The sequence below is a fragment of the Calypte anna genome, chromosome 1 (assembly GCF_003957555.1).
Source record: "Calypte anna isolate BGI_N300 chromosome 1, bCalAnn1_v1.p, whole genome shotgun sequence".
NCBI lineage: Eukaryota > Metazoa > Chordata > Aves > Apodiformes > Trochilidae > Calypte > Calypte anna.
This window is the reverse complement of record NC_044244.1, coordinates 19,816,748-19,938,643: the sequence shown is the minus strand read 5'-3', so window position 1 is coordinate 19,938,643 and position 121,896 is coordinate 19,816,748. Positions and strand designations below refer to the sequence as shown.

Below are 121,896 nucleotides of genomic sequence, written 5' to 3'. Positions count from 1 at the left end.
AGGAAAAGTGGTGAATATTTAAAGCACTCTGTCAGCACACACAGCAGCTGCTCCAGGGGTTCTGGCAGTGACCCACTTAGGAGGGTCTGCAGGAGAAGCACCGGCACCTGGGCTGGGTCTGGGGGGATGCGGGGTCTGCAGCTCCGTGCTGAGAGTGAGATCTTTGTCAGAGGGCAGAAATGCAGGAGCAAGTTGTTATTTCATCTCTGTTCACATTAGAGGACGCCATACAGACCAGGGCTGTATTTTGCTTTTTTATTTCCTCTTGGATTCGCTTTATGCTAAAACCTTAACAACGCGTGTGACTGAACTACCCTTGGCATGAAAACACAACCCAAGCTGTCAGGCTGCTTCAGAGAGCTCTGGCAGAGGGAAGGAGACAAAGAGCAAAACCAGTTTTTCTTTACGTACAGCTCACCCCTTTCTGTTACACAACACTGGAAGGTACAGCGGCAACTAAAAATTAAATGTAGGCATTCCGCCCCCCGGCCTCCAGCCCTCCCTCCGCACCCCCTGGGCCGGGAGCGGGGCGGGGCTTCTCCTCGGCACTCCCCGGAGCCGCCGCTGCGGGAGGAGCGGGCGGGCGAGCGAGCCCAGGGGTTCCCGGGGCCATGCCCTGAGTGAGGAGCGCCGCTTTTCCGCCCTCACCGCTCCGGAAGCCGAGCCCTGCCCGCGGCCCGACCCGGGCCCTGAGGCACTGTCTCCCGCGCACCCGCTGCGGGGCTCGGGCGGCTCCGTGTCAGGGCTGCCGGGCTGCCCCGGCGGGATAAAGGCAGGGAGCGGAGCGGGCCCGCGGCCCACGGTAAGGCGGGCTCCGGGGCTTGGGTGAGGCGGCCCGGCAGGCAGCTGAGAGGTTTGTCCCCGCCCTCTTCGCGTCGGTTTCTTTGTTTCTCTTAAAGGTCTCATTTGGTTGTTTTGGGGAGACCGCAAAAGTTTTAAGCGCAGCAGATCGGTGCGGTTGCGGTGTCCGTGCTGTGTATAATCCCGTTTGCCATTCTTGGGGGGCTTTGATTTGAGTTTTCACAAGTAGCTGTTGCTTCTCCCGTCAGCCGAGGCAGGTGAGGAGCCGTGTGTGATGGTGGGGGCAGGAAGATCTATGCTGAGATCTTCCTGGTAGGGCTCCAGGGGCTTGGAGGGGTGGCATGACCCCTTCCCCTGCACCAGAAACACCTGAACTGAGGGTTTGTAAGTTCAGACGATGGTGAATTTTACCTGCACGCATCCAGGGTCCAGGCCTGTGCCATTGGCTTGGCACTTCTGCCTCACTGCTCGTACATCTTCTCAGGGCTCCTTCTACGTGGCTTTCTTTGGTTTTCTTTTGTAAGTACAAAGTCAAAACTCCAAAATCAAGCAAGCAGCTATGCTGTGTACAAAGATTCTCACTAGCCAGTACAAGTATTAAGTTTTAATACATGTTTGCTTCTTGCCTGAAATGGGTGTCTTGGAATTTTTTGTTTTGTTCTGTCTGTAGCAATGGCTTCAGGAACAGCGCTGGTTTACGATGAGGAGATGACCACTCATAAACTACTTTGGAGCGAGTAAGTCACTGCTGTCCTTTTTATGAACAGATTCTTATTAGAACTTATGTACCAAGCAGATGCAGTTTTTTGTTAACGTAATTGGAAATACCTAGAATGATAGAAACCCTGCCATTTTTCTAGTAAATAACATCTCTTTCCTTTTGGAGTTTTATTTTATTCTTAATTTGTATCCAGATGCCATAATGATAAACTGAAGCTGGATTTGAGAAGTTGTAGGCCTCCAGTTTCGTAGACCTTAACAAGAATTGTTAGCTTTAGGCATCTGAGTAGCTCTCTAAATAAAGTTAAAGCTAATTAAATTGTTTATAAAGCAGTTTATCATTGATCTTGGAAAAAATATGTAGCTATAATTAGTCAGCTGAAACCTGTCAGTTACATTCAATCAGAAATTGGTATATGCCGCTTGCTTTAATTTACCTAGTTACACCAGTTCTCTGTTCACCTCCACTGTAATGTACAGCCTTTCATTTCAGCATTCCTGTGTCTGTAATTCAGCATTGCTACTTTCAGTGGTGAGAGAGGGAACAAAAAATGATGATGCTGTGTTTCTTTTTTATTTAAGAACCACATATATTTTTTCTGTTTACATATTTTAGAACCATATTTTGGCACAATTACAAAGCAAAAGTATTTAAAGATTTTCTTTTACTCTATCATGTGCCTCTATGCAAGTAATAAATCCTCATACAATGGGAGGTTAAAAGCTAGGCATGATGAAGGGTGTGTGTTGGCTGTGCTGGTATGGTGTTATAGTAATATGATTACTGCTTATTTTTAGTCCTGTTTGTGACATTGAAGTGCCAGAAAGATTGTCATCCTCCTATGAGCGACTTAAATATTACGGTATTGTGGAAAGATGTGTCCCTGTGCCTGCCAGAGAAGGAAGCGAGGAGGAGATCCTGTTGGTTCACAGGTCTGAAACTTCCTTTCATCACCATTCAGATTAATTCAGTGAAGTAACAGATCTAGTATCTCCAGGTCAACAAATCCCAGTAACCTTAGTGGAAAATGTGTTACACTTATAGTTAGATTAATAGTGTTGTGTATGGTGTAGGTCCTGAAATATGATTGCAAAGAAATACTGCCTTATACATTAGAGTAAAAGTAAATTTCTAATTAAAATTGGTACAAGACCTTAAAAAGCATAGCAAAATGAGTATTTCTATAGAAAGAGAAGAACCTTCTCTTTCTCCCAAGCATCTTGGGAGATCGAGTGAACCAAACAGAAAAACTTTGTAAAATTAAAAAAAAAAAAATTGTAAAAAAAAACTTTGTAAAAAACTTTGTAAAATTCACACACTGGTGACTGTCAGAGTCCTCATTTAGTTCTTGCTGGGATAGTATATATATATAGTGTGTACTGCAAAATAGACAAAGAGCCTTTTTTTGAAAAAAAATGCTTTTGCTACTGGAAAAAGAAGAATGTCATATACTTAAGACATCCAAGAACCCTTGCTTTCATTGCATTCCTTATTTTTTTCCCTCTATATCCTGCAACGAGTGTTCCAGAGTATCTACTGGACTTGTGAACTCTCACAGAAAGCCCCTTTTAACATATATACTCTTACTTTTAATTGCATTTTGCAAAAAACCACCCAAATTTTAGGTCTGTTTGCTTAGTTAAGTGTTGTGTTAATCCCTCCCTCTCTTCTGCAGTCCAGAACATCTGGAAGTGGCAAAAAGCACTCAAACAATGAATGAAGAGGAACTGAAAAGAGTCTCTGGAAATTATGATGCTTTTTTCTTTCATCCGGTGTGTAAGCTAAACTGTTTCCTGTACTGAGTTACAAGTGTCTGTGGTTTTTTGCATCTGAATGGCACTTTTCTAAGTAGGGAAAAATTAGCAATACATTTTTTGCTACTAGCAATGCATGTTTTGCTTGCTTATATTTATTACATTATTGTTATGTGTTTCAAGTTAATATACTGCTGTAATTTAAATTGGTTAAGTGTCCTGTCGTCTAGTCTGTAATTGCATCATGCTGTTGTAGAACACTACTCAAATTTTAGGTCTTTTTCTGTCACTTGATGTCACTGTAGACCACTACTGACCTGCATTATCCCATTTTGCTAACAGTCACTCTTAAATGCTGTGCTACCAGGTAATAGAGATTGTCTTATGTGTTTTGTTTCTATGAGGTTTCATTCCTCACATTCAAAGATGCCATATTATTCCACTAGTGAGCTCAATATGTCCTGTTTCTTAACTGCTCAAGAGAGAATATCATTATAAAAGGATATGACAGTCACAGGTGAACCTATTAGAAAGAGCACTGTAATTTGTGCTGTAAAATTGTTTTCAACAATCTGTCTACAACCTCAGTAGGGTAGACTTAAGTCAAGACAGTTTACCAGGGATGTAAAACTATGCCATGTGTGGTTTATAAATATGTAAGGGGTGAGTGCCAGGAGGACAGAGTCAAGCTTTTCTCAGAGGTGATTAACAATAGGACAAGGGGCAGTGGTTATAAACTGGAGCATAGGCAGTTCCATATAAATATTAGGAAGGATTTTTTCACTGTGAGGGTGACAGAGCACTGGAGAGGCTGCCCAGGGAGTCTCCTTCCCTGGAGACAATCAAAACCCACCTGGATGCGTTCCTGTGTGACCCGTTGTAGGTGACCCTGCTCTGGCAGGGGGGGTTGGACTGGATGATCTTTTGAAGTCCCTTCCAACCCCTAACTTTCTATTATTCTGTGATTAGTTTAAAACCAGCTGATGGGTGATTGGTGACAATTAAGAGATTCACTTTTTTCAGAATACCTACCGCTGTGCCAGACTAGCAGTAGGAGCAACTTTGGAGCTCTTGGATGCTGTGATGTCAGGAAAAGTATGCAATGGAATGGCATTAGTAAGGTAAGAAAATATGTGAGAAAGTCTTCGCTTCTCTCCAAAATTTCCTTTGCTGTGAGTAACCATATAAAACTTGGTTTTAGACCTCCAGGTCACCACAGCCAGAGAAATGCAGCTAACGGGTTCTGTTTGTTCAACAATGTGGCTATTGCAGCAGAATATGCAAAAGTGAAATACCATCTACAGAGGTAAGTGCATGGCTGACCCTAGAGAAGCTTAGCATATGGAAGGAAGGCATTTAGATGACTGTTTGATAATGTACTGTTTTAGATTATTGTCTAGAGCTTTCTGGGTGTCATGTAACTTTTGGGACAGAAAGATATTATCTGTACCTCCTTTACATCAAGATGATGTGGTTCTTCTAATTAATGTTTACCTGTACTGATCATTACAGAATCCTGATTGTTGACTGGGATGTGCACCATGGTCAAGGAACTCAATATATATTTGCAGAAGATCCAAGGTTTGAAGGATATTTTATTTATTTAATATGTTAGCTGGTTAAGTATTGCTTTCCTTTGTAATAAATAGGATATCTTAACTTTCTAAAAACTAGAATCTTACAAACCATTCTTATTACTTTAGTCACACTGTTTTCACTTGTTATCAAATAAAGGGAAAATTCTAACAAAAAGAAATATGTAAATTTATTCCATTGTAAAGAATAACAATCAAAATGAGCAATATGACCACTTTGATTTGCTTGTAGTTATATCCCTCTGTGACAGTACTGAGGTAGTATCACTCCTCTCTATTTGGGAAACTCTCAGTTCAAGTATTCAAATAGTCCTTGGATAAAATATATGAGCTTTATATTGTTTTCTGAAAAGTCACAGAATTAGATTCTTGAAACAAGTCTGCTCTTCTGAAACTGCCTTGTCTTTGATGTGAAGGGGTTGAATGCATACAATGTTTTTTTAGCTGTTGTCCTAGGTTAATTTTGTCACAGGACACACTGTACCAAGTTTTGCAGTCGACAGTCCATTAAGATAACTAAGGGGAAAGGACAGTTCTGTTTTCATACTTTCAGTCAATACAGCCACCAGGATCAGGATATAATGTTGCTTTTAGGATCTTTTCCTCGAGTTGGATTTGTTCCTTGTATCTTTCAGTGTGTTGTATTTTTCCTGGCATCGCTATGAACATCAGGAATTCTGGCCATCACTCAAAGAATCAGATTATGATGCTGTAGGTCTGGGAAAAGGAAAAGGTTTTAACATAAATTTGCCTTGGAATAAGGTAAATGTTGTTTACAGCACAACAAAGCAAATGCAATAGCTTTCTATCTCATGCTTTACATAACACTTGCCAAGAAGTGCACTGCTTCACTTGCATGCCACTGTCTTGGCACAGTGTCCCTTCTTCCTGTCTATATAATGTCTGCTAAGAAATATGGCTCAGAATATGATAATGTTTAAAAAGAAAAAAGAAATGGGGAGAAACATGTAGCTTTTCTTTAATATCTTGCCTAGGCACCAAAACAAAAAGTGTTTCAAGGCATGAGTAAAAGGGTGTATATTTCTGCACTTAATTGGAGCTTGTTTTACTTGATCTCATAAGATTCCCTTATCTTTAACTTTTGATACTATCTCTTCCTGAAGTCTTTAAGAACCTTAGAAAAATTGCTATTCCAACTGGAAAATATGATTCGTGCCTCACATTTTGTAGGTTGGGATGGGAAATTCGGATTATCTTGCTGCATTCTTCCATGTGCTGCTTCCAATGGCTTTTGAGGTAATCTGTTACTGCTCTGCTGTTTGAATAGAAAAAACAAGGCTCGTTAAGTAAATACCCCTCAATTTTAGTAGAAATGCAGTAGCTCCCAGTAGCAGAGTTAATACATTGTTTCTTCTGGTATAAATAATGTTCTGATTGACTGAATAATATTTACAGAATGCTAGCTTTTAAATAATCAATATAATGATCAGCAACTTCTCAATCAGGAGTGAAAATAGTATAAAAGGCTAATACAATTTTTTATTCAGGCAGAATCTGTATTTCTGTTCATATTCTAGCTGAAAAAACAGCTGAACATGATACACTTGAAATCCAGTACAAAATTGAAAATAGGACATAAGAATGTGCTACCACTCTCTCTGTTTTATAACAGTTTGATCCTGAACTGGTTCTTGTCTCCTCTGGGTATGATTCTGGAATTGGAGACCCTGAAGTAAGTAACTTGTGGCCTTTGTGTTGTCAATCATGAATCTGTTTGTCCTACCTCTTAAATGTTATGTGATTCCTAGGTGAACTTGCTTTGACCAAGCTAAAAATACATGTTTGAGACTTCAGGGTGACCCCAGCTCATTAAATACTACAACAAAACATGTAAAGACAAATTATCACATAGGCATAATTAATGTGTTTGGTTTTGCACCTTCCTTTAATGCAGTTGGTTGAGCATTTTATTAGATACAAAGAGAGGTTAGTGTCCCAGTATTCCCACTCAGACTCATATTTCAGATTGTATGGGTGATAGGGATTACCCGTGGTTTTGACTCAAGGATTTGTCTCGGTTTTTTTTCTTTGTTTAGGGTCAGATGAATGCCACTCCTGAGGTTTTTGCCCACCTTACCCATTTCCTGATGCAGTTAGCTAATGGAAAGCTGTGTGTCATCCTGGAGGTAAAGACTTTGGAAATGTACTCCCATTGGAAGGGTCTTTGTATTAGAACCATATAGTGCAAGCTTAGAAGCTAGGAAGAGAAACTTCTTTAAATAATAATTTATTCTTAATTTCTTTTTTGAGAATGAGGAATGCAAAATGGCTAAGTCTTGACAATGCTCTTACACATTAAAAGAAGTGCATGTCTTAAAGACTGATTTTTTTTTTTAACTTACTATGTTGAAACAGAGAAGCATTGTTCAAAAAAACATATCCTCCACAGATCTGTTCAGTTCTTGTGAACAGTGACTAGTCTGCTACTCTAGATAATCCCAAAAGTCATTAAAATTTATTTAGTGTGTTACCAGTGTTTCTACAAGTATGTCTTACTCCAGGAGAGTTCAAAAAACCTGTAACTTCAATATATTCCTACTTACTAATGGCATCCTCACTAGATTTCCTCTTTTTTTTTTTTTTATTAAAAGCCTCTATGCAAGTCTTTTTTTTAAGAACTCTTTTTGAATGTTTCATTCTTTTGAGGGCTAAATTTCAACTCCCTTTTTCTACTGCTTGTTAAAAAACTGGCTTTTCAGGTAAGTAAGCATGTGGCAATGCTAGTGCCAACATGATCTCCAAGAACAAGCTGTTAATGCATTGATTCACTTGGCCTCTGTTTGCAGGACCTTGCTTCCTCATCCTTGAGACAGATATTTCTGTCTACTGGCTGAAATGCAAATAAAAATCCTCTTCTAACACAGATGATGTGACTGCCCACAGGTGGTATGCAAGAAGCAGTCTGTCAGCTGCAGTCTTCAGTCTTCTGCCAAACCTTTAGGACAACTATATGTTAAGTGTCAGGCTCTGGGAGATTTCCCTTATACAGACATTTTAGGTAACAGTGATAGCATTTGCCTTCTGAGGAATCATCCACAAGAATTGTTTGTTTCATGGATAGGAATGGAGAAGGTGTATGCTTCTAAGGCTTCCATTGCAAAGTCATGAGTGATTTCCAAAATGAACTGAACCATGATAAAGTGAATTGACTGATGGGGAAGTTCAGCAAGTAGCCTCTAACTTACTGTTTTTATATTGAAAACCCCTGACTTGTACTTATATATCATCCTTCATTTCTGCAAATTCAGAATATTTCAAATGCTCTATTTATTTTCCATTATTATACTCAGATATATGTTACAAGTACATGCTCCTTACATGACACAAAATACTCTTTTCTAGGGTGGATACCACTTAAAGTCATTGTCTGAATCAGTCTGCATGACTGTAAAAACTTTGCTTGGAGATCCTGTACCTCATATAACTGGAGAAATGGCACCTTCTCTAAGGTAAGGATATGAAGAATTTTAGAACCATCCATGTATTTATCAAAGAGACTAAAGAAATGCATGCTTTGCTGAAGCAAGGTTTTAATATCACAGAATCATAGAGTGGTTTGTGTTGGAAGGGACCTTTAAAGGTCATCTAGTCCAAGCCCCCTTGCTGTAAGCAGAGACACCCTCAACTGGATCAGGTTGCTCAGAGCCTTGTTGAGCCTCACCTTGAATATCTCCAGGGATGAGGCCTCAAATACCTCCCTGGGAAACCTGTTCCATTTTTCCACTACCCTCATGGTAAAGAACTTTTTTCTAACGTCCAATCTAAATCTACTCTTCTGTAGTTTGAAACTATTGCCTCTCATCCTCATTGCCCCATAGGCCTTTGTACACAGTCCTTCTCCAGCTTTCTTGTACTTCAAGTACTGGAAGGTCACTGTTAGGTCTCCCCAGAGCCTTCTTTTCCCCAGGCTGAAAAACACCAGCCCTCTCAGCCTCTTTGTAGGACAGATTTTCCAGCCCCCTGATCATTTTCATGGCCTTCCTCTGGACCCACTCCATCAGGTCCACGTCCTTCCTGTACTGAGGGCACCAGAGCTGGATGCAGTACTCCAGGTGAGGTTTTACCAGACCAGAGTAGAGGGGCAGAATCACCTCTCTCGATCCCCTGGCCACACTTGTTTTGATGCAGCCCAGGATGCAATTGGCCTTCTGGGCTGCAAGCCAGATTCATGTCCAGATTCTTGCCCACCAGCACCCCCAAGTCCTTTTCCACAGGGCTGCTTTCTATCTCCTCATCTCTCAGCCTGTATTGATAATGACCCAGGTGCAGGGCCCTGCACTTGGTCTTGTTGAGCCTCATAAGGTTCACCTGGGAGGCACCTCTGTGGCTTGTCCAGGTCCTTCTGGGTGATATCCCATCCCTCTGGCATATCAACAGCACCACTCAGCTTGCTATCATCTGCAAACTTGCTGATGGTGCACTCAATCCTGCTGTCTGTATCATTGATAAAAATGTGGAACAGTACAGGTCCCAGTATGGAACCCTGAGGGACACCACTTGTCACTGGCCTCCATCTGGACTTCAAGCCATTGACCACTGCCCTCTGGATGTGACTGTCCAGCCAATTCCTTATCCTCTGAACAGTCGACCCATCAAATCCATATCTCTCCAGCTTGGTGAGTAGGATGTTGTAGGGGACCGTGTCAGAGGCCTTGCAGAAGTCCAGATAGATCACATCACTAGGTCATCCCTTGTCCACTGGTATAGTCACTCTGTCATAGAAAGTCACTATCATCAGGCAGGATTTGTCATTAGTGAAGCCATGCTGGCTGTCTCTGGTCACCTCCCTGTCCTCCATGTGCCTGATCAGACCTTCTAGGAGAATCTGCTCTATGATCTGACCAGGTACAGAGGTGAGGCTGACAGTTTGGTAGTTCCCAGGGTCCTCCTTACTACCCTTTTTAAAAATGGGTGTAACGTGTCCCATCTTCCATTCACTAGGGAATTCACCTGACTGCCCTGACTTTTCAAGTATCACAGAGAATGGTTTGATGACTACATCAGCTAATTCTCTCAGGGACTCTGGGATGTGTCTCATCGGGTTCTATACACTTATGGATGTTCAGATTCCTCAGGTGGTCACAAACCTGATTCTCATACACAGTGGGAGGGACTTCACTGCCATAATTTCCACTTTGTGTTTTTTTTTAACTTTGGAGGTGTTGGCAGAGGTTGCAAGTGAAGACTGAGGAAAAAAAGTTGTTGAGAATCTCAGCCTTTTCCTCATCTGCTGCAACTAGCTCACCATTCTTGCTTTTCAAGGGGGATTATGTTTTCTTTAAGTTTTTTTTTTTCATTGACATACCTGTAGAATCCCTTCTTGTTATTTTTCTCATCCCTTGCCAAGTTCAGCTCCAGCTGTGCCCTGGCCTTCCTGACCTCATCCAACAAGTTACGTTTCCTGTATTTTCAGTAGTGCTACTGTCATTAATCATGTTTCTTTTGTAGTGCTGTTGAATCTTTTCAAAATGTGAGAGCAGCACATAAACCCTACTGGAAATGGTTAATGCATGAAGGTAATAACTCTTTCTTCAATCAAATGTGATTGGTAAATGGATTCATAAAGCCATTTAAAATAATTAATACCATTGGATTAAAGTAATTGAACTACCAGTTATTCATCAAGTGACTGATGAAGCAGTTTGAGGCTTCATTCAAGACCTTCAGCTGACCTGAAAAGAACTCCTGAAGTTGGCAAAAAATCATGCCAAAGAGTAGTGCTTTGGTTTTTTTATTTGAGAATCCTGTTTTCTGTGTCAAAATCAGGGGTGTAAAGAGTATTATCATTTATGACCTTTCACTACATTAAAACAAATATGCTGAAAAATAACATGTGAGAGGAAACATTGTAGTTAGTGCTAAATAAATGTAACCAAATATTAACACACATGCTCAGGAATTAATACATGTGAAACCCCTCTTTTTTTTCTTTTCCTTTTTTTCTCTAGACACATCATTTTTACAAAATTTGAGCACCAAATCACTTTTACTAAAGAAGGCTAACCCAAATCCTGCCACGGAAGATGAATTTAAGATCACTAACAATGATGAAGTTGTCAAAGTAGAAAGATTTTTGGAAATGCACATGAAAAACATTCTATTCCCAGTGCCTCCCATCAAAACAGCAACAACTGACTCCAAAGGTTCACCACATTTGCTCACCGTACCTGTTCATTTGGTGAAAGAAGTGGACCAAAATGAAATAAAAGCTCTTGTCAGGTTAGTCATATCTATTTAATTTTCAACATAATTATGAGGTCTCTGTACAGACTATCATCTACCTCTATCTCTGATGTTTGTTGTTTGGTTTTTTTTTTACCTCTGCTGCTGGTTTTGGCCTTAGTCTAGTCAATTATAGCCACTTTCTTCCTTTGAAAAATTAAGACATTAGTGTTAGTTATCACTTGTAGCTTTGAAGTCCTTTAAAGAACTAATCCAAATACTTTTAAAAAAATATTTCAATGGAGATGTTGCAAACATTTTGATTTAGAAACAGATTTTGCTAAGATGGACCATTAAAGCTGTGTTTGCTTTTAGCTGGGAAAAACACCACACTGCTCTGATTTGAAAAGCTCAATTTGTTGTCTTAGAAAGCCAAATTTTTGACAGAACTCTGTTTCCTGTATATTATCAGACCTTTTTGTTTTCTTTCCAGTGGAGAATGGAGACAGGTTTGGAGAGCTTGAGACTATCAGGCAGCAATGCTTTAATCTTCCTGCTAAAGCTGGGTTTTTGAGAGTGAATGTGTGGCACCTAAACAAAATGTAACCCCATCAATAACTGCAGAGTAGCATTTTCTTCTTTGAAAGCATTTTTGCCTCTAATGTAGTTTTCCTTTGTATAATTTATTTTACAGTGGCTTTTATGCAGACCTTGTGAAAGAAGACAAAGTTTTGCTCTCTCTTGGCAATATGTTGGCTGTCCTAGATAAAATACTCAGGAAGGAGGTAATAATAAACTCTTGTGATCTTAGGGGGTGGGGGAGAGAGTCGGATTCCTCAGATTTCTGCTTCACTATATTGTTGCCTAGATACTGGTTACTGTGTCATTCACAGCTCCACTAATCCCAGCTAGATATGTTTAGCTACAAGAGTGAGTATACAAGTTGAGGAAACAACTATTTCGGGATAATTGTTAACCCTAAAACATCTTTCCAATGATCTTTGGGCAAGACATTGTCCTGCTTTTCTGCAGTCACAGCATATGAGTTAGTGAGAACTTTCTGATTTTCTTCAAGCCTTGGGGGAGCAGAAGTTGATCTATTGAGCACCAGTGAGCAGCAGCAAGAAATGTCAAAAATGCAGACTGTCTTGGAGCAGAGTTTTGCTTTCTCTCTATAGTAAAGAGTTAACTTCTGCATTACCCTTCATTACAAGATGCTGTGCTATGTGCAGCTGCATGCACTTACCATTGTTTGTACAGATATTTATGAATTAAATTTTGATTTACACACACACACACACACACATGCTGTGCTTTAGTGGAGCTGTAGAAAACAGCACCATATGCTGTAATTTAGAACAGAGTAATTCCAGTTCAGCATTTTGATTCTTGCAGGGTCAAGAATATGGAGAAGGCAGGCTCAGAGGGTGCATGTTTGTATTTTTCCTTCTCCAAGTTTTTATATATAGAGGAAAACTGCAAGCAAGTTAAGAAATGAAAGATTATTACATGATCATAAATCAGTCTCTCTCTTGGAACTAAAAACTCTCTTTTGAGTGTTAAAATCTTTTTTAGGCCTGCAAGGAAGACTATCTGGTCTTTCTTGTAAGCCATTTTCTTGCTGTTGGAAGTCACATATGTAGATCTTGTGAACAAATTGCTAACATTATATACTGCACATAGCTCTAGAAAAGTCTTTGAATAGATTTAAAAAATGGGAACTGACAAAGAGAAAAAGAACTTCTCATGGGTTGAAGACACTAAGATGAGCGTTTTGTGTTGACAAATACAAAGAGGAGTGGAAGCATCCATTATCCTTTTGCTTAGATTCATTCAGAGTGACACAGCACAAATGAAAACTGTAAGGCTGACTGAGTAACACTGCCATTGTATTTTCCAGAAATGAATAGCTTGCCTAGGTTAAAGAAAGGGTCAGAATTAACATTCAGGGGCAGCCTCCTTTTCACAGGGTGTAATTTTCTGATGCAGTTTGCCTACTGGCATGCTGAGGTATCCTTTCTGCTGACTATCAACAACACCAGGAAAGATGACCTCCTGCAAAAGAAAGATGATCCACCTGCAAAAGCTATTTTTACAGTTGCCTTCCAGCCTAGCACAATACTTTTGAAGAAATAGAACAGCTCTTGGTATAATAATTAAATACAGCCTTTCTGCAGATAATGATAACCCTACTATGATAGATCATTAAGATCCCTTTCATATAGTTGTAGCTTTCTTTGAATTGCACATTAAAAAGTAAAAATATAGTTGTTACAATAGATTGACATGATCTCATGCAGCATTATTTCTGAATTAAAAATGTATTTTGTAGGTGTGCAATGGACTTGCAGAATCACCTGTATCTTCCATTTCTGGTGCTGTTGCACTGAAACATGCTGTTCAGTTTGGATTTCAAAGGTAATTTTAATCTTTTATGTTTGATGCCCTTAGACAAAAGTGTGTGACATATGGCAAAGCCTTTGAAGCTTTCATTTTAAAAGAAGTATTATCTCCATATGCATAGCAGTTTCAATATTTAGTACAGACAAAAATGTACATGCCTTTTTGCCTTACCAAAGGCCAAACCCTGTAAGAATGACTGCTGGCTCTTTGTCAAGTTTTGATTGCTTTTGGCCTGAGGACATTTTCTTGATTGTTATCATTTCTCTGTAGTATTCAGTGAGAGAAAAGGATGTCATAAATGTGTTTTCTTTACACTTCTAATGGACCAGGTTCACAAACAATATACATTCTTTTATGCATTTAATGTACATGCAAACTCCTTAAACAGATCACACTAATTAAAAATGTTACTCATAGATGTAAATATGTGTATATTTTTCATTGGTTTCTGCAGGGTGCTTTGCATCTTTGTTGGAGACATGCAAATCGTACCAAACACAGAAGATGGGTAAGTTTTCTTTTTACTTCAGGGAATCAGATCCCAAAGGTTTTATGTGTATGATGGAATTTGCACTGAGGATTCAGTCATGAGCTGATGTTTATTAAGTTTGGCTTGAGACAAAGTACAAATTATCCCCAAATCTATCTCTAAAGACAAACTTCTCTCAATGCCACTTCATGAGTTTAGTGGTAGGTTCAAAGTATAATCTTATACTAATTGAAATTTAGATTATATTTGAAAATATTGAAAATAAAAAGTAATAATTGCCTTCTTTATATAGGGTGTACCCCCCTATAACTGCAGGTGACACATACTGCTGATGCTGAGTTCCTTATTGAAAGTCATCTTTACTTATCTCTAAATTTTTTTGCCAATTCCCCTTTTTCTTAAAAGTACTTTGCCTACAGTCTTTAATACTTACTTTAAAAATGCCTTAAAAGGATTTTAGTTTCAATTGATATTTACATTATGGCATGTAGTAATGCAAATAGTTATTTACTTCTGTGTTACAAATTATTATTTAAACTATGATGAAAGAAAAGATCTCTTAATCCCATTGGAAATAGTTGGTTAAATACTTGAATGTGCTTTTACTTACAGAAAAATACTCATTATACATATTTGTGACAAAGAACAGTCTGGAAAAACCAGCTCCAAGCACTATATTTCTCTAAACTGGAAAGAGGTAAGATTAATTTTCTGGAAACAAGATAAAATGTTTGTTAGAAGAAATAATAAAATCTATTTACAAATTCATAAAATGACACTGAGAACTACACCCCTAACTGCAATTTGGACCTTGGAAAATATTTTATTTTATTGCCCTTGCCAGGGTACCACTCCTTCACAGAGCTTTAAAGTGTACTGGAATGTGTAGGTTTGAGGAAAGAATGTAGCTGCTGTAGTTCATCCTCAAGAAGGCAGTTACAGTGCAAGGATACTAAGGAAAAGATAAATAATCTGCATGTTTAATATAGAAATTGCTGTGAAAATAGATCAGTATCCTATTTCTTAGGCCAGTCAAAAGCTTTTTGAGATTCACCTTACATTTTACTTTATAGCTGAGACTCTGGGGCTTTACATGTATTCTAAACAGTTTCTCATTGTTGTTAAAGGATGCTGAAGGAAATGACTTCTTTTCTGCTGTACTTGGATTCATTCTTCCTATAGCATACAGTTACCAGCCTAACCTGACAGTAATAGCTGTTGGACCAAACCAGAGCCTTGGAATAAGTGGGATTTCTCTGCTTTTTGCTTTACTGGGAGGATTAGCTGAGTCTCGAATTTTTGCAGTGATCAAGGTAAGAAGAGGGGCTAAGCTGTGATGCTTCAAAGTGCCAGGGGTAGAAGATAAATCAAGCAGCAGCATCCTTGGTATGAAGTGCTACAAACTTCCCAGGAGACAATATTGTCTGTATCTATACTGTTCCCACTGCAAACAGCCCAAGTTCTTCTCTCTGGCCTGAGAACAAGACCAGACACAGACACACACTGAGCTGCAGGTGGTCTGCATGACTGAGAAGCTGAGGTGTGGATGCAAGCCCATGGTTATGCATGTAGACAGTAGGTGTTCTGACAGTTTGTCACAACGTGGGAATCAGCTTCCCTTTCCACCTGAGTTTCACAGCTCAGAGTTGTCTCCTGAAAAAAGACTTTTGCTATTTATATTCCCTCTTTCCATCAAATGTGATTGAAAGCAGCCCATGGTCCTGCTTATCATAAAACACTAGATTTCCTCTCCTCTTCTCCATGCTGTATTTTATTACACATGGTTTCTGTCATGCAGAAGATCAAGGACATAAGCCTTTTTGGTTTAATTTATCTTAATTACCATAATACATAACTGAGGACCAGTCTAGCTGAGCTTCATGTGTCTTGTAGAAAGAACAGGAAAGGAAATAAAGAATATGAGTATCTTTCCCTAGTCTAGTTTTTCTATACACTACTGCATTAAGAATTCTAAATTGAGTAAATGGGACACTGTATCCAGACCAGGGTGTGATAAGTGCCAGTCAGTGTATCTTCCATGAATTTGTCTAAAGAGCTCAGTTGATACTCTTGGCCTCTGCAGCATCTTGTAGCTGTGAGTAACTCAATTTCCATATGTGTCCTGTGAAACAGTAACTTTTGGTTGGTTTTGTGTCTTTTAGTTCTTCTTTCATGAAAAACAATGAATAAGTGTTAATGTATGCAATTTTATTCAAATTTGTTTCTCAGCAAGTATCTGATTAAAGACATACTATTCATTAAGCTGCCAATTAAGTAGATTTTGACATACTTTATTCTATAGTCTTCTCAAGTGTAATTTGTTTTATTTTAAATAAAACTGTCTTGTAAATTGTCTAAGCTAATATAATTTGTACATTGATGTACAGTACCCAGAGGCAATGTATTTGCACATTACTAATCAGAAATGTGAAACTGAAAGAATTACTGATATGCTGAATGGTAAACTCAGAGATAAAAGGAAGTTAGACATAGGTATTTAAGAAATGACTGAGACTTTTATATTGACACTCTGCAGGTAGCTTCATAGCAGGGTTATCTAATATGTGGGGATTTTCCAATGTGTTTACTTGGCTTTTTAGAATAAATGGAAAAAGAACTCTTTTATATTTTAAAAATAAAATAGTTACAGTCTTCAAAATAAATGCTAATAATCCTCATATACTATGGGCACCTCAGAATATTATTTCTTTGAGCAAAGGACATTGATATATACTGTCAGAAGTCAAAAAAATGTTTTGATGAAGCAAAATGCATCACTTTTTTACAGCTAGAAAATAAATGATGCATGAAGTAAACAAGCTTCTCGCTCCCCTTCCCTCCTAACAGTTTCTATTTTTAACCCAGCACTGTTTCTTTTCAATCATAAAAGCAAAACTGAGATTCTTTCTCTATTTGAAAAAAAACAAGTTGTACAGGAGAAAAAAAATAACTTGACTTTGTCAGAAAAAAACATTTGACACATTCTGATTTTAAAATTGAAAGCTGCTCATTGCTACTAACACTAGCAACATAGTTACATAAGCTTGTTTTAAAATACTTATTTCTGAAACAAACTTGGGTCCACAGAAGTAATTATTGTTTTCTTAAACAGGATACAGAGAGAAATCTAATTCAGAGTGTTGAGAAAGCATTATTGGGTGCTTCTACACCTCACTTTGGCATCTATGTACCTCCTACTCAAGAAAAAGCAAATAAAATAAAAACATTAAGAGACCAGTTTCAGCAGGAATGGAGAATGCTTCAGTGTTCAGGTACATTGTCTGCTTTTATCTTTACTTCTTATTAATACCTGCAGGCTTGTAAAAAGATCATAAAATACAGACAGATCCTATAAGTCAGTTGAATACTAAAGTCAGGGGGAGAACATAAATCTAATGTGAAAAGGATGAAACTGATTGGTTTTAGTTCTGCCACTTGAGCCAGAAAGCACCAAATCTCACAGCGTAACAGCTGTATCCTTGGGAACTTTGAATACTGTTACTCCAAAATTCTGAAATGAAAATACCAAAATATTAGGTGCTTAAAGGGCAGTTTATAGTACATGTACTGACTCTGATTCTAATGTGTTTTCTGAATATTGTCCAGAATAAGGTGACTTGGTTATTCATTTAACTTGTCCACAAATCACCTAACAGTCACGTCATGTTTAAAGTACATTCACCAACAGCTGAGGATTGGGTACTGCATTTGTACTGGCATCAGATTAGGCAGATGTGAATGTTTTCAAGCATATTTGTCTAGAAACACTTCTTTACTGAGTAACTTCTGGTTTTCAATAGAAAAAGCAGTTATAAAGGTAAGCATCTCTCTTTGAAACGAAGTGCCCTGCTTGCTTTCAGAAGAAATGGCCAAGAGCAGTGGTCTGATTCCAATAAAAATATTCTTATGGGGCTGGGAATTGTAATATGAACTTGATCAGTAACTGTCTGTCTTACTGATGTTCTTTTCAGTGAAGGATGAGATTTCAAGAAATTGACTTCAGAATCATTTTACACAGCAGGAGGAAATGTGTTGCAGTTCATGTTGCCTTCTAAATCATCAGGAAAAGAAGTGGTTGATATCTGAACAGAATTTTTTTTCAGCTGGAGAACTGTGCTTCCAAATTCTATATTGGCACTCATTATTCAAGACTGACACTTGAAAACAACTGTTGTACTTTATTACTGCAAACTGGAGACTATATCATTTGTGACAGGCATCTGAAATGAGCAATTGTAACAGCCAAAACATTTTAATATTATTCAACATAATACTAGAATGTTTGCACTGCTGCCACCACCCCCATTTCACTGGGATTTAAAATTTAACATCAGGTTCTTCAGATTAATGAAATTTAATTTCATAATCTGATTCAAAGGATTCACCTAACATGGTGAAGGAAGAAAAGCAGCTGAACAGCTATAGTGAATGCATTCAGTTTAATTTCCTGAACTATATAGGGCATGAGAGAAAGAAGAAAAATATTTTGCATATACAAAATTACAAGTATGTAATAAAGTAGCATAGAGAGGACTTCACTCTGCCTTCTTTTCAAATGTAAATTGTCTGTATAACAAATAAGCTCCCCAGACCCCAGAGACTTGGTAGCTGCCTAAGGCCAACATGTGAATTCTCAAAATGAAGCTTCCTGAGGCAATCACCATAGCATGCCCTGTTCTGCAGCATTCCACATCTTATTTTGGGCTTGTGTGCAGAAGTACTTTTTTTGTTACTGTGACCTCAATAATGTAATCTTTTGATTTTAAAAACTTTAAATCACATTTGTTCTGGGGTCAATGTGACGTAATTTGAATAACTAAATCTGTCTTTCCAGTTGTCTTTTTATAATTGCTCCCTGTGATTTCCTTCTCATTTGTACTGGTTTTCAGTTATTGCTGGATGGCAAATGATACCCTGTACTTGAACATTTTGAAATTAAAGTCTGTTTCAAAAGGACTAAAAGACAAGTCAAACATTTTCACAAAACAAAGTGGAAGAACAAAGGGTTTAAGTTCTGAATTTCTTTAAAAGTCACTTCAAACTCCATTAAGTATTTATTTTAGCAACAGCCAAACTTTAACTTGAAGAAGTTTTCAAAATGGGAGATTTATTTGCTTCTTCTCACTCCCACTGTCTGAAAAAACCCAAACTGAAACATAGTTATTTGGCAATTAAGAATTTTCAAGGAAAAAGCTTTCTCAGATATTGTTTCCAGGCTTTAGATCCTGTAACCAGATTTGAAATTAATGTTATTTGCCCTACAGCAAGCACAGTAAGACACTTTTCATTTCTATTTAATGGTTTTCATACAAATACTTAAAAAGAGCAACAAGTAAAATGTCATAAATCTAACAGAAAATCAAATTTTGCAACAAAACAAACACAGAAAGTTGAATATGTTTGGCTTTTTTCCAGTATGTTTTTATCCCAGACACATCAACTTGGTTTTTCTGCTAGAAGTCAGGAAAATCCTGGCAGGGAAGGGACACACTCTCCCTTCTCCCTGCCTTCATTCAGCTGCATTTCCACAGCAACTCTCCGAATAAAAATATTTTTATATGGAATTTTCTAAGACCTTAATAAAGTTTATTAAAACATGAATTATGAGAGAAAAAAATGTTTTATTTTCTTAGAATGAGTTCGCAAATACTGCCAAATGACTGCAGTTGCGTTCTGTGCGCTGGGGCGCAGTGCAGTCGCGGTTGGCTCCGTTCCGGCCACAGCCCGGTACCGTAAATCGCGTGACAACGGCGCGGGCAAACCCCGCACAAAGAGCTTAAAAATCGTGGTCCGTTCAACCCGCGTTTTACCTACCGGGTCTTGAACCCCTCTAGGGTGAGGCCGGCCCTGAGGTGCGGCCACGCTCCTGCCCCTCGCCACGGCAGTTACCGCAGCGCGGCTGTGAGGGCTCCGGTGCCTCCTGCCCCCGGCAGCAGGCGGGCACCGCTACCCCTCCCTCTCCCGCCATTCCCCGTGCAGCGCCGGGAGCCGCTCAGCCCCGCGCTCCTTCCCGGTAGCGGGAGCGGAGCTGCCCGCCGTGCCGCCGCCTCTGCCCGTCGCGCTCGGGTGACGTTGTCGGCGCCGAGCGCGGAGCCCGCGCAGAGGGAGGGAGGGAGGAAAGAAGCGGGGGCCGCGGCGTCCCGGTTCCGCCCGCCCCGCGGAGCCGCCCCAGATACGGCGGGGGCTGCGGGGAGCGGTGGGGTGCTGTGGGGCGGGACCCCCTGGGCAGGAGGCAGGAGGAGCGGGGAAGGGGACGGGGGTGGCAGCGGAGCCCCGCGGAGTTTGGCGGGGGAGGGTGCTGGTGCTGTCAGCGCAGCCGGGCTGGGGGTGAGGTGGCGGCTGGCGCCCGCCTCTCGGGAAAGGGCTGGGCCTGGCTCGTCCTCAGGGCGAGACCCCGCCGGGAGCGCCTCAGGGGAGCTGCTGGCACCTCCCGCACCTTTCGGGGATGGCGGGTGTCGTGCAGGCCAGCCCTGAGCGCCCGGCACCGTCAGCACCCGCACCCTGATGCCCGCGTCTCACCCGCGCTCCCTGTGGCTCCTCCGCTTCTGCTGAGGGCGCAGCGCGGGAGGGGGGGAGGAGGCGGCCGGGGTCTCCTGAGGGAGGCTGGAGTGGTAAAGCCTTTGGAGGTGTTCTCACATGAATCCTGTATTACATCAGGAAAGTCTTCTCTGTTGTGTTTCAGTCCGCTGAGCAAATCGGGCATCTGGAATAAAGCTTGCACCACCATCCCTGATCAAAGTTATTTTTATAGCTCGTGTCCCAAATATGTGCTGGGTCACGACTCTCAATTTGGGCTGTCTCAGTCTTAGTCTAAGTTAAAGCATACTCATCAATTTATCGATGTTACAAGTGGGTTTTTTTTTTTCGTTTAATTATATTTTTCAGGTCTTTGCATGAAACCAAGACCCAGCCTGTAACTGCTGTAACCTGACAATTGATTTGAGATGGAGAGCATTACGCAGCTGTTCAGTGATTTGTGTGAAGCACACTTGACCGGTTTACCATGGAAAGTCCATCTGGGCAGGCAGAAGACCAGCAAGAGAAGGGCTAAGCAAAATCTGAAAAGGGTTGCTTATAATGCCCTATTTATAAACCTTTTTCAAGATGAGGCTCGTAAGCTGCAATCAAACATTTCCAGGCTTCCAGTGAAAAACAAAATTTTGATGCTGTCTTTCAACTTGAGAGTTGGAGGCCTAGGTGCCCAGGCAGACAGACTGGAGAATCTTGTGGAGGAACTGGAAACAGCTGAATGCTTACCATTTACTGAAGTGAATTCTGTCTTGGATCTCTTGGTACATCTTGCTGGTACAGGTCCTCCTCAGCTTGTACCCCAAAAAAAGGACTATTTTCTGAACAACAAATACGTTGGGAGAAATGTAAAGTATCAGGGTTATGATTATTACGATGTGAGCGTATTTGAAGCTGATATACAATCCCTAATAACAAATGAGGAATGTCAGTTCAACGACACAATTCAAAAGACACTTCAGATAATGGAGGCTGCCCCTGGCACTGGGCTCCCTGCCATAGGGTTGTTCTCACAGAGCTACCCAGCTGGTGACAGGTTTGAGAAGGACACACGGGTCTCACTCTTTGGTGCTCTTGTCCATAGCCGTACGTATGATATGGACATCAAGCTGGATTTGCCACCAGTGCCTGACAATGCAGACTTGTCTGGACTTGCAATCAAAGTATGATATGATTTGTTTTCAACTTAAGAGTGTATGCATGCTTCCAATGTGCATACTTTTGATATAGTTGCAATTGAAACTATAGTTCAAAATACAGGTAGTTGTTTAACTTGTGATAGAAGCATGCAGCGTTGGAATTCAAGATGAAGCAGGGATTGTTTTCTTTGCTGAGAACTAGATAAGCTTTTTGGATGCAGATATGTATGATAACAAACATCTTGGTTGTGTCCTATTACTCTGCAAAAAAGCATCATGTGTCCATAGGCTTTATGAAGTTGTGCCTCAACTATATCTGTGCCTTCCCTACCCTGATAATCTTTTGCTTGCATTTATGCCTGATGCCTGCTTTGTGTATTGAACTCCTTTGCATTGTTGCTTGCTTATCATATTTCAGCCTAACTGTATAAGCTTCCTGTCTGAAGGTGTGTGTTTTGCTGTTCCGATTACAATACCTAACTTGTCTTTTCTTCTTGGGTTATTATATCTTAAGACATTTTATTTTTTTCAGTTATTATATTTCATTGAACCTCCTAGTTCCCACTATCTTTTTGCCTTTTCAGTGTGTGCAGTTTCTACTGGATCTTTTTGCCCCCCATTTGCTGTTGATTCTCTTTCATTTTGATACAATGTCTAGCTCTCACAGAGGTGCTGGGCAAATTAATTGGGGTTTTTTTCTCATTCTTACTGTGTGTAGGTAGGTATTTTATGCTTCTGTATTTTTAATCCCCATTTTGTTCCTTCTACTTAGCATATGGATAGCTCTTGCAGCTCCCTTATCTTTGGGTTTTAATTGAAGCTTGAAGGCAGACACAGTAAAAAGGAAAAGCCTTGTGCCATTCAATATGTGCATATGGATGTAAGTCATAACTTAGAGGAGGCAGAACTTTTTTGAGTAAGTGCTGTACTCTTCCCATCAGGCTGGAAAATTTAGATTTTCTTGAAGAACATTCTGCTTTTTATGTAGTTGATTGTCTTTAACTAAAGTTAAGTAGTATTCTGCCCTTACCACCCCTGTTGAGTGGGAGTTGGGGATTTGTCATATGCACTGTTTGTACATCTGCTGGTTTTCTGCACATGAATAAACATAAAGGAACAAATTAGCAAAATGTTTAAAAATTTGAAGAATTAAACACCTGGATCGTTTTCCCAAATGAAATATTGAGCAGTATGGTTTTATTAGTGTTACATAATGTTGAATGTCTAGACCTCAGATTCTTTTATTTGTAGAACTGTATGCTTACCAAAGGAGTAAGTTTCAAGTTTAACACTGACAAATTGAGTATATTTTGATGATGATTGTTGTTCTATATATAGGTGTTAATATCTATAGAGACTTACCAAATAAAAAAAGTGCTGACAGGAAGAACTTTATAAAATAGATATGAAGGGAAAGTGGATAACACAGGTTGAGTCATGTAGAGTTACTTGATCACAAATGGTAGCAGAATATCTTCTTTATTCACATGTGTTTCTTCAGTAAAATATTTTCATGAATAACATTTGAACTCTCTCTGACAGGTTCCACAAAGTATAGACCAGTCAGAAGATGAGGGGTTCCAATCAGCATCCAATCTGACTCCTGATTCTCAGTCAGAGCCAAGCATGACTCCAGACATGGACCTGTGGGATGCAGTGCTTACCTACGGACCCAGCAAGCGAAGGTGTTGGGAAAGAATTGGGTAGTAAGTGTCTGGTGTTACTGGCAAACATAGTGTGCATCATATGCAAATGTATGGAGGTGCATTTCATCTTAGTTCCAAATGACCTCAGTACAAATAGTGAAATATACATATTTAATTCCTAGAATTCAATATACTGCATTAATGATTGAGATATAATAATGGTCGTATATATTCAACAAACTAGTTGTTAGATTGCAGCTGTTTCATAGGAAGAGGTAAAACAAAATCATCTTTGTCAAAAACACTGAAGGGATTATGGAAACTTAAGAACTTCCTGTTCTTATGCACTGTGCTATTTATCTCAGTCTAGAATGATTCTGTATTTGCATTTTCAAAAGAGATAGTGGTAGTAGTAGAACACTAAAATAATTAAATCCATATATCCCAGTACTGTACTGTATTGTACTCTTCTTCCCTGTCTGTAGCCAAACCAGAAATTAGAGCAGATTTCCTGATGGTGTATCTTTTAGTTCTTTTGGATGTTGAGCAGATGATGTATGTCCTGAGAGAAGGCTCTACATAGCTCTGTCAAAGCTTCCTAGCTTCCCAAAAGTGGAAGAAAATAAAAGGCAGGTACAGCAGGTGTCTTCCTTACATTCCTGATGGATGTTGGTGTGCCTGATTCTTGAGAGAAACTTTTCTCTGTATGTTTTCTGTAATGCTTAGTGATAATCTAGTAGCTTGTCTGTTGCAGTGTTACACAGTGGGTTTTTTCAGTTCTGAACCTGAGAAGCTCAGAAATCCAGAAGTTCCCTCATCAGATTTTTCAGAGCCACTGTAGCACACTCTAGCTTTGTTCCTAGTACAAGACAATTTTTCTCATTACCATTTAGACTGTAAAGAACTGAGGGTCAAATATAAACCGTGTGCCTGACAGCTGTCATGTAATACATACTACTAGAACTCGGAATTTTTTGAAGAATTGGAAGAAGAAATTGTTTTGGAGAGGATAGTAATTCTCACTGGGAATGAGTCATTTAGTATTTTGAGCATATTGTTCTTTTAACATATTTGAATATTGTATTATATGGACCCTGGAAATCTGATATATGTTGATCTTATTTTCCTAATGTGAAAACTGCATCAGGGAAGGTCACAAAAGAAGCTGGGAGTTCTACGTAAGGTTTCTGCCTCTGAAGTGGTGTTCAGATTACCTGCCTGTGTCTTCATTGTGCTGAGGCTGGACTACAGTGTATTGACCGACTGCACATTCCCTTGAAAATGTACTGTATTTTGAGTAGCTTTTCCTTTGGTCAATTCTAGCTGTATAAAACTCTGAAATGCCTTTTTTTCCTTATGAGATATATTTCCTTGTTTTCATATAGTCATCTTGTAATGTTTGGTTTACTCTAACACAGCCCACCTGGTAAAAAAGAGGAACCATATCTTACTGAAGCTGGGAGAGAAGCTTTTGACAAATTTTACAGACTTCGAGAAGGAGAATTGCAGCTGTTCAGTAATACTGTAATTCAGCTTCCACAGCTTGTGCTAATGAAAGAACCTGAACTGGTTAAGGATGTCTTGAATGTCCTCATTGGTGTGGTATCCAGTACATTTTCACTCAATCAGGTATGGAAGATTTTTAACTCTACTTCTTAGTTGCATCTCCTTTTTTTCTTTGCATAGATTTCCTCTATGATATATTTATTTCTCTCGAGATCTTGTAGTTGTGGATGCTGTTAAGAAGTTGTATGTGACCTAATGGCAATAAGGCAGTATTACTATGTTGCAATAACAATGTAATTGCAATAGGCAAAGATTATTTGTAGTTCTCTAGTGTAGTGAAAATAGGTTTATGGATATGTGAAAATAGATATGTAAATAGTTCTGTAGATTGGATTTTTATTAAGGAATTAGATAATGAGTCTTATTCTGTATATTAGAAAATGCCATTCATACTCCTGAAATTTTGCTCCAATCGAATGTATTTATCTCACCATCCTGCCTATATAGTCTCAATCACCAGAGTACCTAAACTGAAAATATTGTCTGCTTTTATTTTTGTGTGTAAATTTTTGTGTGTAAATATTTGCTAATTTAAATTAGAACACAGCTAAGAAATATTTTAATCAGCCTTTTCTTTCTTCCCTATATCCTCTTAGGCTGCTCAGACATTTGTGATAAAGGAAGGGGTATATGTATCTGGAACTTCACCAGAGACAATGCACAACCTGCTCTCAGAAGTTGCTGAGTATGGAACCTATTACACACGACTAAGTCGTTTTTCTCTTCAGCCAGTTTTAGATTCTTCATACAGCAAAGGACTTGTGTTTCAGGTATAACAGTTGGATTACACAATCAAGATTTAATGTGCCAGTTATCTAACTGGTTTTGTATAAAGCTGGAATTTCTGCATTCTGCAAAGCATTTGAAGCACCATGCTAAACCCAGGTTGGCAGTGAGCAGTGCCACTGTATGTAAGTCACAGCTCTATGTGCTTAGTGCTTGCTTGCACTGAAACACATGTTAAAAGGTCTTCATTACCTGGTGTGTGATTTGTCCAGTCACATTGTTGTTGAGAACTAAAGGAATATAATTTTTAGATGTTTTAAAACATTACATATTTACACATTAAGATATATTAAAATCAAAATGCAAGAACTAGACTTAAATAGAAAAATATGCTCAATAGCTTTAGTTACTTTTCCTCAGGTCAGAATTGAATGCAAATTTTCCTTCTCAGTCCTCTGTGTATTATGCTAAACTGTATGTACACTGTGTGGCATCAGGTGATTTCAGTTCTTTCTAACACGTAGAATTAAGTTAGGATTGTTTATGAAAATGTATTCCTTCTGAATATGTGATTAACAGCAAAGTTAATAGAAACTTAATAAGAAGGTCAGTCTCCTTCTCTAGTTAAAAAAAGCTCTAGGTGAGGTTTTTTCCAGTATCTAATTTAGGCATGAAAGTAAGGATTCAGGTTTCTCTAGGGTCACATTATAGCTGTTAGAGGACAAGGAGCTCATCAAAGGGTAATTCAGCCAAGGTGCTCTATTATACTGTGTGTGGGCACTGTGTGCCTCATTTCATTACCACTGCTCTAACCCCAGACAGATGTATAAAATGTGTAGAGGAATCATCTGCCTAATTTGAAGCTGCATGGACTCTCACTTTCCCCTGGCTTTGGTATACAAGTCTCTCTTACCTGCATATGCAAATTACTTTAGGAAAAGATTTGTTTTCATGCTGCTGCAACTGAGATGAGACATAGATAGACTATGAACAGCTTTGAGAGTAAGACTTAAACATTTTCTCTTGATATTAGGCATTCACAAGTGGGCTGAGAAAGTATCTTCAGTATTACCGAGCCTGTGTTTTGTCAACACCTCCTACTTTAAGTCTTCTAACAATCAGCTTTCTCTTCAGAAAATTAGGTCGTCAGTTGAGGTAAGAGAATAATATTAAATATTTAAGCTTTCTGTAGCAGAAAAACATAACAGTCTGTTTCTTAAAATCTGTTTCTTCATGTACGTTAAGGCCAAGTTGGACAGGGCTTTGAGCAACCTGGTCTAGTGGGAGGTGGTCCTGCCCATGCAGCAGGGTTGGAACTAAATGATCTTTAAGGTCTCTTCCAACCCAAACCATTCTGTCATTCTGTGATGAGAGATGACAGATGAGAGAAGAGACAGTATTACACAGCCATTCTTACATAGTCTTTCAGTATTTTTCATCTAACTTAACAAAGATTTCTTTATACTCAGAAGATTCTAGGGCAAAAATATAAGGTCTTTATATTCAGTTTCTTTGTAATCCTGGTTATCATTCAACACATAGAGTAGGATTGACTCGTGATACTCAGCTTCAGCAAAGTTCTTCACTGTGATCTCATAGACTTCCAGTTGGATTTTTTACAGGTATTTTAATATTGTTTTCTAGGTATTTAGCTGAACTTTGTGGCATAGGAACAACAGTGCTGGGGATCAGTGGTGGAGCTGATGATTCATTTCCTACGGTGATAATTTATTTGATGCTTTTATGTTGGTTTGGGTTACAGTGTTAAAATTCTTCGAGTTTAGATAGGATTTTACATAAAATTTGCAGTGCTGGTCTCTGCTGCCAAAGATGTGACCTTAGACCTTCAGTTAGAATGCCATGATCCTTTTTGCAGATACTTCAGAATCTGGAATTTTATCCTGTGTTTTCAATTCCTAAAGTAAACAAAGGACCCCCCAGAAAGCCTTAGAGTGCATTTTGTTTCGTTCTAAAGGAGATATTTGGTCAGATAAAATTATCTTAACTACAGATAGCTGGAGGAAGTGGAACATGTAAAACTGTGTATTTATGAGTCTTTATAATTAAAGTGGTAATGGAGTTTGTTGCCTAATGTTAGAATTTTTTTCAATTTTTTTAGGGTGTTAAATTGCTTTCATATCTGTACAAAGAGGCTCTCAACAACTGTAGCAATGAGCATTATCCAGTTCTTCTGTCTTTGTTGAAGACAAGTTGTGAACCATACACAAGGTGTGTCCATGCTGTTCTCTGCATAATACAGTTTAAGAAAACACAAGCTGTGGCTGTATCTGCAAAATACACATTAAAAGCAATTAATTTTACTGAATACTTCTTTCCATCTCTTTTCAAGCCCACTAAGAACACATGGGTTTTATGTGTGACTAGATTTGTAAATAAAATGTATATAAATAAGATTCCTTTCTTGCTGCTGGTCCTGGAAATTATTACTGGAATGTAAGACTCAGATGAACTTTTTTTTTTTCTTCTTACACTTGCAGTTAAATCCTGTAACTGGCAACTAACATGCTTCTCTTGGTGTTGCACACAATAGAAAATTCATGCTTATTTCTGCTGTCTTTTTCTTGAAGGCTTTTTAGTAAGCAAAACCTAAAAAAACTAAATCTGTAATTTATTAAGTCGTGGTAACTAACTAACAGTAGGAAGTAGAGTTATTTGGATTGCAACAGTATTGTTAAGCAGTGCACATCAACTTAGAAATTGTTAGTTTATAAACTTCTGAAGAGATGCTAAAGTTTTGAAAATAGCTTTTTATAGGGATTACAGCTGTAGTCCATAATCAGTTTACAGTGATACTTAATAGATGTAAAATACTAGAAAGAGAAAACCAAAATCTGTCAAAATGCTCTAAATTTGAGATTCCTCTCATGCCCACTGTTTCAGTTTTTCTTCCCATCTACATAAAATGTTCGTTGGAGAAATTTAACTTCAGATTTACCAGAAGACTCATTGAAATATCTTCACAGCTACCACCTACAAGAAGGTGGCCAGATTTCTGAAATTCCAAGGGGAGGATGTCATGACCTCCCAAGGAACCTAGAAAATATGGAAGTGAACTTACTAGTATGAAATACTTCCAGCATTTACTCCTAAATTTGTTGCAGATCTCTACTGAATCATCAATCATACACGATCATGGCTGCTATGGAAGGAAGCTTTCAGTATCTGTAGAAAGTGTTACCCAATAATTTCTTAACCTGAAAGAAATTAAATAATAGAAGTTTTTGCCTAAACTAAATCATAGAAATAGCCATTTTAACACATCAGAAGTTCTTAGCTTTTTGCTCACAGCCTTAAAATTGTGCTCTGGTTCCCATGCTGAGTGTTTCCTGTTTGTTACTCTAAGCCAATGTCTAGAAATAAATGTTAGTTTTGAAACTAGTGGCAAAAGACAAGATTAGCTTCAAGGTGCTCTGCACCTTTTTATCTACAGCTTCAACTGCTTGTGGTTTTTTATTTCTTCAAAAGTTTGGTTTCACACAGAAATATGAAAAAGCACGAACAAGTATTCTAAATAATAGATCTCATTGTCTCATGTATATTAAAAAGTCTCTAAATCTGGGGAAAAAGTGCTTTGCATTGCAACTTTTTTTAATACCTTATCACTTTCTCTTTGCTAAAGTTACCTTCCTGGTTATCTCTCCCTCTGCTTTTGATGTGCTGCAAAGATTTCTAGAGGTTTTTAATATATACTGAGTAAATTAAAATACAGACATAAAAGATTGTTTTAGTTAAGCCAGTAATCCTTTTTAACTAAGTATCCCTGAAATGTTACATATAAAGATGGTTTCTGTGAAGAAAAATGCAGAGACACAATCCTGTATGTATCTTTAAATGTCAGTGTGACAGCACTTAATTGCAGGGTTTTATCCTGTCTGTATCTTGTGTGTTTTGATGTTTTAAAGAATATACTTACTTTTTGGTTATAATAAAGTTGAGAAAGCAAGAGGATTGATTTTCATTATTGTACAATTGTGGGTTTTTTTAGATTCATCTATGATTGGGTATACAGTGGTGTATTCAGAGATGTTTATGGAGAATTTATGATCCAAGTGAATGAGGATTATCTTTGTTTCAGAGGTACAGTATATATATGGAGCATTTATAATTTATATAATTTGTGCTGTCAGTTAAATAATTAAAAATACTTTTTAATTTTCATCTTTTTATTTGATACGTAGATAAACATTACTGGACTCATGGTTATGTTTTGATTTCCAAAGAAGTAGAAGATTGTGTCCCTGTGTTTCTTAAACATATTGCTAATGATGTATACATATGTGGGAAAACCATAAACTTGCTGAAATTATGCTGTCCTAGGGTAAGTTTTGGTTTAGTTCCTTTCCTGTTACATTGAGAAAACCATGTCTCTTTAGAGCAAGTTTCCAGGTTTTTAGCAAGTTTGCTGCTTTATTGAGAATTAATATTGCATGAGTAGGATGTTGATTGATGAAAGGCAACAACTTGCTCTCTGACACATGTGAGCTGATGGTCCATTGTGCTTGGTAACACCATGCTGCAGAAACATAAATTTTTAACAGCATCAAATTTATCATATCCAATGTACATGCTCTATTTCTTCTTTTCCTTTGCATTGAAATCAGAAATGTTATAAGCTTCCAAGCAAGTGCCTTCCATTTTCTCACATAACTCACACTACATAATTTTTTGGTTTAAAGATGCCTCAGGTAACCCTGACTCCATCCTTCATAGCTATTGTATTTTTGAGAGCTGTGTCTTGTGTAGAGCTCCCTCCTGTAGGTGTGTGTTAGTTATGTTCCAGACAGTTCCTATTAAGTAGAGATCTGTGGGGAATGTAAGTGAACAAAACCTAACTTCTGATAGGAAAGTTGCATTCAGAGCTGAGTCAGTTAAGCTGGATATTCAAAAAAGCAAAATTTCAGGCATTTAGAACATGACTAATATAAATATATGTATCAGATTTTAGATTCCTGTCCAATTCAGTGGGTGGAGACTGTTTTCAATATCTTGAAGCATTGCTAAATTAAGAAGAATATATAATGGGAGTTCATAATCTAACATTTCACAATTTTAAAAATGTATTTAAAATGAATTTTCTTGGTTTTCAGCATTATATATGTTGGTCAGATATACCTGTTCCCCGGATTTCAGTTATTTTTTCACTTGAGGAGCTGAAAGAAATAGAGAGAGATTGTGCAGTGTATGTTGGCCGAATGGAAAGAATTGCCCGGTATAGTTCCATAAGCAAGGAAGAAAAGGTAAATGAATAAAAGAATAAAGACCTTATTGTTAGGAATGTTTTTTTAATTTTAGTTACAACTCCAAAAGAATTGGTCTTCACAGTCAGGATTTTTTCATTGGTGTTTGAATCGCTGTTTGAATTTTTATCACAGCAAATAAATGTATCTCATAGAAAGTTTAGAAGTACAGGTGGTGTATTTGTTAGCATTTTCATATATTAAATAACTTCTAGACTTCTTGGTTCTTTACAGCAGCAGATTTGCCCTCCTACTGAAAAGATTGCTAGATTCTGATTAACGAATGTCACAAGTCTTTGTAATTTGCATAGCTAATTGTTTTCTTGAAACTCTTACAGTTCTACAGAGACTTCTGTCTTTCAGATGCCATCAGTGTAGTGCATACATCAAATATATTTGGTTCCTTGTGAGGTCTTGAGTTCTTAGACTTTGTATTTAATTAATTGCTTTATTTATATGTCTGTACTGGAAGAATAGATTAGTAGCAATTATAAAGTGTACACCTGTCCTTGTAACAGCATATTGTCAAGTCTAAAATCACAGAAAAACCTCTTACCTATATTTTTGTTTGTTTGTTGGGTGTTTTTGTAGGATTTGCGCATGGAAATAGCCAAACAAGAATTAATTGTTCATGCTCGAGAAACTGCTAGCAAAGTGCTAAAAGCTATTAATGGTAAGTGGCAGTGGTGTTTCATGTGCTTTCTAGTGTGTTGGTTAATGTGAACTAAGGGTATCTTTATTGTCATACAGATCAACAAATGTCAGAACGAATGGCTTTGGATGCAAAGAAACGGGAACAGTTTCAGAAACTGAAAGAGCAATTTGCAAAAGACCAAGAGGTATTTATGTGTATTTCTTAAGCAAATAACTAAAAAGACATCTTGATTTATTGTACTGCAGTTGAATGAATAGCTCATGGGTTACAAATAAGAACCTTTGCAGATGTGTGCTTTACAGCTTGTATTGAGGATGGCTTTTAAAATGTTAAATATTTATGCAGCGTCGCCTTGCAATAAAGCAAGAGGAGATTGATGATGATTTCAGCTATGCCCGAGAGCTCAGAGAGAGAGAAAAAAGACTGAAAGCTCTAGAGGAAGAACTGGAGAAAAAGGCAAGGTAAATGTATCTGAGTTGTCTCCCAAACCTTAGATACTCCAAAACCACCCTAAAGACCTCAAGAAAAATTACTGTGTATTAAAATCTACAGTATAGGAAGTTCCCAGACATTGCCTTACAAGGGTAATGTTTGCAGTTAAAAGATAGATGCAAGGGGTTTGGGCAGTCTTGTGAAAAATTTTGTGATTTAGAAATGGTTAGTGGCTCAGAAATCTGGAACCCAGATTTGTGCAATGCCTATCCAGTCTGGTTTTTGTTATGATCAGAATTTCAGGAAAAAACGTTAACTACATCTTACAATCAAAAGCTGAGCCTGCAGCAGAATTGGTCACGTATGTCAAAGCAGAAGTAAAAAGCAGATGGAGGAGTTAGATTCATAATTATTTGAACTGCTCTTGTTGAGCATCTAGTTGTATTTCACTTAATTCTGTTATATCTAAAAATACTTAGGACAAATGAGTGACCTCATAAGGACAGTTCTAGCAACACGCATTGACTAAGAATACAGTCCTGTTTTCTCCACTTGTTTATTCTCTGTGATTGAGGGCTCTGGCTTCTGCTTTTAAAAAAGCTACTTCTCAGTTCTGAAATGCAAAAGTTGTTCCTCTTTAGAAGGGACAATGAAAGGCAGTGTGTGACAATCTGTAACTTAGCTTTATTTTTACCTTTAGGCAAGAATTAATTGACCATTATAGCAAACTTTCTGATGATGCAGCCCGTAGAGAGCAGAGAGCATTATGGAAAATCCAGCGACACAAGTTGGAAACAGCCCGTCTCAAGTTTCTGTTAGAAGATCAGAAACGCATTGAGGTATCTTCTGAAAAGATTTAAAGAATTAAATTTAGAAAATTTGGTACTTGGAACTTAATGATACTTGGTTTTTCCTTTTTTCTTATAGGAAATGCTTGAAAAACTTCCAGATGGAAACTACAGGAGAAAATTAGATATTATTCCTTATAAACAGTGCCAGGTGTCTTTAGATAAAAATTCTGTTGTGAGAGATCCACATTCACAGGTGAGCTTATTTGCTTACATAAATTCAAGGTTGCTTTTCCCAGTTTCTCTCAAGGGAGTTAATTTCACGGTTCATTTCAGTTCTCTAAACAGTAGGTTCACTGTAACAGCAGGGTGGGCAGTTACCACATTATTTATAGCATCTCTGAAAAATTGGAAATTTTTAAATCTTGCATGTACTAAAGTGGTGCCCTAATAAGTAGCTTCATTATGTGACTAGCCATACAGTGTAATAATTATTTATTTTTTAGGTGTCATCTGTGAAACCTCTGCATTCTAATGAGACAATTGGCAGAAAATCTGAGCCTGGATTGGAATATGCTGCTTCTACTGACGAAGCACAGTCTGTACCAGAGCTGACAGACAGTCATGCTGATCAGCATTTTCAGCCCAAAGCAGCAGGATCTGAAAGCAGTCTCCAGAGTTCAGAGCAGGCTTGCAGTCCTTTATACAGTGCTGATTCCTTGCCCGAATCCAATGTGAATATAGAAGATTTCTTATCAAAGCCAGAGGATGAACAACCTGTAGCCAGTAGTGTTCAAGGATCTTTGCTAGATGAAGCATTTCGAAATATTAACTCAGATCTTTCTGAGACTCCTCAAGTAAGTGACAGTCAGTCTGTCTCCAGAGAAGCAGTGGAAGGACATGATAATGCATCATTGCCTCAGCAAAACGAGTATGATTTTAATACAGTTCTCAGGCCATCTGCAGCTTGGCAGGGACATGTTAGAGTTGGAGAAAATATATTTGATGTGGAGTACAGAAGGCCTCGGTGGAATATTAATGGACATGCATCTGATGCCAACATTAGGGTGGGAGAATACGTGCCTCATGTGGACACTTACCAGCCACGTTCAAGTCCTTATGGTCACTCTTCAGACTCCCATATAAAAATCAGCAGCTATACTGCTGAGGTTGAATCTACTCGACCCCGATGGAACGTTCATGGGCATGTTTCTGAAGCTCATATTAAAGTTGGGGAATATACTTCAGAGGTAGAGCCCTCAAGGCCTAGGTGGAACATTCATGGACATGCTTCAGAAGCCAATATTAAGGTTGGAGAGTATGTGTCAAATGTAGCTCCCACAAGGCCTCGATGGAACATCCATGGTCATGCATCTGATGCCAATATCAAGATTGGTGAAAATGTGTCAGAGGTGGTCTCAGCTCGACCTCGTTGGAATATCCATGGGCATGCTTCACAGTCACACATCAAAATAGGAGAACTGGTTTCAGATACAGAGCCTTTGAAATCTCGCTGGAGCCCATTTGGTCATGCATCCCAGTCAAGCATCCAAATAGGGAAGTGGGCCCCATCTACAGAAGATGATCCAATACCTCATCGTAAAACCATTTCTGGTCCTTCGTCTGACTCCACGGTTCAAACACTTCTGTACAGTGAAGAATCATCTTCTGCTGAAGGGAACAGAAAGGAAGCAAAAACATCACAAGTTAAGGAAAAGACTTCAGTGCAGTCACAGTCATCTGACAGTGCTTCAGTGTTTCCTGATGCTAATGTTAAAGATGACAAAAAAGAAAATATAATGGAAGAGAAACAAGAAGGTAAAATAAGTTTATTCAGTCAGCATATGTTTAAGAGCTTATGCAAGTAACTGTTTATGTTCAAAACTGGTACTTATTACTTAATTCCGTGCATAACTGTTTGGGTGCTGTTAGAATTCAGGAGAAATGAATTATTTTGCTGTGAGGGTGGTGAGCTGTGGATGCCCCATCCCTGGAAGTGTTCCAGGCAAGGTTGGATGGGGCTTGGAGCAACCTGATCTAGTGGAAGGTATCCCTACCTATGATAGGGGGGTTGTCACTAGATGACCTCTAAGGTCCCTTCCAACCCAAAGTATTCTGTGATTCAATGAAAGAATTTGAGCTGTCTTGTCTCTTATACAGGAAATAGAAAATTAAAAAGATTCTAGTTTCAGATTTTGTGAAACAGTACCTTGTGTGATCTCAAGTAGAGAAACATGCACAAAGCTGCCTCAGAGGTACTGTGGGGAGGGACTGTTATTGGAATGGTTGTTTCTTTGACAGTCTAGAGAAATTCTAAAGAACTTCAAGAGCAGATCTGAAGTGTGGACTCAATATTTTAAGCAGATCTAAGTAAATTCTGTCTTTAATTGTGATTACAGTAGACACAAATGTCAACAAGGCCCCTGCTCCAGATTCCACACAGAGCTTACAGGTAAGAAGCAAAGTAGTTGTCAAGAAGATACCGTTTTCTTTCAAAGGATTAAGCACACTCTTAGTCAAGGTAAAAGGTTTCTATCATATTCTAATGATCACTGTAATACCATATTATTTTTACATGTCAGAAAATACAGGTGAGAAAGCTCTTATTTTCAAATGGAACAACTTGTGAAGCACCTGTAAGAACAGATTAAGTATGATTAGACAAAGCCAGCATCTCTCATAAAATTTGTCATTTTTTGTTTTAGGATGAAGAACCTGAAAAAGCAACTCCTCAAGAAACTATACCTAAAGAAACTCTATTTTCTGAAAGTAATGCCCCCAAGACTGAGGAGGAAGGAGAGGAAGATACCTGGAAAAAAGAACAAGCTTACTTGAAAGCATTATCGGATCAGTATTGTATTGAAAAATATCAAGATAGTTATGATTTGATGTGTGAGTAGAACTGTTGGAAAAGGAGATCAATAGAAGATGTGGTAAACTTGAGCATGAAAGCTGAGTGCCAGAAAAAATACTTGAATTACCAGTAAATTTACCACTCTTATGAACTGCAGTAGTGAAACTGCTTCTAGGCAGAAAGATGACATACATTTTGGCACATCATGATTTTTCTACTCTGGAGAGGTTTGTAGAGATTAATATAAACAGATTGTCATATTGCTTAGGTTTGAGGGCTGGAGCACCTCTCCTTTGGAGACAGACTGAAAGAGTTGGCATTTTGCAGCCTGGAAAAGAGAATGTGCTGGGGAGATCTTATAGTGGCCTTCCAGTATCTGAAAGGAGCCTGAAGAAAGCTGGGGAGGGACTTTTTACACAGGTGTGTAGTGGTAGAACAAGGAGTAATGGCTTTAAAGTGGAACAGGGTAGATTAAAGTTAGACTTTAGGAAGACATGTTCACTGTGAGGGTGGTCAGACACAGAACAGGTTGCCTAGGGAAGCTTTGGATGCCCCATCCCTGGAATTGTTTAAAGGGCAGTTTGGATGGGGCTTTGAGCAACCTGATCTAGTGGGAGGTGTCCCTGCCCATGCAGGGGGGTTGGAACTAGGTATCTTTAAGTCCCCTTCCAACCCAAACCATTATATGATTCTATAATAGTTTACAATGTTTATTTATTTTAAAATTTAGCAGAACTACCAGTTTCTCATCTCTTGCATCATGTGATACCAAGATCATACACTTTTCCTGTGGATCCTATGGTACAGTCAGCAACAGATGAAACTGCTGTACAGCTGAGTGAACTCTTGTCTCTACCAGTGCTGATGAAACGTTCTATTACTGCTCCACTTGTCTCTCAGTGAGTATTTCTTAGGAATTGTGATTCCATAACGTAACGATTACTGTCATGTTCTTCATTAGTTCTTTTATGAGTCAAGAATTGCACATAGATCTGTTCAGTGTTCTGTTTGTATTCAAAACAGAAGTGATGCAGTGAATGGTTCATTACTAATGAAAAAATTTAGATTATAAATACTAACATAATTGTGTAGTTCTATGTATAATAAAACAGGTAATCACAGATGTGTTAAAATGCTTCCTGGTTTGCAGTCTTCTTTCTTGTAAGTTTGTATTTTCATTTACTAACTCGAGTATGCTATACTCAAAAGTTTGGTGCAGTGTAGAAATATCTAATTATCTAATTTAAAATCCAGATTGTCTACCAGAACTATTCTGTACTGGCAGAATTAGCCTATCCTGGATACACAAGTTAAATTATTTAAAGTCACCTTTAATACCTACACTATGCTGCAAAATGTAGTATGGACTTGCCCCCAGTAAACATTGTCAGAGCTTTACCAACTTGGATGTTCTTCTTTCTTAATCTCTTTGTGTAGGTGACAGATAAGAACAGAAGGCTATTGCTAACATATTACTCCAGGCCTAGCAGCATGATCTAAAGATCATTATGTAGCCAGTCATAAAACACATCCCCATTATTGTCCAAAACCCAGTTATCTGAAGTGGTAGGTTTTCATTATGGTATATACTAAGGTGAAGATTTTTTTGTTGTTTTTTTCTGATTTATGTGAATATCATCGTGTCTTATATTGGATATTGGAGCTAAGTACTGGAGCATTAATCTGATGTAGCCACAGCTAAGTGCTTCTAAGAATAATACATTTTCTTTGTTTTCATTCTTAGTGTTTCTCTTGTGAACAAAGCAATAGTTGACTACTACTTTGTGGAACTGAATGTAGAGAAGCATTTTGAAGCACTGAGACATTTTTTGTTAATGGAAGATGGGGAGTTTGCTCAGTCTCTCAGTGACCTGTTGTTTGAGAAGGTATTTGATTTGTCTTAGCCCTTATTGTTGGGTTGTCTGCTTTACCTTGACATCCCAGGATTCATTTGGATGGGAAGGAGGGAATAGTGTTAACATTATAGGGACTGAAGCAAAAGAAGGTCTTTGCTCAGCAAGATTGCCCGTGCCCAGGGAGTCCCAAGGAGGAGAATAACATTTCCTACTGCTAATCTCAGCAACAGAGAGAGTAAAAGCAGTTGGCACATTGTGGATAATAATTTCAAATTTTGCAGATAAATAGTCAAGGAAAAGTATTTTACTCTTTCCTGTGAAAACTGCTGCACTATAGCTCTGTCCCCTCCCATCTGCTTGCAACAGGGCTGGAAAAGCCAGTTCCCATTTGCATCTTGAAAAAAGTGAAAAATCCATTGGTAAAGGCCTGTGTTGCAAGATAGCTACTCTGCCCTCAAATATCTTTCAGAGCAGAGTATCTGAAGTGAGTGCTTGGTCCTCTGGTCAAAGACAGGATTTTTTGACTTATCCTGTGTTTATGGAGAAGATAGGAAGATAGGAGGGATATCAGGAGTTAATATAGCTGGTGCCAGTGGAGATACATGGTGCAGGATAGTTAATGCATTTCTCTGAATCCTAAGACTGCTTTAGACCCAACTAAAACCCCCAGCTGGGGATTTAGGCTTGATGTATGGCTTTATTTGTAAACCTCTGGGGATGCTGAGTTGATGAGGTAGACAGATTGGGATCAGATAGGCAGTACCAGTCCTGTCACTGGCTTTCTGGCCCACTAAAGCCTAAAGGCTGCACTCCCTGCAGTAGAGATGTGCAGCAGCTCCTGAGCTGCAGCAAACTGCAGTCCAACATGTCAAAATAAATCAGTACAGGTATGAGATTACCTTAATGATGAACATTAAATAGTGATGAACAGTAAATAGTTCCAAAGTTGCTTGTTATGATCTATATGTATCCCTGCAGTGGAAGGAGAACCTTACAGTCAGAATGATGGAGTAAGGCAGGGTTTTCACCATTCTGCTTTAATTCATCTGTGTTCAGGAGCCAAGACTGTAATTAAGATTTTTTTTTTTTATCTCCTAGCTTGGGTCAGGACAAACACCTGGTGAACTGCTGAATCCACTGGTTCTTAATTCTATCCTAAATAAAGCATTACAATACAGTCTTCATGGTGACACCCAGCTTGCTTCCAATCTGTCATTTGCTCTCAAGTACCTTCCAGAAGTGTTCAAGCCCAATGCACCTGATGCTCTGAGTTGCTTAGAGCTAAGGTACAAGGTAAGAAAGCACTGAGAAAGAGAGTAGTACTGCAGTTATACTGTAGTTCTTACAAACTATGGTAGAGTGAATATGTTCCTAATAAACCTTTTAAGAATAGAGTAAAAAACTTACATAATGGAAATTATATACTTAACCTGACCATTGCAGTACATTATTAAAATACATTTGTTAATTTGTATGTCACTGAAATAGTTGCAGCCAAATTAGTCTTGTAGTTTCTAGCACAAAAATGTAGTATAATCAGCACTCATTTATTTCTTTTAGGTTGACTGGCCTCTGAACATTGTCATTACTGAGAGCTGCATGAATAAATACAACAAGATCTTCTCCTTTTTGCTTCAGCTGAAGCACATGGTGTGGACTCTCAAGGATGTGTGGTTTCACTTAAAACGTACTGGTAAGTATAATGAGTGAACTAGAGAATGTCCTATTTAAACTCCTTTTAGCACACTATGCCAGACAATTGCTTATAAAGAGTCCTGTCAAGCATCAAAAAGCACAGTTGTTTTTTTTTTGTTGGAACTTTCTTGGCATTTTCGACAGACTCTATTAACAGAAACCTTCACTCCTTTAAGAGTCCTGTTTTTAAATACTTCCTGTGGGTGCTTATGATAATATATTTCTGGTTTTACTTTCAGCTTTAGTGAGTTGTGCATCAAATTCTGTTCAGTTCCGACAGCTCCAGCTGTATAAACATGAAATGCAACATTTTGTGAAAGTTATTCAAGGTTACATCGCTAATCAGATTCTTCATGTGACATGGTGTGAATTTGGAAACAAACTGTCTTCTGTAGGCAACCTGGAAGAAATTCACAGAACACATGCTGAATACCTCAACAAAGCAATCTTCAGGCAAGCTACTATACTTGTTTTGACTCAAAATATTTAAGTTAATGGAGCTGTCAGCCTAGTGTAAGGTATTTGTGCAAAACTGACTTCTACCTGACATTCTAAGTACTCTTTACATATGAAAGTGTTCTTATGTAGGGGAAAGAAACTTCATGGCACATTATGAGGTCCATTCTTTGATGCTTTTCCTTAGTTACCCATCCTTTTCATTTCCCCAGACTCCTTGGAGGTGCCTCCATCTCCTGTTCACCCTGCAAGCTTTGAGTCCACTCAGAACAGCTCTAGCTTGAAGACTGAGGGCACACTTGCCACAGCTTTTCTTGCACCCCATCCTTGTCAAAGCCTTTGTAAATGAATGCTCTGTCATTCAGTGTGGGAAGTGTACACAAGCACACCTAGCTCAAGAACTGTAAAATGCTGCTTCTAGGCATTGTATGTGCCTTTTAATACATGTGCAGTGTCCAGAACTGGACTTCAAAGAAACAAATCTGACCTACTGCCTCTGTGCAGATTTATGAGCAATGCAAGAGATATTTTTTAGGGATCACAAGCCCTTTGGTTTCTCTATATGAGGCAGAAGGGTGGTGAAGCTAGGGTTTTAGTTTCTTAAAGAGTAAACACTGGAATCAAGTGGGGAGGTGAAGGGAGGAAGAATTATGAAGAAATCTGTCCTTTCATGTCTCTCTCTCTCTGTTTTAGTAAGAAAAAACTTATCTAAAGCTGCTGTTTGGATAGCTGATGAGTAGATTAAAGTTTCAGGAAACTCAGAGAATGATGTTTCTAAATGTCATCTCTTTTGCAAATGCAGATATTGTGGAAATCAGGTACACCAGTGCAGATAATCAGTTTCTTGGAAGTGCAAGCAAAATATGTTAGATTTAGGCACCTTTTTAAATCCCCACGGCACTTGGCTGCAGTCTTGTGGATCTTTTTTAAAACAATTTAAGAGGAAATAGGAAGGATTGTCATTCCTTTGTTATTTTCTTCCTGCAACCAATAAATGATGTCACCTCCATTTCTAAAGTTCCTTTTGTTCTGCTAGGGGTCTGTTGACAGAAAAGGCAGCCCCTGTGATGAACATCATACACAGCATCTTCAGCCTCATCTTGAAGTTCCGCAGCCAGCTGATCTCTCAGTCATGGAGCTTTGATGCAGGGAAGCAAATGGCTGTTCATCCCAACTTTGGCCTGATGCAGCAGTCCTACAACACCTTCAAGTATTACTCCCACTTCCTATTCAAAGGTAAGAAGTTGCATATATTTTATTTAGAAGCAAAAGTCAATTGACAACTGAGAAAATTATGAAGATATTTTGGAAGTATAACGTATAAGTAGGAAGATGTGTGTACTTAGCATGTGTTAGGACATGTAGTTCCCAAATGAAGACTTCATTAATGTGGTTTGCAAAGATCTGCATATCCATCAATTAAAATGTCCCCACAAGCTATCTAACATATCCCAAAACTGACCATAAATTTTGGTTAATTTGCAAAATAAGTATTTGGTATTTATCTCTCTCTGTATGTGCTTACATTTTTCTTTTCTCTGAACTAGAGTTGTGGAACTTTTTATTGACAGTAATGAGAGACAGATACCACCAAGAAGTAATTTTAGATATATCTGTAGTAGATGAGTGTTACCACTGTTAGGAGATTTCAAAATTCTGATTCCCACATCAAACTAAAACTCAGAAACCTCTTAGCATTAGTTGGAGCTTTAATGCCTGGAGGTCCAGGCACCAGGTAAGTGTTTTTCAGCTGCACAGATGATTTGACAAATGTTCTTTCTGTTAACATGATAAAATTTCTTCTGTCATCTTAGCCTATGATTTGAAGGAATGGTTGATCTGTCTTTCCTCTCCCTTTCTCTTTCAGATCTTGCTTGTGTTTTTAGTGAGTGTTACCTATCCTTTCCCTAAGTACAAAAGGTGGCTCAGGGGGTTTGGTATTTTTTTTAATTCCTGAAGGAAGTGCAAAGTGCAACTAACTGTTTTCTGTAGATCTATTTTTCTCAAATATTTTCTAGTCAGATTATGTTCCTGAGGAAATGAGCTGCCCTTTTTATTCTTTAAGGGTGTCCAAAAATGGTGTCAAAGAACCAAAAACAGTTATTTCAGGATGAGTTAGAATGGCTGCTTCCAAATTCTACAGGAAGTCAGAACACCTCTGGGAGCCACCTAAGCCCATACTACGAGATCTATGGTTGCTTCATGGACAGAGATTAATAGACCATTCCGTAAGGAAATTTGTTGAGTGACCTGGTTCTTTACACCCTCTTCCTTAAGCACTACAAAACAAATGTCCACTTGTTCATCTACACTTGTTCCTGCAGTCACTGTGTATTGTACAATGCTCTCTGTCACAGTGGGTTGATCCAGAATCCATTGAAAGCCAATGCAAAGCACTCTGGACTTCAATGGCTTTGGCTCAGGCCCTAACATCTAACTGTACACTTTCCCTTCTTCCTTGCATGTTACTGCTGCTTGCCAATGCCCTTTACATGAGTGCATGGGATGTTTATGAGCTTAGGGAGTTTCTGTTGCCTTATTCCCTTTGTTATTAAGGATGTTTAGAGCAGTCAGTTTGTTTATTCATAAGAGCTTGAGGAGTTTGTCCCAGGAATCACTTTGGTTTTCTCTCTCACAATGGACTTCACCCAAGAACACTTCTCAAGAACTTCTTCTTTCACAGAGGTCACCAGAGGACCTAAACATGCTTCCTGGTCAGTTGAAATTATGATAAGAACACACCCTCACATTATGAAAGCAACTTAAGAAAGCATTTCCTTATTAGAATAATACAATTGTAGAACTACTTACACTTGGAACTGACTTTCTTTTGCATCTTATTTTAAATACTTTGTAATTCCAGAAAGAGATACTGGACCTTTCTTATGCAAAAATATATATTTGTTTCTGTTGTCTTCAGATTTCTGCATTAGTCTTTTTTTAAAAATTAAAATTCACAGATACTGCCAAGGCTGACCTTAGAATACTAATCTTAGCTGCAATTTATTTTATTTTCTGTTTTTCTTTCAGTGGTAACAAAGCTTGTAAACAGAGGATACCAACCACACTTGGAGGACTTCCTACTGCGGATCAACTTCAATAACTACTACAAAGATAGCTGAACTTTCTGAAGATCACTGAGAGCATGGTAAACCAGAAACAGATAAACCTATGTGCTTATGATTTGTAGAAGCTTATGCAAATACCATGCAAGAGGCATTTTTCTTCAGTTAAGTAACTCACCATCTAATAGCTTGAAGAGTATAACCACCCCTTACAGAGAATGATGATGCTCAACATCCACCACACCTCTACCTGTTGTGTGATCTCCTGAGAATTGATGTTGTCATTATTGCAAAGGTAGGAGAGCTGAGTGCCTCTTCTTGAGAGAGGAGAGTGCAAAACTGTATATCTGTGAATGTGTAAATGTATTTTTCAGTGTTGTGAATTTCCTCCAGTGTAAATACAAGTATGTGAAATAAATTAACAGATACTTTCTAAAACTGTTGAGAGATGTGTGTGAGATGCAAGTGTTCAGACAGACAAATACTGATTTGATGTGGTATTAATTCTCAGCCTAAACATGACAGGCAATTTGTTCAATGCTCTTTAGTCACAATGGAAGAGGGCATGATAAAAACACCTTGCTCTGAGGAGACCTGCTAGGAGATACAGTATTTGACTATCCAAGCTTTTGGTATAGCTGGATCATATGTGTCAAACTTAAGTTTCCTTGTCCCTGATTTAAGCTATAAACCTTATTTTGTGGTGATACGTGAAACACCTAAAACAGAAATTCATCACCACTAACAGGAAACAAAGCTCTGATTCCAAATATATTCCAACTACTGTTTTCAACTGCAGCATCCCATTTTCCAATTTGCTATTGACAGTTGCATGAAATGGAGATAAATTCATCAGGAGCTCACTGGCTGATCAGTGGCCACATTTTAAAAAGTACAGGCACAGCTAGCATATTATTACCAGTACTATGTAATACTGAAAATTACCATTTTTCTGGTAATATGTAGATGATTTTATTTTTTTCTGAAATAGAAATTAAGCATTACAGTCTGAATATACCAGCTGTAAAGTTGACCTGATTGTTTCTGCTCCTGTACAAGTCAGTATGAAGAGGTGGCAATGCCTGTCTGTAACATATATCTATCTTGTTTCTCCATCTGTGCTGTGTTTAAGTAGCTTCCTTCTGTTCCACAGAACAGGAGCCTGGAAGAGCAAGTAGTCTGCAGACTGAGCTGTTCTGTTGCCTGGGCAGATGAGGAGCTCTTTGTGTACCTGACTTGCTCTTCAGCTATGTAAAAGGCAAGTTGTGTATGAGCAAGCTTCTCTGATGCCTTGTCCTGGCGCCCTGCTGCCCACTAGAGAGCAGCCACAGCTTCTGCAGGGAGCAAGGAGCAGGGAGCTGGGGTTTGGGATCTGGGAGTGTGGCAGGACATGGTGACTGCAGAAAGACAAAGTTGTAAGTTGTGCCTGAAGCCAATGTAACTCCTGGGGGAGGGAAGGGCACAGCATGTACCTGCCCTCAGCTCTGACACAGGCAGCAAAAAGGAGAGAGCAGGAAGAGAGAAATAAGTGATCAGAGCACCTAAATTCTGGTACCATTACACAAGAGGAGCAGCCTTCTCTCTGTTGACTTCTAAAGGAGGCGCCTGGGATGAGAGAAGAATTACCAGTAGCTAAAAAGAAAAAGATTTCTCAAATGCAAGTCATGAATACTGCTCTGTATAATAATTCAGGATTTTCTTCTATGGTGTTACAAACTAGCCTGGTATTGCTGCATTTGTAGTATACTTTTCTCCATCTTGGTAAAAGATACTCTCGACTGACATGGAACAAATAGCTTTTCTTTAAAAATTATTATTTGAAGTGCTTTATTTTTTTCTTAGTCCTCAACACTCTTGCCATGTTCGTACTTCCAGATTGCAAATATTTATAAAGGTAGTGTTTGTTTTTTTTTTTCAGGGAGTCTGATCAGATGATCTCCACATAGTCTGTTCTAACCTCAACAATTCTGTTATCATTTTGGTTCAGCTTAAAAGCTGCTGTTGGAATTTGTTTGCATCACACTCTTTTTCCTCACACTGAGTTATGTAATGCTGATCATTATACCAAATTCATCCTTTTTGATGTACCTAGTGAAAAATCTAACAACAAAGTCAGAACTTCAGTTGCAGTTGTGTAGAGAGGACCTGCCTCCTTACAAACAAAAGACTTTAGGAAAAAAAAAAACCAGCAATAAGAAAGCTTTCTCCATGTTCCCATCCCTTCTCCTTTTTATTGCTGAGCACAATGCTATAGGCACGGAACAGCCCTTTGGCTGGTTCAGGTGAGCTCTGTCCCTCCCAACTTCCCTCCCTGGACTGGGCTGAGTGACAGACAGACAGACACTGTGCAAGCACTGCCCAGCAGTATCCAAAGCCCTGCTGTGTGATCAGTCCTGGTTTAGCTACAAATCCAAACCACAGCCCCATACAGGCTGCTCCATCCTGCCCAGACAATGCACAAAGAAAATTAATTTGGGTTTGGAGAAGACTGCTGGGTTAGCAGTTAGGAAATACCAAGAACAATCTCAAACCAGACAAACCTGAAGTGTGTGCTAAGGTGCATTTTCCAACTCACTGTTATTACATGAGCAGTTTGGTGCAGAAATGGTTGCAGTAGCTCTCTGCTTCTGCTGCACAGGAAAATGAGTGCAGGGGACTAAAAAACATCCAGAAACTTTTAAAATCACAATTTTGATCCATTCCTTGGCATTGGAATCTCTTAATTAAAGGTAGAATGCTGACAGACCTGCAGCCAGCTCAGCTGAATGACCTCGGGTTTTAGCTGTAGCTGGAGAGAGCAGGGGAGGAGCCAGTTTAGGGAACGGGAGTGTTACGCTGCCAGCCCTGGTTCACAATGGGTTAACTCACACAAAAAACCCACATTTCAGACAGGAGGTTTCCTGCCTGGCAGCCACCAGGAGGAGGTCAGGTGGAAGCACCCAGGCAGCCACCCAGTGTCCCAGCACTGCTGCCTGGCCCACCAGGGGTGAGGAGGCAGAAGCTGCCCCTGACTGACCCTGCTACTGCCCACACATCAACCCGGGGTCCTTTTCATGGCACCACAACAGGGAGCTGCTGAGGGCACAGAAAAACAGACTGGTCACCAACCTGACCTGGGAGCCAGCAGTTTTGGTATCAGTGAAATCACTTAATCTCTGGTTGCCTCAGGATCCCCATCTGAAAAATTGTCACATTTTAAAATCTTTGTAAAATTAAAAAAAAAAAAAAAAGGCAAATGCTATTTAAATATAAACTATGTGCTATTCTACTGTACTATTAATATATATATAATTTTTTTTTTTGTAAACTGACTCCAGAATAGAAAACACATTAAATTAGCTTTGTAGGTCAGCTTAGCCTACTAAAACTGTTTACACTTGCACAAAGTATCATTAAATTTCGCCTCAGGCTTTACCTGCTGAGTGTGCAGGCTTAGCAAGAGCTCTGCAGTGCTGCAGCTCTGACCTTGCCCCAGCCGAACAGCAGCAGGGGAAGAGAGGAACAGCCCGGACCCTCAGATGCTCTGCGTGCCTTTGCTACAGACACTGATAAGCAGGGTATGGTTCCTGCTCCTCTGTTACTCTAAAAGCAGAACGATTGGTTATTTATTATGCAAAGGGGAAAAAAAAAAAAAAAAAAAAAAAAAAGCCGTCTATGCTTCGGAAGATTGTCCCTACTCCTCATGTCCTTTGATTTATGGCATGGTACTTGTCCCACATCACAAGGGAGCTGCATCCATCAGTCTCAAGGCTGATCTGGGAGTGGGGTAGAACATAGGTACTGAGGGGGGAGGGGGCAAATGCAGGTTTTATTGTAGAGTATAACCTCGATTGTGTGATTTTGTGAGATATGACAGCAGTCTGAAACCCTCCTGCTGCGTTTACAGCCACTACCCTGCTGGCTCTGGAAGGTAAGTGCAGGTTATTGCCCCTACCTGTCTCAGACTGACTGCCTGTGGTCAGAGGTAAAGCTGCCCCAGCCCCTGCCCCCTGTGTAAGGAGCTGCAGGGTTTGCTGAAGGGCCCTGTGGCTGCTGAAGCATCACCCAGCACAACTGAGCAGCCTGAGCATGGGGTGGTGTCTGATACAGCAGCTGAGATGCACACCCAAATGTGTGAAAAGCATGGATCTGACAAATGAAATTCAGGATAAGGGATGCCTGAATTTGCTCTTTCAGTGGACCCTGGAGATTGCCTCAGCCCTTTGCTTGGATGCCCTCCATGCAGAGGGACAAGCAGCAGGTTTGGCCTGCTTCATCACAGACACAAATTGAAAAGCAGAATACCAGAAACAATCTTGTTCCACAATCCTGTATGCAGGGGACCCAAATTCTACAGAGCCAATTTGCAGACAGGCCAGTTCCCAATATAACATTTCCTCCTGTGCAGCAGAGCCCCATGCCAGAGCACCTCTCTAATACAGGGTGCTCTATACCAGATGTTTTCCCTTCTGAGAAGTCCCACTCTTTATCTCACAGAGATACCTGGAAAAAAAATGTGATGCATAAACTACCTGATTCAGTTCAAACAAACTGCATCTGCACTTTCTACCCAGAGGCCTATTTATGTGAGGTTTAAAATCACATCCTGTATCTGTTGCCATTAAGGTGGTGGGTTTGATTCTTCTTTATATCGCTGGGATCCAAGAGGTGTCAGCATACAGGTCTTACGCTCAAGTAATAAAGAGGGAGGTTTCTCTGTGAAAAACATGAGGGTCCTTACCTTGCTCCAAGCATACTACCAAAATTGGTGGCCAAGCCAGGAGACCATACCCGTGATAATTCACTCCTCAGAAAACACTGAAAAAATACTAAGTGAGCTTTCTACAATATGACCTCACCAGCAGAGCAAGTACTTCTAAAGAAATGAAATCTATTAAATAGTATGGTTAACAGCAAAACTCCTCAGGAAACAGGCATGACCAAGATTTTTATTTTTTTTTTAATAAAAGAACCAACTAAAGCATAGAAGTTGTTTGGGAAAAGCAAAAAACAAAACAAAACCCCAACCCAAAACAAACCCAAACAAAAAAACCCACACAGCATTCTAAAGTGAGAGCTGACAGCAGAACATTCAGCAACTGTAGATCTGCAAGCTCAGGATGCAGTATTATGGTGGTAACTTATGAAGTCATGAGAGGAGTCCCACTACCATATAAGACCATCCAGAGACCCCTCTCTAAGAGCTTCTCATTTCAGTTTTGTAGTCTGAGTACCACTTGCTTCTATGCAAAAGCAGTTAAAGCTTTATAGCCACAGATGAAGTCTTATCAAGTGTTTCAACAGAATGGGCAGAATCACCAATTCATTCTGAGCACAAGTCCATGGCTTTTATACAAGCAGGATATCTGGTGAATAAGAAGTACTTTTTTCAGGTTTTCTTATTGCAAATACAAGCTGTAAAAATCAGGGAGATTCAAGTATTTAGACTCCCAAATGCTCTAAGTTGTATTCCCTTCTTTCTGAACAATTGAGCTAAGAGATTAAGTTCTCACCTGGACAAAATTTGGCCTGATTGTCCTGAACAACCTTCTGCTTCCATACTGCTCCAGCAATGAGAATGAAGACACTCACACACTCACTGTCAGCAGCACTGAAACTATTGCCTGCCTTTTGAAATGAGGGTGCTAGAAGACCACAGGCTGATCTGATCATCACAAAGCACTGGTATTACTGCATAAACTGAGGAACTGAGCAGTGACTTTCAGTGCAGCTGAACTACACAGCTGCCCTTGCAGTGTTCCCACCAGCCAGGGAACACTCTGCCTCTCTTACAGTCAGTAAATCGGTACTGACTGGCACACCTAAGCTGCCATGCCAAGGGGCTGCATTTATCATTTCAAGCTTTCTAGAGCTGTTGCACTTGATCTATGTGCAAGCAAAAAATGTATTCAGCAGGAAGTGACATTTCCCTTCCTCACTGTTGAATTCAGTTTCCCCATTTTAGGGAAAAAATTGCTAGCAAATTATTCAAAGGATCTCTATTTAGGTATAAAATAATTTGGTAGTTAAATTCTATGTCCAAAACCACAGTTACAACATCACAGAATGTTAGGGGTTGGGAAGAGACCTTTGAAGATCATCAAGTCCAAACCCCACCAGAGCAGGTTCACCTAGACCAGGTTGCACAGGAGTGCATCCAGGTGGGTTTTGAATATGTCCAGAGACAGAGACTCCAGCACCTCTCTGGGCAGCCTGTTCCAGTGCTCTGTCGCCCTCAAAATAAAGAAGCTCCTCCTCCTGTTTTGATGGAACTTCCTATGTCCAAGTTTGTGCCTGTTACCTCTTGTTCTGTCACTGGGCACTGCTGAAAAAAGACAGGACCCATCCTCCTGGCACCCACCCTTTGAGTATGTGTAAGTGTTGGTAATCTCCTCCTTGAGTCTTCTCCAGACTAAAAAGACCCCAGTCCCTCAGCCTCTCCTCATGAGAGGTTCTGGTACCCTCATCATCTTTGTAGCCCTTTGCTGTGCCCTCTCCAGCAGTTCCCTCTCCTTCTTGAAATGAGGAGCCCAGAACTGGACACAGTGCTCCAGACAGGGCCTCACCAGGGCAGAGTACAGAGGGAGGAGAACCTCTCTCAACCTCTGCCACACTTTTCTTGGTACACCCCAGGATGCCACCAGCCTTCTTGGCCCCAAGAGCACACTGCTGACTCACTGTCACCCAGTTACCAGGACTCTCGGGTCTTTTTCCTGCTTTAGAGCAGGTCAGTTCCCAACCTTTACTGGTGCATGGGGTTGTTCCTCTCTAGGTGCAGGACCCTACACTTGTCCTTGCTGAATTTCATGAGCTCTCCAGCCTGTCCAGGTCACACTGGATGGCAGCACACTCCTCTGATGGAGAAGCTGCTGCCTCCCAGTTTGTGTCACCAGCAAACTGGCTGAAGGTGCTCTATCCCTTCATCCAGCTCATTGGTGAATATACTGAGCAAGACTGGTCCCAGTACTAACCCCTGGGGAACAGGACTTGTTATTGACTCCAACTGGACCCTGAAGTGCCCTTCAAATTGCCTGCTCACCTTCCTTCCCTGTCCCCCTCCTGGTGCCATCCTTTTTACCCAGCACTGGCTTCCTCTTAAAGTTTCCATGAAAGAGTTTGGTTCCAGTTCATGGGAAGGACAATCCCTGATGACAGTCTGAAGCTCATTCAAAAATGGATCTCTGGAAGACAACCAGCTGCCCAGCTAGCAGGACTTGTTGCCCCAGTCTGCCAAGCTGCTTTAAGTCTGTCCTTTTCTATAAGGACCAAAATGTCCCAGGAAGAGCCACGTTTGTCAGAGACTCCAGTTTGTCACAAACCATTAACCAGCATGGGGTTCTCTAGGCTGAAGGTCAGACAGAATCAATGTTTACATTTAAAGCATCACTTATTTACTGTGACAGCAAGGAGGACAAATTGATTGTTAGTACAGATGGATAAGCAGTAGCCCAACTGTTCTTCCTGTTTTTCACAGCTTGTAAATTAGAGGAAGACTTACAAGAGCACAACTGAACCTGAGCTAATATCAAGTTTGCAGAGGGGTGGAGGAAGAATTTCCTAGAGTACATTCAAGCTCACAGTGTAAGACGGTGGTGTCTTTGGAAAAGAGAAACTTCTGCATTAAACCAAACTCCCAAAATTTCAGCAACAGAGTCCTTTAGAAATAAATTTAAAAAGTTAAGTAATAACCCATCAAGGAACATTTTTTTTTTTTGCTGGTGTGACAATAATGACAACCAATTTTCCCCTGAAGTCTCAGCTGAACTACTATCAATAAGTAACTTGCAAGCAAGTCAGCTCCCACCTCCTCCATAACCTTTTGCACAAGCCCAAGCAGCACGTTCATCAACAGCAACTTTCAGTGTAAAGTTCTTCCAAGACCACAGAAAGCAAACACAGTGGTACAAGGCCAGAGTGGTGCCCCCCCTGCATGCTTCTCATTCATGGAGTTTCTGTTGAAGAGCACACAGATAAATAGACAATGAACCAGGATTTGAGTAGTAGGGTAGTTTAAGGTCCACACTAATTTGGCTAACTGGTCTTGCCCCAGTCGAATTGGCTTACAAACTGTACCCACAATTTTAGTAAATATTTACACGTTGCATGCAAACATACTGAACCTGACTGAACTTTACCATCAAGATTTTCAAGTGCAAATGTACAATCTCCCTTAATTCTACTCTTAATGTATTTAAAAAAAAATAATTCAGTTGCTCTCCCAAACCCTAGTGTGCACAAATTCTCTGAAAATAGATGATTAAATATCAATCTGAAGGTTCACAAGAAATGAACTGCTTAATTAAATGAAATACAGCTTCAAACAAGCAACACTGAATCTATTCCTCCGTTGAAGGGAGCTAAAAGTCCCTGCATAGAGAAAGCATTAAATAAATTTTAGAAGTACTATTAGTTAAAGACATCAGACAAAAACAGATCAGATTCCTGACTTGCTATTTTTGTCTTCACAGCACAACAGTTCCATTTGGATGTTTGAAATTCAGCCTGCCTCAACATAAATTACTGCTTTCTACTTGCAATGTGATATGAATAAAGGAAAGACTTTCCATCTCAAAACATTTAAATTACTGATGTACACACACTGTTGTTTGCCACTGGTTTGTCCACAACTGCTTCAAATCCAGCCCAGCTGAACACTGCTGCAGATGCATCCAAATGTAGGGTTGTTTCAGTAACTCAATAGCACTTTGCTGTTTGCCTTGCTGAATTTTTCACTGCTGGAGGAGGATCAGAGTCTTCCATTTACAGCAAAAAACAAAACAAGGCAGTTACGAAGATCATGTAACACAGAGCTCTGAAGCCCATAGTGGAGGTTTACTGCAGTATGACAGTCTGCTTCTGGTCTCCTCAGCACAAGCAGCTGCTGCTGTAGCAGTTGCTCCCTCCTCTTCTTCATCTTCCTTCACCTCCCTGAAAACATCTGCTTCCTGGAATGGATTCTCCAAGAGTTTCAGCACATTTCTTACCTAGTAAGAAAACATCATTATGGAAGTTCAGAAAGTAAAGGCAAAATGACATAGAGGAGAACCTCATACCAAATAATGACAGAGTGTATTGAATTTAATAAACAACCTCCAGACAAGCCAAATATGAAACAGATTAACAATATTTATATTAAATAAGCTGAAAACTATAAAGTCATAACTGGCTGAGTTTGTTTCTATATGGAGCTCAATCTCAAATAATTAGAAATGCAAGTCTAAAATAGAAGTTTTTTATGTCATTTCTCAAAATAAATTAATTTTCCCATATTCTGCACGTAAAAAAATACACACTGAACTCCACAGATGAAAACCCTAAGATTTAAAAGATAACACTCAGAACAGCAGCAAACAATTATAAATTTATACTCAGCTGCCTCCCCAAAGTAAACCATCATTAAGAAGAAAGCAAAAGCAAGGTTAAGCTTCTTGGCCTGGGATCAGCCTAAAAATGTTGGTGAAGTTCAGATTCAGATTCTCAATTCTTTCATTAGTTCTGTAGTCATTAAAGTCACAGCTCCCTCAAAAATAATGCAGACATTCCAAACAATAAATCCCAAGTCCCCTAACTGCCTGAGATGGCAGAGTTAATGTCATGTAGCAAAACATCAGTCATCAATGGCACCACTAAACATCTATGCAAACCCAGAAAAATGTTAAATAGTAACAGCATACCTCTGAGAAATCCCCTTTTTCAGCTGCTTCTATGGCATTCTGGGCAATATAATTTCTCAAGATATATTTTGGATTGTTTGAATTCATGATCTTCACACGCTCAGTATTCCAGGTATCAGCATCACTCACACTTTCAACTTCCTTTTGCAAACGGACTCTGAAATTAATCAAGTGAAAGCAACTGGTTCGTTTCAAGATCCACACGTAAAAGTTTCCTTCAGAATCTGCCTTTTGATTCCCCCATTAGCAAGAATACTCAGGAAACCTCTCAGCCCTGTTGAACCAGACCACAGGCAGCCAGATGAGGAAGAGTCCTGACATAATCCAAACAGCAGAAACAACTAAAGCTCTATTAAGGTGTTTTCTTCCAAGAAAATCTCCTGCTAGCACTGTGCTTTTGGCATTTTAAGTTATGCCTGCTAAAAAGTCTGGGTATTTTTTTTCTGTCCATGACTTCTTTTATGGTTACCATTTGATTAAGAATACTTCTACTTGCTTTCCATATTAATATATGTATTTTTCTTTCAGGAAAAAAAAAGTAAAAGGATAAAGATCAGTTAACTGTAGGTATCGAGTACATAATGGCCCACAAAACAAATGAGTCTCTAGAATCAATGTCAACATTCTTGAAGCACTTTTAATACTATATTTGATGTGATTTGTAAACCCCCACTGCTCCACAAAATCTAGTGCACAAACTACACTGATGCCCTTGAACTTTCACAGCAGCACAGATATTCATCTTGGAGTAGTCAGTATTTTGAATTACATGCCCCACACATCCCTCCTAACACCTGTATTTAGTGACAGGGTGTCTGATGGGACAGGCACACTGTTCTCACAGAATACACTGCTCTGAACACTAAGAAACATTACCTGTACTTCTCCAGCCATTCTTTCCAGTGGCTTTTATTTCTGCTGAGTAAATCAGCTGCTGCTAACTGCTGCAGTTTAGAGAACTGTTCAATGCGTTCTAGTTCTTTGTTTATATTTGCTTTGGTTCCAATTAATGCAAACAGCTGAGGATTAGACTGAGCCAACATCAGCATCATTGATAGCTGTCTAGGAACAAAACACACAAACATATTAGGTCTTCAAGTTGACCTGCCTGTCAAGAAGCATCTTTTTGCAACCATAAATGAGGTACAAAAACATTCACAATAACCTATGATTTTGCTAGAAAGGTGAAATAACAGTACTTTATAATTAACAGGAAAAAAAGTGTAGTAAATTATACTAATTTTACTGTTCCTTGGCTCTTCTTCAGTGAGCTTAATCCACATTCTTGTGATACATAAAGTACAGATGACCTTTAAGGTCCCTTCCAACATAACCCATTCTACGAGTCTATGTTTTTCAGAATTAACAGTTGGATTTAGGTGTGCAATACTCATCAAAACACAGGGTTGCTTCTTAAAATTTCTTTTCCCAACATAAATACCATTACAGCATGTAGAATAAGGACCTAGCATCTACTAATTTTACCAGTACTAAGATACACCCAAATCAAATGTAGAAAGATACCTCACTTGTCACATGTGACAGCAGTTTATTTTTATTTAGCCAGTCTAAATCTGCCTTGTGGTACTAAATTCCTAAAACTATCCATTCTGCTGCAAGTTTGACTGGGACTGTATCTTCTTACATTTGACTATGCTAGCTGGTGCTGTACAGTAGCTTCACCTTATTTTCAACACCATGGTAGCCAACTTTTATTTTTCCTGGAGTTAATAACTGCACTGAAGCAAAAAGTAAAATAATATTAAAAGGAAAGAATGTTAAGTTGAGCCATAACAAATCACACTAAGTATTTTTATTTCCTTCTGTTAATACATTTATAAACAAAAGTGAAAAGAAGCATTTCATGGCCTTCAAAACAGACAACTCATTTTATCAGCCTATATGTTCATACAGATTTGCACTGCTGTACATCATGATGCATCTGCTTTACAGAGAAATTTCCAAATTTAGTCAAATATTACATCGCATGCAGAGCTCATCACGGTTATGATGAAACTAAAGGCACAGTCCAAAGGCATTTACATAAAGAGCATTACCTTGGATCCATCTGTGGCTTGAAAGCAACTTTCAGTTCTTCCACAGAAGCACACTGACTTGTAAGCTTTTCCAAGAAATCTTCCAGTTCTGAGGGATCACAGTCCACTGAGAATGAACTCAATGAGTAAAAGATATTTGTGAAGTCTCCACCTGAAAAAGTGAATTCTATGAATAATGCAACTCGTAAATCAGCAAGAAAACAGGTCCCATACCTCCTTCCTAACTCCCCCTGATCCCCAAAGATGTACAGGCAGCCACTCTGAAGAGGCAAATACACTGCTCCCTCAGTAAGACAGGAAGCCCTGTATAAAGCAACAACTGTCCCACAGTCCACAAGAAGGTAATTATTTTCCAGTCTTTTTCCCCTGTTTCAGATGACAATGTACTTGAGCAAGGCTGCTTTCTTGTAAGGTCAAGAAAAAAACCCTACATTTTGGTTTGTAAGACACTGATGGGCCATTAAATAATAACCATCTGTTTCCTCACCAACCTGTGAGATGCATGGTTTCAAGGAGCTCAGAAACCAGTTTACTGTCTTCTTCTAATTCCAGATGGATTAAGCCTAGTTTCTTTCTCATCTTCTGCAAATAATGTTTCTCAAATTCTGCATCATACTCCTCTTCCAGGATGAGTTCACTTATTTCCAAGGGCAGTTCTGGAACTAGAGCTTCAGCAAGCTTCCCCAGGTTCCACTTGCAGATTTCTGGCTGCTTGTTGTAAGCATATCGCCCTGTGTTATCAGAACCATTGCAAATGTGCTCAGGGTCATATCTACAAATGAAGAAATAGTTAGCATTCTTCTAGTTATCTGGACACCAATGTCATGAGGAGAATTATTTTGATTAATTTCCCTTAGGAAACTAAAAACATTCGAACACTCCTTCTTGATTGTTTCCCCAGAGGCACCTAATTAGATATCTTCCTGCCCTCTCAAGCACCGAGAAACCCCACAGGCTACAAGAACAATCTAACAGGTAGAGATGCTGTGAATTTAGTTAAAAAGAAGACTGAAAAGAAGAATTAGAAGGCAGCCAGAACTAAGTTAATCTACTTTACCATAAAGAGTCTTCACAAATCTACTTTAGATTTAAAATACTTAAGTAATTGTGAACATCAGGATTGTTCTACCTAGAAAATGCACACATGTATTTCAAACAATTCTGCCCCACTGACCTGTCCATAAATCCAAAAGGTCCATAGTCAATGGTTAGTCCAACTATGCTCATGTTGTCTGTGTTCAGCACACCATGGCAAAACCCAACACACTGCCACTCAGCAACCAATCTTGCTGTTCGTTTTGTGATCTAAAAGAGAATTATTATTTTTTCCATTTTCAACACAAGGTATTTCCAATACATTCATATATTCCCTGGCATTTGCTAGTTTGAACTGATCTTTCTACAGCTCCAACAGAAGCAGATTCTGGCAGTATGCCAAATGCACACATCTCTCGAGGACAGCTTGCATCTCTCTTCCTGTTACCAACTGCCCTGTTTCTCACTCTCCCATTCCTATTTGCTTCCTCTTCTTTCCTTCTTTTCCATGCTTCACTTGCAAATCAACTGGACAGCTTCAAAACAGTGGAGAAAGAAAGCTGAAATAAGGTAAACTGTTTCACACCAGACTTACCTTCTGTTCAAAACATCATACAAACACATTCTTTTGCTCACTACTAATCTTAAATACTCTTTAACTCCAGGGTTAGGCAATAACATAGGCTAAGAAACAAAACTAATTCTGTGCAACAAAGCCCAGTGCAAAGATAGTAATTTGGTTTACCTGGTAGGTAGGAGTAAATTGCACCAATAAATAACACCCTGCTAAAGAAGTTTTAGCATTGGTAGGCACTTCCTTCAGTTTGCTGTGAGTGGAAAAAAGCTACAAGGTTAAGTAAAAATATTCCAAGAGTTACTATTTTACTTAAATGCAATTATTCACTAAATGTTTTACCTGAACTTTTCAGCTGATTAAATGAGAGTTATTGTTGTGGAATCCTTAACTACAATCACTGTATGTGTCTCATTCTTCAAATAAATAGTGTAAAATTTTAAAATATGTCTAGCAATCAATTAAAGTAGCCCACCTGTCAACTGCAACTGGATAGGCCCTGTGAAATCTGAAGTTCAGGAAGCTAACCTGGCTTTTAAATAAATCTGGATATTTTTAACTATTTTACTGAAATGCTCTAAATAAAAATTTTGCATAGTCATTAGCTAAAACTTTTAAGCAAAACTATTTCATAGCTAATATCACTCATCTTCCCAAATAGCTATCAATGTACATAAATTTACTGCAACTATTTTCTCCAGCTGCAATGTAAGTGCATTTCATTAAGGTTTAAAAAAAAATGAGCTGGTTAACAGATGAGAAGGGACTCTAAGCAGTTACAGGTGTCCAAAACTGATTGCTGGTGTGCCACAAAGCAGTCAGGGAGACACACCCTGCTCAGCAGCTCTGTGCCAGGAAGATGGTAAAAAATAAAACTAAAAATTCTAGGCCACCAGGGCTGGGATGAAAGCACGCCAGGGGTAAGGCAATTCACCACTGTTGGATGGCTTTGTATGAATGCATCACACACAGCCAGCATGCTGGTAAAAAATAAATCCTGCTAAAGAGAACACCTGAAAGCAATTAAAGCTTGGGCACCACTCAAAGATGGGTATATTGATTAGCAAGAGACAGCTTTGCACTCACTTTGACCTTCATTCTTTTTGATCCTATTTTTGTACTATAACTATATACTAGAAAACAAGTATGGTATATGTACAAACAAGAGCACTATCTCAAGGACATGCACATTTAAATTTAAACAACACCTACAAACTTTTTGAGAAATACAGATAACAGTGTTTGCTTTCTGCACAGCAATGCCAAATGCAATTACTTGTACTTTTTCCTTCCACTTCTTCCACAAGGAAAAAAAAAAAAAAAAAGATAAAACAAACACAGCTGAGCTGACAACATTTGCCCACTAATAAAAAAGATAGATGTGCCTGTCAAATTAGGTAAGAGACTGGGGTGCTTTTCAGGTGGAGAAAAGTATGGGAAGTCTCCACTAATGAGGAGAGGAAGCAAAAAGGCTGCTGGCACAAGCAGGGAGTGAAGGGAGGCACAGCAGGAGCAGCACAACAAAGCAGTAGAGACAAGGGCAATAAGGAAAGCATCCCAGGATGGGGGGAGGAAACCACAAGTAACTGGGCCAGGAAAAGCAGCCAAAAGCAGAGAGAGGCAGAACTGGGTATACACACATGTCCAAAGAGATCCCAAAGCCCCACAACTTTTCTGCCATCAGAAAGCAAGCATGCCAGTGCTGGACATGCAAACAGTGGGTGACAAGACACTGTCCCCATCACTAACTCCAATCATTCCAATGCAAAAAGGCCTGTCCAGTGAAGTCAACCTTTTTGTCAACCAGTGGTGGATGACACCACACCTTGCTTGCAAGCATGCAAAGGTTGTGTTAAAAGAAAAACCACAAACCACCCACAACACAAACTCAAAACCCATAAAATCTAGAGACTGTCAGACTTTAAGCTGTTTGACCTGACCCCTTATTGGTCTGTTATAAACATCACATTGCAACCATTCCCTTGGCCCCTACCAACAGTTGCTTTTATGTAGACTAAATATATTAGACTGTGGTAGTTTAAACTGTTCTGTTTACTGGCTAGTTATACCGTTCTTATTTGGCTGTAACATTATTTGAAATTCAGATTATCTTAATCAGAGCCTTCATTACAGTTCTCCAGTAATTACAAACTGGATGCCTTCTGCAAGGGTAGCACAACTACATACTCATCACTAAAACAGGAAGAGAAGCATCTTTTCCCTAACCCCAAATTCTTTCTTTGCCCACTGAGAAAAAGAAATATATTGATAGAAATTCAGTATATTCAGTAGGTAAAGCTCAGATACCAGTTAATTTAGCCATATTTTAACTCGAAGATAAATACAGCAATTCTATATTTACTCATGTTACAGTTCTGATTTTATTATGGATGTCCAGTAGTTGCTAAAGTCTAAATTTATACAGTAATTGAAAATTAGTTCAAAATGGGTCTCTAAGAAATCACTAAGCTTCTCTGGACAACTACAGAATGATTGACCTGATACTACACCACATATTTATCTTGCCTGATCTCACCATTCCCACAGCTGGAAGCTCTGAAATCCTTGTGGTGTTTGACTGCCTTTAAATATTTCAACTCTAAAGCCTGAAGTTGAAGTGATTTGCGGTTGAAATTCCTGTTTGTAATTTGGACAATGAGAGACAGGAAGTGACTCAATTTTCTCAGTATTTTACAAGATGATGTCTTGGTACAGTCGATTCATCACCTGAATGAGGGGCCAAAATAGCCCCTCACAGTCTAAGACACTCTCAGCAAATGAAGACAAGTCTTGGGAAGCTCCCCCAGTGCAATAATGATTTATTATTAAAAAGGTTAAACTGCTTTCATTGGCATGATCAGTATCAAAATTGCTATCACCAGTAAGTAGCTCTATTAGGAGTGTTTTCTCCAAAGAAGAGTTCTGGCAATCAGATGATAAAAGGCATTAAACAACTCCAGTCATCTGTGTTTGCAGATGAAGTTCCAAAAGAGGACTGCTATAGATATGAAGAGAATCTGATCTTTCTCACCTCTTTGAAGAAAGCAGCATTCCGTTGGATACTGTTGTCTGAATAAGCTTCCTGGATTTCTGGATAGAAAGTGCTGATCACATAATCAAGCATCTGTATTCGAATATCATTTCGGTTCACGCTGGGACCTTTGCGTCCTGTGTACTCGTCAGGAGGTTTAAAAATTTCAAAGGAACCAAATCTGTTTTAAAATAATAAAAACATGTTTTAGTATTTTCTGATACCATCCACTTCATCCGATATTACATGAAATAAAAATATTTACTGGGTGCAGTAACACAACATCCTCTCTTGAGTTTAACACCAATCCTTCAACTGACCAAGAGAAAAGACCCAGAGGATTCCTACACTGAACCCAGTAAGGCTCAGTGACTCCACACGAGGAAGCTCACACACCCATTGACAGAGCAAGACCCTGGCCAGTACTGGAAACCAGCTAGATAAAGTCTCTTACAACCACTCCTACAGAAAAATTCTTACCCTGGATAAATATATGGAAATAGGACTTATTACTAGACTGTAACCAAGCATCTAAGACAGATTTTTCCACACATATATACATACACACAAACACACATACACATATACAATATTCATGCACATACTCCTTATGCCTCACCTTCCTCTAATATTCTGTAACTTCACAAGAAGCAATCCAACTTCCTGAAACTCATGTCTTGTGTTGGAGCAGGAACACCATACACTTCTCAGGCAGGGAAAGTACACCCAAACACTGACAGTACTACATTAGAACAGCTTTGGAACTAAGGGTAGAGCTATAATCCACCACTACTACCAACAGAAAAAAACCCAACCCATGTATTCTCTGCAGGCATAAGTATGAAAAATCTCTTATGAGGTTTACAAAATTTAAGGTCTTCATTCTACCAGGCTACCATCTTTAGTCTTTATCTGTCTGTGAACAAACAGACCAGCTCATCACATCGGCTAGACAAAAGCAGCAGCAGCTTCATCAGGAGTTCCAAGCTTCCACAACACACAAATAGTGCCATTATGGAAATACACTTAGAATGCTGCTTTTAAAAGACGTGTGCTTGGTTTTAAAAGCATAGTAATAAAATAAAATAAAAAAAAACCAAACCACAATAAAATATGGTCCTACCTTATAAAAGTAGAAGCTATTCTCAGGACAACTGTACACCTTTCATTTTTTGGATTCCCATCATAAAAGATGTCACGGACAACTTTGGAGTCAGATGTCACACAGGTTCCAGCCCTTGTTGTTGGTATTCCCAGGTGAAACATAGCCTCACTGCACAGGAACTCCCGTATGCTCGACCGCAGGACTTTGCGACCATCAGCTTGTCTGCAACAAGAAGAGGTGGACAGTTTTCAGGTTATAAAGGTAGGAACTCGTGTCTCCCTCTTAGCAGTGGTGAACCAAAAGCCTAAGAGTGACATGCTCTGTCCACAGCCATAGAACAAAGTAGAGGCAGATCTGTGAATAAAAAAAAACAAACCTTCAAACTAAAGCCTAATTAGACACAGAGAATATGCTTGAAATGAAGACAACACATGAGAACAAACTTTCCAGTTATACACATCCCTTCTAATAATTAACTCTGTTTTTACTGACACAAAAGTTTTTCAGAAAAGTGAGAAATTCTGGATAAACATAGCTATATGATAAGTCCCCGGTTTCTTCTTAATAAAAAGGCTACTGTTATGCTTCTTGAAAAATATTATTTTGGGTCTTTATGGGTAAGTCATCTAGAAATGGGGTGCTAAATACAGAGTTAGTCATCTAGAAATGGGGTGCTAAATACAGGAATGCATGACAGTTTCATTAAAAAAGGCTGGACAGCAAACAGTGAGGTAGCTTATTTAACAGACAGCAAGTAAACAAAACAGCCAGGTGGCTCTTAGCACACACCACCAGAACTTCAGGAGCTATAGGCAAACAGAACTTCCCAGGACACATCTACAGTGCTACCATCCTACTGGGGATTTTCACTGTGATCTCCTTAACCTTCACAGACCTTAAGGCCTTCAGAGCACCACATCTATGAAACTAAGGTGTTACAGAGCCTGTGCACAGCTGGGATAGAAAATACAGGAAATGCAATTGGGGGAAAGTTACCTGAAAGTTTTAAAGCAGTGCAGGCTAAACCAACTAATGAAGACATCAATCCCTCACAGGGATTTGGTCCGTACACCACCTTTGGAGCTTTTCCACCATTCCTCCCACAGGCTGGAAGGGTAGAAGAAAGTCATAGCTAGTAGCAGGACCAGCAGCACATACAAACCAAACACCTGCGTTTTAAATACCATTTAGGTGGTACAGCATGGCAGCAAGCAGCCAGGTGGCTACTGCACACTGTGGACCCCACTCCTCATGGTCTGTGTCCTCTTAAAGGAGGGAAAAACCTCGAGAAAGGTAGCCAGGGTCAGATGTGCTGCGCCAGCTGAAGGAGAAGTAATTATAGTCTTATTTTACACAGGAAAACTTCCACCTTTTGGTTTGGAATTTAACCACTGCACTTGCTGGAGTGAAGATAGAAAAAAAAAAAAAGAACCCACCGGAGGTTTTAAGAGATTACTCGGGGAATGATTCTTTGCACAAAACCAGCTGGAAAAGCACCTCGCTAATGCAGCTAGGGCTCAGGGATGCCCGTCCCAGGGCTCAGGGATGCCCGTCCCAGTACCCGTTCTCCCCCACACATTCTCCCTCGCCACGCAGGGGGCTTCGCAGGGGGGCACCGGGGCCCAGCTCCGGCAAAACCCGTGCCTCCCCGGGAGGCTCCGCCACCCCCTCTCTCTCCCTCCCCGGGCCGGGCCTTACCGGGAGAAGGGGGTGAGGCCGGCGCCCTTGAGCTGGATCTCCCATCGCTCGCCCCGCGGACCCAGCACCTCGCCCAGGTACATGGCGGCGCCGTCGCCCAGCTGCCCTGCGAAGCTGCCGAACTGGTGCCCGCAGTAGCAATGCGCGGCCGGCTCCGAGCCCGCCAGCAGCCGGTTCCCGCTGAAGTACAGAGCCGCCTCGGCCTCGGCCTCCGCAGCCTCCCGACCGGCCTCAGGAGCCTCCAGCCCCAGCAGCGCCAACGCCGGCAGTGACATGGCCACCATCCGCGGGTTCTGCAGCGGGCTGGGCCGCACCCGGGAGAAGCAGGCTCCGGGCACGGTCCGCGGCCCGCTGTCCTCCGAGGCGTCCACCGGCAGCGAGCGCAGCGCCAGGTTGTCGAAGCGCAGAGCACTCAGCCAACCCCCGCCGCCCTCGGGGCCGCCCGGCCGCGCTGGGGGAGAAGCGGGATGCTGCATGGAAGCACCCAGGGAGCCGGGGCGACCGAGGCCGGCCGGCAACGGCGGCAACAGCAGCGTGAAGCAGCGGCCGCTGCGTAGCGCCCCGGCCATCCGCCTGCCTGCGGGCGGGGCGAGGGGAGGGGCACGGGCACGGGGAGCCCCGCCCGGCACCCGGCGAGGGGCGGGAGGCAGCGGCACTGGGAAGGGACAGCCGGCGGGAGAGGTGCGCAGGGAGCTCGGGGAACACGGGACGGGACGGAACGGAACTGAACTGAGTGGGTGTGGGTGTCAAAACCGGTACCGCGGCAGCCCCAGCTGTTTGGAGGCATTGTGAGGGTCAGCCAGGTGCAGCTGCCAGCAAGTTGCGGCGGGGTCCCGCGGGTGTCCCGGGTTGCGCTGCCGGTGTCCCGGTGTCCTGTTAGTCAGCGGGCTCAGGTGCGGGGTCTGAAGGGGGTACAGGGGTGGGCTTAGTCGAGGCTCTCCCGACTCAGCGTTCGCTGGAGCGGTGGCGTCAAAGATGTCCTGGCTAACGAGGGGAGGGAAAGCAAAGGAGAAAGAGGAGCCGAGTTGCTCCCTGAGCCAAGAAGAGAGGGGTCTGCTGGTACAGGCCATGCTGGAGCACGGGGGAGACCCGTGGGATTATAAGGTCGTGGGTCAGGAGCCCACCCTGAAGGCAGCAGAGAGACACTGGCAGAATTACGTGTCCGTCTGCCATCCCAAGGGGGAGAAGAAGTGCTCAGCCCTGCAGTGGCTGTTGTTCCATCTGGCCCGGGTCTTGCAGGCAGCGGTGGAGGAGAAGGAGCAGTGCATCCAGAGCCTGCAAAACAATCTGCAGGTGGCTCGCAGCGAAGTCCTGGCGCTGCGGTGCGATAGCTCCCTGCTGATCCAGCAGGCTGAGCAGATGGGAAAGCTGAGGGAAGAGCTGAGGGCCGAGGTGGCCGAGAACGCCCGGCTGAGAAGGAAAGTGCAGTGCTTGGGCACCCTGCTGTCCCTGGGGAAGGGCTTGGATCAGAGGAAGGTGGCGGCTCTCAGTCAGGCTGAGTGGGAGCCGGAGGTGTGGGACGGAGAGGGATGGTTAGAGCTGCAGAAAGAGTCAGCGGTGCCAGGGGTGGGTGCCGCGGGCCCCAGGAAGGTAAAGCCGGCGGAGGAGGGTAGAGGCCAGGGAAGAAGGGATGCGTCTGGGAAGGAGAAGATTTGGAGGAAACGAAAGGAGGGATGGCCTGTGTGGGTGAACCGGATTTGGACCTTGGAGCAGTGCACTCCCTTCACACAGGAGGCCGCAAAGCAAGTGGTGACTGCCATCGGGCTGTCCTGGCCTAAGGTGGCGGCAATTATCAGAGCCCTGCCTGCTGCTGACACTTTGGGAGGGGAGATCTTAAGGCTAGTGATCAGGAATTTGGGAGAGTACGAACCTCTCAAGGACAACATGGAAGGGACACCCTGGAGAGGTGTCCAGGAGGCATCAGCCTACCTGTGTGGAAATGTCTTACTCCGGGTGTTAAAGCAAACAGAGAAACCAGTGACCCCCAACTTTGACATCTTTGGGGTGAATGTGGAGCAGGGGGATGTGGGGGTGCTGGCCTGTCGTGCTCCTGAGCTGCACAAGGGTTTTTTTATCAGCCTGGGGTCTACTTTAATTGGCCGCCCCCTTGGTGAATGCATAGCTACCTTGGAGAACATGGAGACCCTGATTGGACCCAAAGGGAAACAGATGGTGAAGAAGGATGGGATGGGGATAAAGGGGAGGAAGTACATTCCTAGAGGGACAATTTGGAGATATTTAATAAACGAGGGGGTGAATGAAAGAGAGCTGGATAGTCAGCCCACAGGAGTTTTACTTGCCAAAATGAAGAAAATCCTTCAGGAAAAAGGGATGAATCAAGAAGAGATTTGGGAAAAACTGAATCAAATGACTCCATCAGCTCCTCCCCCAGTCCCAAAGAGAAAGCTATACCCACCCTTAGGGGAACTTAAAGATTAGCAGTTCCAACCCCAGTCGGGGGGGGATTAACCTGGTGTTCAAGGAGAAGAGCCTGATGGAGATACAACATCTGTTGAAGGGAAGGTGGGAAGTTACTTTCTTAATTGCTACAGGATCAGTGACAATGTTAGTAGATTATCAGGTTCCTTCATTTCTGGCTAAATCTGTCTGGATATTGGGAGTGGGAAGGGGAGAAATGAGGGGAAAAGAAGTAAAAGTCTGATTGTGGGTAGGAGAAGGTAAACTGGATGGGTGGATAATTCTGCTAAAAGGGATGGGAGGGGGGAGGTGGGATGAGGGTAGTGGCAAACATTCTGGGAATATCCTTTCTGAGTTCAAGGGTCTAAGGGAAAGCTCTTGTGTGCTGCTGACCCTGAAAGTGAAGTGATCATGGGAGTCCCCCAGGTCAGTGAAGTTCCAATCTAAAAGTAAAACAGGAACAAGGGTAGTAAATGAATACCAAGTAGTTCCAGCTGGAGACCCCCCCAACTTCCTGTCTTAGTACCCAAATGGTACTGAGGCACAGAAAGGTTATGAGGAGGCTCAGGGGGCATAATGAAAGCTGAATAGATTATAATTTAAAATTCCTACTTTAAAAATGTGTCTGCAAGTCCAGGGGTGTGGAGTATGTGGATGGTGAAAACCCCTTGCAACCTTGGGGGTTGGACTAGATGATCTTTGAAGGTCCCTTCCAACCCAAACCGTTCTGTGAACTATAAATCTACGTTCAGTTAGTCCTGTGACCCCTGGGAGTGTTCATCCTGTTCAGATGGTGCAGATTTAGTTTTGGCCACCGAGCATATCCAAAACTAAAATCACCATCTACAAGTATCCGCCCTGTAGGACAGTATCCATATTAATCCTCTGATGGGGAAAGAGATGGGGAATGATAATGTGAGACATGAACTATTCTAGACTACATCAAGCTTGTGAACTGTATGTACTTGTGCTGTGTGTTTCATGATTGCAGTCTCCATCCTTGGGAATACTCAAAAGCTAGCTGGAGACAGTCCTGGGCAACAGTCCTGGTTGTAGGTGACCCTGCTTGAGCAGGGGTTAGCCCAGATTATCTCAAGAGGTTCCTTTCAACCTCAGCCATTCTGTGATCCATTCTATGAAAATGGCAGCAATTTTAAATCATATATAATTTAAATGGTTAACAAACTTCAGACTGTTGTTTGATGCAACAGCAATGATAACCTACCCGGGATAACCAAATGTGGGATGTGGCAAAAGCAACCACCATGGTAACAAAACCCAAAAAACCTATAAGGGATTAAATTCAGTAATATATCTATTGTACTCAAGCTCAGTTTTTAGTTATTAAATCAGCTTTTTCAGATGGATTAACTTGGTTCTTCTGAGTAATACAATAAAGATACCACATACTACGAGGGAACTTTCATCAACTGCTGTTGCAAATGGACTACTAAATTAAACTAGTTCTGCATAATCAATTGTGGACCACGGGAAGATGCTGTCACACATCAGTGGAAAAAGTCACTATGGGAACTCTGGTGGTGTTTGGTAACAGTGCAGGCTGTGTGTCCACCTGTAGCATCACCTCCAGCAGGAGGATACGTGACCACTGTGGCTCCAGGAGAAGACCAAAGATGTGGCATTGCACCTGTTGGCAGTCTACATTCATTTCCCTGTTCTCAAGAGCAGGGTTTTGTTCCAGAGTGAGGAACTAATGATGTCTGCCTGGAAGCTGAGGGGCCTTGCTGGGATGTTCAGACGACACGACAGCATAGAGAAGGGACCCAGGAAACTGGGGACTGGATAACAAGTTGCAAACCTGAGCACCACCTTGGTGAGTAAGGAACTGCCGGAACTGGAGACTGAAATTGTGAACTGGACATTGTTGGTATGACATACCCTTGGGTTAGTTTCCAAAAGCTACTGCTCTGCAGCACTTAATGCACTTAATCCTGTACTTAGTATTCATTACAATAGTTGTGTTGTTTTTCCATGCTATATATGCTTTGCTTGTTTCAAAGGAAAGAGTGTGTTTACATGCCCAGTTGAACATCTTACATACATTGCTAGCCCAACAGTTGTGGTGGCTTTCAGACAGAAGGGATTGAGTTTACAAGCATCCAGAGTGGTCTGAATGTCCTTGGAGGAGGCCAGGCAGACCAGGGGGTGGCTTGTGAGCAAGAGGTCCTGCTGGAGCACACAGTCCCTCAGAACTGAGGCCTCAGCAGTGCTGGCACAAGGATGAGAAGTGTCCCTCTGCTGCTGCCCTCTGCCATGTAAACTGCCAGATAAGGACCTGCTAGCACTTCCTCAGCTTCCATGGTGATCAAGGCTAGGGTAGAACAGTTGTGTCTAGTAACTGAGAGAAGTAAACTAAGCCAAATGGGACAACCACAGCAGAGTCCTCAGGGGTCATACACAGTGGGTATCTGCCAGCAGCACCATGAAAAGTTGCAACTGCCTGGGTGATGGCATCATAAATGCCACAGTTTGATCTGGCTGTAGCAAAACCAGGACCAATGGGGGGGGGGAAGTAATTGGGGTTTAGGTTGTTTATTGGGAAGGTATTTGGATGAAGGAGAGGAGATGCCAAAAAGCTGGTGAACCATGAAGGATGAGGTATGAAGTCCACCAAAGAAAACCAGAAGGCTCCTGCTGATGGTGGGAGTGTGGATGTCTACAGCCAGTAGCAGTGCTGACCCACAGGCTCACAGGGAGGCTGCAGGGCATTGCCTGAGAACCTGCTCGATTCACTTCATCAGGTCTCTGGCTGTACCTCATGGCATAGGGGGGGACAAACCTGCTCCTTGGCACTTACAGAACTGTCATTGAGGGCTGGCCGTGTGTAAGACTTTGTAAATCTGAGACTGCGAGCTTGTAACTTTGTAGCTGTGCTTTTTGGTTTGCATAAATATGTAGCTTGATCAGTAGTATTGTACTTAGGTTATTAATTATTTTTGTTTTGTGTTGGGAGAGTTTTTGGAAGAAAACAGACGTGTGAGCAATCCTGACTAGCATTAGCCAGAGTGAGCTAAGGGCCTTGAGGCCCAGCTGCAAGGTTACTGAAAGATCAGCTATGTGCAAAAGATAAGGGAGTTGGCAGTAGAAGAGAAGAATAACAGGCTGGGAAATCATCTCACAGACAACACATAAGGAGTTGTACTTAACCCCTCAGATAATGCACTGTGGAGTAGGAAAGATGTGTTGTACCAATTGGCAAAATGTATTCTTGTTATCTGCCTGCCTGTGTTTAAAAGGGCTACTGCTGCTCACAATAAATGGCAATACTTGGATTACATTAATCTGTGTGTTATCCACTGATTCTCCCACAGTTTTGCTGGTTTCCTCATAGTGTGTTCACCAGTCAATAAACAGTGTGTCTCAGGTAACATGTCTGAAGGGGGAGCCATACCTTGACACAGGCACAGCACTGTGGTCCATAACACGGGAGTGCTACTGCCACAAGCTTTCCTCTGACAGGCTTGGGCACATCCACTTAAAACCAGACATACCAGGTAAATCATCTAAAGTCAGTAGATGGCACTAAATCACTGCTATTGCTTGCATTTTCCTGCTAAGTCAGCAGGCAAAGTAAAACAGAACTCTGGTCACTAGGAGGTGAGAGAGAACACCGGGATGGAACCAGGGAGGGAGGTGCAGGGGGTGGAGAGAAGATACTCACTGGCAGAGGGTGCCCACCCAGAACCCAAACAGTGAGCAGGTCTGTCAGCATCGGCCACACACAACTCCAGGGACTGGGCAAAGTATGCCTGGAGCTGGCAGGAGCACAGGCCAGTTGCTGCAGACACACAGTGCATTAATAACCCCCATGCTCTAATCAAAACATCACTCTTAATTACTTTGCTCAGTTTGTGAAGCACCGCTGTAGTCAAAAGCAGGGACACTTTACCACTGAAAGAATGTCATTTAGCTGTGAGGAGACAACCTATTTTAACGAAAAGTGTATAAATGAGTTTTATCTTTAAAAAAAATCTGATCTTTTTCCGGTTTCCCTCATACATCAGTCTTGATGCATTGGCACCAAGTATCTTGGATGAGGACAGTGTGAAAAGTGGTAGCTTGTGTCTTTCCTCCCCTCAAACTAACACCACTGGAGCCTCTCTGCACTGTACTTAAATGAACAAAACATCAAACAAGTAAAAGTGAACAGTTCCTCACCTTGTTCCACAGCAGCTCTGGGCACTGAGCTAGAGTTGGGCAGTAGGACCCAAGGGCACAGCCTTGTGATGGAGAGCACACATGCTCTCAGCTGCTACCTTTCTCCCTAACTGGGATGAGGGTAAGGCCAGCCCCATCTTTGCTGCTGTCACCTCCCTAGAATATCAAAAGCTTCATTTGCTCCATCGCTGGCAGAAGGCAAAGCCACAGCAGAGAATAACAAGAGCCTCCCTGCCTGCCTTTTCAGCTAGGACCTGCTGAACAGGACAGCTGCTCCAGGCATTCCCCATCCCCTTCACAGTCAGACCCAAAAGACCTGATGCTGCGGTGATACGCACAGCAGTTGCATTTTTTCACTTGAACAGTCAGCAGGCCAGTTTTAGCTGTATATCTTTAGAGCTTTTTGTGTCCTGCATTTGCGTCTTCCATGCGTATTTCCACAGCCAACTGAAAGGATGCAGCACCACACGCAAGTCTGTCAGTCAGTCAGAACTGGAAAAGTGATTTTTCTGCTGCAATAAATCAACCTCAAAAAACTCAAGTCTAAAGTTGAAGTTTATTTGAGTTTTAGAAAGAAACAGGAAAATATGTACATGAATATCTCGGCATTACACAAGTAACAAGGTGTTCCATGTGTAGTTCCCACTACTCCTGACACTGAGATAACTTGGTATTTCTCAGTGCCTTTTAGATGGTTTACAACATACACAGAGAAACAGCTTCCAGTGAAAATCTAGGCAGTATTAACCCACCTAAAAATATAATTTTTTAAAATTTGGTTCAGCATTCAGTATAGAAAAGACATCATAAATATGACCTAGGCTGGTGGTATGCAAGTAACACTGGCAAACAAGACTCAGGAAGCTGCTGCCTTCTGTGCCACGGGCGTGCAAACTGCAGCTGCCTGACTGAGCAGCACCTGGTAGCTCAGGTGCTGTGCAGAAAAATGTCATCTGCCAGTCCTGTGGGCAGCATTTGACTACAGTATTGAAGTGCCTTTTTTAATTTTCCCCTCTACTTACATGTTTACCCAGCACTTCTTTGTAGACACAGTTCCAAATGGAACCTAAGGGAACTTTGCCTGATCGAGGACAATGGGACTGCACAAGCAAACCTTTCTTTACCCATGTACAACCAAAATATATAGATTGCTGACTCACAAAGTATACCATTAGTAAACTATTTAGCCACTACATTATCTGTATGGCATAGAGCATATGATATATACTTACTCTCAGTATGAAAACACGATCTTTTCATTAATAGCTATTTTTTTCTATTTTATTTTTTAAGTAACGGTCACATTGATTTACCTGCCTCAATTTGAGAGATTGAGCTCTTTTTTTGCCAATTCAACACCTTTTCCACTTAAAGGGTCTTTAATTCCCACACAGAGGGCAGTACTTTAAGCACAAGTGACTGTACCTGATGTTAGGCCAGTGTTTTGAGCTTTTTGCTGGACTGGGACTAAGGCCATCAGCTCCTTAGCACAACTGAGCACTAGAGTGACATCACAAGAAAAGCAACAAGTCCACTCCCCATGCTTAACTCTGGACCCTGAATTCAGGTTCTCACATTGAAAAATGTCTCCCTGCATGTTAAGTAGACCAGGGAAACTCACCCCTTCCTCTCTTAACCAAGTGCATATGGTAGGTAAATTAGTTTCCCTACTTCAGCATTACACTCAGATGCCCTTCAGTGGGAGGCATTTACTCCAACTGACTTTCTTGTTCAGAAACATGAGTTAGCTGGTGAAATTATCATGTGCTAGCTCTAGCTAACCAGAATTCTCAATAAAATTACTGATTAACTGGAAAATAAATGCCTTCAACGGAAATGATGGTTAAAATATTTTATTTTTTTATATCATAGAACATACTGCTGTTTACTTTAAATCACTTTAGAGTAAAGGCACACATTGTTAAAAATACTTCAAATTTACATCACATGTACAAATGCATGAAACAGATGTACATGTCACAAAAAAAAATACAATATGGCTTCATAAGGTTGAGGTGGGGCTGGGACAATTCAACATATATTTAAATTTTCCAGGATGCTGTTAACACTGAAAGGACTGACTAGAACAGAAAAGGATGGGCCTAAGCCACAGATTATGTTACATAAAGAGTACAACACATTGAACACAGCACTGAGCATTCATGTATGAATTCATAGGACTGTTGGCTCTGCAAATTCACCAGGCTTTCCAGTGCCACTGAGTGAACAGTGCATGCGTATGATCTGCCAACTTGCAATAGTGGGAAGATAAATTGCAAATTGTCTGTCCACAAACAGGCTTCTTTAAGAATGTACTGATATGCTTTGTAAAAAGACAGTGAAACAATAAACTTAAAGTATTAACTCCAGAGAATAACTGAATAATGAATGGACAATTTACACGGTAATCAATTCTGGCTAAAAAGCATAAAACATTAAGTCTGCAAGAATGCTCCATGACAATCATTTAGCATTAGTCCCACCCAAGTTTAAGGCTCGTATCTAAAATTTACCTTAGATTTGTTTGTGTTTTGTTTTTTTTTTTATTGTTGGTTTTTTTTTATTTTTTTGTGTAAAATTACCTGAGCACAGATATCAAAGATCTACAGAGCTTTTAGAATATCTGCAGATACCTCAAAAATCTGTAGATAACTTAAAGCAAAACTTCAATATATTGAATTCTACCAGCTAAAAATTCTCAAAAGAACAATCAGCAAAACAGTATTTTGGTATGTCAATAAAGCCAGGAGAAGAATGAGCTTAAGCTTTTGCTTTCATATTTTAAAAATGTACATAAAACGTAACAGAATTATTCAAATACGACTTCTTAATTGTAAACAACATTAAACCTTTACCAAAAAATCAGGAATCAAAATTCAGGCAGCCACTCTAGTCTTCTACAAAATGTTTACAAATACTGCTTTTCTTCTTGATAGAGACAGCTGGTGGATTCTTAAGCACTAGTAGACAGAAAATAAAAGGACCTGCCTCTGCCATAGTCTGTATTATTGTTTTCACTTTGTGTCCAAGAATTGCTGCCATTCTTATTTGCTAAGGTTTATTCCCTGCACAACTGCTGTAAGGCCCAGATCCAGAAGCACCTAGCATCATCTGAAGAACTCTGCAGGATGGGGTCAGATTTATTAGGTTTAAAGATAAACATGCACTAAAATGATTTGCTGCACTGGGACTCAGAATTTTCAAAGTGCAAGGCAGAAAAGCATCAGGTTGCATGGACAGACCAGCTTCCAGCAAAGTCAATGCCATCACAAAGAGGAGCATTAGATCCTTAATTTCATTTGAAAAGCTTGAAAAAGACAACACTGCACGGAAGATACATGTACATACTTCCAGGAAACAATAGACTGTACAAAAGGACTTCCAACACAATACTTTGGAAACATATCCTACTAAAAGTGGTTTGTTGTTTTTTGTTGAAGCAACCAACAACCAACAAAGAAGCACAAAACATCACCTATTCCTCCTTCTGCCTCACACACTGGTTCCTGTGTTTCATTCCCAGAAATTAATGGAAACAGAAATTTCACTTTAAGTGACAAGCAACTGCATGCGAGCCCGAGGAGCAAGTGGGACTCTTCTATTCAAATACATCAGGTTAAAACTTTGATATGACAGATACAGTTATCTGGGTTGCTGAACTGGGACTAGCTGATTGCAGAGGGCACTTTACAGTCATTGAAAATACTGTATAAAAGGTACCTAAAATTCCTATGAAATATGAACTTAGGGTTTAAAAAAAAAAAAAAAAAAAAAAAGGAAAAAGAAAAAAAGAAACAAGTATCTCGATGATGGCAGTCCTGGATAATTAAGAGAGAAAATCACAGCAGTCTGAAGCACCCATAATTCTATGTATAAATAGCAGGTAATCCAAATACTACAGCTAATTTGAAAAGCTAAATTGAACATTGCTTTTCTATTAAATAGATTAAAATATTCATCCACTGAGAAATTACATTGATAAATAAAATACTTTCATGTATCAAAAATGAGGGGCAGGTACTATCAATTCCAGACTTCTTGTCCCAGTAAATGAAAGGTCTGAGAAACAAAAGTAAATTGTACAGTAGTTCTAGTCTCTTAAATTTACAATACTGAATCCATTAGGATTTGGCTAAATAATACAGTTTAAATAAGCTAATCTAGAGGAACAGAGTGTTCTGTAAACATCTGACACAAACCACACTGCATTCTGATGGTGTGGCTATACCTTCTGTATGCAGGAGAAAAGACAATTCAACTGGTGGTGGTGGTAGCAAGGGATGCAATCTAAAGGCAACGTTCCTGTTCTTCAGTAAGGCTTGTAAAAAATTTGAGCAGTGTACGTATGACAGCCTGTACAATTCTGAAATTTTTTGAAAGCTCTTCAGTTTAAAAAAAGCCTAAATGTTTTAAGTAGAAAACACACATTGAGAATTCTAAATTACACGTAAAAGTGTCTGGCACCATAAACACCCACTAGGTATTATTATCCCTAGGCCAAAAAAAAAAAAAAAAAAAAAAGCAAAGAATTGATTCAAGTGTCCCTGAACTTTGGAGCAGATGCAGCCAACTAGGTTACTCTGTGTTGTTCTGTTCCTCTGGAAAAGTCATGAACATACACTCTTTAAGCTGTCTGTACTGCATCATCAATAATATATATCATATATAAAGTATGCATATATATAATATACATATTTGCACACGTATTTCTTTTACCTCATTCTGGAATCATGTAGTTTCATGCAACACACTTACCAGGAATCAAACCTATTCATATTAGCTCATAGCTGGTGTAATTTTAGTATCATATCTTCTATTATACAGCAATTCAGCTTTGTTCAACAAACTCTCTGCCTAGAATCCTCATTCTTCTTTCAGTACAGTTCACATCTGTTGCCTCTATCACCCTTTTTCAGCCACCTTCTTCCCACAGTGCCTCCACTTGATGTTCAATGATGAGACCTTATTTCTGTCAGCTTCTGAAGATAGCTCTGTGCTGCTGGCATCGAGAGAAAGAACTGAACCGTCCTTTGGCCTATTCGGTAGCAGCCATATCCCATCAGTCCAAAAACTGTTGCTTTTATGACAAATTTGAAAACCTTACTTGAAGCTGATGGAGGAGGCACACTGAAGCAAAAGATAGAAAACCATATTAACACCTGCTAGCTGGAAAACACAGGCATTTTCCAATCAAAACGAAGATTCTGTTCCCTTCCCCCTTCTAGTACAGGAGACTTTCAGGTAACAGATGTGTCATGAGCAAACAACATTCTTTCATGTTCAAGAGCTACAACTGAATTAAGTAGTAACAAGAACAAGTAGAAAAAGCTTTTTTTATCTATGCCACTCCTAATGGCTATAGACTTTGACTTGCCCACCACCTTAAGAAAATAAGCAAGACAAGACTTCCTGAATAATACTGTAATGTAATACTGTTTATCAAATTTTTTACAGTATCACTATGAATATATTTTCACAGAGACAAAAGTCAGAAGAAAGACAGGACACAGTCCAAGGGCAATACCTGTACAGTGATCTTACTGTCATTCAGGGTAATGGAGAAAAACAGAGCTTGGAAATTCTGGAAAAATCGTGTCAGGGCCTGGCCAGGTTTGCCCAGCCAGAAGGGGTAAGTCTGGAGCCAGGCAGGACTGACCAGCCCAGCATGAGCACCTGGAGACCAAGCTCTTGCTGCACTCTTGGCCTCCAAAGCTCTACAGAAGACAGTGTGGACAAATCAGAGAAGCTTTGCATGAAGCTGTCTGCAGTTTGTCAGCTATTGCTGGCTTTAAGATCTCCCAGAGCCACTTGGAAGTCTCTGCACTGGCCACATGGAAGCAGAAGGGCAGAGGCCAACAGACACATGAGGTCTATCCCTGCCTTCAAGCAGTCTTATTAATTTAATGTATAGTAAACAGTTAATATTACCTTCAAAATAAAGCTGTCTTTGAAAGCACAGCCACATGCAGACCCTGCATCTTCATTAAGAGGCTCTGCTCAGCTGGCCAGGCACCCCTGCCTTCACTGCAACTCAGATCACCCTCTCACAGGCAACAGAGGGATCTCTGCATGTTGTTTCAAAGGTGCCACAATTTAATGCAATCTTATTTTTTAATGAAAGATACCTGCAACCATTCCACTTAAGGTATAGCACTGGCATGGTAAAGAAAAGCCAAAGAACCTAAACTTTGATGAAAAGACATTCCATGTAAATTTGAAGACTTGTGGTCAGGCTTTTGGCTGTTCAGTTCTGTAATGTCAACAAAATAACCCACATTAACCTAAGTTATATGGATTTGGGCAATCTCATTTTACAGGTCATTTGCCAGGGTGCAGAGGAATATGGTTTGTGTACAATGTAATTTGTGTCTTCAGGCAAAGATTAGCCTTGAAAAAGACATACATGGCTAGGTGGGGCTTCTATATGTTGCCTTCTTGGATCCAGACACCAGAAATCTCTAAATCATACTTCAGATGGGTGAGGTGCTTATATAAAGTAGGAATAAAGTGCTGATATTTGAAAGGCTCTAGTATCCTAAACACCATGGAACAGTACTGCCAGGTCATACAATAATCTCTTCTACATTTCTAAAGTCCTGACCCTTGTGGCTATTTATAGGATACTCATAGTCTGAGCTATGGTAGCGAAGAACTTTGGTTCTTCAATTCCTTCCTTTACAAAGTGTGCATACCTATTTTAATAGGTACTTCAGAGGGAGAGTTCACCAGATACGTGGCTTAAATTAGCCCATATTTAGGTATAGGCATTAAAACATATCATTACTTCTACATACAAAGTTAAAAATAGGCTATGGGCAATTATGATAATAAGATTGCCACAGCTAGCAGTGTCCTGACACAACAAAACTCTGGAATCTAACAATTTATATTTACCTAAGTTATACTGGAAGCCTGGTTTTGTTTTCACCATCTTCTATAGACCTCATTTGAGTTCTCATTTTAGAAGCCTTAACCATGGATCAGTGAATTTTCTTTCTAGGCAAGGGCTTCTTATCATCTCTACTTCCCTCGATATCCAACTATTTACTTGCTTCCTTTGATATTTTCTTTTCCTTTGCTGTAGTCAAACTACAAGCACTGCACAGCAAATTAGTGAGCTGTCAGGGCAGCGATAACAGTAGTGATGTTTCTTCAAAACAGAGCAAAACCAATCAACCAAACCTCAAATCAATAATTGCTGCTTTTAGCAAGAGAAGTTGTTACATCAACATGTATAAAAGGATAAATGTTACCTCATTATTTCCTGGATGTTTAAGTCAGAGTTCCAGTTCTTTTCAATTCCAGGTACATGGCCCATCCCAACAACACCAACTACAACAGCTGGGATGTATTTTCTAGGTTCAGCTGAGAAAGACAGATAGAAACAAAGGAACACATTAGCAAAACAATTTCAAGCTATAAATTGGTAATATGAGAGATTACAAAAGGATTTTTCAAGAGGTCAGGACTCTTACTGCTAGGTGTTAAAAGCCTATTACATACTAAAAGCTAACACTTCACCTATTGCCTCTTATGTTCAAAGTATGAAAATCAGCATGGCTTCTGGATTTTCAGGAAATGTTTGTCCAAGTAAACAGACCTGGCCAGGGATCATACTGCAGCCCCAGGAAGAGAAGCTCAGCAGATGAAAGCTAAACTGATTCCTTCCTGTATGGGTCATGTTTTTGTACCACTTGTCAGGAACAGCCCTGGGCTTCACTGTCCCCTGAACACAGAGCTTTCTCCACCACTCTGGACAGTGGTAGCTGCCACACATCCCAATTGTGACAAGATCTGGGCTACCAAGCAGAATGTTCCATTAGAGAACAGTGCTTGGCACCACACCCAAGGTGCCTGTTAACAGACAGCAAGACCCACACCCTTCATCTGCAGCAGCTGCCTGCTCCCTGTTAAGACTACTGCAACATCTACCAGCTCTAACCATCACCTCCCATCTACCATACACATTCCCTAATTCCCAGTGGAAGTCAAAATATTGCTTCTGAAAGTTTTTTTTTCCTCTCCCCCAACAAAAAAATGGTGCCACACCACAGTTAAAATAATTCACGGGGTATTTTCTAAGTAATAGTGATTAGGCTGCTTTCCTATGGGGAAAATTATACATAAATACAAAGTCTGAGTTCCACTGCCTTGCTATAAATATCCACTCTGGATTTTTCCAGGAAAAAGCAAAAGAAAAGCAGCCTCTCCTTCCCTCCTCCCTGAAAAGGAAACAGAACTGTACTGAAAATACTAGATTATACACATTTCCAAAATTGTTTCTTTTGACTTGCATTTCATCAGCCTGTTCCAGGGTTGCCTTTTGTGGGAGCTGCAACAGAGCTACAGCAGAGGCAGAACACAGCATCTCAGCAAAATGGGCTTTCCACAGCACATCCACAGCCCTCCAGCCTCCCCCTCTATGTTCCTGTCTGCTTCTGGGCAGGATTCAAAGATGACACTAGTAATGTTTAAAGCCCACCCTGACATTTAGAAAGGAGCTTTTATCCCTCTCTCTCAGAGTATTTTGTATGGCGTAAAGACAGAATGAAAAACTAAGTGTGAAAGTTTCATTTGCAAGATCTTTGGAAGAGTTTACCCAAGCAAATTGTTAAACAAAGGCCAGGAACAAATCAGACTTCATTTAGGAATATATCAGGCCAGTATCAAATAGCCTCCAGGAATTTATCTACATTAGCAAATGACTTGGACAATGGTGATGATGCCCTATTTCTGCTCACTTCAGTTGTGGGGTTCTGTATTTTGAGTCCTAAGTAAATTTTACTTCCCCTTTTTTTTTTCTTTTTGCCTCTCATGAGGACAAATGCATAAAATAGATTATATGTATATAATATAAATGCACAGCTTCTAAACAAAACTATCTCTGGCATTGTCTCTTGTTAACTAAGAGACTGACACATAACTGTCAGTCAGGTGGACCCTCACATTCCTGTCTTATATTGTCCCATCTTCTATTTTAAGTCCTTCATAATGCATATAAACCCTTTCCAGTTTTGCAGGCATCCACTAAATCAGTGATCCAGAAATTGAGCTTTTAAGAGGGTAGAGGGAAAAAAAAAGGGCAGGGGAATTGCTAAACAATTCCTCTTGTCGCTCATGATCCAGCCAGGATGAACAATAAAACTGAATTTTCAGCTTGCTCTATGGACCAAGTAATTGAAAGCATCTGTGCCTCTTTCAGCCATATGAACTGAGCTAATAGGAAATACTTTTATGTTTGGACAAATTTGATGAAGGCAGCATTGAGGTAATATTAGATATGGGAGATACAAGAAACAAGTGCAATCCCCTTGCTGTTTTTTAAATCATAAGACAGTACCCTAGAGGTCTGCACTGAAGTGATTACAAACAGTATCTTAACACAGCAAATAAGAGGTAACATATACCTCAGTGTGCTTGTATATAGGAAGGGAATTCTGAACACATAGAGCAGCAAAATACTTCCAAAGGCTAAACAAATGTAATCATGCTTTATGTCTATACCATACTGAAACATGCAGAATCACAAGTTTCAAGCAAGGGACATGGTCCTGAGGAGCTAGTAATGACAATGAAGCTGGTAACAAGGTGGAAATGAGACAGGCAATGTAAGTCAAGACTGTCCTGTGCTATGCTGCAATACCAGCTGACTGCCTTTTGGAAAAAACTGTCAGGCTAATATGTATTTTCCAGTTTTAAACAGCATAATGATAAAGGATTAATGATTTGAAGTCTACTCTACAAAAATTCTTTATTTTGATAGGTGGCTGCAACATAAGAGTATTACCCCTTTTTAATCTCTTAAGCACTGTGATCTAAAGTGAAATGTGGCACACATGAACAGAACATCCCAGCTTTCCAGAGAAGAACTGAACTTTGGACCAGTACACAAAGAACACCTTGCTGATTACAATATTACTTTCTGAAGCTCGAGGTAGCTCTATCTGCTTTGCTGCTTGCTTCAGCATGTAGGTCAGGTAAATATCTCGTTCTGAGACAATCGTTCGATGAAGGTCAGGAAACTCTCCAATCATTTCTGCCATCATCTGCTCCAGTAAATCCTTCTGTTTGCATTTCTCCACGTCATCTTTACTGAAAGAAAGGCAAGTTTTCTCAATATCTGTTATGTTTTAAAGCCCACACAGAAAAGTCAATGAATGAAGACAAATGGGTATTATCCACATTATGACAAACACGCTACAGTTCTCCTCCCCCAAAACAAATCTGACTCCCTAAACCTGTAAAACCAGATACCTAACAGTTCCTCTACAGTGAGGGAAAGGAGAGAGGTCAGTTGCCTGGATTTTCACCCCAGTTTGAAAGCTGGCAGCTCCCTCAACTGAGCAAAAGGGCTTCAAAGGAAATAGTTACCATGGTGCCCCACTTTCTGTGCCTATTCCTAAGCTTAGAAGAGACAACACAGAACACTCCTGAGGAAGCAGATCTGATCACTGAACACAGAGGCTCTATTTAAGGAACAAAAAAAGCACAGGTGCTGGCTGAGGGGATGGAAAGAATTCTGCAGGTTCCTAGTGTTTATTACAGGTCTTCAGCAGGGAAGTCAAAGTTATAAATCAACTACCTGAACAGAACAATAGGAAATGGGCAGGGAATAAATATGAACTGTAGGAATAAATGTAATGAGCTTTTATATTTTTTTATAGGTGCTGTTAAAAACTTCTGTTTGCTCTCCCAGCTGTGTTATAGTCATAGGCTGCGGCATAGTCATAGACTGTGGCAACAGAATAATTTGGTTTTGCACCACTGTCTACAGAAGAATGATGCCAAAGATGCTTTCTTAAGTTTTCAAGATCAAAAGAGCACTAAAAATGTCAACAGGACAATCAAGAGCAGAAATGCATTGCAAGCTTTCACCAGCTCATAGAAACATGAGACTAACAGAAATCTGATGTTGAATTATTACTCTGTTTTCCACAGAATCTCATGTTGATGGCTGGGTGCATAATACCCCAATAACTTCCCCATTACAAACACCTTCCCTTTTCAACCCCAAACCACATGTTATTTTTAAAAAATCAACATAGCAGATCCATCAATTGTACAACAAAAACTGAGATGTTATGTTCAAGCTCCAGTGGGAAGCTAGTGTGCATATAACACAGTTATCTTAAGAATGCAGTTGAAAATCAGAATGTTCTTAATGATTATTAAAAAAATGGGAGAAACAGCAGAGAAATATTTCCTGCAATGTCTCCCAAAAGCCTGCAAATAGTTCCATGATAGTATTACAGTAGTAGGAAAACTTACTAAGCTCATGGACTGTAGTTAATGGATTGAAAGAAGGTCAAACTCATTTCACAGATTAATGTAACAGAAATTATTTACAGGAAATGACAATTGAGCAAATGCTATAACTGGAAAACAGAAGGTTTGACTGTGCCAAGCACAGTTTGAGTCCTGGCCCAATTTTGAAAGCCTGGAAGAAAATGCCATAGATCACTTCATGAGTTGTGCAGAGCTCCCCTAATGAGGTATGGGGAAGGCACTGAGATTCAGGGACCACGTGCATAGAGAACCCCTTTCTGGTAAATCTCTCACCACTGTGAGCCTTGTAAGAACAGACTGAATTTAGGATGACAGCTGCACATCTCTCTTACCCAGTTCAAGCAAGGTATCAAACATCTACTTGTGGAAAGAAGACGCAAATTTGGCACAGGGATGTCTCTGAAGAGCAGAGGAACCCAAATTGAGCAAGAGAATAGCTGTCTGAGAAGCATTACCATAAGGCAAAAGTTCCTAACACTGTCCTTTTACAAAGGCAGTAATAATGAAGTCATGTTGCCCAGACTTCAAAAGATTTTCTTTTGTTCCAAAAACCTGCTTAGACAGCAAATTCAATTTTCAAGCTGCCCCAATCCAGATGCAATTGAGCACAGCAAGCCCAAGTCTTTGCAACTCTGATGGAAGTATAAATTAATATGTTGAGGCCCTACTCTCTTCTCTTTAGAATAGCTACAAATGACAGTGGGAAATATTTTATTTCCAGCATAAAAATAAACTTTTTTTTCCCTTCTTAAGTACACTAGGAATTCCTCAGTACAAAATCTTTCAGTTCACCTGGAAGCAATGTATCAAAAAAAATTAAAGAAAAAGCTGGAACAAGATCAGAAAGCCAGTTATCTTAAAAAATATGGATTATTGCAAGGTATTGTGCATATTTACTTTCTCCCTAATTTCAAGTTTTACAGACCGGGTACCAAGGACTTCTAGTTTGGTTAGACTTCTGTACTAAAGCAGAACTGAATCATTAAACAATTCACCCCAGTAAATATATGAGATACTTATTCATACCTGATTGGGTCAGATAAGAAGCAAAGACCCCAAGCAAGTTTTACTTTTTGCCAGAAAGAAAGTGCAGCAATTGCTCTCTTAAATGTAACAGGGATGGGTCGGTCTCCAAGATGGAATTTACAGAAAGGTACTTTACTGGCCTGAAAGATACAAATCACTAGTCAACATTTCATACTGCAGCACAGTACAAAAAGCTTGTTTTACTGTGTTATACAGGGTAACTTTAGAAAGTGGAAAACAGCCTCATACTTCACCATCAAAAATATTTTGGCTTTGCAGTAAATAAAATTTCCAAAATAGTGTTTCATAAAGGAATACGTCAGCTACAAAACACAGCAGGTATATTGCAGTAGAAACATTAGGTTGTAATGCCTTACTCACCAGGTTATGTTTAGTTAAACAGAAAGCTCCTTCTTATGGCTACTCGAGGTGAACAGATGGGGCTCTGTATTTACCTGGGGCTGAACAAAGTCTAGGCTGAAATAACTGGGGTCATTTTGCTTTTACCTAGGATTTGTCAGGATCACTAACCTATCAGTTTGTCATGGTAAAACCTTTTTAAGAAGAAGCTTATGAAACAAGAGGCAGTGCCAGATACCACATGACAAAGTGAGATGACACTTTGCTTTAGCTTAGACTGACAGATTTTGGCACAGTCCAAAATTTCTAGAAAATTCTTTCCTACACACCTGAAGGAAAAAACCCAACCATATCTGTTTAATATTTCAAACAACAGAGCTAGTGTGTGTGTGAGCGTGTGTGTGTGTATATATATAATTTACTTCCCACTTAAAATGTTTCACTCTAATCTGAATACTCAGGAAAATAATCCTTGAAGCAGTTTTTAATTTTTAAGGCTAAAACCAAAATTTTTTTCAGATTCTTTAACAGCTATGTAGCCTCAGATTCCCTTACTAGTTTACATGAAACAGCAAGATCTATTTTGCAAGGTGACACCAAGACAAATAAAGAGTAGGTGTGACACGAATATAGGTCCAGCTACAATTTACTTCCCAGTATCACAGCTGGCAGTAGTACAAACAGGAATGTTAAAAGACCAGATATGACTGGTCATACAGACAGATATTTCAGTTTCCCAAACAATCTTTCTTAGATATCACTAATGCTTTAGAGTTGGTTTTCCCAGCCTGAAACCCTGACACACTGTCAGCAGTAACAGGATCCATATCCAGAATTTAAGAGTAGTTACTTAGCAGGAACAAAATAAATCAATTAGTAATTAAAATAAATGCCATCAGAAACATTACTAAGAAAAACCCTTACTTGAAGCATTTTTTTAGAGTTGCTTTCATGCCATTCAGGGCTACAACCCTCTGTACCTTCAAGTACGTTCTGAAGCCCAAGATGATTCCTACTGCTTCTCACAGAGCTCTTTTTGAGTCAGTAACAAATTTTATTTAATTTGACAAAAGGCCACTGATTTGACCTCAGAAACACCATTCTCAAGTTCGCACCTCTTTGAAAGCCTCCCTGAATTCTCCTCCAGGGGCCATTCCCAGCTGTTCTGTGATGTGAGCAGAAACCTTCAGCAGCAGCATCTGCATCAATCCGGACATGACTCCATTCTGGAAGAAGAAGGAGAAAAACATATTAAAAAAAAAAGTCAACAAGCTATATGGCTTCCTCAGAAGAAGAACGTACTGTTCATAGTGACAAAAAACACATTACTTTTGTGAAGAAGCAGAACTGTAGCTACCTTTTAGACCCAATTCCCTACAAAGCTCTTATTTCAGCTTGTATCAATTGTAAAGTAGCTTTTCACTTCAGTGAGTGACCAAAATATTCTATCATTCAACAAAAATGCATGGCAGAGTTAAGAAAAGAAAGGAGGGCATCCAAACTTCAGTCTATATGTACTCTACCTGCTTGAACAAAGTGCCTGAATAACTGAATGGTAAAACAGTTCACATTGTGCATTTAATTTTTCTTGATCTATCTGGTTAGAGAAAAAAAGGGACCACCAGAGTATATTTCACTGAATGTGTAGTGAATGCCACGCTATGGAGATATTGAAAGGGAAACAGTTGTGGTCCCATCATAAACACATCCACAATCCTAGGAAACACTATGCTGTGCACTGGGTAACAAACACAGAAACACTGAGAATCCAGTATTGTGCAAGAAATTGTTGTGCAGTACTGCAGCACACATGTCCTCAGAAAAAATCCTTGAGTATGACTCACTCCCACAAGCAGACTGAAGGCCTCTCCTTGCAGTTCAGTATTTTTTAACTGAGATCTAGAAATCAAGACTCTTTTTTTAAAAAAAGGAAAAAATTATCCTATATATACTTACGCAAAATTGCCCTTCCCAATCATTTTACAAAAAGGCTGAAAGAACACCTCAAATAAATCCATTCAAACTGCTTCTTTTGTCCACTTCTGGACATCTTCAACCAGTTATTCTTACAATCAAGACTCAGTGCTGAGGATTACCCATCCCCAGACATAACCTGCACCACGGTCACACATCTCCTCCAACTTGGTATCAGCCCACACAGCTCCCAAAAAGGGCCTTCCATCTTCCCTTGCCAAAGGTTAATTTCCTGCTGTATCACCAGCTTCACACATCTGAAGAGGAAGTTACATAGAACAGCTGGAGTTTTTACAACTCTTTGAAGTTATCAAAGGAAGGTCATGAACTCCCCTCCTTACTCCCAGGGCTGTGCTGAAATGACCCACCCTGTGCCACATCTGATGCTTGTGCCCTGTCCACAGGCTGCAGGGAAGCTTCTGCAGTTAAATAGACTCAAGGGTCACTGAGAATGGCAACCAGAACTGGCAAAAGAGAGGTACTGTTTTTAAAGTATGATGTTTGTTTGCTCTATCATGCTACAACTAGGAAACATGACATAAATACAGGGTGCTGGGCTGCTGGTGAAAGACAAAGAACAAAGAGGTCAGAGAGAAAAGGAGTCTCAGTATCCTTGAGATCCAGTTCAAAAGCTTGGGAGAAAAGGGCTTCTAGAAGCTCAGAAAGAAAACTAGGATAATGCAGTTTGAGTTTATTTGCTGGGTTGATTTCCCCTTCAGGACTATGTATTTGTAGTTAAATTTTTACACTATGACAGAAAGACTCTTCTTGCTGGCTAACAGAAAGAGGCATCTTTGAAGTGTGTCCAAGTCACTTGTGCTGTTAACCTGCCTGAAACTCTGTGCCTGCCATATTTACTAAGCATCAATGAGATAAAAGGTGACGAGCAGCCATATGTAGCAACAACCAGAGGGTCACCAAAAAGTGAGGATAAAAAGCACAATGTGCAAAAAAACCAGAAGCAAAACAGTGTAAGAGTTTATAACCAATACCAGATAACTCAATGTCTGATAAAGGAAAGCTGGACCACAAAAAACCATTAGGCTCTGAATGGCTGGCAACAATGTCACAGTTTAGATGCAACTGCAGCAAATGCAAAACGGTGCACAAATAGCTGGAAACTTAAGCACGTAGGGATAGAGAAAGCAAAATAAGCAAAATACCAATTTTAGCATCCCAGTGTTCATTAGCAGTCAGAAAGTAAGAAGAGTCAAGGGTTTACCAAGAAATGAACAAAGTAGAAAAACCAATACAGTGCTGCACAATCTTAGCAGAGTCCTTCTTGAAAATAATACTTGAACTAGAAAATGTGCAAAGAAATACCAAATGAGAAGAGATGGGAAAGGATACTGAGGAAGATGTTCTCTGGTGGTCAATATGACTAGCATGGAAGCAGTGAAAAGAGGAATACCCAGGCAAAATACAACTGTAGGTTCTGATGTGCAGCTACCTCTGGCAGCTACCAGAGAGCTTCTGAAGCAGCCACATCTTCCACCACTCAGCACAGAAATGCTTCCAGCCTAAGGAGGGGCTGCTCTTCAACTCAGTAACAAGTCACAGATTCAGCGCAAACTGCAGAACTGTGGGCAGACACAAACCCTTTGTATTTTAGTCCCCTGGATTTCTTTTAAAAACCTTTATTCCTATGGACACAGCCCAGTGCAAACACAGCCTTGTCACCTGGAGATGGTTCTCTGACTGCCCCAAGTGTGCTGGAGGTTATGATGTCTGCTGTTCTCTAAGGACAACAGGCAGACTTGAAAGGAGAAGTGAAGGTAGCAAGTGACAACAGCCTGCAGAACATAGATGGATGTACTTCCCATCTACCAATTCACATTATATCAATTTTATTTAATAGGACAATCCTGTAGGTTACCTAAACACAAAGGGTTGGAGCTGAACTTTTTAATTGGTGGAAGCATTGAAAAAAAAAATTACAATATATTCCAACAGAGGTAACCTGAGTCTAAAGCAATAGATTAAAAAAAAATACTTTGAGCTAAGATTTTGCTGTCACCAGCTTACTTTCTACTCTGCCACAGAATAAGGTTTCACATCTCCTCCCCTGGGTCAGGACCAGCAATCATACACATACAGCTAAAAAAGCAAACCCTGATCAGACTGCCACACAGGCATGGTATGGTCACAGGAGTTAAAAGTGGAAACAGGAATCCAGGGGAGAAGATAAAACAAAACCTGTCTTACCAGTTTGGTTTAAGCCAACTGTTACTGTGCATCTTTCAGGTAATCTGCATTGGAGCCAGGTACCAGTTTGCACTGTGTTGCTTTGCTTAATGGAAAGCTAACTGATAGTTCTCTGCAAACAACTGTGAGGGTTTTGAAATTCAAGGAGGGGCTTGAGGAAGGCTGTTTTTAACCTGCAAGAGTTGTTTGATAAGCTGTGACTACCAGTGACCCTCTGCAAGCGTGATAATAGTAGTTATACATATTAACTCACTACTCAGCTTCCAACTTCAGATAAGAGCAATGAAACACAACTTTACTGCTTAAGATTTACACAAGTGATTTTGAAAAGACACAGTTTTCTTTTTCTAATTTGATCTTCGGGGGAAAACTACAAGCAGTTTTGACTTTCAGTGTAATTTTTGGGCCCAAAACGCACATTTCCATGACTTGAATTGAAGCATGATAGAGCTGGTTTACCAGCTGGTTTAATTTTCACTGAAGATAAACATACTGTAATTTAGCATGAGATAGCTGGACTATTTTTCCTGGTTTTCCCTATATAACCCATGCTGCTACTGAATCAAAGGAGGAAGGGCATGGTTTGGGGTTTTTTTTCTTTTGAGATTACAAATGGAGAAATATATTGTTTTAAAGTCACAACATACAAATTTTATTATTTGCACTATCCCTGGTGACAAAGGAGAATAAGGTTGAGCTGTAACAATAGGAAGAATTGCCTTTGGAATCAATATAGTCTCTTTCTTACTGTTTGCACACAAGACCCCTTCATGCCCTAGAATGAAGTGCTAATTACAAAGCTGCCAACACAAATTTACATCACAGAGAAAAAAAGTCCATTATTTTGTTTTCATTGTCCTTTTGCTCTTACCAGAGAAACAGAAAAAAAAACCTGTTGCATTTACTTTTGATACTGAAAAAAGGCTCCTATGTCTGTCTACTAGGTCAGAGGACCCCCACTCCAGCTATGCTGCTCTGGTTGCTGTGAACATGCATTATTTTGGCTACATGCATCAGAGTAAGCCACCTTACCTAAAATAAACAGATGGATGCAGTAATTCATGCAATATGCAATTGTTTTGCAATGTTCTTCCCTTTGCTAGGACATAAATAAAGAAAACAGGAAAGACACATTATTACCTAACTCAATATTGAGTCAGAAAAGCCTGCACCAAGACACTGTGCACACACACAGAGGCAGACCAGCCCTGAGTCACTTCAAGTGCTTCTGTGTAGATGCAGGTTATATTCTTATGAGGTGTGTGCTCTTGCCAATTCCCCAATTACATCAATAAAATAATTCCATGATATAATTGCCACACAGTCAAAATAACAATCCATGGATCTGTTCATTCATCTGGGCACTGGAGCCTCTTTTTACTATTGGCCACATACTGCCATTCTAGTCAAATATCTTGTCATTTTTAAGTCAACTTTGTGCCTAGCTTAAAATTACTTATATTTAAGTTGAATGGGTGAAACTGAAAAAATACAGGAACCACTTGTTTTGCACATACATTCTATATGGTGTCCAGCTGCCAGAGTAATAATTTTAATAGAATCCCAACACTTTTTATCCCAGATTAGAAAAAAAAAATCCCAATGCCTACTGTTAATTAGAAACTACTCAAAAGACAGGGGGACGCGAATGAAAAAGAAAGAGCTACACTGTAAGAAGGAATGCAGCTACACAGATCAGGACACACAATACCAGAAGTAAGTGCTCCTGAAATACTTGTAATACAGATGCAGATTACAGGAATGATGTTCAAATACATTAGTAGAGCATTAGAGTTACAAAGTTGAACTTACGTCTTGCAAATAGAGCAACTGGTAAGCCCAGGAGGATTCCTGCTGAAGTCAACAACTGTGCAAAATACTCCATTGTTGAACAGAAGCCCTCAATAATCTCTCTGAAAAAACTACAAAATCCAAACCTAACTTTGCCATTGTAGTGGCACTCTTACCTAGGTGAATAGCATTAGGTTCCCACCTGGTGGGAACACTGTTTTTTTGATGTAACTTGACAAATTGCTCATAAGACAAACCTTTAATTTTCTCTGCGGGATTCATACCTGCTTTATAGCTTGTTGAAGTTTTTCCAGGTTTATTTCTTTGGCTTCCTTTAATAATGTCTTTTCATCCATCTTTAACATAGAAACTCTGTATTGGCATAGTTCCACCACAACTACATCAGGCTGCACTTCTTGTATTGTCTGAAAAAAGATGAATTAATTTACACAAGTTTAGGAAGGATTAAACAGAAATGCAGCCAGTGTCAGCACTTTCACAAGAAAAAGAACTTAATAAAAAGCACATTCCAACCAATCATTTTCAATTAGAAGATAGACTTCACCAAGAAGCTATACATTGATAAAAACATTTAGAAAGATTACAGTGAAATGCTTTAGTTCCTGAAGGCTTTGGGATAGGAAGATGGAGAACACCGAGCAATGGGAGAATGGAAATCTTGATTTTAACTTTTCACATTCATTAAGTCCCTTTTACCATACTCTGATAATTTGCAATCAGAGGTAGAATAAGCTTAATGATTCTGGCACAAAATTCCTCCCCTTCTGGCCCCCACAGAATAAAGCCACTCTAAACTGCAGACTTTGCATAAGGTACAGCACGAAACAGTTACTGCTTTCACTAGACCTTGCACCTATTTGCACCTTGAGAATGGAATCCAGGTTTAGGGCAGCACAGTTTTACAGCTCAGTATTATACACCACAGGCACAGAGAAATTTTAAACTGCAGTTTCTGCTCTAGGCTTTGCATCTTCTCAGCACATCCCCATCACAATGAGTGTGCAGCAACCACAGTATGCACTGCCTGTGTGATGTGGTGTGGTATCATGGCAACTTCTACTGTACCATGAGACTTCTGCTTTTAACACTCACAAATGTATCTGCAATTGTTGTTTAAGGAAAAATTAAAATATTTGAAATATAAAAGCAATGTATAGTATCCAAAAATTATCAGCCTTCCAACAGCTAACCAGAGAAAACAGAACCTGGAGGCTTTAGCTCAGAACCAAGTCAGAGAGATGGACTTCATTCTACTTACTGCTTAAGTTGACATCACTACAAACATGCTGCTGAAGGACTCCCACTAAGTACTCACTTTTACTACATCCTTTTTGCTGCTGTCACTGAAATGGGCCGTTCCAACCACATAAACTTGAGAACCATCCTCAGTGCCAAGCTCAGTCACAGTGCTTGGCAAAGTAGGCTTTTTCTGCCTCTTCTTCATCTTCATCTCTAGAAGAATTTTAAATGCATCTGCGTCAGCTATAAAGATAAATAAAAATAGAAAAGCACACATCACTATAAAGTGCAAGCAAGTAAAACAGAAAACAAAAATGTTGCCACTAAACAGCAGAGCAGAGCTAAAAGGCCGTTGATTTACCACTGTAATCTTACATTCAGTTCTGAGGCTACATCATTGAGAGTGCCACCACTGGAGAGGCTGCCTCCAAGCATGGGTCTCAGTCCAGGTTTCCTACCCTGTGGACACTGGGACAGGCTGTCCATGCAGTTCAGTAAGGGAAAGAGAGAAGCTGTGTGGCAGGTGAGGTGGACAGAGAAGCAAAGAATACTTAGAAAATGTATACACTAAATTGGAAAATAAAATTTAAAAAAGCATGTCTTAAATTCCAGAACAAGAGCATTCCCTTCTGGGATTTTATCTGTATAAACAATAGCAACACATGCATAATGGTGTGAATATGCTGGTAAAGTCAGCTGCACCTATTGGCACGTGTAGGAAAACTACTGTACCAGTCTTAGCCTTTTCTGTGATTAACACACCAGGGATCAGTATATAACTGAAAATTAAAACTGATTACGTATTCAGGTCAGGAAACCAATCATTCTTCCTTAGTTTCAACAACCAACTATTTAAGATCAAAATGGTAAAATGTGAGTTCAGCTTGTCTATGTCAGGTTTGCCATGGAAAACATGAAGATCTATCAGTTCCATCACAGTTCCTTGCTAAATGCCAGAAAGCTTCATCAACTGAGATACAGAAGCTTCAGTTTTACATCAATGGGAAATATAGTAACTTTGAATGAGTCACCATCAATCTGTTTGCAGGCAGGATGTCTAAAATGCAGATAAATTACAGCCTCCTACCATACATTCATTTCATGAACGTAGTTCATGAAACTATGTGGCTCTGGCCCTAGATCTTTCCCACAAATATTTATCTTACAAGATTTTACATTTAAAAAAACCAAACCTAAGCCAAAAGCTACCCTCTAACACCCTTCTTAGTTTGCATTCTCGCAGTCTACTACTTCATGCTTTATACCCAAGAACAGGGCATGTTACAGTCAGTATGGTCTGATTTAAGACCCTGTAGCAGCCAAAACAGATGGTGATGCTAAGGAGGGGGGGTGGGGTAAATATGACTGAAAAAGGAAGATGATGGAGAGCCCTTGCATTTGTAGCACTCTCAGTCATATAATTGCAAAAACATCCACAGTAGATCAACCAAAATCTACCTGAGCAAATACCCTGCCTCCCACAATGGTCAGAAGTGGACAGCTAAGGAATGGGGAAGCGTGCATGGTACTTTCCTTTAATAGTCATCTGTCCTAAAGACATTTATGGGTCAGACTGCCCCAGTTCAAAGTGGTTTCTAAGTAACCCTTAAGGGATTTCTAATAATTTTTCAAGCCTTCACCTCATACACATATTCAGAACTGGACTGAATAATGTTTCATGTGAAGAAGAACTGGTATATCAGTGCAGTTATGATTGACCATTTGTTACGACTTAAAGAAAACATGCTCAGAAACAGCTACAGTTTTCATTAAACCAACTTCTATATCTGGACAAAAAAGAAACATAAAAAATTAATCTGCTTCTTTATGCCTGAATGCTTTTCCTATAACTTTAGTCAAAGCTCTGTTTGCTCCCATGACTGTTATTTCTGAAAGCTGCAATCCCTAGGGACTATTCAGCAACTTCAGCATTATAGAAATCCTGCTGTTACCCACTAATTTGCCCTATGGTGGTTTAGAGTCTCTTATTTGCCAGAAAGCACAATCTGAATGTTCCCATTGTTGAAAATAATTCATTAACACCACAACCATATAGCAATAAACAAAGCACATCCTGAAAAGCCTTTGTTTCTCTTCTCAGGAAAAGAAATGTCTGTCATTGTCTGAGCCCTACCACTAAAAGGTAAGGACTGATGTTCTTCCTGAGCTTCACAAGACAGTTTTGACTGCAACACTTCTATTCCCACATGCTGCAAGGGTTTGTCTTCATATCAAAATATTACTGTGCTGGCACAGGCAAAGCATTCCACTTGGGACAACTGATTCAGTAACATAACAGTAGATGCCAGAATGCCAAAGCAAACATACTTATCCACCTCTGGCTCAGAGAGCAGTGACTGACATTAAAACAACAGCTGAGTATCCTATTAAATCAAAACCCACTACTTTCCTTTGAAAGCAAGGAGAAGCAAACTGACAATCAGTATGTCACTGCTCTTTCCAAGTTTAGTTTATGTAGCTGGGCCCTTCTACAAATCATGAACAGATTAACTCATATATGACCTCATTTGTATTTGCCTTTTGTGCAAACAGCACACCCTTATTAGGTAAGGAAAAACGTGACACCCCTTCCCCAGTCAAACCAGAAACATACAGATATTCTGGGATACACTTGATGTTTCCTTTGGTCCATCTTCTGGTGCATCGGAGGAGGACATTGGATCTGCAGCAGCCTGTATGAAACAAATTCAAAAGGAGGCTGGGAATTAAAATGAAATGTTTTAATCCATCTTTCCCCTTGTGAGTTTGCTCAATTAGAGCCTACATATAATATTCAAGCGAGTAAATAATTTAAGCAGTATAAACAGTTCAAACCCCCTGTGGTTTTTACAGCTGTTTTTCTCCTAGCCAGATGAGTACAAGAAAGAACATCATAAAACCTATTTCATGACTATTTCAAAAGATAATACAGATTTTTTAAAAAATCTGGTTCTAGAATAAAAAGAACAAATTTATCTCTAATACTTTCTGTGTTGGAAACCAAAATGTCCACTGATGATTGTAATACCATTGTCATTTATAAGATGATGTATTTGACTCAACTACCAGTAAGCATCAGCTTGTCAGGAGTCTGACAATCAGGACTCACAAGAATACATACACACATTCTAGAAGAGTCCACTCAAACATTTCATTGTGTTGGAATAAGTATAAGGTAATTAAATAATATAATTTTGTTCTCTAAAGGATCATAAGACAATTGAAAACTAGAAGCATTCAAGGCAGGTCTTTGGCTAACAAAACCTTTTGTATTTTTAACTACAGGCAAGTATAGAATTCAAAGAATCCCAGTCATTCAGCATATGCCATTCAAGACAGGGTGTGTAAGTAAAGAAAAGAGACTTAAGTATAAGGGAAAGCTGATCTTTAAGCAACTACCTTAATTCAAAGTTGAATCAGGATGATTATTGGGAGAATTTGGAATTTTGGAACAATATTAAGTCAAAAAGTTAAGGGATAGGATGTGAATCATCACCATTTAAATACCTTCCAAGTTAAAGGCAGTATTAAAGAGTCAGCAATCAGGCAGCCAAGCTCTACTGAAGGCTGGCAGCTTTTTAGCTGGAATGACTGGTTTATTTACTTTGTACTTAACCTGGTAAGATTTAAAACAGGACTGTACAAAGGACATCCAGTTGTTAAGAGCTTTCAACAAAAGTGATTAATTTCTTCTTGCACTCCATTATGCCAAACACTAATTTTCAGATAATAAATCTGGATGTTTTACCTTGGTCCCACTGGAGGTAAGGCAAAATTTATCATGCATTTCACAGAGTAAGACCAAAAAGTACAACAGCTCTACAGTTCAAAGTTTAAAACATTCACAGCAATGTATCATCCTTTCACTACAAAGCACAAGACCACTCACTGACAAGTGCAAACTGCAATTACACTGAAAATTACAATTACATTCACAAATTAATTTGACAGGAGCTCAGCTTTTGATCACAACATATGGCTTGACTCTACTGCTTGCATACATAACTGTAGTCACAAAAATATTTTGAAAAAATGTGTCCATCTGTAAAATACGGAATTAATCCTGTCACTTACTCTGCCTTTGTCATCATTACAATGTTGCAGTGGGAAAAGCACTAAGCACCACTTCAAGAGTCTGACTAAAAGGACACAGTAACAGACATTCTTGTATTTCCTAGGAAAAAAAAATTCCTGAGCTTCACCTATTACACCAGAAATACGTTTTGTCTGGTTACACCAGGAATGAAAGAAGAAAAGGAACAAAAAGGACAGAAAAAAGCACCTCAGTTTAGTCTGGAGAGGTACTTAACCTATGTACAAGTGAGATCATTCATTTAAGCACGTTAGGTTATTTTCTGCAATGCCTCATTTGCAAGTAAATTAATATAAAAGATCCTTTTTAACTTTTGCCATCAAACAGAAAAGGACCCTGAAAAGAACCACCAAAGTGTGGCCAAAAAAACAGCACTCAGTGCCCCACCCCCTGTTTTAAATGAAGTCTCACGCTGGTAGTCTCGACCCTCTGACTTTGCAGCCTTTCCCTGAGGATGAGTGGAAGAACCTGTCTGATTCACAGACTTGACCTTTTCTACAGTTCTACTGAGCAAAATAATCTTCAGCTCCAAGCCCTACCTCAGGCTGTTGCTCCTCTTGCATCCCTGCAGTGTAGGCTTTTTTTCACGAACCACACAAGAACTGCAAGAAGTAAAAATAATGAAATTAAAAATTAACAGCATAACCCAAAATATTTGTTTAAGAACTGTAAGGGGGGAAGGGATAAAATCAGAGGTGTCTCCTACAAGCTCTGATAAAAGTTCAAGCATTAAAAGCAGCAAGCTGAAGATGCAGTGTCACCTTTTCAACTCTGGTGCTGCTAAAAAACCACCCAACAACCCTCTCCTCCATAAGCAAGGCAAAACTAGCCTATTTCAGCCCAGTTCTTGGGTTGGCTCTAACTCCAGAGCATAGTCCTACTTTCACACACACTGAAAGTATCTTGATAAACACGGATGGATATTTCATGAGAACCCAGAATTTACTTTTTTTGAGGTCCTGGGTTCTGCAAAATTGCCTTTTTCCTCCAGATCACTCATAAATCATTGAAGATAGGACAGTAATCAAAAAGGTTTCAGCAAAGCAAAAAAAAACTTGAGCAACTACATCAGTAGCTCTGTCTTCTACAAACAAAATTAAGACAGTTTTTAGGCAAATTTTAGCAATCATCTGTATTTCTAGGACTTCATTGCTACAAGGAATAAGAAAGCATTCAAGGTCTTAATATTGAACTAGAACACTATACACATTGATATCTGATCAGCATCATGTTACCATGTGTGTATTTATAAATATGCCAGGGTCACAGCATCAGTAAGACCATGCTTGTGGAAAAAAAAAAAAAAAAAAAAAAGTAATTGGGTTTTCAAACCCTTAATGCACGGTTCCTGTGTATTTAGTTTTAGGATTATTTCTTCCATACATATTGTTGAAATCCAACAGTTCTCCCAGAAGCTGTCAGAGTGATAGGATTTGACTCTGATGATACCCTAAGTGGATTGCACAAGACACTGAATGAGTGACTAGTGCTCAGTCTGTTTATTCTCACTGCTGTCTCACTACAGCATTCTGGTTTACCTCCCTCTGACCTGTTTCATCATACATGAGTTTACTCTTTTGTTTCTATAAAATGAGGGTTTGCCTGGGCAATGTGAAGCATGCAGGTGGAATTCACATCTCCGTGTTGCCCACTGCTGGTGGTCAGCCAGTGATCCAGAGATGGCAGCTGCAGACTGGGTAAGGAAAGCCTGGAGCAGCCAGGCTTCTGCATGCTCTTTGGAGCAAAATCTCCACTAAACCAGAGAGCCGTGCCCCAAGCTGACAAAAGATACAGACACAGCTCCTGAGCTACAGGATAAAATACCTTGCTGAAACAAAAACTACACATTGCAAACAGTTCAAGAGCTTCAGTAACAAGCTCTATATTCAATAACATGTGAGAAGTCTGCAAAGGCAACATAAGTACTCCACTATTTTTTGCTACAACGCATATTAATTTAAAACCAAGACTGTGCTTTCCCCATTAGAAGGAATCAAGTCAAGGAAACTCAGATGTCAGAGGAAACTGAAACAGCAGGAAAAGCTGAACTGCTTTTTTCTGCTTCAGCATTTGCACAATTTACATGTGCTGAAGGCAGCTCTAAAGAAGCATAGCAGAGGGAAATCCCTGCCCCAAGACCCTGGCTGGAGTTGTCTGGTGGCATTGTGGGCTCAAGTGAACCCAGCACCTCTTTTTACCCTTCCCTATTTCTGACAGACTACTTTAATATTTTTTTTAACTCATGCAGTAAGCCAGATTAGAGAGCAGATTCAGGTTAAAACACAAACTTTTTTCTCCTACCCTACTAAGGCATCTTAAGCCCAGGTGACCAAAAGCTGCAGGAACAACTGTGAGAGCAAAATTGAAGGGAGCATAGGAAGCTGAAACCAACTTGGCCTTCTGAGAAAATATTTGTCCAAAGACATCAGTCAGGGGTGTCCTAATACTCTGATATATAGCCCAAGCTCTGGGCTTGGATATCAGTTGGCTTGTGTGCAAAATACTACACTGCTTTTCTGCCAGTGAATCAGCTGGCTCTCTAGTCTATTCCCCACCTGAAGTACTGTGTCCAGTTCTGGAGTCCCCAACATAAGAAGGACATGGAGCTCCTTGAACATGTCCAGAGGAGAGCCACAAAAATGATCAGAGGGCTGGAGCACTTCCCCTGTGAAGCCAGGCTGAGGAAGCTGGGGTTGGTCAGCCTGGAGAAGAGGAGACTCTGAGGTGACCTTATAGCAGCCTTCCAATATCTGAAGGGGCCTATAAGAAAGCTGGGGTAGGGCTTTTTACATGGGTGTGTAGTGGGAGGACAAGAAAATGTTTTAAAATTTGAAGAGGGGTGATTTAAGTTAGACATTAGGAGAAAATTCTTTCCTGTGAGGGAGGTGAGACACTGGAATAGGTTTCCCAGGGAAGTTGTGGCTGCCCCCTCCCTGGAAGTGTTCAAGGCCAGGTTGGATGGGGTCTGGTCTGGTGGAAGGTGTTCCTGCCCATGCAGGGGGGTTGCAACTAGATGGTCCCTTCCAACCCAAACCATTCCTATGGTTCTATGACTCTAAATACAAATGAAAGTTCTACGCTCAGCTAAATCCTATTTGGGCTTGAAAATGTCTCTTATCTAAGGGAGCACTCTTAAAACAGTAAACTGCAAGTTTCACTTAAAGAATAGACTTTTATACAGAAGCACTGAGTGAATTTATTCCATCAAGTGACCTTTCAGAAAACCTCATCCCATTCTCACTCTTGGGTAAATGATGCATCTAATGCTGGAGAGAAAGAGATCATCTCTGCAGTTTATTCATGCTCACTAGTATTGCTTTAACTGACCTATACAACCCCTGGCAAAAGCAAAGCTGTTCACTCAGTGTGGATCCCAGGTCCACCATAGCAGGGTACCAGCCTCTGCAGGGAACCCACAGCACAACACCTTGATGTTCTGATGAAAAACTGGGCAGCTGCATTGTCAGACGAGTCTGTGACCACTTTCTTCTAGGAGAGCTTGTTCTCAGAGATCTGCTCAAGATCTACTGACGGTAAAATTTTCCATGCAGAAGACCTGTTTCCAGATTATTACTCTTTGTTTGTTTGTTTTTCCCTTAGAATGTGCCTAGAAATTCAGACATTAGGAAAACTCTTACAACTGGCTGTGAAGAACAGACTAAAAATCAATTGAAAAATTGCCATGAAAAATAGGTTCAAGCTCTTCCTTAAGAGTGAGGGATGACAGGCACAAAACACAGCAGAACACAGTCAAGGCTGGCTACTCAGTTGCTAGACAGTGTCCTCATCAACAACATAGGAGAAAGTACCTATATTTGAGGAACTAATCAAATACGATGGACTCCAGGCTTATCTAGCTCACCCACATGGAAAAATTACCATTTCTGTATGTCTCTGTATTCACACCTCACAATACTTGAAACATTAATCCCAAAACCTCAGAGATGACTGAACATACCTTGCTGTTACACTAATTAGGAACTGTACACATTTCCTACCACTGTGCCAAACAGTGAGAAAAATGGTGCTGATATAGATCCAATCCTGGCAAGCATCTGGGTAACTTCAAGCATTTCTAAATTTCTTAAGAGCTTGATTTTTCAACCATGCAGCTTCTTGAAGCGATTCAGCTTCCTAAAGAAAATGAGACAAGATAACATGGCAGAGCTTATTTGCCTGTGCTTGCTAACGCACAGGTGAATTTTAAACAGCCTTGGCAGGGAGGTAAGAGTCTCAGAACCATTCAAAGGTGCAGCACACAGCACTCCTCCTCCAGGAAATAAAAGATAACTGAAGACTGCAGGGTGCAGTATGTGTGCATGTGAAAAAGGAGGTTGGCAGAACCTGTCAGGGAACAGAAAAAAATTCAACCCCTGGTTGTAAAGCCACAGGCAAAAGCAGCTGTCAGGCATTTATTTATTGTGTCCCATAATACCTATACCACAACATCTCCTAACCTCAACATATTCTAATTAACACGGGATTTGGCAAGAGCATGTGAAACCAATCAAATCCCTCTCCTCCAGCTACTTCAAAGGATCGCATGAGGCCCTCATGAGATAAATCACGTACTGAAAAGCTCAGATATGACAATGCATTTCTTTCAGATCAGAGATTGGAAAGTAATTCTGTTCTCTCATTTGCTGGAAGACTCTTAGTTTGGGATTCATTACTCCTGCTGAAACTACCACCAAGAAAATTCCTGGAGCTAGGAGAAACAAGGAGCCTGACCTGGCTCCTTATGATCCAGCAAGAGTGTTGCCTCTGGAATTTTCTTTAAAGAACTCCTTGATTAATTTATTCCAAATTCAATCACCTTTTTCATCAGCAAGTGGAATCCTTGAGCTTGTTTTACCTTTGCTAGTTTTGGAGGGCTTCCCATTCACTAGATGACAAGGTACTATGTATACACACACACGAAGCCAAGTTACCAATTTTTAAGATACCTAGGCAACCATAAAGGGATTTTTGAGACCACCCAAAGAACTTCAAGCCATCACTCACCTAACTGACAGGCACTCACCTTACTGACAGGCACCTATTTCTTTTCAAGTTCTTGTCCTGACAGCACACGCAGGGCAAGCATTCACACTGACAAGCACTGTGGAAAAGGAGCTGTATTTTCCCCTATGTTTTGGGGATTGTTCTCTTTCCCCCAACACAGCAAGTTCAGAAAGGAATGCACTGGGAAGTGCAACTTCTCTAGAACTGCTTATCCTGCACAGTGGCTGACAAAAGCAGAATGAGAAAGACCTTCTTTGCCACATCACATCAGTCCTCCAACTTTCCTGACGTAAAACAGCTCCAACAGAGCTTCCTCTTTGTGTGAACTATTAGCTTGTTTTTCATACTGGGTAGTCTTAGCTGAGCAAAGGGTTTCAGCTTCAGCTGCACATTTAAGCATCTGAAACTCTCTTAACTCAGAGACAAAAGGTAACACTCTCATGTCTGGAGTTGCAGCGAGTCAAATTAGAGGTGCTAAAACACAAGTTACCATTAAAGAACAAATGCCCTGTCTAACTTCATTTTAACTATGTGGTTCTGTGGGAAAATTCAAGCACAACACAAAAGAGGGACAGGCAGTTCATTAATGTATCCTCCTGCAGTAAGAATGAAATTCTTCCTTTATTGTCTTGTCTGTTTGCTTTCTGCAGTGATTCAAGTGAATCAATAAAAAAGCTTTTAAAAAAACTCATGCTCTTCCCTATAAACAATCTAGTCAGCTATTCTTAAAAATAACTAACGAAATAAATAAGAAATTACTGACTGTGTTCTTCCTTCTGAGCTATACAGAAATACAGAAGCAGCATTTGCTTTCCTCAGTGAGTTGACATTCCAAGAGGGGAAAAATGCTATCTGTAGTCTTTAACTTGCTCTGTATTTTCTATACACTGTACAAGTCAGAACAACTAGTAAGAAACTAGGAGCCACAAAACTACCACAATTTGTTTCATCCTTTATTGAAAGGGAAAGCCAATAATTTTTATGATTAACATCACCATCCGAAAAGATGTATTACTGCTTTAGACAGTTACAATATTCACTAGTATTGCAGAAGGTATCCACTTCTCTCACTACTCAGAGTATTAGTCCTGCAGCCTGAGATAGTATTATATGTACTTCCCTATTCTACAAATAAGGAACTGAGACTTCTAAATACATAAATACATCTACAGGCCCGACCTCTGGTATCTAAACAAGCAGTTAGGAGACCACTGGAGCTTTCAAGGATTTCAACTTTGCAATGTGAATTTTCCTTTGGTTTTAGTCATTGGCCCTTTAGAAGAAGATCTCTCCCATTCCCCTGGGACAGCAACTCCTCACAGTAACATGTCAACATCATTCATCCTTCTTCTCTGGAGTCACTGTAGTAAAGACAAAAGGTAGGCTGAGGACTGAGTGAGACTCAAAAGCAAGCTATAGAGCAAGTGGGCATTCTCCAGTGAGAATGTACAGAATGTCTGGAATACCTAACAAACTACTTTCCATGCTTGACATTTAATCTACCAAGGCAGCAAAATCAAATCAACAGATACCCACTTGTATCTCAGCACTGTCCTCTGCAATGGAAGCAGGGTATTTAAGACTGATGAGGCTTTTTGATCAGAAATCTTACAGATGTTTATAATCATCAAATCCAAATGGTGTTTCAGTTGATAAGAGTACTTGTACTCAGAAGGATGCATCAGCTGAAACCTCATTGCCAATTAATACAACAGCCACAAATTCAGAAATTGGAATGTGTTTCAAAACTATCACCAAGGTGACCAGCTCTCTATATTTTGCAGGTATCTCTGACACAACCCACACCTTTGAAACTTAACTGAGCAACTGGTTCTTGCAATGTGAATTTCTGTGATGACAGGTTGTGGCTCTAGTTTCTCATGACTCGAGAGTTCATAAATTTCAAAACACAGGTATTTACCTTCTGAGAAACAACAAGATATTTCTGCAACATGATCTGTGCTGATGTATGCAGCCTAAATTCAGGTAAACTGGAGCCAACATCCATTTGCATACTTTGGAAGCTAAAAGTCACTGGCAACTAAATTAATTTTGTTTGACAGGAGGTGTTGGAACAAGAAAATACTTGGCTTGGAACACTGATGCACTGAGAATATGTGTATCTTTACCAGCAAAAGACAAGAAAGCATTCACATATATGCTGTGTTTTTAGAAATTATAGCTATTATATTGACTATGGCTAGACAACCAGAAAGTATGATATAAATCAGGATGCTAATGCAGAGCAGAATTGAGAACAAACAATAATAAATCCTTACTGGTTTTAGAGGCTGTAAAGAAATTGCTGAAGTTGGAAACATGGGACAGCAAGAGTAAAGTGAGATGGTCCAACCCTGGCCAGCCACTGAGAAACTCAGACTTAAACCTACTCATGTACCCAAGACACTTTGTTTTATTCCAATATGAACCATGTAAATCCAGGGAAGATTTGGAACAAAGATAATTTTATTAGGCACTCCCGAGATCAGCAAATTGAGGTAAAACATCCACTCAGCACATCCCCTCCCTCCAGCCATTCAAAACTATGAACCAAGTGTTCTGACTCTGGGAAACCCTCTGCAAGCACTCCCAAGCAGAGCAACAGGAAAAGAGTACAGCTGCTGCACACAAAGTCTCTCTGGAGTTCTACAAGAAGCAAAGCTTCCAGTCTCTGTTCATTACCTACAAGCAGCCAGCTACAGAGACAGAAGAGTTCTCCCATGGACAACTAACTGGCAGTTTAGATGTCTGACTGTGGTCCATAAAACTGTTGCAGAAATTGTCAAACTCCCACATTCACATTTATTCCACATGTCAAGAGCTTCTGCTGAGTTTTGCAAAAGCTGGATCTCAGGAGCACTGGCAGACACTCACCTTCATTCATTTTCCTATGAACACTTTTAAAGTGCAATCCTAATGATGGTAAGATTGGAATTTTGTAGAACAAAACGGTTTTGCCCAGCTGACAAACACATTATTTGCCAGTGTTCTTCTGCCTGCCCCTTCCATCCTAATCCCCAAACAGCAGCCAGAAACAAGCTGATAGATGCTTTCTCAAAAACATTAGGTGATGACAAAAGCTGAAAATGTTGTTATATGACACAGGCCCACAAGCTGGCAACAAGCAGAGACACACAGCTCTGCTGTAACAGGGAACTGAAGAAACAGGGTCAGGTTTCGTGACAGACCCAAGAAAGACAAAGCCCAGGAAAGGAAGGCAATTCCAGCCTGACTGGACTCCAGACACAGGAGCCCCAGGTAAGCATTGACCATTCAGTACTACAGACACACACACCAGCCAGGAGAGCAGTCTCCCCCAACTCCATCCAGCTGTTGCACTGCTCATTTCATATGTAAAGCACTCTGTGCCTGACAGGCTCAGTCGCTAAAAAGATCTTCCCTCAAAAGGTTCTCTCTATTTCCATTCCTATCTTCTGCCCTCCAAAGAAATTAAAAAGCCCCTCAGCAATTCCTCATCCTGGTTCCTCACACACAGGACTCCTTTACCAGTTACCTGTAACTAGCTGTCTTACTGTCCTTCTGAAGGACAGGGCTCCCAGTTTTGTAATATGAAATATGTGACCTACCGAGATAAGATCAGGATCTCCAATTGTACCACACAGGTGACTGGAGACCTTTTTTCAACCTCATCAGCAACCGTGTTTCTGTTCTGCTGACATCTTGGCTTCTGGTCCCTCTCTAAGTGTGCACACCCTTCCTGCACAGAGACACCAACTTCTCGGCACGTGTGTGCAATGTTGCACTGTCTGTACACTCTAGAATTTTGCAGACAGCCTGCAGGGCTTAACCACTGGAAAACATGAACTCCTGAAGCTCCCGTGCAGTCTCTTCTGCAGCCCAATATGTGGTATTGTCAGGACAATATGGAAGAATCTAACTGGAGATGCTAAGTCTCTCATTCCTCTGTGATTTCAACCAAACTAAATAACATGTCAGCTAAAGGAGGGGGAAGAAGGAGGGAGAAGGAGGAAACAGCCCTACTTTTTCTTTTTGAAAAGAGAAGAGGAAAGGAAGAAAACTTGTCATCAAGTGCAAATTGTGGTTAACATTAAAGTTTATGCCCCTAAGTCATTTTACAGGCAGGAAAAAAAGTTCACTCCCATTTGCTGAGTTTGTAAGTTCAAATGAAGAACAGCAGTATTAACTAACATGCTCATAGCATCTCAGACTTTAGTGCCCATTTACAAAAACCTTCAATAATTGAAGGTCTGACCTCAGAAACAATTCACATTGGGAACCTAGCTGCAAATACCCATCTAGCAACAACCATTACAGAGAAAAATTATTGTCAGGATCTAGTACTAAATCATCTATGACAGACAACTGGTTCTGCTAACCAGCAAGGACTCTCCCTGGCAGCAGTAGTGCTGCAGAATCCTTCCTACTAGCACTGGCAGGCAAAGCACATGCTGTGGTATCACTTCAGACAGCTTTAGTTACACACCACTCCCAATAAATCTGGAGCACACTTATCTCTGGCCTGCTCTCATTTTTTCATTTTCCAAGATTGCCCCAAATCTCTTTCTTCACTTTTCCCAAGTAGCAAATAAGTAAAAAGAAGATGCTTTCTGAGAAGTACTCTTTTACAAAAAAGCAATCAGCTGACTCTCCCAATAACAAGACCCAAATACCACTGTGTTTTATTTCACAGCTGTGTTGGTGGCAGCAGCAGCAATGTTTCATCATATTTACCATATGGAAGAATGAATGTACTGAAAAATACACACAACTTTCCTAGCACCGAATTAAACAATATCTGAGTCTACAGCTAAGACACAGGAATGATAGACACTGATGGATGATAAATTTACAGTCAGCAACTCCAGTTACAGAAACCTGAAAGTCTACTAAAAGCTACGAATAGCATGAAACAAATCAATGCCACTGCCATAACCATTACTCAGTATTTTCTATTATTAAACTAAGAATAGCTTAGAATAATTAAGTGTATAAATGTATGCATGTGATAGCCCTACTGCATAATGTCTATCCCCTGCTAAAATACTAGCACCACTACACCATGCAAAGAAGCATCTAACTTTTAAAAGCTTATTCTCTTACTTTTCCAAACCAAGAGCACCCACTTAGCAGTTGCAACTTTCCACAAGGTTTTTTACCAAACAAAAACCTTCTCACTCTTCCTGAAAGCTAGGGAAAAATAAACACTCTCGTTGTACGGATACCAGCACTCAGAAGCACCGGCACATGAACTTTCCTCAGGAGAAATGCACAGCCTATACCTGGGGCACGAGTTATTTTCGATACCTGGGTTAACTAGAACCATTTTCAGAGGTGAATTCAAAAACCTGTTTTCACAGTTAACTGCACGTGATGGACAATGCGGACAGTGTGAAAAAATCAGAGCTGTCAGAGACAAAAAAAAAAAAAAAAAAAAAAAGGCGAGAGGAAAAACCGCGAGTCTTTGCTTCTCTCTTGTCCAGCTCACCGTCACAACCGAAACCACAAACAAATCCCACGTTGTTACCACGAAACACCCAGAAAAAGTAGAACAGCTCGGGGCACCGCGCTGCCAGCCCCAGCCTGGAGCTGTAACGAGGGGAAAGGAAAGGTGCAGCCACCACTGCGGCCACACGCGGGGCTGGGACCATAAAAGCGGTCCCAAAGGATGCGTTACCCCAAGTTCTGTGCCTCCTTGCAGCTCGCTGGCCGGCAGGGCGGGCCTCCCTGCAGGTCTCCGGCGGGGCGGGGACGGGCAGTGCCCTCCCGAGCCTCCCCTTTCCCTCCGCAATGGGGATTTACGCGACAGAGAAGCCGATGAGGAGCTCGCCCCCGCCCGGAGAGGGCCCCACAGCCCCCGACGCTCGCAGGGTCACCGGCGGGGCAGCGCAGCCCCGGTCCCGGCCGCCCTTCCCCGCGGGCGCTGAGGCACGGACCGCAGCGCTCTCGAGCCAAGAGAACAAGGCCCGGGGAACGCTTACAGCGCCGGGAGAGGAGCGCCTGGCTCCGGCCGCCTTGACGCCCGAGCAGAGCGCTGCCGCCGGTACCTCCGGGCCAGGCACCTGGAAGGGCAAGGCCAGCTGCATGCGAGGGGGCAGGCGGCGAGGGGAGGCGGCCGCGCTGGTCACAGCCGTCCCCTCTCCCACGGGGCACCGAGAAAAACGCGACAACCCCCCGCCCCCCCTCGGCTCCCCTTCACGCCCGCCCGCGGCCCCAACATGGCACCGCCACCGCCCACCCGGCCCCGGCAGGAATCGGGCACCGCGGCCGCCCCCTCGCCTCGCTTACTTGCCGTGCTCGGCTGTGGGGCCCGCCGCTGGCTGGGGCGCTGCGAGAGGAAGGTTCGGCAGTACCACGGAGCTCCGGCAGCAGGGGCACGCTGGCCGGACCGCACGCCGCATTAGTCATTCATACAGCGGGGCGGGGCTAGAGCCGCTGGGCAGCCTGGGCCTTGTAGTCCCTTGGCCCTTCAGCTTCCTGCGCTCGCCAGGGGCAGGGCCGGCACCGGACTACAGCTCCCAGGGCGCGCCGGCGGGCGCAGGGGCCGCGGGGCCCGGCAGCCGCGGGAGCCGCCGGAGCCGCCTGTTCCCTGGTCCCGGTGTGGCAGCTCTCCCCCGGTGGACGCTCTGTGCTGCGGGACAGGGGGGCTGAGCCACGTCCTAGGGGCCGTTCCTGTCGGTGCCAGTGAAGGAGCCTACTGGGGTTTACCGCTGTCCCTGCGGGAGCCCGGGACTAGGGAAGGGTTATGCTGCCGGCGGAGCGGGGAGCGTGCGGCGCTGCCGGCAGCTGATGACCCGGTTGGTTTCTCTCTTCCGGTGGACTTTCTCTCTTCTGATGGACAATGGTTAATGTTTCAGCCACGAAACCTGAAAAATCCACGTGGCACGGCGTGTTTAAGCACGAGCGGCGTTTGATGGTACTTCACATGACTAGGCTGAAACAGCCAAATATTTCATTAGACAAGAAAACTTTTTTTCAAGAAAGATGTGTCCAGCGTTGATTAATTTTCTGAAAGCCTCTGTCTCTTTTTTCTGTTCCTCTTGCTCTGGTTCTGATTGCTCGCAGTTCAGTGACAGTATGGCTAAACCACCTGTTAAGTCTGAGCACATGTTGATTTTCTAAATGCAGTTTTACAAGAACTTATTTGAAGGTACATTTTCTGCTATTTTATTAAATAATTTATTTCACAGGAATACTCTAGCCTGGGTTAGCTTGGGGTTGGGCTGAGCTTTGGAAATGCATGGTATGAAGAAATCAAGTACAGGCATGTTAGACAGTTGGGAATTTCACTTCCCATTCGGTGTAATCATAGTTTCAACTTGCTGTAAGTGCACAGAGCAGGCATTTCATGCTTGAATGTTCAAAATACAGGTAAGGGTTTAAGCTATCCAGACCTTCACTTCTGAGAAAAAGTGTCCATCCAGTGTCTGAGATATAAGGAAGAAAATGTTGGATATTTTAACCCAGTGCTGCACATTGACTTTGATGTCAATTTGTGTTTTTTTTGTTTGTTGGCTTGCTTTTTTGTTTGTTTGTTTGTTTGTTTTTTTACTTTCTTCCCCCCCAACATGTGGGTGAAAGCCACTGAGAAAGATGGGACATTGTGCTGGAAAAGAGTAAGTTGGTAACTGCTTTCGGGGATTGGCTTTCTTGGCATCTGAGGACACCCCTTCTCTGGTTACTGCTGTTTCCAGTTGCAGCTGGTCCCCACTGGCAGCTGCCTGCTTCTGCATCTGTTTCTAATCCCACCTCTTCCAGTCATTGACCTTACCCAGCCACAGGCTTTCCATAGCACTGGACCCACTGTGGGGCTGTAGTGTGGCAGGCAGCAGGTATAACGCTGTGTGTTGTATAACCCTAGCACTGGCTGAGCAGCATGTGACAGAGGTCCCACTGCTCTGCAACCTGAAATATAAGTCACACTGGTGTCCCTTACACCACTGATTGTATATTTTATCCTCTCACACTTAGAGTTGCTTAGCTATCAGCCTGTGTCAGGCCTACACCCCAGACACAGTTTTGTTGTTTTGAGCTGTGCATCCTAAGTGATAGTTCAGCATTTTTTGAGCTGTAGCTCCTCCTGCTATGGCACTGCTGGCATCCTGTGCAAAGTTTGATAGCCCCTTGTAGTCCCTTTCCTATCACCTTGGTAGATGAAGAAAGATCTCACCTGATCTGATCTGATTGGCAAGCCTTCTGCTTGTAGGAATATTGTGAATGTTGCAAGCCTTTTTTCCTGCATGATGCTGCACCCTGATTATGTCAACAGTATCTTCTGTGTATGGCTGGCTCAGCCAGTGTTTCTTTTGCTGTCTCAGTGAGAGATGAACATGTGATGGTTGAACATGCCTTTAAAAGGGCCAAGGTAAGATGCAGGTTTCTGCTGATGTGTGACAGTGTGTCTGAAGATTCTGCCTGCTCTGTTTCTGCCCAGTCTGTGGCACACAACACTTGTGAAAGTGAAGGGTGAGTACTGCCATGGGAGGAAGTTTATCAAACCACAAAGAACTTGGCACTTCCATCTCTGGTGATCCCAGGGGTGCAGGGCTCTGCAGCTCTGCCAGCAGCAGATGCACTGGTGCTGTCAGAAGCACTCATTTGCCAGGAATGTGCCAGAGATCCCACTGGCAGTTGCGGTGTCACTGCAGGAGTGTTCACAACTGTGATTTGTGCTCTGATCCATACTTGGAGAGGGTTGTGGTAATTGAATGCCCTGTTAATTAGCAGTTGCAAGAGGGGTCACTGGTGTCTGCTAAGTGTCTCATGTAACCGAGAAATCCAGTTCTTCACAGTTGTTTTTAATACCTTGTATATCTTCTTCAAATGTCACCATTGACGTGGGGCTGTTTTCAGGTCAACAGCAGATGCCAGTAGTGTGAGAGGGCTTGGCGGGTGATTCATGTATTTCTTCAGCATTTCAACTCAAATTTCGTTGTTTTTTCTTAACTGAAACTGAGCCTCCCTGAATATTTACCAGCCACACAGCATGATATATCTGAGGTCATTACATTGTGTCAAGTCAGAAAGGTTCCTTAGGCACATGACACTGCTCTTAGTCCTAGATGTTTCCAGAACATGGGACAAGGAAGGGGAGCTAAGTATCATTCTGCCTGCCCTCCTTCCATCTCTCTTTTCTCCTTCCCTCCCTTCCTCCTGCCCTCATTCTTCTATCCCTTCCTCTCCTTTTTCATTCTTGCTAAGTTGTTTTTACATGTTTTCTTAGGAAGTGATGGCAGTGATGGTGACATTAGCTGGAGTTGTTCCATTATCTTCAGTGATCTCTGGTTCATAGAAATAGAGACCCAATGTGACATTTGAATTAACAAACAACTGCCAGGGAAGTCACCAGGCTGCTTCCTGGACAGGGGTATGTCTGTCCCTATCTCAACAGGTTCTCAAGAGCTTTCAGTAGCAAAGGATTCACCACCACCATGCAAAACAACCCTAACAATGAAAACCTTGAGCAGAAACAAAGGATCTTTTACCACACCTCTCGTGTTTCAAGCACATGAGTATGGCAGCAGCAGTGTCACCACTGCTGCTGGTGTGACAACTGCTGGTGTGACCACAGCTGTCTGACCTGCAGGACTTCACAGTGACCTGTAGGAATACAGATGGGGTAATTTCACGGGCAAGCTGTTGTGGCAGTAGAAAACACAGGCCATGAAACAAACTTGGTAGCCTTTGGTGACCCTTGCTTCATGATTGCCAACTAATTCTGACTTCAGGAATTGTGTGCTGAATTTGTTTTCCCATTGCCTGCCTCATTTCAGAGATTTATTTTAGAATTAAAAAGGACAAGACCTTACAAATGCTTATTTGAGAAGCAGAATGATTCTGTCCCCCCTCCCTACCCTTCTGTCCCTGCGGTGTGGAGTTTACCCGGCAGCCGTTCTGCCACTCAGTCCCTGCCCCAACAGAGGCTCCCGGTGTGGGCGTCCCACAGGGCTGCGCCAGGGCCCGGGGGGCAGCGGGATGGGGACACTTCAGCATGAGGCAGGAGGACACGGGCACGGCTGCCCTGCCTTGCAAGGCGGTTGGTGGCCGAGGAGGTGAGGAGCCGGTATGGAGGTGAGAAGCGCCAGTGCAGGGCTGAGGAGCGGGCGCGGAGGTGAGGAGCCGGTGCGGAGGGCGCGGGGCAGCGGTGCGGGGGCCGTCCCAGCGCGGGGGCGGAGCCGCTTGCGGCCGCCGGGAGGGAAGGAAAGGGACTGGGGGGGGTCGCTGCGGTGGGGCTGTGGCGCCCTCTGGCGGCCGCCGAGCCACAGCGCCCCGCGGGGCTCATCCGCCCCTCGACCCCAACCTTTGTTTTCCTTTCTTTTTTTTTTTTTTTTTTTTTTTTTTAAAGGAGAAACCATCCATTGCGGGCTGCAGGAGAGAAGGAGAAAGCCAGGCAGGATGACTCGTAGCTCCGCACAGTGCGCTGGACTGAAGTCCCTGGAGGAGAGATGGATTGACGTCATTTCAGTCTCAGTCGCTGCATGTTTGTTATCGTTCAGAAAAAGCACCCTCGAGCAGCTCTAATGCACTTCATTCCCTAAGGTAAAGAGTATGGAGTATATTTATGTTGCTCCAAACCACCATCTTCTGAACTGCATGCGGTGTGCCGAGAGGGAAGTTAGTGCGGTTCTGCTGTAACCAGAAGTGATACAGTCTTTCTATTGTTCATGCAGAGATTGCTGGGGCAGGGCAGAGACTGCAGATTCAAAAGACATCAAAAGATTGCCAGCCAGACCCACCCATTGCCCTGCACGCTATCAGGATATCTACTCCTGAAGGCGCAGACTTGATCCTGAAGGATACACCCACAGCAGTACTCACGAGATCTGAGTTATTCCTTCAGCACTGCTTGAATGACTGTGAGCTGCTGGACATGGCTAGTGTGGGCTCTAACAAAAATTATTTGGTAAACCAGAAGAACCAAATTACACGCTGGACTGACTCAGCTGCCTCTGAACCTTAGCATGTACCCTTAAAATCTGCATGATGCTTGGGATCAGCCCATCATAAATGGCTGCTCTGAAGGGCAGCTCTGTGGAAGCTGATGGCTGTGAACAATGTTTGGTACCTACCTCAAGCAGACTCAGCTGCTGTGCTGGATACAGTGCTGTGGGTGCAGGCAGATGTGGGGTGGGTGAAAGCAGGTGTGGGTGCAGGCAGACGTGTGGGTGCAGGCAGACATGGCTGCTTGCAGCGTGCTTGTGGTGACAGTGGTGATAGTGGAGCAAGTGGAAGGGCTGTGGCTCCATTGTTCTTCCTCTTCATCAACCTCTTCCTCTCCCCCTTTACATTAGGTTTGCAGATGTTGTGCTCCAAGCAGCTGAGGGCAGCACAGCTTGGGTAGCAGGAACTGTGTCAGCACAGGGCAGTTTTCAGGATCATTTGCATGGGAGCTGTGTGGAGCAATCAACTCAGTATCGCTGTGACAGCGAGATGGATGTGAGGGACATGCTCTGTACTTTCCTTGTCCAGGGAGAAGGACTTCCCAGGAGGCAAATCGGAGCTTGTTCTTCTCTACAGAAAAGGCTGAAAGAGAAGGCAAGCTAGAGATGTGTACCCGTGAGTGAGCCTAAGATTGCACAAATTAATCTTTCTGTTCATTGGAGGAAACCTGCAAAAGAGTCTAACACCTGTAGGCTTTGGAAGACAAGGAGAGACAATGAAGCTATTATGTATGGTCTTGTTCCTACACAGGAACAATTAAATCTCACAGTGCTGTCCTTGGCTAATAACAGGCTGGATTAGAGCTACAGAGTGGAAAAGTCTGGGCTAAAGCCAGTTTGCAATTCTGAACGCAACAAGGCTGCCTCAGATTTGAAAGCTGTGTGGCATTATGGATGATCTTGAATGTAATCCCTGTAAATAAATAAGCAAGTTGAGGATAAAGGCTGGATTATGAAGCACTGAAAAACACTGCTGATGTCAATGCGAGATGTGGACACAAGGAAAGAAAGCATGAGTCCAGGACCTTGGTTGGGTTAAAGTTGTATTGAAAGCCCTGGTTTAGCAAAAAGACATTTTTGTTACATAATTTCCTTCTCGCTAGCCTTGGATCATCTAGAAAGACTGAGTTTGTCCAACAAGTTGAGGTGAGGATTGAAAGAGTGGGGTGCTGCCTGCTCTCCACTGACTCCTAAGGGGATTATTCAAAACAAACAGTAAATTAACCTGGAGTAGGTTGTGCAGTGGCTTCCCCATTTAGAATGTCCATCTATGGAATTAGTCAAAGTGTTGCAATCAACTTGGCTGCTCATCAGCTCCCCCATCTGCATTAACTCTAAGGCACCCTATGTGTAGATGCATTAATTTAAGAACAAGACTGGTGTGACTGAAGTCTCTGGCAAAGTTCTGTCACCCTTCAGTGGCCACAGGACCTGGCTTCAAACCAGGGGCTGTCTGTGAGTGGGCTAAGAATGAAGAACATTAATACCATTAACATCCTATTTCCTTCAACTATGACACTTGATGAAAAAAAAAAAAATCAGTCAAGACATATGATGGCCATCTTTATTACACGTATCTAGAAACACTGAATACCAAAACCGAGCTGCTTTTCCTTGAATAGATTAGATGGGAAAAGTGCTTTTATCCTGAAAAGTTCTCTCATAATGCCCTTTGCCTGGAAAAAAAGGAAAGTCGCCAATATAATCATTAAGCTGCCTTAATACTACCTTGTGTTTGTGTACATTTCAGGGAATGGGAATACTTCTACAATGCAGAATCAGAACCTAAATCCAAAGTTATACCTATTGCATATCAGAATATTTTACCTCTCGCAGATTTGTGTCACAATACCAGTTCCTGTGTCTGTGTCTACTAGACCTTAAAATGAGGTGCAAGCTCCAAGAAAAAAAAACCTTGTTAGACCTTGCTGCAGAGAATTCTGGTCCATACACCTAATGATAAAAATGAAGGGAAGGAGGTCTCATCAAGAAAGAGAAATGTTTCTTATTTGCTTGGTTGAGCTTAAGCTGAAGGAGTGGAACAGGATGGTTTTGAACATGCTTATGATCTGGACACAGCAATGTCACTTTAAGAAAATGCTTCCTAAGAAGGTACAGAACTTACTGAGGAAACAAGGCCAATAAGTTTGAAAAGGACTGTTAGCAAAAAAAAAGGTAAAAACTTCCATATGGCCACAATGGACAGCTTGCTTCCACCTGCACTAGGGCTTGTGGTCCAGATAGAGTGCTTTGAAGAGTTACCACCCTTCAATCAGAGTTTAGTGCCACTAATGAACTCATGAGGGTTTGTGCAAAACCATCCTACCTGGCACAGCAGTGGCTGAGAAGCACTCTTGTAATCTGTCCCCTGATCTCAGGTGAGAAACTAGGAACTAACAGCAATATCTTCCTAAACCCCTTGCTTAAGGTTTACCTGTAACCTGCACCAAAATTCCTCTATCTGAAAAATGAATAGTCTCTATCCAGGTTACTGCCTAAATTTGCTGCTCTTCTTAGGAAAACAAAACATAACAATATTACAGCAGTATGAAAGTGTGTGATACCTACAACTCAGCATGCAACAGAAATTGTTACACAGCAGTATTTGCAGATGGCACACCAGAGGTAACAACCGTGTCTTCTAAGTGTACTAATAAACATATATGACCTTGGGCTCCTTTTCTTGAGTCATTAACCTTGCTGTCAGCAGAAGACTGCAATAATACTACTTAGCTGTGAAAGAAGTAGATGAGACACACCAAGGCAGAAGACTCTGCAAGCCCACAGATGGTAAGTACCAGTGCCAAGAGTTTTAGCTGGCATGAGAAGTGTCCTGTTGACATATCTCAGAGTTACCATTACAACGCAGAACCATTTGTTGTATAAAATATTTACAAACAATTGTAAATGTTTGTAATGTTAACACAATGTAAATGTTAATCCAATTTAAAGTTGGAACTTATTTTCACACATGTGGAGATTACATATGAAAAGTGAAGTTCTTCACAAGCAAACTTGGGAATAGTAGTAATGACTGGAATTGTGTTAGAGAGCTGTGATTTGGATTTTTTCCTAAGTACCTTAAATAACTGAGCAAGAAGCTGAAGTGTACATATAACCAGGGTTACCCTTTCCTAGGTAGATGATCCTGTACTTGCTCTTTTAAAGTTTCTTTCAGTTGGTGATTATCCAGCTCTCTAGTCTATCTATATCTCTCTGTATGGCCCCTCTACCCTCAAGGGAGTCCACCAGTTTTATATCAGCAGACTTACTTTTTGTACTTCAATTCCTGCATTCTGGTGATTTATAAAAAGCAGAGCACTGGCCCTAAAAGAGAGCCCTGGGGAACCCCACTTGTGGCTGGCCACCAGCTTCATGTAACCCTATTTATTATAACTCTTTGAGCTTGACCCATCAGCCAGCTTTTCACCTAACATGTTATTGACTTGGTTATCTGTGTGCTGGACATTTTGTCCAGAAGGATGCTGTGACAGACAATATCAAAAGCTTTGCTAAAATAAAAAACCCACAACACACCTTCTGGCTTCCTGTGGTCAACTAGTCGGATCAAGTACTTAGTTAAGCAGGACTTTCATAGAATCATAGAATTTTCAGGGTTGAAAGGGACCTTAAGTAAAAAAAAAAAAAAAAAAAAAAAGGGGGGGGGGGGGGGGAGGAAACCAAAAGGAAAGAAGGAAAGTACTCAAGTACTCAGCAGTCTTTCCTATAGGAAACCCCAGAGAAATTGGAGTTCAGTAATGCTCGTGTTCACTATTATGCTGATTAATTCTTTATGGGATACAGGCAGGTTATAAAATTTAATTAATGTGCAACAGTAAATTTTCAAATAACATTATAGTAAGAAGGATTAAGATTTTACTGTCTTAGGAGAGCTAAACAGAATTCTTCATCTCTGGAAATATTAGAAAAGACAGGGAGGCTGAAATATTATTGTTCAGATTCAGGCAATGATGTTGATATGGTATGTTGTTTGCACGCAGACTGTTTCCTTTAAATAAGTCTTTCCTGACCTTTACATCAGATAAGAGTGATGCTTGCTTTTCTAGGAAGCTGTAAAAGTGCACAGATCCAGACCCCAAGGCTTGGAAAATCCTTTGGTGCTCTAATGTTGTGTTATAGAAATGCCCTAACCTTCACCTCAGCAAGGACATGGGCGTCAGTGACCCCAAGATAAGAGTCTGTGCCCCATGGCAGTCTTTAACCAGTCCACAGTGAGTGCATGGTCACTTTGTCCTCTACCTGTGATGCCATTATCTGTCCAAACCTGGAAACATGGCATAGATAAATAAAGAAGATACATGTGCAGGTGTGAGTCAGATGGAGCATGTGGAATATCTGCTTTTTCATTGAAACTCAGTTTTCTGCTTCAGCTGTGGCAATTATCCCCCTGTCCCAGGGACATTGGAAAGCATGAAGCTTTCTTGCAACAAAATAATCCTTCCTGCTAGCCCTGTGCCAACCACCAGTAGGAAGCAAGGGACTACTGGTAGATATTTGTTGATACTTCTTTTGTTTCAGGCAACGTATTGAACACCTCTGTGTATCAGGCTGTGTCCATAATATTTGACTACAATCAACAACGGCATATGTTAATTAGTGTGGGTAGAGCCTTTCTTAAATCTTCATTCACAAAGCCAAGCCATGATGATTTACAATACTACCAGAAAGTCTACTGTCCTTTTATTAACATATCAAAATAAGATTACATCATGTATTCTGGTCTATTGTAAGCATCCACAGAGAAACAATCTTCTCACACCACTTTCCTGCATCAGCATTCATGAACTGCAAGCCCCTAAGTGTTGGGATAAAATTAGATAGATAGGTGGTTGTGTTATGATGCAGGACTTCCTCACTTACCCTGATTTATTTTGTTTTGGATTGGCTAGTCCACAGTTAGTGTAATGGCATTTGTTTAAGATAAGATAGGAAAAGAAAAGGAGTTCTTAAGAAGCAAGGTCTCTAGTTTTCAAAACCAGCAAAGGTGATAAAAAACCTATACCAACCAAGCAAAAAGTCAAATACATTTTTGCTACTGCAGATCTTGGAAATTTTACTTATATATGTATGGAAATCCATACTGACAAATGTAGGTAAGTCTTACCTTAATTATGATTTGCTAAGGATATTTAACTTCTGTCAACATTTACATGACAGATCTCAGCTCCTAATACAAGTAGAAATTCGTAATAGTAACATATTTAAATCTTTTTAAGATCAAGCATAAAATTTGCCAGTGTTTAACCTTGTCTTATCTTCTCATTTCTCCCTGAAATGAAAAGCCTACAGTCCTACTTCTTTTCTAATCCTCTGACATGGTATTTTGGCAGCCTTTCCCACCTATCTAGCCTGGATATACCAGCATTGAAGTATATCTGATGTTCACCACATAATCATTTTCTGTGGAGTAACTGGAAAGTACATTGAGTTTTTCTTGAAAGACTTGCTCAAGGCATGGGTCATATTATACTCTGTAGCTATGGGGAAGCTTCAGCTAAAATGAAATTCTGTGCTTTATTTTAAGGTTAAAAAGCACATTAGAAGTAGATCATTAATCCAGAGGAGGTCTGATTGTTGCTATTAATAGTAAAGTAACTGATCTATAATGGACATTGTAAACCTGGGTTCCTAAAATAAACTCAGTGTGAAAAAAATAGCACTCGTGCTACTATTGGTGGTACAGCACATTCCAAGAAACAGTTGCCTGGGTTCTGCCTCAGTATCATACTTGCAGGATAAGATGTCTGCTCAGCTATCTAGTCTGGCTGGACCCCCACCCAAATGCCACTGCAGTCTGCTCAGGCTGTGTCCCTCAGCCTCGCTGACAGGGCAGAAACAGTTTATCCAATATTTCCTCCTGGATCAAGGGTTTGCAGAATGGCCAAGTGTAGGTGGTATTCTCTATTGTATTAATTTTCCCTGAAGGCAACTGCAGCTGAAAGTGAGTTGTGTTATGGAAGTTTAGCAAATTCCCTTCTGAGAGTTAATGAGAAGATCAAGAGGAAATTCTCTGTTCCTCCAAGTCCATCTTCTTCTCATCCAGCCTGGAGTTGCACCACACCCATGATGCACAGCACTGGGACAGTGTAAAACTATGACTTCTGCTCCATTTGATTCAATTTACAATAAAGATACCATCCAGTTTTACATAACAATAATTTAATTTGAATTTTAATAACTTCCCTCACACTGATCAACTGCTTTTCCTACTAACAGTTCTGTTGAATTCAATGGAAATGAATTTATGGTGTAAAAGATCACTGAATGTGAAAAAGCAACATAAATCACACATTAACATAAGAAATCTTTTTGGTTTGTATTTACAAGGATCCCACTCCATAGTAATTTTTTTCTATGGGAGGAGCTCTTAAGCATATCACCAGCCAAGAAAACACTGATAATAAATTGCTACCCATATTTTTACAGTAAAGGTCCTAACTACCTCATCTTGCTCTCTGTGCCTGTACTGCCACTTTTTCATGTATCCAGAGCTACTTTAAATAGCCATGAACTGGGGACAATAAAAGAACTGAGCTTCCTGGAGAAGCCATGAGGAATCCCTCCATAGTTTTTCTCTCTGTTACAGAGTGATTTGAAACGGTCACTTCAGAATTGCAAGTGCTAACTCAGGCAAAAAAAAAAATCACAGAAAGTGGAGATGGAAAACTGCATTTAAATTTTTGTGCTTCTGCCAGGGAAGACATGTAACAATTAAGGCATGCTCAAACCAAAACAGAAAGAGGGGATTCATGCCTCAAGCAAGCTGCTTTACTGTGCCAAATAGTATTGCAAAGTGCTGTCTAATTAGCTGTCTCTTATCACCCACATATCCTTCAGATGCACTGTTTGGCAGGCTTCTTCCTACCACTGAATACCAGTTTTGTCTAAAGATAAGTTTGCATTTTCCAAGGTCAATCTCACTGTATTTTCTGGTAATCACTATTTGATAATTGGTATTGCTGCTCTCACTAGTGGGTTAAACACTTCTGAATCCCCACTTCTTACAGTATCTCTGTGACTGTTTCTAAAGTCTCATGCAAAGGGACATCACTTCTCTTGCATGGAATTAATAGCCCACATATCCATGAACATTTATTTCCTAGTGTGGCTTAATGAGATTCTGTAATAGTTCTCTCACTAAGATGGAAATGTATTTTATGATTCTGCCAATGTCTGAGAAATCAAGCTATTCTAATATGATTACTTTTCAGACACTGAAGCTGTTTCATTGTTTATGGCTTCATGTACACTGAAGGAGCCAAATCCTACCCCCTTTACTTACCTGAATAGTTCCAGTGGCAGAGCTCATGAGAATGAGCAGAATTTGGCTCTGTTTACACATTTCACCCTTGTTAATAAAAGCAAAAATGCTGATAGCTTCTGGGATCTTCTGACACTGATGCTTAATGTGATTTTTGGAGCCCTTAAATGCCAGTGAAACCAATAGTTACTTCATGCTAAATACTTCACAACCTAACCAATAGATCATAAAAGATCTTTATGGAGTTACTTTTAGGTTTCTGTATCCTTCACACCATCCTTCATCTCTGACATATGCTATATGAACCAGGGTGACAATAAACCTGCCCATATGCCCTGTATTTTAATGGCTCCTACCTGCCACAGTGCATCCTGAGGTACCTGTTCTAAACCTGTTTTGCTTAGCTGCTTTCGCTGTAATGAAGGGCAAGGGTAACAGAAAGCACCTCTTATTGGTGTTCTCTTTGGTGTTCTTTGTTGCTCTTGAAGCCAAATGTGGCTTCAAATCTGAGAAAGTAACAAGAGAGAACATTCATGGGTTTACCCTGTGAAAAGGGGCTGTAGCCCCCAACATAGGTAGTCTAGCCCTGCTCCTATGGGCTTCAGCTCTCTGCCATTCAGGACCAAGTTCTGATAGCACCAGCTCCAGGAAACATCTGAAAAAAATTGTCCATCGTGAGAAAATACAGAGAATCAAGAGAGATAAGAAAGGCAAAATGGCAGCAGGTAGTCTTGAGATGTGGTTAGTACTTCAAGGATTCAAAAGGAAAAAAACTTCTATGAAAAGATATAAAATCCTAAGAGAGAACAAAGAAACAAATAAAAAACCCAACCGGTGTTTGGAAGATGGTAATGCAGCAAGAATTTTTCCCCACATGGCTGTCGACTGCCTGGCAGAGAATTGCTGCTTCAGAAGGAACATAACTTCATGTATGTCCCTTTTCAGAGCCTCCCAACACTGTATATTTACTTTGGTGTGAAACTCTGAAAGCCACCACCTTTCAGCCATTGGTTATGAAATTTCCTACCTGCAGAACTCCAGTTTTGTTTTGCCATGAGCTTTTATTCTTCATTGTGCACATTACTCATAGTATTTAGTGCTAAATTGGGTAAAATAATGCAATGTACTGGAGAGTACTTACAGAGCATGGAAATCATCATTCCTAAATTGTCTGCGCATGAAGATCCAGGAATCTTCTGAGAAGATGTGAGAATCAAAGGAACTTGCTAAGACTTGATCTGTCAGGAAACTGATGGGAAGCTTTATATTGTAAAAAGGCAAAAGAAGAGAATCTGTAAAATGAAGGGATGATAACAGTCTCCTGCTAATTAAATTATTAAGTCCTCAAATGAAGAACAGATAATGTTTCAATTATGATTATCATGTATTAATGATTTGGCATCTATGAGTTTCTGGTTGTGTATTAAACAAATATGTCAAAATGTTATCCATAAAGCATCTCTTCACCTTCCATGATTCTGTAACAGAAGGAAATCAACAAAATTATTTTCTCAAAATTCCACAAAAAAAACCCCAACACAGGAAAAAAATTAAACTTCATAATTTAGTCTCAGATGAGTTTGATAAAGATGTGAACAGTGGGGGTACCCTGATTTTTTGCTGTGACTATTATGTATGAAAAATAGAAGCCACAGTTTAACTCAAAGCTGTATCAGTGGAAATTCAAACAACGATACTATTGTCCTAGGACAAGGAATTACAGAAGAAAAGAAAAAAAAAAAAGAAAAAAAAAAGAAAACTGACGGGTTCCAAGTGCACAGTGATCCAGTAAACTGCACAGGTCAAGGAGCTTTCCCGACTAATGAAACTAAAAATAAGCATTTTATTAAAACACTTTTAAAAAGCACTATAAATATTTTACAGAAGTCTGATATTATGTTAGTATATAACAGTATTATTTTCTGGAGCACCTGAAGACATGAAAGTCAGCTCTATGTCTTGCAATGTCTTTGAGCAGCTTCTCTTTTCAGTGCAAAGACCCAAAGTAATGAAGATGACACAATATCTTGAACTAAAGAGTACTACATACCTCTTGTGTCAAGAAATGCTCAAGAGAAACTGGTCACTTAGTATGGTCAAAGGCTCACTAAGCAATGACTGACCACTAGGGATGCTAAGTCTACGTCCAACTGAGATTCTGCCTCATTACTGGTTTACTTTTCATCTTTTCCTTACCTGGGTTGTAGGACTAGCTTCTCTTTTGCTATGAGACACTAAGGATGGTGGAATCTTACACCAGACCTTCCTGGACTATAAAAATATCTATCTGTGGACATGATTTCACGGCCATTTAATGCCTTCTCTGTGTCTCAGTGTTATCATGGCCCAAATCAAGTAAATATTTAACAGAGTTGGGCCACTTGGAAAATAGTTTCCAGCCAGGAAAATCAAGGCCGACTGTCTGCCTGAGTGACTGTAGTTAGTTAATGCTCAGGCACAGATTCATGCTTGTTTCTACAAAGTATCCTGATAGCACAGCTTAATGAGAAATAAGCTAATAAGAAATACAGACTTTCTCATTTAATAGATTTCTTATGCTTCCTATGGATCATTTGTCGGGTTTTTAGGTGCTACTCCTAATGCTTACAAGAAGTTTAGTCCCTTTGTCCAGAGTAAACCTGGGCTGCATCATATTCCAGTAAATGTTAATCTTGAGGTTTCGATTTTAAAAAACTTTCCACCCGAGGGTCCGCAGCGCACGGACAGACGGAGATGCCCCTCCACGTACACTCACCCAGTTACTGCACCCCAAACCTCGAGAAAAGCTGTAGGGAGTACACGTATGTATGTGTGTATGGTATATACTTTCTCCTTCTGCTACCGCAGTTTGCTGGATGTGCAGTAACGGGAGGCTGCCCAGGGGAGGGGAACCCCCGCCTCGTCCCGTCCCGTTCCGTTCCGTCCTGTCCTGTCCCGTCCTGTCCCTCCAGGCCGCCGGTGGGGGGGGCTCGTACCACCCCACAAGCGCAGCCCAGCCCCGCCGCCGGCCGCGCCTCCGCGCCGGGCACTGAAAAGAGGGACGGGGCGGGAGGACGGCTCGATCGGCAGCGGATGCCGTGTGGGAAGCTGTCGGCGGGCACCGCACCGAGGGCTGCCCGGGAAAACGTCCGGGACCCGCCCGCACCCCGTCGGGGCGCACTCTCCTTCCACCCAAGCTCTTACCGCCCGCCAGCACCGCCTGAGGGCACCATGACCATGCTCAAGCTGTCCCTCATGGCCTTCAGCTTCGTCTTCTGGGCAGCGGGGCTGACCATGTTTGTCATCGGCCTCTGGGCCAGGCTGTCTCTGGGGGGCTACCTGGTGCTGTCGTCCAGCACCTACCCCAGCGCCCCCGCCATCCTCTTGGCCACCGGCGCCGCCGTCATCATCTGGGGCTTCCTGGGCTGCTTCGGTGCTGCCACGGAGCACCGGGGTCTCCTGCGCGCCTACAGCACCTTCCTGACAGCCGTGCTGATGGCCGGGCTGACGGCGGGGCTCTCGGCGCTTCTCTACAGCCGGAACGTCGCGCAGGGTTTCCAGGAAGGGCTGCGCCAGGCCCTGCTCGCCTACGGGGAGGACGAGGCGATGGCGGACGCCCTGGACGCCTTGCAGCGCACCTTGTCCTGCTGCGGTGTGGAGAGCTACCGCGACTGGCTCACCTCTCCCTGGGGGCTGGAGCAGAACGGCTCGGTGCCCCTCAGTTGCTGCCGGGCCCGCCGGAGCTGCCAGGTCAGCCTGCCGAACGCCCAGGGGCTGCGCCGGGACGGCTGCTTCATCAAGGTCTCGGCCTTCGTCAGCAGCAACATGTTCTATGTTGCCACGGCCGCCCTGAGCTTGGCACTGCTGCAGCTGATCGGCATTGTGCTGGCCTGCCTGCTGGCTTCACGCATCCCTGCACACCTGCTGGCCATTGCAACCCCTCGGTGACAGCCCCTGCTCGTGCCCCTTATCCTCTTCAGCTCCCTTCTTTCCCCCAGACCTGTGTGCATCCCATCAGGAAAATCCTCCCTTCATGTTCCCCACCTGAACCTGAGCTTCCTCTTCTGGATGCTGTTCCTCTGGAGCTTGTGTCAGGTCTGGCAACACCACAGGTGTCTCCAGAGCCCCTCACTGAAGGTGCTTCCTGGCCTGGCTGTGTTCCCTGAGGGGCAGCAGGTCCTCACTGCTCTCCTGGAGCCTCTGGAGCACTTTCCTCAGAGAGTGGTGGCAGCATGGACAGAAGTTGCCCTCTGGGAAAGTAAGAGCAGCAGGGTCAAGGCTGACCAGGTTTCTGGGTGATGCAAGCATCCCAAGGCACTGAAATGGGGGCCAGGAAAGCAGAGAGGGCCTGGGAGAGCAAGAGGGCTGTTCAGTGTTATGCTGGGTGAGTGTTCTTCTGAGACTGGAAAATTGTGTTACTGGAAAAATTACATTACTGGAAAACTGCTGGAGTGCACAAGGGGCATGCCTGGCTCAGGGACACACAGGTAGCCTCACCAGCAGCTGCCTTTGGGGTCTACTTGAGGGACTGCCATCAGATGCACCTCATATCCATGAAGCTGTCCTCACTGTGTGTAGATTCATGCTGTCTGGCTTCATGCGTATTTTTCCTTCTATGGTATTTCCATCTAAAAGTGGAGCTGCAGCTCCAAGTGCTGCTCTCTCCTTCATGATGTGGTTGTCCTCTTAGCCAGGTGGTCCTGGTTAAGTTTTTGCATGGCTGAGAAGACCTTAAACTTGGGCTCCTGTCATACAAGAAGATGGTAAAAGATCTAGAGGGGCTTCCTCCTCTAGAGGAGGGAGGTGAGCAGAAAAAACTTAGAGAAGGGTATCTACAAGCTGGCTTTCTTACTCTCTGACACTTTTCCTTTTTCAAAGGATGTCTCTGAAGTGTGTTCCCACCTACAGTTTTGAATCCAGCTCTGTACAACCTTAGAGTAAATAAAGTACCCCAGGACTTGCCATGTAGCTTTAGGAAAAGCAAGCCACACATATCAGAGGCTCTTGAACCTTCAGAGCTTCATTCCTCCTTCTTCCAAATTCCTTAAAACCTGTGAATGGGAATTTTAAAAGTTTCTCTGCCTCACAACAGAAAGACATGCTTGTCTACCCAGAAAACTGAAGAGGGAGGATTTCAGAAAAGAACCAAGAACCGCAAAAGAACTCCAGGATCTGGCATCTTTCAGGAATGTGACTGAAAAAGCTGTGGGGAATGGTCAAATCCTAATACCTGTGGGACAGGAAATCTTGAAAACGGTGACCCTTAGCTTCATGAAGGGAGTGGAGTACCCTTGGGGGAAAGGGGATTAGCAGTGAAGCTCTGGTGCTCGGGCAGCAAATGCACGGTGTGAGGGGCTTAGCTCATTTTATTCCTTGCTTGCCTTTAATATTTTTGACTATATTTCTGGCTTCCACTGAAGAGTGACTGTTTGGCTGCAAGGATGAGCCAGACAGAGCCTCTGTCCCACCAGAGGAGGAGGCAAAAACTTTTCCTCCATCTCGGTTTAGGAGATGGAGCTCGCCTTGCCAGCTGGGTCAGCCAGCCTTCTTTGCTCACCCTGGTGAGGCAGACAAAGGGAGACAGAACCCATCACTGCCTTTTCATGGGGGATCAAATGTAGAGCTAACTCTCCTCCTCACAATTTCTATACCTAAAGGAACTCTGCCTTGATATTTCTGTGCTTTGCCCAGGCTGAAGATAAACTTCTAGTCAGTGGTCCTGGGGAGCATTTGCTCCTGGGCAAAACACATGTTCATTTGGAAAGATTCTGATTTCAGGTATCTTTACTGCTTTTAATGTCTTACACCATTTAAAAACACCTGGAAATGCTGGAAAGGGACCACTTCCCTGTCTTTCATGATAGTGAAGTGCTCCCCCACCTCCCCTTTTTTTCACTCAATTCTATGTTGAATTTTGTTCCATTTGCAGTATTGTAACTATTTCTGACCTGGAGAGAGTGCTGCAATTTAGGTTTTGCAAAACTCCCTGCCCTTGTATAGGTGCAGTATCCTTGCAGAGTGAAGCAGGCTTATCCAGGCGATGTTAAGGGAATCCCTTCATAATTCCTTGTATTAACAATTGTACAAGCTTGATGGAGATTGTAAAAAGTTCTAAGCCAAAACAATGTAAATAGGTGTTTCTATGGACATTTTACTCTGTGCAAAGTAGTATAAAGTTTAAATGAAGTTTCTAGCTGAGAACTGCTGAATCCAGAAGAGTATTTATAAGCAAAAATCTGTAAGGACCAGCAGGGAGTGTCCAGCACTCATTGGAATCCAGGCACACAAACTGATTTTACTAAATTTATAAAAATTATCTTTGCTTATGGAAGTGATTCTCTTGGGGTCAGTTCTTT

General features: G+C 41.2%; 4 protein-coding genes and 1 pseudogene across 6 annotated transcripts; 3 read left to right on the top strand and 2 right to left on the bottom strand.

The window, feature by feature from the left end:
* Positions 1-1,412: 1,412 nt before the first annotated feature.
* Positions 1,413-18,244, top strand: HDAC10 (histone deacetylase 10). Its single transcript, XM_030447439.1, is given in 21 exon segments — positions 1,413-1,448; positions 1,450-1,538; positions 2,320-2,454; positions 3,198-3,294; positions 4,300-4,397; positions 4,478-4,582; positions 4,789-4,857; positions 5,507-5,633; positions 6,063-6,128; positions 6,505-6,564; positions 6,929-7,018; positions 8,235-8,341; positions 10,341-10,408; positions 10,841-11,111; positions 11,749-11,839; positions 13,387-13,472; positions 13,912-13,965; positions 14,560-14,644; positions 15,075-15,260; positions 17,060-17,219; positions 17,919-18,244. Coding segments are annotated over 21 exon segments (2,106 nt in total). The 3' UTR covers positions 17,945-18,244.
* A 1,801-nt stretch (positions 18,245-20,045) lies between these two features.
* Positions 20,046-43,049, top strand: TUBGCP6 (tubulin gamma complex associated protein 6). The gene is made up of 26 exons (XM_030447429.1): positions 20,046-20,119; positions 20,833-21,638; positions 23,157-23,320; positions 24,679-24,889; positions 25,423-25,596; positions 26,586-26,707; positions 27,197-27,272; positions 27,672-27,781; positions 29,559-29,650; positions 29,752-29,891; positions 30,661-30,810; positions 31,402-31,483; positions 31,561-31,649; positions 31,811-31,926; positions 32,598-32,736; positions 32,825-32,941; positions 33,192-34,503; positions 35,085-35,137; positions 35,391-35,577; positions 36,270-36,438; positions 37,284-37,425; positions 38,494-38,688; positions 38,956-39,088; positions 39,330-39,543; positions 40,583-40,782; positions 42,577-43,049. Exons 2-26 carry the CDS (start codon positions 20,892-20,894, stop codon positions 42,666-42,668), a joined length of 5,226 nt encoding a protein of 1,741 aa, XP_030303289.1. The 5' UTR covers positions 20,046-20,119; positions 20,833-20,891; the 3' UTR covers positions 42,669-43,049.
* A 4,757-nt stretch (positions 43,050-47,806) lies between these two features.
* Positions 47,807-62,346, bottom strand: SELENOO (selenoprotein O). Its single transcript, XM_008492972.2, has 9 exons — positions 61,765-62,346; positions 60,085-60,288; positions 58,962-59,142; positions 55,496-55,626; positions 54,813-55,093; positions 54,322-54,472; positions 53,141-53,326; positions 52,265-52,421; positions 47,807-51,574 (listed from the first exon to the last, which is right to left on the bottom strand). The coding sequence occupies exons 1-9, from the start codon at positions 62,331-62,333 to the stop codon at positions 51,377-51,379; spliced, it is 2,058 nt and encodes a 685-aa protein (XP_008491194.2). The 5' UTR covers positions 62,334-62,346; the 3' UTR covers positions 47,807-51,376.
* A 7,852-nt stretch (positions 62,347-70,198) lies between these two features.
* Positions 70,199-103,887, bottom strand: TRABD (TraB domain containing). 3 transcript variants are annotated; one of them, XM_030469076.1, is made up of 10 exons: positions 103,628-103,887; positions 92,896-92,958; positions 90,878-90,956; positions 88,340-88,506; positions 87,288-87,428; positions 82,149-82,259; positions 80,674-80,813; positions 78,281-78,453; positions 75,615-75,726; positions 70,199-73,488 (listed from the first exon to the last, which is right to left on the bottom strand). In XM_030469076.1, the coding sequence occupies exons 2-10, from the start codon at positions 92,917-92,919 to the stop codon at positions 73,311-73,313; spliced, it is 1,125 nt and encodes a 374-aa protein (XP_030324936.1). In that variant the 5' UTR covers positions 92,920-92,958; positions 103,628-103,887; the 3' UTR covers positions 70,199-73,310. The 3 variants fall into 3 exon arrangements, with proteins under 3 accessions (XP_030324936.1, XP_030324937.1, XP_030324938.1); XM_030469077.1 differs by having other exon boundaries at positions 73,150-73,488; positions 103,632-103,887; XM_030469078.1 differs by lacking the exon at positions 90,878-90,956 and having other exon boundaries at positions 73,150-73,488.
* Positions 103,888-118,682: 14,795 nt separating this feature from the next.
* Positions 118,683-119,792, top strand: LOC103527825 (annotated as a pseudogene).
* The last annotated feature ends 2,104 nt before the right edge of the window (positions 119,793-121,896 follow it).

Coding starts and splice junctions, on each gene's coding strand:
- TUBGCP6 (XM_030447429.1), top strand. CDS start 20,892: ATGGAGAGCATTACGCAGCTGTTCAGTGATTTGTGTGAAGCACACTTG. Junction 31,650..31,810: donor AATTTGCAAAAGACCAAGAG/GTATTTATGTGT, acceptor ATATTTATGCAG/CGTCGCCTTGCAATAAAGCA. Junction 32,942..33,191: donor TGAGAGATCCACATTCACAG/GTGAGCTTATTT, acceptor TTTATTTTTTAG/GTGTCATCTGTGAAACCTCT.
- TRABD (XM_030469076.1), bottom strand. CDS start 92,919: ATGCAAGAGGAGCAACAGCCTGAG. Junction 88,507..90,877: donor AAGTGTATCCCAGAATATCT/GTATGTTTCTGG, acceptor TTATCTTTATAG/CTGACGCAGATGCATTTAAA. Junction 87,429..88,339: donor GCAAAAAGGATGTAGTAAAA/GTGAGTACTTAG, acceptor ATCTTTTTTCAG/ACAATACAAGAAGTGCAGCC.